Source organism: Lepisosteus platostomus, chromosome 3 (assembly GCF_059453375.1).
Source record: "Lepisosteus platostomus isolate fLepPlt1 chromosome 3, fLepPlt1.hap1, whole genome shotgun sequence".
Taxonomy (NCBI): domain Eukaryota; kingdom Metazoa; phylum Chordata; class Actinopteri; order Semionotiformes; family Lepisosteidae; genus Lepisosteus; species Lepisosteus platostomus.
The window spans coordinates 58,234,537-58,378,715 of record NC_142613.1 but is presented as its reverse complement, the minus strand read 5'-3'; the positions used below and the strand labels follow the sequence as shown (position 1 = coordinate 58,378,715).

The 144,179-nt window shown below is 38.1% G+C and overlaps 1 protein-coding gene across 1 annotated transcript; it reads right to left on the bottom strand.

Annotated features, from left to right (window-relative positions):
- Positions 1 to 41,041: 41,041 nt before the first annotated feature.
- On the bottom strand, positions 41,042 to 104,715 carry LOC148675146 (hippocalcin-like protein 1). The gene is made up of 4 exons (XM_088626182.1): positions 104,112 to 104,715; positions 49,920 to 50,318; positions 44,321 to 44,426; positions 41,042 to 42,923 (listed from the first exon to the last, which is right to left on the bottom strand). The coding sequence occupies exons 2-4, from the start codon at positions 50,295 to 50,297 to the stop codon at positions 42,826 to 42,828; spliced, it is 582 nt and encodes a 193-aa protein (XP_088482308.1). The 5' UTR covers positions 50,298 to 50,318; positions 104,112 to 104,715; the 3' UTR covers positions 41,042 to 42,825.
- Positions 104,716 to 144,179: the final 39,464 nt, after the last annotated feature.

The window sequence follows — 144,179 nt, the reverse complement described above, 5'->3', positions numbered from 1 at the left end:
TTCACTACAAAATACCAATTATGTTACTTGCCTAGAAATGAAACAGAAACAGGTGATATAATGGCTTCAAGTGGACAGAAGTCATTTGTGAAAGAAGACCGGACAACAAGAGAGACTGGACCTATTTAATTTTCATTTAAAATAATAGACAAAGATGAAGATTATTTTGGGGACTCTATATAGAATGTGTTACTTTAATTTTAAAAAGGTAAATTGCTCAAGCTTTAAAAAAGCTAGTCTTAGTCTTCCATACAGTTTTCTCAGCATGTTTTGTATACTGTAGATAGGTAGGACTCAAAGTCTTTGTGTGTGCACTTCAATAGAACAGGAAATGTAAAAGTTATGATTAAACTCATTTTTGAATCAAATTATTTTGCTTGTGGGATACATTGGTCATAAAAATGGCAGTGAATTTTCATTTACATTAAAACAGATTATTATTAGACATACTGTACTGCAGACATGCTCTTCACTATTCACAAAAATGCACAGAGCATTACCTGCCTTTTAGATTCTGGGTTGTTTTAATCATTGAAAAACTGAGATGAGCTAACAACAGAGCTAACAGCTCATTCAAGCTGCATTTAACATGGTAACTAACACTGTTAATATTTTAGGCACAGAAAACTGAATCTTTTATTTTTCTCTGGTAGCATTCCTTATACAACATTGATTATCATTTTCATCTTGCAAATATAACTGATGCCACTTTCTTCTATAAATACAAAGTGTTTTGCCACTCTGAAGACAACTCTGGTGTAAATAAAGAACGATATTACTGAACAAGTGAATAAAAACAAAATCTTTGAAATATATGAAACGCTCTCAATAACATATTAAATGTGAAAAATGCAAGTAATGTTCCTTCAAGGAGACAAAACAACCAATTCAGCATCTCCAATCACACATCTCCACAAAATCCCTGTCAAGAGTCAGGACCCAGGACCCAAGAGCTACAGTATGAGACAGCAGAATTATGTTTATTGCATGGGAATCTGTCTGTCCATTTGTTTATCTCTGCTTTCATACAGGAAAGGACAGAAAAATAGGGAGAGGGTGAGATTTGCCCCTGATACATACACTTTGAGGGAGTCTCAAAAACAGAAATGAAATGTTTCCAGCAGAAAACATTTGTCTCAGTCAATTCTCACAAAGAGCTCTTCCCAATTCCTCTAAGAAGATGCACTTCATGGCGTACAGTGGCCAGATGGGGGTGCTATGTACATTGAGTATGTTTAGCATGTTCAAAACAAAGGGTCAAGAATACAGAAATAAAAGAAATTTGACAAATAAACAATTCGTTGTGATGAAGGATTCCTTTTTCTTCATACAGCTGAGGGTTTGCAAAAATCACCCAAGAGAAAAGCAGAAGAAAAATACTGAAATGTTCAGAATAAAAAAAGCTTTTTTTTTTAAACAACAAAACAAAATCTATAGAATGTTTTCAAGTATGAAATCTACCCTGTAGTCATATAGTTGTAATTTTGGTGGATAACATGCATTTTAAGGTTTTCTAGGCCCAACATTACTATTAGACATATCTAAAAAGCTGGTGGTTTCCCTGTCGAATCAAAATATCCAGGCTCATCTCCGCTTTTGAACTTTTGACTCATCAGTCATTATACAGTGAGGCCCTGTCTTTCTCCTACCTGAAGAAGGCTCCACGGTCAAAACGTTGTGTTTTCTTTCTTCTCTTTTCAGCATTGAATAAACCTATTACTTATTCCTTTGCATTATACAGGGAGGTCTCATTTTCTGCTTCCTATTCACTGGTTTTGTCAGTTATAGATTAGTTTAAAAAAATGTATAACTAGGCAGTAGTCCTCATCCCTCACAGCTGTTATGTAGCTCTGTTGTTATTGAACATTTTGCATCTCAGTTTTTCAATAAGTAAAACAACCCAGAATCTATTAGGCAGGTAGTGCTCTGTGCCAAAATGATAAATTGTGAACATTTTTTGGCAGTGATGCTGGATTCCTCTTAGACATTGTCTTTATCTTAATCAAGTCATTGACATGACAGGGCGCATATCTACAACGTCCTTGTGTAACTTGGTTTCAAAGTGAACTGTCACTTCCTAAAACCTTGTTGCTTACACTTTCATGTCATAGAACTCTCTGTATAATGAATTAATGGTGTCTTGTTTTCACTTTTCCTGTAAAGACAATTGGCTAAATATCAGCCACAGACAATATTAGATAATTTGATAGATCTTTTTGCATTCTTAATATTATACAAGTATGATAATATTACTATAGTATATTATATACAATAGTACATATGTTAATAAGTAATATTATTTTATTTAGTTTCATTTATTTATAAAAGGTAACCCAAAATGCCTTGGTGGTGGGGTGGAGGGGGTCCAGAGAATTGTGCATGAAGCCATTATGGATCCCATTGGAATATACTGTAATGCTGGAATCTAGATTTCAGGACTCAGAGCTTTCAGAGTCTGCTAATTGTACATATTGAGTGGGAGAGTCGACCTCCCTTCCCGGAAATGTCTAAAAGCTGATGTGAAGTCACCCATTATTAAAAGAGCAGTATGTGAAAAGCCTGCAAAACTCTTCAGATATATATTACTGTGACTTTTGCAAAATAAGATGCCAGTGATTGTTTTAATCATTTCAAAATATTCACATTATAAAATAAAATTAATAAAATACTGAAATATTTTAAACACTCCTGATAAATAGTTATATTTTAATGGATTTTTCCTGGTATTGATGAGTTACTGTAGCTTTGGGTCAATGCATTAGTGAGAAAGGAGTCTCCTGGTTTTGCCAGTCATGCAAGTAGGGAAAGGGTCATTCACGGATTCACAGACAGGCACAAGGCTTGACAAGCTGCAACTGCAGCTCAGTGTACCTGGCACAAAGCTATTCATTTCTTTTTAAAGGAACAAGTAATAGGTTTATTCCATGCTGAAAAAAAGGGAGAAAGAAAACACAACGTTTCGGTTGTGGAGCCTTCTTCAGGTGTGAGAAAGACAGGGCAGTAAGCAAAGGTAATGTAGCGGGAGAACAAAAGCTGGGAAAGAGGAGGAGCGAGGGGCAGGAGTAGGGGACAGAAAGAGAGGCCAATCAGGAGGTGTGAAGTCAGAATAGGTGTAGAGAGGTGTGAAATGAAACCTTCAATGAATAGAGAGAATATAGAAGAACAGAGGTCTGTCATTAAGAGAAGGGGGAAGGTGTGATCCTAGTTGCAGGATAATTTTGGTTTCTGTAGTCTTTCTGATGTATGAGTTCGGAAAACCGTCTTTGAGAACGCAGATGGAGAGATTAGAGTGGTCATCGCCATCAGAGGTGAAATGAGAAACAATTGGCTTGGAGAGATCTTTAATCTTCACAGCCCTAACATGTTCTCTGAAGCAGTCTCCGAGTCTCATTCCTGTTTCTCCAATGTAGATGGCTGGGCATTTACTGCAAGAGATACAGTAAATGAGGTTGCTGGAAGTACAAGATGTCATCTGGGTGATCCGGAATTGTCCTGTGGGGCCTTGAATGAGTGTGGTGTTAGATGTGTACTTGCAGGTGATACAGCGAGCTCTGTTACAAGGGAAAGTGCCTGGTGTGGATGGTTGCTGAGGGCGGTCAAGGGAGCTGTGAACAAGAAGGTTAAACAGATTAGGTGGTTGGCGATATGAGATGATGGGGAAGTGATCTACCATTCACTTCCTCAAAAAACAGATTATCCTTTACGACAACAACACCAAAGAGGCTAAGAAATTTATATGGCAGACAGCTCCACATCATCTTCCCTGTATAACTAACCTCATTAGATCTCTCAACTCTAAACTCTACCAGTTTCTCACTACAGAGAAGGACAAAAAACTTCATCTTCTTCAGAAGAAAACCATCAACACCCCAAACACCTTCACCAATCCTAACCTTGTTGTCACTATACCTTCTGACCTTTCCCTTTCACAGGATGAGCGATCCCTCCTCAGCAAAGGCCTCAGTTTTGTACCAGTTCCCAGGAAGCTGGACATCCCCCAGACCAATGTCAACCTTGACCGCTATTACCGCAGGAGCACATTTTGCTGACGATTCCTCTTCACAGGCAGCTGACAACAATCCGGTTATTGATGTCATTAACAACATTAATCCCACACAGATATGCCAATATCTTTGTCGGCAGGGTAGAAGAATGCTTCTTCGCTTCCTACACTGGCTATGTCCCTGACCTCTACAAGCGATACATTGATGACTGCGTCGGTGCCGCCACATGCTCTAATGACCAGCTTGAGCGCTTTCTGCATCATTGCACCAACTTCCACCCATCTCTCAAAATATACAGTTACTGTAACATATCTTCCACTACTCTTCCGCTTCTAGACATCATCTTCTCCATCAATTACCCCTGACTCTCCACTTCGGTTTTTTACAGACCCACGGATTCACACAGCTATCTCCTGTTTCACCCCAAACACACTAAAAACTCTCTCCCTTTTTCACAGTTCCTTCGGCTACGACGACTATGCAGCGACGACACCGACTTCCAGAACCAAGCCCTCAAAATGTATTCCTTTTTCATCAACAGAGGATACCCCAGCAGTGTTATTGACAGGGCCCTTGCCCGAGTCAAAAACACCCCTCGGACCATCAACTGAATCAGGAACTCCCACCGTAACAACTGCATTCCTTTGGTGCTTCCCTACCACCCCAACATACTTCCTATCCCCAGGACTATTAACGACAACTTTTCCATCCCACAGGATGATCCCTCCATTGGGGCCCTCTTTTCTGACCGCCGCATCATCTCATATCGCCGACCACCTAATCTGCGTAACCTTCTTGTTCACAGCTCCCTTGACCGCCCTCAGCAACCATCCACACCAGGCACTTTTCCTTTAAACCTGTAAAAGTAACTGTTGACTTTTCTATGGACTGATCCCAAAGCAGCAGTAATCATATTAATTAAAATTACTGGCAATATTTATAATGTGGTGATCAGTATTGTGAATGGTGACCACAAAATGTTGGTAATCATTTACACAGCAGGGTAGACTGGAGCAGCTGGAGCAAAGTACCAGGCAGAAGACAACAAAAATCAGAGTCCTGAATCTATTGTGCAGTACATGCCATACCACTGTAGCATCTACTGTATGTTTCCACCCCTTCAGTTGAGAAATTGGTTGTTAAGATGTTAGCTTCAGCATAAGCTAATTTAAGATACAGGGTACCAATACTTATGTTTCAAATTCCTTTGATTTCTACATTTTTTGCCATTAATTTTAAGCCTCATACACCAATGACCAGCCTTGGGACATACTGTAGCAGAATGTGTTCTCCAAAGCCCTCTAGTGGTATAAAAAGCCACTGGTTTGCCAAAAATGTACACAGGCACTTAAGTGTACTTTTCAAGGGTGAAATTAATGTACCTATATATATATAATAATTTAAAGAGCCATAATCATTTGTGAGTAATGAAAGTGTAAACGTTCCCTATAAATAGATTTATTGCAGTGATATATCATACCCTGTCTTATGTCTTTATGTAGTAACTTAAAATGTATCAATGTCTCCTTGTCCTGTTTTGTCTGCATTTAAATTGATTAGAGAAATCAATGCAGGCTGACAGTGATGGAACAAGAAGTGAGCTTAATTACATTAGAGGAAAGCAACCAAGAGGCTGCTCCATCACTCAAAGACAGGAAACTGGGGTAATTTTGGGAGTGTAGGAGGGGTGAATACAAAAAAAAAATCTGTCCTCCATCTGTTTAATGGCTGACTTGTAAAATGTCATATTGTACATTTTAACTGCCTTGTGTATTGTTTAATAAAATAGAGAAATCTTTCCTATCTGTCTGGGGATTATTAGGAGGCCAAGATTTATACAGGCCAGGTGGAAATTTGGCCAGGACACTGGGGTCTTTTCTAGAAACACTCTGGGATTTATAATGACCTCAGGGAGTTAGGACCTTGGTTTTACACCAAAGGACATTTTTTTTAGCTTTTGAACCCACACAGGTACCACCTACTAGTCGCACTAACTCCTTTACCAGCAGCAACTTTAGTTTTCCCAGGGGGTCTCCCATCCAGGTACTGGCCACCTGCTTAGCTTCAGTGGGTTTCGAGTTGTGAGTTGTAGGATGATATAGCTGACTAAGTAGAGAAGACCAGGCATCATTTGAAGCTGCAGATTACAGCTCCTCATAGGGGATACCCAAGATTATGTGTCTTGCATCAGACTCGATTCCTCTGCCCACTGGGATGTACCCAGCAGAGCTCCAGTGGTAGCCACCAGAGGGGGCACTCTTACTAATTTCCCATTCTACCTCAACTGGTTCTTCTTGATCTGGAGGATAGTGAGTCTGTGGCAAAGCTCTCTCAAGAAACCATGCTTCTCACCCTGCATTGCAATTAATGCATTTTTTCTGTTAAAACAAAAAAGGTGTACCACTGTACATTCTGTATTGTACATATAGATATTTTGTATGACTCCTGTATAGTGTATATACATCAGCAAACACACATTGTTGTACTGTTACTGTAATACAATTCTACATTGTTGTTTGTCATTTACTCTGTAAATCTATCCATCTTTTTTCTAACAATTTTATCAAGTATTGGGACACGAGGGGGGGCACAGAATACACACTGGACAGGACGCCAGTCCATTGCAGTGCACACATAGACACAAACACACACACACTCACACCAGGGCCAATCGTATCAGAAGCCAATTAACCTACCACAGCATATCTTTGGACTGAGAAAACTGGAGCACCTGGAAGAAACCCTCATGAACATGAGTGGAATATACAAACTCCCAGATTACAGATAACACCCAAGGAACTGAACCCGGGGCCATTGTGCTGCATGGCAGCAATACTCACCATTCTGTCACCATACCACACTATTCCATAAATCATTATTCAAATTATAATCTGTATTAAATAGGTAATTTTAGATAATATTAATTGTTCAAAGTTTTATGTATACAAAAATATATTTATGTACATGACCAGATTTTACTTTACACGTACATTACTATGATTTGAATTTTTCCCTGCACCTTGATTTTCAGAGAATACTCAAACCTCCTCCCGATTCCAACAAAGGGAAGACACAGACAGACTTGTTTCATGTGAAAACTCACACTTCATGTTATTTTTCTTTTTGGCGTAGTGGGGCTCATTTTGAGCCTGCTACAAGGCGATACGTAGGTGATCCGTTAAGGAACGGGGTAGTGTTGAATCCCTGGAGCCTCTTTGTGTGGCAGAATTCACTGCTGTTTAGAGGAGGCTGGGAACTGCCACAGAGATGGCAAGCGAAACATGGCAGGGGAGGCACTTCACACAACATACTTGTATGGAACACAAATGGGCTGCATGACAATTTAACACCCCAGACACTTCTAAAACATAACTTCTTTAGGGAGCTTTCAAACCAGGACTTCCTGGCTCTTGCCCAGTCCTTACTTTAGAGCAGGGATCTCCCAGCCCCAAGCCCCAAGCTCCATCCTCAGTCTTACAAGCCACCCTAAATAATTTAAGTACACCTAATAACTGTGTACACTCATTAGATAGTGATTAATTTAATATATAACTTTTATTCAATTAAGGACAAATAGTCATTGAAAGCTGCAGGGATCAGGTTTTTGCAGTATTAGAGTTCATATTAGAGTTCACCTGCCAAATAGATCACACTTAAATTATTCCAAATTAAAAAAAAAATGTATTTGATTGTTAATCTTCATCTACAAAACATAGTGGATTGGGGCTTTCTGGAACAAGTTCTGGAGACAGTTACTCTATACGATCTGTGAATAACAAATTCAATTGTGCTGTGCCAATGACACTTCCGTCTCTGAATAAGCCTAGAGTGTTATTGTAATGTTCTTCCACATGGCCATGTACTCACCATTAACAGCACTATGCAAATTCACATTTCCCTACTACAGTTTAATTGCAATAACTTTTTTTACCTGTCTTTCTCCCTTTGTGGAGTCCAAAAAGAAGAGTGTTTGCAATTTCAACTAAGTACCTGACATTTACCTAGTGTCATTTTTCCTTAAGGAAGATCATTTATTTAGTTATCTAGGAAAAAGGTCAACTATCCAAGATAAAAGCAGTTTACACTTATGATTAGACTGCTGGGCCGGGAAGCCAGGAACCTGGTTTTACAACATGTTTCTGCCTTGCAGAGTACTGTTGATGCAGAGGAGAAAATTAAGAAGTACAAATATGTAGAATGGTCAAAGAAAGAGTGAAACCCAGAAGTTAAGCTGAAGGCTAAAAGACTGAGCAACAGAGAAAGAGGATAGGAGGAAGAAGAAAGAAGAAGAAAGAAACATTAGACTGTGAGGGACAGACAGAAGATAAAATATTGAGTAGGAGACTGGAGATGCAAAGAAAGTAGAGAGAGCTTCTTTCTTCAATTCTCAGAGGCCATCAATGTCAAAAAGTTATAGAACTGGTTACAAAGAACTACTGTTTATAATTCTGCTTCCTGGCAGTGTTAAAACATGGAGGCTTTAAGAAAAGGAGGAAAGGTGTTTTAGATTGGGCTGTGTTTGAAGAATAATAATAATAATAACAATAATAATAATAAACCTTACATGTCCAGTATATCATGATTTACATCTTAAAAGATCCCAATTTGTTTACATATAGAAGGGTTAATCACATAGTTTAACTGGGACATCAAGGTTCACATCCCTACACTTGTGAACAGTGCTAATATCTCTAATATCTGAGTACTCATGACCTCTAACTGCCCAAAGTAAGGTCCTTGTTCACCAACCTAGGGCACAGGTTCAAAGATTCAGGCCAGCACCAGCTGATGATCCACCAACAATACTTACAGTAGCAGCCTGGTTCTCCGTAATGGTCTCCCATTTCAGAACTGACCAGAAGAATGGTCTTCGTCCATAGCAGTTATGAAGCCCAAAAGAGAATGATAAGATTACTGTAAGAGCTGCCTAGACAGCAAATGACCAGAGAAGTGAACCCTGTGAAGGTACCAACAGACTAGGAACTTGAAGTAATAACCAGAAGATTGAATTCACAAGTGAAGTCAGACTGAATTCAGAAACTAGTAAGGCAATTTGAGAAAAAATAACACAAAAAGCAGGGAAACAGAAGAACGTAGGAACCAGGAGAAAAAAACAGTAGAAAGAAGAACAAGAATAGGACAAGGACCTGAAACAGGATACAAGATTCAGGACAAACAGGTACTGTAAGAGCCCAGAGCTCAAACCAGTGGTAACAAGACTGGGCACTCAAGCGAAAGAGGGCACCGAATATATAGATGAAGGGAGGCATGGAGTCCTAGGTACACTGGTCAGTCTGTGATTGGCTAAGGCTTAACATAGCTGTCTGCATGGCCTCCTCCTCTTCTGCGCAACTGGACCAGCAACTGGTGCTTGAGGCAAACCCTGGCAGTGAGAAGGTAATATAAATAATTTCATGAAAGTAGCAAACTGGGTTAACACTTTCTGCAATGCTATTTAGGTTTTTAACACTGGTACAGTATATGCTTCAGCATACACCAGCCTTCATCAGGGTGGAATGCTGAAAAGCATTAATAACTAATTCCAAATACACAAAATATACAAAATCCTCAAAGGCATTAGTGGGCTTCTCCAGAGAAAACAATGAAACAATAACCAATGGACTGGAAGTAGGAAGTACATGGAAGTGCTTTTAAAACCTAGAACAGAGATATGTCTTTACTAAAGTGGTTGTGGGAGTGTGAAACAAGCTGCCCAGCTATGTTGTCAATATACCTATTTAAAGAAATGGCTGGATGACATCCTTGGATCAAGTAGAGTATCTATTGACTACAAATAGATGGGTGGTATGGCCTCCTCCACCTGCAGGAATGCCTTGCACATTTGCCCAAACTGTCAAATGGGTGGAGAGTGTCAGTGAACCCCAAATTTCAAACCCTTCCACAGATTCTCAATGAGATTTAAGTCTGGGCTTTGGCAGGCCAACTCAAAGACATTCACCTTCTTCTTCTGTAGCTACACCTGTGTCACTTTGGTTGTATGCTAGGGATCGATGTCCTGTTGGGCCATGAATGTAGGTCTAAGATCCCCAGTCTAAAGTCTTGCTAACTGGAGTAGGTTCTCAAGGATTTACTTATATGACGCTCCATCCATTGTTCCATCTGTCCTGACATGTGTCTTAGTCACTGCTGCTGAAAAGCATTCATATGGTACAAATGGTGTTACACGGGTGATGAGCTGTGTTCAGTTTTCACCTGTCTTACGCAAAAGGGTTGTAGGAATATGGAACAAGGTAACTACCCAGCTAAGGGGTAATAGCTGATACTTTGGCTACTTTCAAGAAACAGCTGGGTGAGATTCTTGGATCAATTAGCTACTAACTACCTCATGGGCTAGACTGGATGAATGGTCTCCTTCCATCTGCAATCTTTCTCACGTTCTTATGTTTTAGCAGAAGAGGTTGTAAACTAATGTCACAGCACTAGATACATCCGGGTGACTCAAAAGCACTTTGTGCCTCGTCCTTTGTGCATGCTAGAACAGAAGGTTAGTGCTGTTGGTGTCATCCATTTTCCAAATTAGTTTCAGTAAATTAAAAATAATTGTAGTCATTTATGATAATTAAAATAGATTCACCCTCCTTACAGATGTGGCTTCTTATAAGAACCGGCAAGCATGTCAATCTTGTAACAGGCATTGTAAAATAATTAAGCCCGCCCTGATTGAAAAACACACAAACAAACAGTGTGTTACTGTGTGTGCCCTGCAATGCATTGGCATCCTGCCCAGGGTGGACCCCACTCTGGCTGTGGCTCCCTGAGTTGGAAGAAGCGGTTAGAAAAATGTTGGATGGAATTTATAATATTTTTTTTGTTCTTAGAAATCATTGATGGGCACGACATTGGACATAATTGCTTCATTTAGCTAATTAGCAGAATAAGATGTAAGGTCTGTTTTTTTTTAGGTTTTAACGAGTTACTAATTAAAGTACCTGTGAAATCAGCAGGACTTGTTCATCACTGTTATAAATTTATAAGTCTGTATTATTCTCTTTTATTTGTTAGCTGATCTGACCTGTCTGAAAAAAAACAGAGTGAAACAAACCATCATTTCAAATTTATCTCCATGTTAATCCTTTAATTACAAAGATCTAACTTCAAGCACACTGCAAGCTTAATTGACCAAAACATATTTTTCAACAAAGGAGATCTATCTGTTCTGAAGCTGGAGTATTAGAAACAGCCTACAATCACCTGTCGCCTCAGGCATGGACTCCCCAGCTGGGCAGGAATGCAGCTGTTAATTATTTCTCAAAATGAAGAGATTACATTTTGATGAAAAATGCTATCCACTGAATGTCATGGCTCAGTGATTCCACAGAGAAATTAATTATTAATTGCTTGCATTTGTATAGTTCTTTTCATCCCAAAGGTTCCAAAGAATCCCAAAATGAAACACAAAACACTGTTTTTCTTTACTGATATTTGAAATACACAGCACTGTAGTAAGGGATTTCAAATAAAATCAGACCAACATCAATCATCATTATATCAATATATATATTGAAGGGTGAGAAACAGTATTAAAGTGCAATATGATTTTTCTGTATTCAGAATTGAAGGTGATTTACAATAAGATGGATTATTTAGACTAGTTCAAAATCAAATACAGTATATGACTCTAAATTAAACATAGAACAAATGCAATTTCTCAGTCAGAATATGCTTGTAATTCCTGATTGCTGCAGAAGTATGCCCCACTTATGAATTAATATAAAAAATGGGTATTTCCCTTATGCCTGTTTCCAAAATCAATTGCTTGCTTGGTTTTATACTGTACCAATATACACTGAATTAATGTCTAGCTGAACTCAAGAGAGAAGCAACATTTACAACAAAACAACAGATCAAAACCAACAACTGAGTAATTGAATTCAGCAACTCAATCCACCATCTGAATATATCCTTCAGAATGTCTCAGTGTGCTGGGCATATAGGTGTCCATGCTAAAATGACCCAAGTCTCTTGTGTTTTCAGGCTGTAGCTTTAAGAACTGTGCTACAGCACACACCACAATTGCATACTTATTTTTTTATAATAAAACATGACTTGCAAGCTGAATATTTATTGTGGTCACCCTAAACATATTTGTTGTCAATATGTCTTTATATGGATATAATGTATGTACTGTACCTGTATACAGTATATAATGTATTTATATATCCCATTTATTTTAAATATGCATTCTTGTTTTTATCAAAAGCATACCGTACAATATAGAAGTACAACATATCATTCTCATGCAGCTCTGTCTATCAGTGAGCCATAAATTTAACATTAAAAACATTATTATTGTATTATTGGTTCATTTCTAATGGCAGGGTTACTTTTGATCATGAAAGATGTATGAACAGAGCACTATTGGTTTTAGTAGCTGGATATCTGTTGGACATGTGTATCGTGTTCTTGTTATCGGCTATTTTCAGGATGTCATATAGGGTGGGCTGAACCCACGTAGAGACTGAGGGATGTAGTGTGGGTTGTGAGCAGCTCATTCAGGAGAGAGAAGGAATAGTCAGAGGGAGAGGTCTCAGTGGTATAGGAAGCTGTCCTTGTAATTGCTGTGTTTCTTGCGTGGTTGGTGTTGGACAGACATCACCTTGATTATGAGAATGTTCTCTGTGTCTGTCTGTTATTCAGACTAGGTAAAATTATAGAGAAAATACAAATGAAGTAAAGTCAATCAACAGTCCTTTCAAGAAAAGTAAAACAATTATTAAGCTTAGTTTTATGTTCATTAAAATTATATATAGAGATACTATATACTGTACTTTTGCGTCTTCATCACATTAAATGTGATTGAGCCCTTAAGAATATTTAATGAATTGTTAAGCTTCAATGTAGCTTATTACATTTTCTGGATGTACAGCTTTCTGAAGATCAGTCAAGAGCCCTGAATGGTGTTCCTGGCTTTTGACTGTAATTTCTGAAAAAAAGAAGAATAAAAAAAAAAGATTTTCTTGAAAGAAAGTTTTGTTAGTATGATGCATCATTTTAATAAGCAAATAATAAACTACATTGTCTGCCTCATCCATCAGAAAGGAAACTCAGGGATGTTTCAGCATTTGGTCTGTGTAACTGAAATTACACAACATATATTGTGTTCTCCTTAGCAGGTTAAATAATTTCCATTAGTTCCTTTTACAAAATAAAGCAAAATATTTTTTTAAAACATATTAAAGAAGAAAAGGTAAAGATAATTTTAGTAATTATTATTATGTGCATTTTTATCTTTTCAATCCCAAGAGCTGTGATAGAAACACTAAGAAACAGGAGTTAGCCAGCATGTGTTTGTTTTTCACCATCCTGAAATCAAAAGCAACACCTAATGCATGCTTTCCCTTCCAATGCTCATTTGTGTTGTAAGCCATCAACACTGCAAATAACGATGCTTAAATGCTTCGGTAAGGCCATTTACAGTGATGGAAATGACGACCCAGTAACCGGAGAGAGGCAATTAAATCTAATTACTGATGGAAATGGACTTGCTGGTTATTACTAATGCCCATAAGGAAAGTGACTTTCAAGAAGGGTTTAAAAACATTATTTTGGTACATAATAAGACTTTGCACTTGTCAGTAAAGAGTTATTAGAATGAGAACAATAGGATTGCAGAGATCATTAGTAGATCTGCAGTGACCCTTGGGACCACCTGTCTCATTTTTTTTAGATTACCATGATTTTGTACAATATCAGCCCACTTCAGCAGTGTACTGTACCCATCAGCTTTCCTACTCACTCACTCTGTCTGAACTAGCCCCTAGGACCCCACTGTAATTATTATCTTTCCACCCCAGTCAGGTGTCAATCTCCCAGCAAAGGCCTAACATACAGTACCCACATTAAGCACCCCAGGGACACTCATTTGTCAGTTATTAACTTGTAATAATCTGATGGCATTTTTTAGCCCATTCAATGACACACAAGCACATAAAAGTGTAGAAACATGAATAAACAGATTAATCTAAGACACAATTTGCTCTAAGACTGCAGCACGACTGCATCTTTCAATATCATGTTTATGAAGTACCATACAGGTTAAAAAGAAATAGTCTCAAAGTAAAAATACATTCTCATTACCTGTCCTAAAGTATGGAACACACTTTAATATTAGTCAGTATAACAGCCAAAATTTATTTCAGAGTACTTCTGTAGTTCCTTCTAAATAACTATTTTAAGACGTGTGACATAAACTACCTCTCCACTAAAAACACAAATATCTTGAACTGAAATCCTTTTTGAAACTGCACAGAAAAGCCACAGGGCAAATTAGTGAAATATCTACCTTTCAGAGGCTGCTGAAGCCTTGCCTGTCCTTTTCTATTTTTTTTTGCTTTCGCTTTTAAAAATGTACATTGCTGTCTGCATTCTGTGGCAATTTGTAAAGGCAGTGAAAATGTGAACAGATTGGTCTATAGCAGGTGTAGAATTCTGGATGTCATGGGGAATGAAGATGAGATTGAAAAGTGTTCTTGGAGGGATGAGAGACACAGCCATTACAGGACAGCAGTACAAAACACAACTGTCAATCTATTTTATTCCATAACAATATGTCACAGAAAGGTGATCCCGAGAAAACTTGTGGTGATAAAATTGGTGATGTGAATCAGGACGAAATATAGGGAAACATCCTCCAATGCATGTCAGACTTATTCATGATTGTGGGGTAAGTCAATTTTAGATCTCAAATGGCAACTCTCACAATCTTTTCCAGCACTGCTAATGCATTATTCAGAGGTCATTAGAGCTGACCCGTGCCATCTTGACAGATTCAGAGAGTTTGTGGAGCTGTACTAAGTCCAAATTATTCCATTCAAAATTCCTTATGTATAGGTTGTAATGTGAAGATGTGCTCATGGATGAAACCAAGTGGTGTCACCTGAACATATCAGTTTATTATTTTAAAAATTATTTTCATGAACCAAAAAGCCTTCAGGATATATAGTAAGCAGAGTAAAGTGAAGAACAAATAAAAACCAGGAATTCTACAATATGCAGATAAAAAAAAACATGCCAAGAGGAGAATATCTGAGGAAAGAACATTTTAATACTGCATTGAATACATTTGATGATGATGATGAAGATGATACTAATAATAATTCCTTACACTAGGCTGTATAAAAAACAAAACAGGAAAACAGGGAATGAGCTGCAATTTCTCTGCAATTGCTCAGAGAAAAAGGTATTTGTTAATAAGTGATCATTTAATTTCTCAAAATGATAGGTGTCAAAGAATTCACACCCCAAAAGATTCTTATAAATAAAATCAAGCAAAGTTAAATCTGCATTAACATTCTACCTTTTATGTTCATCTTGGTCTTAACAAACGATATTGTGGTCCTCCATGGCTTCCTGTTTCACTTCTAGATTCAGGATTCAGGCTTGAGTATCCTTCTGAGATGCAGGTTTGCAATGATGAGAGTACTATCTGGTTCTGAAGGCAGCTCAATGACAGAGTACTGTACCTGATCAGTGGTAGACTGGGGTTTAAGTATCCTGGACTAGATGGAATTAGTTAATTGGAAGAAGGTAGTTGGGATAATCGGCCAAAGTGAGGTGTTTGACTCTTCATACAAATGCTCCCGGTTTCCCAGTTCTGCCAACTCTTGCTCGCCTGGGCATACCAAAGTAAGGTATTTTACCCCAGTTACTCTAGTCCACCATGAAGTATGAATGGGGAACTTTCTTGCTTGGGGGAAATCCCTGCCTGAGACTGGTGTCCAATCCAGGGCCGGAGTCACATGTTCTCTTGTCTACTTAATGCCATGGAAACCAAGATGACCTTTGGCCCAATGTGTTGATAGTTTTACCATTTGCATTTGGTGTATCACTCTTAATGTTTTATTTTTAATATTAGCATTCCAATTATCACAGTAACTTTTTTTTATTCTATGCCAAACTGAGGTTGATTCTGTTCAAAGTGGGGTTTTGAAAAGGGTTACCTTACAGAATTAAACAGATCTGAGCTACAGTGCAAAAGCACAGTGGCTTTGAAATTCCTCCTACTGACATGTCTGCTTTTTTCTATTGGTTTTGATGTTATTGACTAAGACTGCTTGACGTTTTTGTCGATGAATGAAGACAGTAAATATAATTTAACTACTGCGAATGTAAGCAATTTATTTCAGTAATTTATTTCATCTCTAAGAAAATGCAGGCGAGGCAGAAAGAGAGAGATGTGGATTTCAGTGCTACTAACCACCATAATGGAAGGTTAACAGTTCCCATTGATTGACAGCAGGGTCTTTTTTATAATAGCAGACTGCTTTCACTGCAGCTTTGAGTTGATTTCATTCCAGCATGTAAAAAAAAAAGATTCAACCAAATGTGCATTAGTTCATCTTCCCTTCCACTTTGATACATACAGAATATTGATGAAAGTGAGCTGAGAATTGGTTAAAGGGTTAGATAATCAGATGGTGAGTATTATATTAAGCAGCGATAAAATACAGTTTTCCAGCTAGCCTCATGATGTGAAATCCATATACAGTAAGTGATAGAATATGCAGTGCTTATTACTCTAATGTTATCCCACAAATGGGACGGCTAATAAGATCATAGAGCTAAAAAACAGGATAACTATAGGGCAAGTGGATATTGACAAAATCTCAGAAGGAGAAAGGATGGAGAGATGTCTTTTTTAACTCTGGAGAGTTTTAAAACATCGTAAAGGATTTTGAATTCTGCATATTATTTCAAGGTTTGATTTAGTCAAATGCCCATGTGTGATACTCTTTGTTTTTTAACCTTACTCACCGTTTAATGCAAAATGTGTCATAAGGCTGACAAACATAATAAGTTGGAAAAGTTGTCAGATATTCTCCTGCAACTACTGAGGGTAAGAAATTCCTTTGTTATTATTCTTGTGATATTTTAAACATTAAAAAACTAGCATGTATCATCTCTCAAACATTAGCTTTTAATTACATACCAAATCAAAGCTTAAAGGACGGCATGCTTTGGCTTTTTTTCCCCCAGTCTATCTTGCTAAAACATTTGAATAAGAATTAACTGTTTAAGGCTGTCAAAAACCTGCAGGATGATTTTAAAATCTTTTGCTCAAGGTAAAAAATTACTGTACATTTTTCATAATTATAGATACATTTCAGTGAATTTTTCAACAATAGAATGAAGTGGACATTGGTACGCTGGTGCAATATTACTATGTTTTATACATATGAATTTTGTTTTACAAACTAGTTTAAGAAGATGAAAAGCAAACTCTGGGGCGATGTTTGAAGGTCACTTCACAGTTCTTGGATGCCTTTTAAAGGAGGTTGCAAGCTCTTCCAGTGTTCATTAAGGTTTTTCTTCAGAGTGCTTCAATTTCCTTCCACAGAAGGTTGGTCGGTGTCAATTGTGTGCCTGGTGCTGGCTTGGCATCCTGACCAGGATGTAGCCTATCATGTGCCCCGTGCTGCTGGGATAAACTAAAGATTATACCAACCCTTACTAGGAATGAGAGCAGATTTCTGGTAAATAATGGAAAAGCAAACTTAGCTCATGATCAAAAAGGTTTAAACATTTTTAATGTGTGCCTCGGTTTCCAGATTTAATTTCAGGTCTTGTGCATCTTGCTGATTGTGACTCAGTTACACAGTTTGTGTAATGATTGATATTTTGAAGGTTATCGGCATGGCTGTAAAGCTCCCGTGGAATGTGAAAAATGGCAGATGGTGCTATTCTCTTTTTAATTAGACCTGTAGTTACTGTATGTGCATTGGCAAGAATCATCTGAAGTATGTAAACACCACAGAAATTTTGGGAAAAAGTAATACTTCAGAGAACTCACGAGTCCATCAAAACATGAGGCCAACAAAACAGTTAAACACTATCGTTAACAGATGCATCACTATATTAACTGCAAGACACTTGTGAAACCTTTTATATTTGTTACACAATAGCACCCAATGGATGACAGAGAAGGGATTTTCACAGTCACCTTTAGGAGTCACTCTTGATGTGCTTTTGGGTTCACATCATCCTTATTGGTCTCCACCTCCCTTTTCACTTTTGTGTGACAGGGGAGGGAATGGCTTCACAACACCTGCTGATCAGGTAACACAGAAAAGTTACTTGTAGGGCAAGACTACCTTAGAAGATGAGGGGAAAGGCCTTTAATTCTGTCTAACAAATCTTTGCATTAATTTTAAATATAAACAAGTCGAGGTTAATTCCACACTGAAGGGCCAAAAGGGCCAAAACCACAATATTTTTGGGCTGTTAGGCCTACTTTGAGTATACGGGCAAGAGAGAGGATTCTGGGATATGAAGCAAGACAAACAAACAAAAAAAAAGAGTAGATAAAAATGTGCATGGCAACTAAAAAAAAAAAGAGTCCAAATGAATGGAAATCTACAGCAATCTACAGAGTTCCGGGAGTAGTATGAAAAGCAGAAATCTGAGTGAAAACATTTTAAAAGAAATTAGCCTGCTGTTGAGAACTGGTGGAAGGTATGACCCATTGTAAGGATAGTATTGTCATGCCTGTGTTTGATGGACTATGAGCAATCACACCAGACTCACTGCTAACAATGCCAATCCTCTCAGTCAATCAGTAACCATGACACTATGGAAGGCAATCATTGCCACCTGTCAGATTCTAATTTCCTCTATTATTTAAGACCCATCTTTGCATCCTCTGGTGCTTAGTTTTAGTTCCTGGTTACTAGTCTTAGTATTTCTCTTACCTTCTGTGTCTTGCTTGTGTTTGTTTTCAAAGAGATTTCCTGGATAACCCCTGAACTGTGCCTTGTGATTATTTATGAGTTTGACCCTAGTTTGCTGTTTTCGACTGCTTCTGTGTTTTCCTGTGGTATTACACTCTGAGTATTCCTGGTTATTGACCACAGCCTGGGTATGATTTTTGGATTGCGTTTGTGCCGGTAGCTTATTTACTGAACCTGCACCTGAATCCAGACTTCCGCCTCAGACCATTTTCACTGTTACTATGGGTACAGTGCTATCACAAATAATACTACTTCTTACGTATTTGTGGAACAGGAAACCCTGCAAAAGGACACATACAGGAATTTCAGAAATCACCAGGGGGTAAAAGGGGGGTTGAAGAGATCTTTGATCCTTATTACTCTAATGCTATCCCAGAAATGGCTAGTTTTTTGATGCAATCATTTACACTTACATAAAATATGTCACGATCGCTAACCCCTCCTCTTAAGGGCGCTCCACCCCTGCCTCGTTCCCTCCCATTGTCTGCACCTGTTCCCTATTTCTGCTCCCCGGACCTTACTCCTGGTTCCTCATTGATTTCCGCATCGTGAGAGCCCGGGGTCCTGATGCATCTGGCTCCGTTATGGTTTTAATCTTCTGTTCCTGATTCCCCTCCCTTCGCCTGTCCCAACCCGGTTCGTGTTTTAACCCCTGGATGGATCTCCTGGCTTTAGACTCTACTCTCCGGTTTGGATTCTCCGTTTGGACTTTGGCTTTCGCCCGGACTCACTTCCCCAGGACACCAGTTCACCTTGGACACGCCCCCCTGTATCCTGACCCTCTCCCGCATGACTTTCTCCCTCGTGTATCTTCACTATTCTGGATCGCGTCGTCCGTGTAGGGCCCGAAAGGAACTGCTACGTGACAATATACTAGTTAATCGGAGCTTTCAAACCTGAGCTGGAGAATGTGAAGTGTATGAAGGCACTGTGGTTATTGGACCCCTTAGGTTAGCACTTGTTCTCCTCTAAAATGGAAAAACACCTTCTACAAGTCTCTGTTTATGAGTTTTATTAATAGATAGAAAAATATTTTATTAAAGATAGACATAACATAACAGCAGGTCAGATTTAAATATCAGATTTGAAATCTAAATTGCTCTCAGAACACACAGATGTTTATTAGAAATATGGAGGCTGATACTGTGCATCCAATAGTCATCTTTTTCCAATTAGCTTGTTGTGGAGGCAATAATTAGCATTCTAGGAGAAATAAATAAGTATTTTTTCACTTTGCTCTGCTAAAAAAAAAAAAACATGAAATCCACAGTACAGAAGATCAAACTAAAAGTATTTTAGTATTGTATTTAAGTATTGTTTTTTGAATATTGAATTTATTTTATTTATTTTTTCTATCACTTTACTGACAGGATTTCTCATTATCACCAGAAACAAAAGGTTTAGGTTTCTAATCATTACAGATGTTTTCAGATGAAATATGTTATATATACTTGGGTTAAAAAGTTTCTCTTTGTGGATGGGGAACCCATTTTGCAGTCCCTGAGAAGACATGGATAAAAATCCCTTCTCTAACAAGATTCTCCTCCACAATGAAAATTAAATCTGTCCTGCACTCTGGCCACCCACTGACCACCCCACTTTCTGCACCTCGAAAAGTGCCCTCTGAGGTTTGTACAGTATTAATGACAGTCCTGCCATATTAAAACAAGAACCTTGCAAAACTGTGGCATTGTCCAGTAATCAAACAAAACTCCAAAGGCAGCTGCATAAAGATTAGCCTTCCATGTTAATCTGTCACGAAATGATGCACAAAACCATGTAACCAAATATTTTGTGTTCATGCCTTGTCTGTTTTGTGCTTATATATATGTACACATATTACTGTACAAAACTATATTATTACAGTATCAAAGCTTTTGATATAGCAGGGTTTTTATTCCACTAAGATATCCTGTATTTATGTAGAGCAAAAATGCAAAACTGAGTCTACCTTCAATCTGAGAATTGTCAGTGCAGCTAAGATTTTTGGCACTGGCATCTCTACTGTCAATAAAGCTTAGTGTACCAGTGCGAGAAGGTGCTGATACTATGATGAATGATTCACTCTTACCTGGAAACTGAAACCCACAATTGTGTAGATAGTCTTGTGACTTCCTGGTTATGTTAGATTGCCTTCCATGACTGATAATGCTAATGTCTACATTTTTATACTTCATCTACCTTAGTAATAGGATTGGACATTACATTAGTCAGTGTAGCATTCACAGCTGTGTCTCCAAACAAAGTGTCTTTCATCATGTACATCGAGTTCAAAGCAGAATCCATCAATGAATAAACCACTCTATCATGTTCTTTCTTGCCATCTGAGACGGTAGCATGGCAGCTGCAAGAATGTTTTCTGAGTGGAAACCAGGGTTTCTTATCCTCTCAGTTGTATCCACTGAGTGGCCTTCTGGAGTTGATCATGCTGCTACAGTATATGGGTGCACGGGGCAGATCCTCTGCAGTGCACAGTCACTAGAGGGAAGGGAGAATGAAGTGGCCAACCAAGGGACAAAGGAAAATTTTGTAAACTTGTGATTTTGAATGTTTTGCAAAGTGTCTCAGGGAGATTTGAGGTGTAACCTCTCAGAGTAAGACTTACTCTTACAGAGTAAGTTTTGAGAAGAATCATTTAGAGTAGGAATTGATTGTTTTAAAGCAGGTAACACATTAGCAGAAAGACTTTAGGAAGAAGTCTAGTCTACAGTATGTTAAAAGATCTCATTGGACACACCCAGTGGGCTTTCACAGATTGTAGGTCCTTTCTTGAAATGCTTAGTTATGTGTAGTTATACTACAGTATGTGTGTACAGTATACTGTATATTAAAGGTAAAAGATGCTTTATATATCACTGTTTTACTTGTAAGTAATTTGGACCCAAACCTGGTACATACTGCAACATCATGTCCTCGAAACCATTGAATCCTCTAGTGACAGGAAGTAGATTTTCACTGTCTGTGCTGAGATGCTGCATGATGTGCCAGAAACAAACACAAACTTTGAACATAAAATACGTTGATTCTTTAGGAGGTAGGGAAGTGAATATAAAACAACAGAAGACACTTTTTTTATACACAAAGGGTTGTGCAAGTCTGGAATGAGCTGACCAGTCATATTGTCAACGCTTCTTTCAAAACACAGGTGGATGAGATCCTCAACTCCCTCAGCAGCTATCAGCCAAATGAGCTAGATGGGCTGAATGTCTTCCTCTCATTTGCAACATTTCTTATGATCTTATAAAAAGAGGCAGGATGGCAATGCTTTTAATGGCCACAAATAAATAAAATATGAGGACTGCCCACTGAAAAGTGATGGTACACACTGGCAGGACAAACAGGAAGTTGGCCTCTATAAAATGTAGAGTTCAGCTTGGTGTAAACTTCTGCACAAGCTAAGAGCTCTTAAACATAATCAGGAGGGATTTAGAAATCACAGGAAGCCAGTAGAGATCAGACCAAATAGGAATATTAGGCCTTAGTGTTTCTCAGAAGCCTGTTAAAAGAGATGGAATGAATTGAAGCTCACCTGTGGTGGCTTGTCTTTTCTGGGACTCCAGCCAGCAGTCTTCTTCTTCTTTTTCACAGCCTTAGTCCCAGACTGTCCTGTGGTCAGCTGCTTTGGTTGCTCTTCTCCACTTGTCTCTGTCGAGCACATCTTCCTCAATCACTTCACATACCTCCATATCTTTTCTCACACAATCTATCCATCTCTTTCTAGGCCTGCCTCTTCCCCTGTTACCTTCCACCTCAAATTCCATTACCCTCTTTGTTCCTTCCTCAACGTCCCTCCTCATGATATGTCCATACCACCGTAACGTCGCCTCTTGCATCTTCTCAACTACATCCACCACCCTACATCGTCTACAGATTTCTTCATTTCTGATCTTATCCTTCATTGAAATCTGCAGAATCCATCTCAACATCCTCATTTCAGTTCTTCTCATCAAGTTCTCTTCCCTCTTTCCAACTGCCAAGCATTCAGCTCCATATAGTAGTACAGGTCTCATCACAGTCTTGTACATTTTGCACTTTAACTTTCTAGGAATTTTCCTGTCACAGATTATTCCAGTTATTTCTCTCCACTTGTTCCATCCAGCTTTCACTCTTTGTTTTACTGCCTCCAGTGTTTCTCCTCCCTTTACCAGTTTTGATCCAAGGTATTTAAAGCCATGAACCTGTTTCAGTTTTCCTCCATTTGTCTCCTCAACATTGGTCATAGTATCTCCTCTTCTCTCCATTACCATTATTTCAGATTTTTCTGCATTCATTTTCAGTCCACCCTTTTCCAGACTCCTCTGCCATTTGAACACTTTCTCCTGTAGTTCTACTTCTGAATCTGACATCCGTGCCACATCAAAAGCAAAGATGAGTTCCCAAGGCACTTCTGTTCTTACCTCCTCTGTCAGTGTGTCAATAATGTTTATAAAAAGGAAAGGACTTAGTGCTGATCCTTGGTGTACTCCAACTGTGATTTCAAACTCTTTTGTCTCTCCCCGTTGTGTGACCACCTTCATAGTTGCATCTCTATAGGTTGCTTGAACTAACTTCACCATGCTTTCTGGTACTCCTTTCTTCCTCAAGCACCAATACACCACCTCTCTGGGCACACGGTCATGTGCCTTCTCCAAGTCCAGAGAGGCCACATACAGCTTTTTCCCTTTCTCTAGTGTCTTCTCCTGTAACTGTCTCATCACAAAAATGGCATCTGTTGTGCTTTTCCCCGCTGAGAATCCAAATTGTGAGTTGTGGATCCTGACTATCTTCCTGAGTCTCTTGTCCAGAATTTTTTCCAGGATTTTCAATCCATGGTCCAGAAGTTTTATTCCTCAATAGTTTTTACACTCCATTGGTACTCCTTTCTCCTTGTAGATGGTAACCATACTGCTTTTTGTCCATTCTTCTGGAATTCTCTCTTCCTTTGCAATATTGTTTAGCAATCTCGTCAGCCACTGAATCCCCTCTTCATCGAGGTTCTTAAAGTGTTCTGCTGCTATTCCTGATGGTCCAGTTGCTTTGCCCACTTTCATCTCTTTGATAGCTTCTGTCACTTCCTTTACTGAAATTTCTTGGATTGGTCCACACACTACGTCTGCCTCCACTAGGTTCTCCCTCTCATTTTCTACATTTAACAGATTTTTGAAGTACTCCAGCCATCTTTGCCTGATCTGTTCTTCTTTAATCAAGACTCTGCCTTCTCCATCCTTGAGTACTGCCACTCGGATAATATCTTTTTTCTGTCTCGCTCTATGTTTAGCAATCTTGTAGATTTGGTCCTCTCCTTCCTTTGTTTCAATTTTCTCATACCATTCTTTCCAGGCTCTTTCCTTTGCTCTTGCTACACTTCTTTTTGCTACCTTCTTTAGTCTCTTATATTCTTGTAATTCTCCAGTGCCATCTTTCAGTGCCTTGTATGTTTTTTTCTTTTCCTTCAGTGTTTCCTGAACTTCCATATCCCATCGCCACTCTTCATTTTCCCTTGGTCTGCCTCCTCTTGTCTTTCCACAAACCCTGGTAGCAGCCTCTTCTAGGATGTGGCTCATCTCAGTCCACTCTTCTTCAACTGAAGGCTCCTCTGTTTCCTTTGTGTTGTTTTTCATTTCTCTCACCAGCCTGTTGAAATCTACTTTGTTTTCTCTCAGTTTCCAAACTTTTGTTCGTGCTGGGTGTTTCCTCTGCTTTATTCTTCGCTCCTTTAATATTGTGATGTCCATCACCAGTAGCCTGTGTTGTCTTGTAACAGCCAGCAGTATATTACAATAATCCAGTCTGGGTATAGGAAACGTGTTCTGCATAAAGTTCTATTGAGATACAGTACAAGTGACTCCCGGCTAAGTTCCAAAAAATGATCTTCCTAAATACTGGAATAGATCTAACAAAGAGGTGAAACTGAATCTATGAGGTTATTCAATAAATAAGGTCAAACAAGCACAGCAATATATTCTTTATATATTAATTACCATGGCAGTATATTAATTTGGAGTGCCGCAAATATAACCTCTATAACACTATTAAGGCCATTGTATTCATCACTTTCCAGTCTCTGAGTTTGTTCAGGCTTGTGGCTGCTGTGATACTAATACTACAAATCCAGCTAGTAAAAATCTGTGTCTGGGTCATAGAGTCAAGGCTTTATTACCTGTTGAGCTTCATTTTTTGACTGATAATTATCTGTGGACAGGAGCTTCTTTAAGGGACTAGAAAAATAGAAATCACTGGGAGCCAAGTCAGGGCTGTGAGGTGGATTTCCATTCTGTAACACCATAAGCACTCATTTGTGAAACTGGCAGAATGAGACCTGGTGCAGTCGAAGAGCAAAATAACATTTACAAGACAATATGGCAACATCTTTCAATCAAGTCAGAAAGCCTGACTTATAGCAAAGCTTCAACTCTGTCTGATCACTCCAGACTTCATCACATACGCCCTCATTGAAAACAACAAATACCGGCTCCTGCTCCTGCAAGAGCCTTCTTTCCCCTTGCAAAAACTCAAGTGATAAAAAATACATTATCTGAAGAATAAGACATTAGTTATGACTTATCACCATCAGAATTCAAGCTCACAAAGGACGTACAGAAAAATGGGGAGACCCCAGGCCTGGATAGCATACACACTTAACAGCTTTCTTCTGCTGGCCCACTACTCATCAATTCACTCAGAAGCTTCATGCCATACTGCTGAGGCACAGCAAAATGCCCCACCATTGGAAACAAGCCAGTGTTGTCGCAATTCTCAAACCTCGCAAACCTAATTAATCTTCCCAAGTGTTACCACCAGTACATCTGCCTATTCTCATTATGTTTTAAAATGTCTCAGTAACTGCACATAACTGAGCCACTGCTGGAGCTACAGTAGCTCTTGCTGTTAAATGAGCAAGCTTTAGGAAGCACTGCACATTGGTGGTGGTGGAGGGGAGTCCCCATTTCCTGTAAAGCTCTTTGAGTGGAGTGTCCAGAAAAGCGCTATATAAGTATAAGTGTAAGCAATTATTATAATTATTAATATTACCATTAGTAGTGCCTATGGCTCAACACAACAGAAGCCCATGTCCTCTATTTTCCATCTAAATACCAATGACGCATGAAGAGATGTGTACTGTATATCACACTCAACAACATGACTCTTTCCTTCACCAGCATTCCAATCTCCTTTTACTTACAAACAGTATCTGTAGATGGGAATATATCTGAGTTGATCTGCTTTGAAGACCTTGTTGACATATGGCTGAGGTGCAGATTTCACAGCCCTCCACACTAACACGGCAACATGCCACTGCAGAGTACTGGGTGACCATATGTGACAGGAGTGCCCACACTAGCAAGGTGGATGAAAAACTCATCTCAGCCCTCTAAGAATCAACTTAAGCTTCCTGAAACCACAATCCAACTGCAGGAGTCAATGTCCCAGTATGTTTATGGAAGGTGGGAGGAATTAAGAGCACCCACCAAAAATCCCCATGAAAACAGGGAAACCATGAAAACTCCATTCCGAATTTTCCCTAGTCTGGAATCAAATGCAGGTGCAAAGGGTACGGTTTAAAAATAGTATAAACCACCAAACCACCCACAGGGAAGACTGTTTTTTAAAGCATACATTTATGCACAGATACAAAAAAGGAACATCGTGTAGGCAGGAGAGAAACCGTTATTTGCACCATGGATTACAGCGAGAGTTTGTGCAAAATGTGACAAGAAAGCAGCCCTTCCTGCTCGCTAGTCGCTGTAAGCAACTGAGAAACATGGTCGCCTAACAATTTTAATTAATATGAGTTTATTTTAGTTGGTTGGCAGGTTGCTCTTTTTTTGCGAGCATCGGAAATATGCCACCTTGTGTGTGTCGGTTTCATGAAAATATTAACTATTAATATAGTAGCAAAATTTGCTTGGTCTAAAGCATGTTTACAATGTAATATTGCTCCTTTCACGTTATCAGAGGTTTTGTTTCCTTATTCTGAGTCACAGACATTGTGCACACATGCATTAAAACTTTGTCTCTTGGGTCTCCTGTTGTGATCCCAGGAGGCCGTTGTGTCGGCAGAATCTCATTCTAACTTGGCTCTTAACAACCATCAGCTCATTAGTGGCTTAATTGGACAGCTTCACAGGTGCTTTGAGGATGCTTAGAAAACCTGCAGACAGACTGCCACCTCAGGACCAAGATTTGACAGCCCTGCTTAAGAAGGTATGAGTTTTTTTTCCATGATGGTTTTAATCATACTTACAAAGACTTAATGAATTGTATAATCAAGGCGAGCAATTATGACTTCGATGAATGTAAAATAACTTTCTGTCTCATGTAGATAAAGTGCTTATTTATTCTTACAGAACTTAATTCATTTTATGGTTAATCTATCTTTTATTTCTTAGGAACCAATGAATGAATTAATGAGAAATGTTAGAAATTAATGATAACATGGCATTTTGTTGAGATATAAATTATTTCCCTTCTGCTTAATTAAGACCCTTGCTCCTTTTCTTTAGAGCCAATCAAAAACCAACAGAGCAGGCACTTGCAGAAATGTATAAAAAACAGTAACTCTGGAGTGTCAGTCATACTGAGGATCGTCTCTAATAGCCTTAGCAGTGCATTATGTCAAATTCCTCATGCTTCGGTAAACTGAGGTGTTTATCTTTTATCCCAACCCCCCAGTATTTCTGACCAATCACAAGCATACATGGCTGAATTCAGCTTATACTGTACTTGTCTCATGACTGGAAGACCCCAGAAAAACTGACAGGCACCCTTAAAGTTAATCTCCCCTGAATACAGCTGCTGTGATGCATCATCTGACATTTTCAGACCAGTAAAATCTAATATGAAATTCAACTGATTTTTTGTGGAAATGTAATGCTGTTCCACAACAATTAAATTAGATGCTCAAAATAAGGATTTGCATGTAACCTTTTCTTAAATCCCACACAGAAATGTTTTTCTAAAGCTGTTCTATTTTTGACCACAGGAGCTGAAAACAATTTATATGGTATAAAAATAAAAAGAAATTAATAAAAAGGCAGAAATTTGACACAGATGTTTTTCTTCGAAAACATCAATTATATTTCTGTTGCCAGGGATCATTTTACTGTGTCATGTACTGAACTGATAGCTTAATTCGTTTTCCATTAAGAATCTTGTAGGGAAGGGTTTCTTAATACACATTCAATCTAACATATTAAAATATATTGAAAAAAGAAAAATGCTATTAATCTTTAAAATGTATATATTTTTCTGTATTTAACCACTGATTTCTTTTTCAAATCATATCGCTGGTGGAAGTAATTGAACACTTGTGTAAAACTGAAAGCTCTGCTCCCCATACTTTTGTTGATAATTAAATCTGCTCAGCAATAATCTTTATTCTGAATTGCAGGGGCTTATATTGTTTAACTGGAGATATGTCATGTCAGAGAAGAAAGACATTTCTTACCCTTGTATTTATTGTGAATTCTTTGAGTACTCTGCTCCAGGCTAATGTATCATAATTTAAATGAAAGGCATAATAAAGATTAAAACTTTAAATTTAAAATGATTCAAATGTTTGTTCTTCTTATCCTGTTTTGAAACTGTATTAAACTTCCAGCTACTGTGCAAAGAACAGGTGTTTACAAGATTTTCATTGTTATTTTAACATTTTAATTGTTTCCATTTCCGGTCTTTAAATGATTCTTAATTAAATTAAAAGACAGTAGAAGCAGAAGTAGTAGCTACTCAATCCATATATCCTCTAGTTTAATTCTAATTACCATTCCCATAGCCTTAGACAAAGAAGTCTCTTACTATGTCTATGATGGGTTGAGTTTTGTTTTCACCTTTTTGTGAATTTCTTTCCTTCCTTTGTAAGCAGCCTGGTGAAATATTAATTTAATTTCCATTTTCCTTTCATCATCTAGGAGTTTATCATTATTACCCAAACACATTTCACTTCATCCTTTAATGTTCCCTTGCTGTTGTAATACTGGAAAATATTTTAGCCCCCACTGCAATATTCCTCTCAATCTATCTCTTAGCCATGCTATTATCCTTTTTTTTTAACCTGTGCTTCTGATTCATTTTGTTTCTTTAACTCGATCCTGCATTTTTTGATAATTTCACACAGAGCTTTTTGGTTATTTATTAAACCATTTGGGCCACTGCTTTCCAGCCTTTGATTTACTTAGCCTTGGTACCTATTTGGATAAGTCTGTTCTGTTCTTCAAGCTGAACCTCTTCAAACTGTTGCCATCCATTCTCTTCCGATTCCATATCGCTCCGGTCCCTTTCTACGTCTCTTTAAAGCGGAGTGAAAGCACAGCCACACAAAACCCTGTTAATGGTAGGACACTGCCTACTGCATGGCGTGGGCCTGCAAGAGTTCAGTTCTGCTGCTTCTCAACTCATAATTTGCAGACTGATTTCATAGGCTTTTGATGCTGCATTCCGGCTCTGTGAGCATCATACATAGTGGGAGTGGATTAGTTAAGCAGCAATCGTTTTATGAATCCCTTGCTGAGTATTTGATTTCTAGCTGTTCGTTTCCTGACCTCTCAGAACCGGCAGAGTGCACCTGTGGTAACCTAATGCGGACTCAGCAGCCTCCAGCAGCATCAATCAAAGGGATTCTAGGGGGTCTGGGATGGGGAGCTTTGTATGAGGGGAATAGGAACTGATAGGCAATTTCAATGCATAGAGCTACTTAGAATGACCTGTGAGGAAAGTGCAAGATGGCAAGATGTGTCTCAGAGCAGGGCTTAAAAAACCTCTGAAATTAGATCACTGAAGACAGTCTGACATTTAAGGGGTTGTGGCTGAAGGAGGGAAGCAGCATAACTGGATTTGACAGCGGTGGATACGTTATGGAGATAGCTGTGTCTATCACTGCAAAGCAATCACGAAAACATAATTAGAATACGGACAATAATTTGTTTTTAACTGAGTAGCAATTAATGAAAAGCAAAGTCTTTCTTTCTTGCCTGGCCATGTTCTGTTATTGTTATGATTACAATTGTCTCCCAGCAGATACACAGTCATATGTCGGAAAGAGTGCGAAAGGGACAAAACTTGAATATCTAAAATGTAGGTAAGAGGATACGTAGAATTTAAAGTGAACAATTTTAGAATTAAAATCATTACTGATCATTACATAGTACATATATATTACTATCCACTGAAAGAATGAAGGAGTGAGATCCGGACAGATAGCCTAAGAGGGACAGCTATAGTAGGAGTTCAGGTAAACAAGAAAAATTGTACCTATTTTGTAGTATTCTGTAGCTATTGTACTGTGGTTTTGTAAAATAGTACTTGTTCTAATTGAAGCTTGCTTGGGGATTGAAAGTTAATTAAACTGCCTCTACAATACCTGCAGTAAATAAAGCTGAAGGTTTTCCATAGTCCTGTGTTTGACAGTTATCTTTCCATTATGAAACAAAAAAGACATATTGTTAAATTATAAATTAATTTTGAATAATTTTTAAATCCAATTTTTCCACTTTCACTTGTAATTTAAATATATCTTATTTCCAGCTTCTTTCATTCCTTTGTGTTGCTTATTAGATTTTTTCAATTAGAACTAAATGAAAAATCATCTTCTCTTAATGTATCATCAGTTTATAGTCGGTTTCCTCACAGATTAACAGTATCCTTATCACTGTCTGAAACATGAGCATCTCTGGTGCCTGGATTCAGCCATCAGAGAGACACTTGCTTGAACCTGAAAGATAAAACGTCTACAGCAGAATAGCACAGTCTCAAATAATAGCTCTTCTGAGACCAACTGAAATCAACAAGCACTAAGTCTGACAAAATAGTGTCTGCTTATAGTTGCTGTGCAGCAATATATCAGCTGCTGAAAATAATACATTCTAGAAGGTAAATCTTGTAGGGAAATTTCAATACCGCCTAAATATTAAAGTAGCAGCGATTCTGATAAATGAAATAAAAATAAAAATAGAATTGAGACTTATTTGTGTTATAAACCCACAAAATTTGGAATCACCAATTGTGTGTTGTTTACTTCTTGGCTTGCAGCTACCCGTCAACTGTACACAGAGGAAAATGAGGAAGTGCTGGCAGACTCCCCCAACTCACCTACCTTTGAGCCACTGGTCATATAACCTGTCGCTGGCAAAACAATCCTTTACTGGAGGTTCAGCACTGGTTGAGGTGCATCCTTCAGCAACACCACCGCAAACCTACAGGTTTACAGTTGGCTACACCATGTATGAGAGATCCTAAGGCAACTAACCCCACCCCAGCCTCTGCTGAAATATGCCAACAACAGTACATTATGCTTTAGAAATGTATTTTCATCCATTTGTTTTCTAAACGGTCTATCGAATATAGGGTCACAGAGCTGATCCCCGCAAAAACTGAGTAACAAGGATACATCCTCGACAGGATGCCAGTCCATTGGAGGGCACACACAGAAATAAACACGTATATACTCAGAACAGGGTCAATTTCTTTCAGCAGCCAATTAACCTAATGGTATTTCTTAGGACTCAGGGAGGGAATACTGTAGGAATTCCCAGAGAAAACGCACATTCTACTCAGTTATCTGATTGGTGAAGAAAGATTTTGGGTAACACATATTTTCATGAAGGAAAACAGACTTACCTAGGGCATGGGTTGTATTTGCACAGATGTAACAGGCTTTATGACTGGGGAGGATTTGTCAATAAGGAGAAAGATCAAAATTGTGACATTCAGATCAGCCTTTGCATCCTCCACTTTAAAGCTCTTGTCACCAAAACAATTGCACCAGAGCTAGCACCTGTATTTGAACGAGAAAAGACCTGACCAGTCTTTTGCTGTAATCTTGCCATTTCTGAAAACACCTCTGCGAGCTGACATTTTCAACACTGGTAAATGTAAAAAACAACAGGAGGGAGTGCTAGTCAGTAAAGTGGAATTTAAAGGTGGTCCTCTCCTCAATTCCTCCCTGGACCAAAGATTTCTGTTCACAACAGGATACCCAGGATTCCCAATTTTCTGTTGAGTTGCTATTTACTCTGCATTCTGTTTTGCTCTGATCCATTGAATTTCAGTGATGTACAGGTTCATTTAGTAGAAAAGGCTGAGTTTTCTAGGTTTGGCAACTGTGTCTGTGCTTGCTGCTGAAGGCTATGTTTTCTGTGGTGCATTTGAAACATTAATGGATTTGATACCAGTTGAACTTATTGTATGCCCTATATAATCTCTAGTAAGACCATAACCATGGGAAGTGTGATGTTTAAAGGGGGGCTGCAGTCCCCATTTCTTAGACCAGTTATTCAATCTTGGTAACAAAATAAGTTCATTGACAGTATAGAAACATTTACATTTACAAGGTGATGTAACGTGGTGCTTTCTGCTCACTAGTCACAGTAATGGCTAATAATAATTCCTTACACTTATATATTTCTGGATACTCCACTGAAAGAGCTTTACACTCTATAATGGAGACTGCCCTCCACCACCAATGTGTAGCCCCCACCTGGATGATTCGAAGACAGCCAAAGTGCGCCAGCATGCTCATCACACACCAGCTATCAGTGGGGAGGAGATCAGAGTGATGAAGCCAGTTGAGAGATGGGGGTTATTATGAGTGCATGACTGGTTAAAGCCAAGAAGGAAATTTGGCCAGGACACTAGGGTAAAACCCCTACACTTTTGAGATACACCCTGGAATTTTTAATGACCACAGAGAGTCATAACCTTGATTTTGTCTCATTCAAAGGATAGCAACTTTTTGGGTATAGTGATGGGTACAGTGTGCCCATCACTATACTTGGGCATTAGGACCCACACAGACAACTGGGTGAGCACCCCCTACTGGCCCCACTAACACCTCTTCCAGCAGCAACCTTAGCTTTCCCAGGAGGTCTCCCATCCAGGTACCGGCCAGGCTCACACCTGTTGAGCTTCAGTGGGTTGTCATATAGCAGGGTGACATGGCTGCTAGATGACCAATGTAAAGTGATGTATGAACAAATTAAGTACAGATTGTGTAGAAGACATTTCACTGTAGAAAGTTTCTGAAGTGATCTGCATGCAGAGTTAACAAGTAGTATTTGTCAGCAAAACCAAGTCAAGAGCAATATTATAGTGGATTATATTGTTTTCACAAGCCTGCTTGTTTACAATGTAATAGGACCGCTTTGCCTCACCGGAAGTTTTGTTGCCTTGTTCTGATTAGAAAATTTAGTGTATTTTGAGATGTGAATTGGAGGTTTTATTTTTACAAAATTTAATTTTATTGTGGTTTAAAATGCACTCAATGTTCTTTCTACACCCAAAATATTAAAATAGCACTGCAGTTCCCCTTTAAAAGCAATCCATTCAGTTGAGAAAAGAGGAAGAGTTATTCAAGTGTCTCATCGATGTGTGCCATATTACTGAAAAGGCTAAGAACTACTGTCTGCATTACCAAGAAGGATGACGTTACTTACATGCTCTGTGCCACAAAGCCCTGTGACAGTATGCGGTGTGTTACAAACCAAAAAGGACAGGGTGAGTCCTCGGACTACTAGAAAACCCAGCATGGTAGTTCTTTTATTTTTTCTATTCATAGAAAAAAAGGAAAAAAAATAGAGAGAAACCCAAACTCTTCAATGTGGTTCATTCAGCTTTTCTTGTACTTTCCTTTGTCTTTCTTGCTGGCGGTCACTCTGCGCAGCCATCAGCAAATTTTCTGTTTTTTAAAGCTGGTTTCTGTGGCTAGTCTCGCTCACAGAGCCTTGGTGTACAGCTCCACTCCAGGCTCTTCCACTGTCCCACAACTACTGAACGAGACCTCCAGTTTATAGAGTTTATACAGAGCCACAGCTGCTGTCTATCATAGTATTAATGAATAGCAGCTGTGGTCTCTCAGACAAACATTTAGCTGTCACGTAGTGGCTGTAGGTTTCACATTTGAAAAAATGATAACAATTACTTAGTGTGTTTGTGCATTTTGACACACATTTTTGAAGGATGGCAAGTAAGTGTGCTGTTCTAACATTTGGTTTATGTCGATTTGAAAGACAGTCAGAGGGACTGTTATCTGAGGAAGGACTATAGGAGTGCTAAGGCAGTGCCAGTGTTGAATCACAGCACAGAATACAAGAGAAGTGGCAGACAGACATCAGGTACTGTATGTATAAAAAATGATTTACAAACACCTCTGTACATCCGCGTTTCATAATTATGAATTTGCAACCCAATTTGTGTATAAATGACCAAAAGACAGTCGAATATACAATGTTTCAGTTAAAATATCAGAATAATTCTGTATAAATCTGAACCTGTGTCGAAACAATATAGAAAATAAAAAAAACCCATGCAGCTGGCTCAGACACTTCATTGTTTACAAATTACACACAGCAACAAGCTTACCTCAATGTTGTTTTAACAGGGATAGTGCAATTGTTCTGCAGAAACAGTTTCAACTTAACATATCCCAGTATCTCCATGATAGGCGCATTTTATATTAACTTGGACAGAGGCAGTACAATCATCTGCCTTTGTAGAATCTGTAGGCACAAGCCACTCTTCAAGGCCAGGAGCAAAGAGTGAACCAGGGGCTCATTGGATCAGCACAGTACTGTACAGCCTGTATTGATGCTAGCAGACATCACAAAAATACCAGATTCATGAATCAGAGGTTTGAAAATCTAACAGGTAGTTTTAAATGAAAAGAAGAATAAAGGGTCATATTTCATTCTGAGATAATAAATAGTCTGTTCATATTTTATTTATATTCTGGTGTGTGGAATTATAACAAATACTGTACAATAGAAAAGCAGGAGGAAAGATAGATCCTAATCTCACACACTTCTGCTCGTTTGTGTATAGAAATCTTGCACCCTGGACTTCCTGTAGCACGTCTCTCTTGTACGGTGCAGATCACGATTCGTGTAAGATGTGATTCACACTCAGTGCTGCCGAGTCCTGACCTTCATCACTTTCTTCCAGGTCCAGGGTCACTCTGTGAGACCATGCACCTTTGTGAGACTGAATTATGCTGTGTAGTCAGTTTCTAAGATGAATAGTATTCATTTGAAAATGGTCTTTTTGTAAAAACAAAGTCTATTTTTTCAGAGATACACATAACATGAAACTGCGAACATGAAGAGAAACCTCACTTTAAACCTCATTATAATATCATTTAAAACAGCAACAAATTCACAGGGTTATTGTCATGAATTCTCACAATGAAATCGTGTTAGTAATAGGTGCACTGATGTGTTTTAGAACAAGCATGACAGAGGTGCACTCGTATGTTGAATAACATTTGCCATCAACAGGTTTTAACCTAATTTTTATTTACTAATACACAGTGCAAAATGTAATCAAATTTCTGAAATAAGGCTCTCCTATTTTCCCCATAAGTACTTTCCCCTCTCCCTGACACCTCCAAAAACATTTCCACTAATATGTCTCACTCAAAAACCTTGAATAAAACAAACTAAATCAACAAGCAGACAATGCTGGTTAGTTTAATTAATAACAACAGGGGTCTACCATGACAGTCACAAACTAGAAGCATGTGAGACCTATGTGGGAAGCAATTCAAGCTGTGCTGTACATCTGTGATGCAAGCTTTGCACTAGGTTGTTGTCTTGCGAAATTCTGTCCTATTCCTCTTGTCTTGAACAGGAGACCAAATGCATGTTCGCTGGTCTCTGAGCCAAAGATATCAAAAGTCATTCTGATTCATTCAACATACTGTATTTTCAAGAGGGACAAGTGTGGTGAATAGGGCATTCTCATCTGGCAAGAAAGGCACCATTCCGTGAGCAGTACGAGGATGTGTGTTGTCCTGCTGTAAATGCTGTCACATCAGAATGAAACACAGGAAGGGAAACAAGTTAGGCATACACATAATACAGTGATAAGATCACTTTATTAGCCATATATAATTTCTTGCATTAGGAATTTGTCTTTTCGCATACCCCAACTTGCTCTCCATGAGACAGGGAGAGAAGCTTGGGGTCCATGAGACACAGACACACAGAGAGGGAGAGAAGCGTGGTGTCAGAGTGCAGGGTCAGCCATTGTACAGCGCCCCTGGAGGAGTTGGGGTTAAGGGCCTTGCTCACGGGCCCAATGGAGTAGGATTCCTCTGCGAACCGCAGGACTTGAACCTTCCAGCCACAGGCCACAGGCGCCGATCCTTAGCCACAGAGCCACCGCTCCGCCCGCTGATGTGCAGTCATGTTGTCATCAATCACTGTAGGCAAGCTCTGTACTGAATACACACTCCTGTCCAGACACATTTGCACATCCCCATCGATTAGCCTGTTGTTCACAAGAATGAGCATATTGTTAATCTATTAGAGTGGTCTACACAAAACATTCACCGCTAAGAGTGACTCCACCCAGGTGACAAACTTCTGTCTAAAACATTCTGATAACAAAAATGCAATTTTCTGTTGATGAGTGGGATTTTGACAAGGCTTGACATTTAACCGGTTAAATCACTTCATCACCTGTGCCCAATCAATTCTGTCACTAATAAGCTGCATATGCACCAGTACAGTCTTGAATGATATATTAATCAAAATAAAGTAAAAAACATTTAATCTCCATCCAAAATGTTTTTTTTTCTTAAATCAAAAAAGGAATAAAATATAAAGTAATAATATTATTTTGATGCTTATTTTAAGGTTCATGTTTCCACCTTTCTTGGGGATGACAAAAAGACATTGCATGTTCATGTTATGTTATTCTTCTCTGCTAAACAAAATAATAAAAAGGCGTGTTTTCAAAATACAGAAAAGGCATACAAGGCCTACAAATTCCTAAGGCTTCCAATGTCCCAGCAATCTTTATTTCTAATTCAGGTTCTTACAGTTAGAATATTCATACATCGTAGATGAGAAAAATGACTGGATCTGAAATGAACACTAAATACAACATTATAGATCTCACATTTTATAGAAAAAATATATTGTGTGAATCTCAGCTCCTCATATTCCTAGCCACCCCCGCCTCCAAAAACATATGACAAATTGCCATAACCTAAGACTCTGCAAATTACTCAACTCTTGCCTTAGTTGATATATGTGGTAAATATATTTATTGATTGAATCCTGTATTTGCTGCTCCAGTCACAAACATTTACATCCAATTGTTCAGGCTCAGGCTCTTGCACTTCTTTGTATACGATCTTGATCAGCAGAAGGCTGTGAAGATTATAATGATTCCCAGAAATTCATAGTGCAAGGCCTTATCTGCATACAAATATCAAGGTCAAGTCATTCTGAGACCTACAGCTTTCATTTCCATCTCTCTTGCATGCTTCCAGGAAGCACTGTGAATGGCAAACAATAATGAGGAGTGGTTTCTGTTACCTTGATGAATTGACTGAAGCTTGAACGTCATCCAAAGATTTCTAATCTTTCTTCTTATGAACTTTAAAAGGAGAGTGAATACAATTCCATTTTTTGTTATTTTGTGATTGACACAGATATTGTTTCTCCCCCTGTGCTGATATGCACCAGAGAGATTAGATAGAGGATTGTCCTCTGACACTTCAGCACATTTAATCTGCTCAGGTGTGTGACTCACTCTACAAATTCTATTTGTGCCTCAAATTTGACAAAATCCAATTTCCTATTAAGCTAGCAGACCATCTATGCAGCACACTGATTGTTATCTGCTGTGAAATTTGGAAGCAGAGTTCATACACTCTCTTACTCTCTAAGGTTTTATACATTTCCATCTTGAATTATTGTAAAATTGATCCCTTTAGAACAGTAAATATAGCTCTACAAAAATGCCATCTAATAAACAAAATACTCTAAATCACACAAAGAGATCTTAATAGAACATATTGCTGAATTCACTCTACCTGGTTGTCAAAATTCTACCAGTACAATGATGTACTGTAAGAATGGTCATTTAGACAAAAGTACTTGTTGTATTCCCACACCTCTGGTGTGGTTAATCTCCAGTCCAATAAGCCTAGGGTGCCCATATTTTCTTAAGGACATCATTAAAGTGGAAGAACAGGTCTAAATCTAGAACGTGAAGGGTATGTTTTTCTGTCCTCATCCTCATTTGTTTAGGAGTATTGAGGTGTGCGCCTTGGAAGGCAGTTCTACCACAGAGAAAAGTGCTGCATGTGGAAGTTAGCTTTCCTAACCATGAGGCAGGAGACAGAGCTGTCATGGAAGATGCATTATCCTGCTGTACATCATCTAGCTCCTCGGCATCTAGAGTGCCCTGCATGAATATTGGTAGCACATTCATAAAATGAAGGCATACAGTAAACCCACACTTGCCTGAGGTAAAATGTTGGCAGGCAAGTTATGAAGACAATGTGACATAATCAAGGCTGTTACAGGGCACATTTTACACTTTCTGAGTGAGCAGCTACAATACCATTAAACCTTAGGATTGTGTATAGACTCATGTTAGCTCTCCTGTTGCTCAAATTAAAGTACAGGAAGGTGATCATCATGTTGTGTGTGTTTTTCTTTTCATTTTCTCAAAAGAAACAGTACAATTTAGTGAAGTTGTACCTCTAAATACAAAATGAATCATTAGTCTAAACAGACCTTGCTCTTCTGGCTACTAATGTATCCCAATCGTTTTCTCAAGAGGACACTAGATGGCATTGTAGAATGTCAAAGGTCTATAATTCCCCTTTAAGTAATCCCATCAATGTACATTAACAACGGAAGAATTTCTGAGATACTCCTATGGGAAATGTTCTGTGTCGACAGCAGGACTACTCCATTAGCCATTTCTGCTTATGTTATTACTACGAGTGACTGTTTCTTAAGGGAGCACAACAGATCGTTAAAACATACTGGCAACATAAATTACAAAGTTCAACTGCATTAGTGAATATGAAAAAAAGCTGCATTAATACATCATAAAACCACCATGTATTTATGAATACAGCATAAAACCAAGTCAAAAGTGCATCTTGAAATAATATTCTTCGTCATTTCTGTTAAGCTGCTAAGGATAAAGGTTAGTTTCCAACCATATCTTTTGACACGCTCCACATAGGAGCTCAAAGGCTCATCAGATACATTTGAAACACACAGCTGCTCTTTATTTGGTTTTTGATGATAACCCTTGGAATCTAATTCATGAGAAGTTTATTTGACTACACCACCTCTTACAGTGAATTTTTTTCATGTTTTTACAGTGTGATAAGGTTGGAAGTTTCCATGATCTTTTTGCTTATCAACTTAATGTTTTTTTTACAGAATATTTACATGGAAATCGCAACAGAAAAGAAAAAAGAATATTGCAACTTGCACTGTAAGGGATCTGGAGTCAAGTTAAAGAAAAAAATAGTATAGCATAGTTTATAAAGGTAAAACACTGAAATGGGTGAATGGATCACTACAGTGACTATCAAAAATATTCACCTGCTTGGACCTTTTCAGATTTTATTGTGTTACAATATGCAATCATAATGCATTTAATCGGGATATTTTTTTGCCATTGATCGACACAAAACACTCTATAATGTAAAAGAGAAAACAAAATTCTACAGAAACTCCTAAATTAATTAAAAATGTAAAACATAAAATACCTAGTAAAAGTAGGTAGTAGCGTCAGCATGCGTAGGCTGTAAATGAACAAGTAAAGGTTTATTCCATGCTGAAAAGAGAAGAAAAGAAACACAACTCTTCACCCGAAGAAGGCTCCACAGCCAAAACGTTGTTTCTTTTCTTCTCTTTTCAGCGTGAAATAAACCTTTACTTGTTCCTTTACATAAAATAACTAGTTGCATAAGTCTTTACTCCCCTTGCTATAAGCTAAACAGGGTCTAGCGCAGGCAGGTGTTGTTAGAAGTCACGTAATTATTCGACTGGAGTCCACCTTTGTGCAGCTAAGATGTTTTATATGAGTTTAGGTCAAATACACCTACTGTACCTCTGTGTGTTGGTAAGTACAGCTCCGAATAAAAACTACATCATGAAGTCAAAGGAACATCAAAGAACATCCAGGAAGGGGTTATTGAAAAGCATCAGTCAGAGGAAGGGTACAAGAAAATTTCCAAGGCAATGATTATCTTCCAAAGCACAGTAAAGTCCATTATAAAGAAATGGAAAAATGTGGCACCACTGTAAATCTGTCTTGAACAGGGTGTCCTCAAAAACTGGGTATCCAGGTGGGATGAGCCCACCAAGAGCCTGTGACAACTCTAAAAGACTTACAGTCTTCCACAGCTGAGATGAGAGAAACTGTATTATCTGAGGTGTTTTAAATACCTAAACACTAAATGTCACACACAAAGGAAGTTAAATTTTCTGTTAATAAGCCTTCAATTTACTAATTGTAGCTGAAAGGATATGGTTCATATTAAAATTACATTTTTTACTGACAATGGTTTCACAAGTTATGGAGTTAATTGAAGTTGACTGTAAATCCCATTAAGATAACTGCTTAATTGATTAAAGACTACATTAATGCTCTGTAAGACTAGTGAACTGCAGAGCCATTATGGAAGAGGAAGTGCTCCAGTTATTGTCCATGTTAAGGGATTCCTCATTTTTTCTATCATTTATCATTGCTTATTCAAGAGCAAGGCATTATTTATAAATAAAAATAAGATTGTGTCTCTTCTGATAATACAAAGAAATGGAGGCCTTCTTTTTAACCTACTCGTTTCATTAACCAGAGTAATTGCATCAAGAAATGAAAGGCTTGGTCCCTCTTTTATTTCGTCTAGACTGGTAATGCATGTTCAGGAATGTGAAAATTAAAATCTGTGGATGTCAGGATCTATTGGTTTTCCTTTGCTTTGAACATACTATTTCTACCTATATGTCCACAGTGTGTTTTTTTAATGTTTACCAACTTGCAGTAATTCAAAAACCAAATCAAACAGTAGCTGCCTTTACTCGAGCAGAATCCAAGATTATCTAAGCTTATTTCAAATGCGAAATGTGTTTCATGCACATTCTTATGGGACTAAATCCTTAGTATTTACTTCCTATCCTAATGCAAAGCCATTAAAATAAAACCATTGCTTACTCAAATGGGTTCAGTGGGGTTCAAACTATGTATTCCAGGTGCCCCCCGAGTTAGCAAACTTCCGATATCAAATTTTGAGTTGCCATGAAAATGCTTCTAGGTCTAAGAAATGCAAAGAAAAGGAATAACACTTCAGAGAATAGAAGTATACAGTATGTATATGTTTTTGATGATAAAAGCTATATATTGGCAATTAAAAAAAGGCATTTTGGGATAGAATGTTTCCCCTATTTATAAACTAAGTAGGAGATCTATGTTCAAGATATTCATTATTACACATGTGTGCTTAATTCCTGATAAGAAGCAACAAGGATTTAAATACCTTTGAATATAAGACTGTAAGACTTTACGGCATCCATGATTCACGTTTTATTTGTCGACAGTATATAAATTATACAGATTGATGTATTGATAGCAGAAACACAGTCAATTTTGAATGGTTTAACACAGCCTTTACCAAAAATGCTCTGGTAAGCCACCTCCACAAAGTAAACCAGCTTGCACAAAGCCACAGCCGCTGCAGCTCCACATTTCAGGATGTAATATGTTCAATGGAAGGACCCCTTCGGTTTTAGAACAAGGCATCAGATGCAGCAATAAGGAATTTCGGGAGGATATTCAGTGTTTGCAGCACAAAGAACTGAACACTAAATGGAAAAGTGATACGGATTTACATTTTGAAAATCCAGTTTGAAGTCTTCCCCTGATGCCCAGCAAGCTGTATAACTAAAACAACGAACTGGCGTCCCTGATACAGAAATATCCCCAAACCAAGACACACCTTATCCTTCCTGCAGTGGCCGTTCTTTCTTCAGCCCCTGGGACTTCACAAGAGACAGATCCGAGATGATCGTGCTTTTGATTTCCCTTAGAAGATTCAGATCCGCGTGCTGTTCCTTGCAGATAAGATGGGCAATCAGCCAAAAAGCCGGAATACACGAATGGTGCTGAACAGCAGCTGGAGCATGTGCAAGCTTTTTCCAAAGGCTTTCCCATTAAGACGTTTGCATTAGGAATATCTGTAATTCAGCGAGGCTGGACAGGAAAGTAGAGAGACTGTCCTGACAAGAAATGGGTAGACTTTATTTTAATTACAATTCTTGGCAGTAAATGGATGAAAATAATATCAAGTAACACTGGAATGCACAAGGATTATTAGAAACATATAAGCACTAAAATGTAAGCCCCCGTAAAAGGATATGACAAGTTCTGTCGATCGTCCAGTAATTACTTGCACTCTGCTTAACTTAAAAGGTCTCATCTGACTAACAGCTTATACAAGAAACCAGAATGGTTCTAGATCAATAAAAATTATAATGACAATAATAATAAAAATGGATTTAATTTTCAAATTTCCTTTCATCATGATTTACATTCAATACTTAAAATGAGTAAAAAAGACATACAGAAAGCTATCACTGGCAGCCATGCATATTTGCTAGTGATTAAACATCACAAAAGGAATATAAATTATCAAACTGCACTTGGTATTAGTTGTGAAAATGGAATACACATTTTGTCAATTGACTCTTTTACAAGAACAACTGCATTCAATACGAATGGTGACCATAACTATTAAGTTTACTTCACTACATATGCACAGAAATGATGACATTTACATTAAGGAGTGCAACAGCAAGCAGGTCCACTGCAGAAAGTAACATCAAACCAACTCAATTCATCTGAAACGTCTACTACATTCAGCTGTGATTCAACAAGTCCTGAAATCCTGTTCTGTGATCGTCTTTTGTTTTGTTAAAGAGCAACTGGCAATGGACTAAGCAAAGCTGCAGATACATCAGCTCATGTTAGCCATGTATATGAGATGTAAGCCATTAGTAACTGAATGTAAAAAAAAACAGTCAAGGTCGAAGTGTACATGGAACAATGTCAATATACGTGCAAATTTAATTAAAAAAAGTATTCTTAAAATTCTTGCGGAAATCAAGCAGCATGCTGCCTCCAAAACAAACATGATAAAATCAAAACAAAAACAGCAGAACCTGGAGATGGGAAATGGTCCACCAATGACCTAGGAATGATCAAAAAGGCATCCGTTTGCGAGCAAAGCTTCAACGACAAGCCGGAGGTTCATTCGAGAAGTTCTGGGTGATGCTGAAGCTGTCCATTCAGAATTGACTTGCACTGCTGGGGTCACACTGTAACAACCGCACAATAGAGGGGTCACTCTTGGCTCCTTTAATAAACTCCTCAAGCGAAAGTTTACCTGCAACAGAGAAGCAACAACAAACATTTTCACTTTCACTTCAATTTACCCACTATTGTTTCAGAATTGCTTATAAATTTTTAGCAATACCATAAGGACTCAGGTTCATTGCAGGCACAACTTTTTGAACACTGTTAAAAGACAGAATACATCCAGATGAGCCTGAACACATTTACATTTTAAGATGCTTAAAGTACCATCTGGAGAGAGGCTAATCTGCATATTTATAAATATTTCACAATTATCCTTTACAATGCAAAACAGTGCCCAAACAAAAAGTATGCAAACAAATGAAGGAATCAAAATGTCAGAAAATATATTGATTTGATGTGTTTGGTGACCTTTCATAATCAATTCTGTATTTGCATTAACCACTTCAAAAAGTTTTCTAAGTTAATGTTGCATTAAGCTAAACTGATGGCTTCCAATTCACCACACTAAGGTTAATCATTACTTCACCCTTTTATGCACTTGATAAATTACACACTGCATTCTGAAAGCTCTCCTTTTGTGAACAATATCTGGTTTCACTGCCTTCTGATTAACGGCCAGAGTGGAATAAAAGGCATTTGGAGACAGAAGTTGGGAAGAGCTGATTGCCAAGAGGAGCTCAGAGGATTTTGCGTCTGGACAGCCTCTGTGATAATCCTGCTGTGCATTCCTGGACAACAAGATACTATTTCACATCTTAACAGCACACCTCTTAAAGATGGAAAAGGAAAGGAAGTAGCCTTTTTACTTCCTGAAGAAAAATCTGAATATGAGATACAGTATATATGAGATAGATTAAATTATGAATTCAAAGATGGTGTCTATCTAACAATTGCAGAAGATAATTGTTTTGGTTCATATTTTGGGCTATTTGCCTAATGAAAACTAAATGTAGATGTCAAATGAAAAAAATAATATATGATAATGATAATTTAGTTTATAAAACAATTAAACAATTATTTCTTTTTGGTTTCCTAATCACAACAAAATAGTTTATATAACAGATATATTAACTGTCATTGATGGACCGGGTCAAAATCATTATTATCAACATTTTTAATTCTATAATCCATATTTTCTTAACTAAGAGGTTAATTGTTCATTACGATCTAAATGGGTTTCCTTTCTTTAAGGTACACAAGAAGATCATGGTCATTAATTATTTTCCCATAAACCTTTGCAAGAGGCTTAGCCTCATTAAAGCAAAAAAAAATTAAAAGCTGAATACTGTTACCCTCACTGTAAACATCAACTTGAAGCAGGCTTTTACGTCATGAAAATCAAATATATAAATAAGATGTCAGTTTAATGGCTGAGGCTAATACATTTAAAGGAAATTAATTTATGAAAGAATCTAATTTGTGGTGCCCTTTGGTCGGTATAGTCAGGTGGAGGGATTTACTTACCATCGTTGTTTGTATCCATTTGTCGGAATATCTTGTCTGTGCGCTTCTCTGGGGTAGATTCATCTTCAGGCATCTTCATTACCGATGACACCATCTTGTAAATGGCCTAGAAGAGGAAAAAGAGAAGTGCCTTCCATTACAAACACAAAAGATAGAGACAAACAAAGAAAAACATTTATTTTACCAAAAGCTGTATGGCAGGGATAACAAAGATGAGAAAACATATAGAAAGGGTTGGAGTCAGATTTAGACCATAAAACCACAAACAGGAAGTTTTATTCAGGGACAGGTTGTTTAATGTGGCATTAAGGAGAGACTACATACCGGTTGCTATGAAAACAATACTAGTGTTTTCAGGTGATGCCCAAAATAAACCTCAATGAGAAAATTGTCTCTTTTAGAACAAGTAGAAATGTTCTTTAAAGGCAAAGTAATTTGAAGGAAGTGATGGAGGAGTTATTAACAAATAATAATAAATATAATTCAGGAAATGCTTAAATAATCATTAAATTCTGAAATGTATTACTACTGTTAACTAAACAATTCACAATCCTGCCAAGCATTTGCAAAATGTAAGTGTCACTGTGCTGTTTGTCTCACAACACTTCCATCCTATTGGAAAAAAAATAAAATAAAGTAACATTTGTCTTATACCCAACAACCTGCACACAACCAAGTCTCCAGTTAACATGTGCAGAGTGGCACCAAGCAGCAATCAGATCAACAGAAACACAATACCATCTTCATGTCAAAGCTGCTCAATTTAATAAAGCATGGGTGGGGGGGTGTTAGAACCAACATTATTACCAATGTTATTTTCAAGACAACACCCTCCAGTAACAGAAACACGTGCATTTGTACAAATTCTCATCTGTAAAGTAAGTTCAGACCTATGCACCATTCTAATTTTACAGTTCAGTAGAATAGTGACTCTGACACCCGTAGACACTTAATAGGGCTTTGGGTTTGTGAAAACATGACGCCAGCTAGTGAGGTCTTCATTCTGTAAGCAGCAGACGATCCCTCTGCATCCCCTGCAGGGGGCCCTGGCCAGTCTGAGACTGCTGACGTGGATCTCACTCGGCCTTTGGCTCTCAATGTGTGGGAGATGCTGCAGACCCAGGGCCCACTGGTATCTCCCGAGAGTCGTGGGGAGGAATTTATGCTCACAAATAACAGAACAGTCAAGAACAGGAAGAGGCCCTTGGAGAGGATGATGGCTCCTTTGTGTCCTATAGGACAGCCGATTCCAACACAAGACCCAGCTGGTGTAGGAAGATTAAGGACGGGCCATGATACAAGTGTTGCAGGTATGAACAAGACATACCTTCCAGTGCCCACTCCACTTTATTTCACTGAGCTTCTGGTCATGCACTTGAATTTGGCCTGAATAAAACAGATTTTAGAAATATTCCAGTCTTGTCTAATTAATCTTATCTCTGCTGTTTAGCATTTTGAAGACCCCAGTCCAGTTTCCACTTAGCAGTCAGCTACAGGGGACTTGTTGTTCTGTTTTTTAAAGTTCACCATAAACCATGGTCAGGAGTCCCAGAGTTGCTTTCCTCTGGATCTTCATTCTGATGGCAGCCACTAAACAGAGTACTCTGGATCCGAGAAGTGAATACAGTTCATAAACTACCACTGATGTATGAAACACATCACTTACTGTCTGATCTCAAAGCAATTATCATGGTTTCTCTGTATTAGGAAAATATCTACAAGAGCAACCTTTTGTACCTGAAAGTTTGTTGAAGTGAAATGAACCTTTGTTCACTTGCAATAAAAAATGAATTGTGACAATGAAAAAAAAGGCCCTCAATAAATTAGAATGACAGAAAATTTTGATGTAAAAAGAGGGGAATGAAAAAAATGCCATTAAGCTGTCTCAGGCCTTAGTTCTGATTGACAGAAACCAGAGCTATTTCTGCTTATGGCGTTAATTAAAACACACTGCAAACAGTCTTTATTAAATATGTATAAATACGGCTCACAATAGTTTATTGTACTGCTGCTTAGTCTCTCAACCTAAACCCCAGAAACATTTTTATTCCTGTAACACGGAATATAAAGACGGCTAGGAACTGATAGTTATAGTTTGACACACAGTAAAATGTCACGTTCAAAAATTGTCACTGAACATCTGTGCTATAAACATCTGTGAAGTAATTAAAAGGCAAATGCCATTTTTGACTCTAGTGTGTGACTTTAATATAACCAAGCTACTGCTTCTGACAATTAAAAAAGGGTTTAATTAATTGGGGACCTCTCTTAATTTCCCTTTACAGTAACATCTGATAAGGGGTTCTGGGGTTTACATCTTCAGTTACATATGGCAATTAAGAACTAGGAAGACTTTCTTCAAAATGACTAGCTTAAGCCTTAGATTGTCTCTTTGACACTGTAGTGAACATTTCTAAGACTAAGGTAACTTCCTTACATTTACTGTTTACAACATCAACATCTAACAAGGACTGCTTTATTTTACTACACTATCTATTACAATTCAACTTGAAACCAATGCAATTTTAAAAGATCTGACACAATGTTTGTAGAAAAGGTATAAAGAGCCACAGAACCCAAATATGTTTGTGCATTCACACACAGCCACAGATATTATCTATTTAAAAACAGAAGTAGACCTGCACTAAGCAGCTATTTTAAACAGTATATGGTTAGAAATAAGTCTATATAGTGAGGTTCTAATTGCATTTGTTTTATTGGTTTCAATATGAATTTTTGAGATTTTAACTCCTATCAGTATAGAAATGTGTAAAATAAACCTTTTAAAGACAGTTATTCATTTAAGAAATTTAGTTTCATTGACAAACTCTGTAAATGTTTTTTTCTGCAATGTATTAAACCAAAATTATGAATGGCTGATAATCATATTACATAATTTTGATACCTTAAATATTATCTCAGCACTAATATTGCGTGTTTTGCCTAAGGCTTAAAAAAACAGACAGATCTTGGCTTTAAAAGTGCTAGAAGACCACTTGCAAATTATCTCTTAAATGAAATTATTTTTGGTTACATAACATGAGTCTATAATTCTGTGTATACCATAAAATAGAGATCTAAACTGGTTACTTGACAATTGCGAATATTGCTACCTTTTTCTCACCAGTACAAACTTCTTTTAACTTTTAAAATGGCAAATCTTCTACTATGCCTAATCATTCGGTACTGAGCAGAGCACATGTTTTTCCTAGTGTGATTATATTTAAAACATGCTCAATGTTCACACTGTGCACTGCACATTACATTATTAAAATTTGACTTTCACCTCCACACACAACCTTAAGATCATCCTCCCTCCATTAAGTATAATATGAACAATTTAATCAGCTTTCTGTAATAATACCTATAAGTGGCATAAAAGTAATAAGGATTTATAATTTTAGATATACTTAACCAAAAAAATGGATCTGCATGCTTTCAAAAATTGTAATGGGGTCATCCACAAATGTAGAAAAGTAATGTGGAGGACAGGGAAAAACTGCTATTCCTACTGAGTGTGGACAGAGGTGGTAGCATTATATTAGAGAACTGAATAAAATCTAATAACTGTGATTTATAACTCTATGGGTGCTGTCAAGAACAGTAATTATATATTTTGAAAATGGGAAAAGGCATTACACCAAGTAAAAAGGCTGATTTAAGCAAACATATCTGATGCTCAACTGCACAGATTCAAGGTTTGAAATTCAGCTTGATTTAATCAAAGCTTCAATCGTGCTACATATCACAACTTTGTTTGTTCCTGCTTCCCAGAAGCATGTATGCAATGAAAAGCTGCTATCAATTATGGGAATGAGAACTGGCAATTGGCAGGTAAATTCATGACTTAATCATGGACCTTCATCTGTCTCTACACAAAATGGACAAGGACTTGATTTTCACATGTGAGGTGGACAATCTCTATCAATTGAATGTCTACACTTTTAACTATTTATCCTAACATTCTTGTTGCTTTTCATTGCTTCCCAATGCCGTGTAGGAGATGAAAATGGTGTGTTAACAATCACCAAAGTCATTTTTATAGCTTCCTCAAGCCCAGTGTTTCCAATTTTACATTTATGCTTTATCTTTTGCAATATTCTTACATACTTACATACAACGAGTTTGCTAACTACACCACAATGTAGATTAGTGATGTACAGTAAATTAGGAAGAGCTGTGGTCCTTGCACAGATCCAGTCTTTGTTCCACTACTTACATCACCACACTCAGAGCATTCACCATCTCCTGTATTGTTTTCTACTCATTGGCCAGTTCCTAATCTACTGTAAATACATGTATCTCCTTGAATGTCTACCACCTGTAATAAGTACTTTATCAAAATCCTTCTAAAAATCTAAATATAGCAGATTTTACTTTCCGTTTGCATTCATTACTGTGGTTGCTAGTTCAGAGGAACTCTAACACCTCTACTAAAGCCATGTTGACTATCCACCAATTACGATAATTACATGGCAAAGTTTTGTCACCCTTTAAGTGGTTGGATATTTTCAATTTTCCAGTCAATAGGTTTTACCCCCTTGCAAATGACTGTTAAAAGAGTTTTGCTAACAACCAATGAATACCATCTCATTTTAAATAAAATTGGTAGAATTTAGAGACCCGGGAGGTTTATCTTAAGTGTTTCTAGTACCTATAACATTATGCTAATACCATTTAATTTAGAACTTTCTTTTTCCACAGTAAGAGGCATAATGATGATTTCTTCCTTTGTGAACATCTGAAATATTCATTTAAGAAATCAGCCTTCCTTTCTAAAAGTTTCCCTATTTTATGTCCAAGACTCTTCATTTAATCTTTTACTGCTATTTTGCTCTTTCAGTACTGAGAAAAAAAATCTTACTATTTTAGCCTTCATTGCAAAATTCTTTTCTCACTCTCTCAGGCTAATATCTTTTTTTTAATATCACTTTCTTATCTGTTTGCAATTCATTCTACTCCTTTCCTTTAATTAGATTCTGTCCTTTCTAAATAACTTCAGAAAGTTATTTTTTCTGTATGCTTTTCTTTAATGATTAAACCATTTCAGGTACTACTTTCAGGCCTTTGATAATTTGAACTCAAACTTTGGGTGTTGGACACAAGAGCAAAAGATGGGACACAAGCTGTCTGGATAACTGCGCCATCTTAGATGTTTTGAGAAGATGCTTTAAAGGTGTTACGTAAAATAAAATGTATTATTACTAAACAATAGCAAAAATATTTTTAATTTAGAATTTCCTCTATTTGTGGAAATAAAACAGAACTAAACATCTAAACATGATTGTGAGTATGGATAAATCATTCAGATTGTTTTAATCACACTCATATATATATATATATGCTAATGAGTGCTTGTTCATCTTTAGGAAATATATGGTATATTTTAAAAGAGTGAAACATTACCTGTTCAGGGGATGCAAAGACTTTCAAAAAGTCAAATGGAGATTTATGCATTTTTACTCCCCAATACTATTTTGACCATATTGAGAAAGCTTCGTCTTTGACGCCTAACTCTCTCGGCTTTCTTCTGATAATATGAAGTCACCTGAAGAAGAACTTTCACAGAAAAAAGAAAACGCAAAGAGGTCTGACTTGCCTGCACTATCTCGAGCATTTCCGCCCGGCTGATGTACCCATTGCCATCCAGGTCGTACATGCTGAATGCCCACTTCAGCTTCTGTTCCAGTTTGCCCCGCGACGTGACGCTGAGTGCGATAATGAACTCCCGGAAGTCTATAGTCCCATCCCCGTTCGTGTCAAACGTGCGGAATACGTGCTCAGCGAACTTGGAGGCGTCTCCGTAAGGAAAGAAGTTTGCGTAGATTTTCTTGAACTCGTCGACAGTTAGGTGTCCAGTGGGGCAGTCTTTGAGGAAGCCTTTGTACCACTCCTGCAGCTCGTGGTCGGTGAATTCGGTGTTCTCTCTCAGATCGTTCAGCACCTCTGGACGCAGTTTGCTGTTCTGCTTCCCCATCCTTGGACACGTCGTCTAGTCCTTCAAACAAGAAGAAAAAAAAATCCATCAATAAGGTAGATTGGATCAGTCTGGGCCAAAACAGAAAGGAGAAAGAGTTTTGTTTCAACTCAGATCTTTTCACAAAGCTTTCATAGAACATTAATTCACTGTCTATCAAAAAGTTTTGTCAATAGTTTAATCAAAAGCAAATGAATTAAAAAACCTAAGAAATACTGTATTATTTAAGTAGGCCAGGATGTGATTATTGCATCTATACTCTTATATTAATGTAGATTATTTTCCTTTTCTGCAAATTTATAGACCCGGTGGTACTTCGCTTACTTCCTTGGGTGTCTGGAGCACAGGACTCAGGGAGTCAGCGCCCATCAGCAGGGAGAGAAAATTCATTCTGGTAAGTTACCTTTCATAAGGTAATTTTTTCATCTCATCTGAGTCACATATAATTTTTTAGTATGAGCATTTGAAGTGAATGAGCGAAAAAAAAACCAATTTAAACATCAGGATATTCCACGACTCATTAAAAGGCATGAAATTAAACAGCTCAGAACTAGAAAAGCAAGAGCGTGGCGTGAGTCACCTCTTCCTTAGCTGTATACAGGGCTCCAACTGCCACTTAATTGCTTGTGGATGAAAAACATCTGGATTAAAAAATATATATATATATACTACTGCAAAGCATGATCTTTAAAGGTTACACCACTCTTAAAATTAATTTATGCTCCAAGGCTACAGTAACACAGCAGAGTACATACAAATAATTCAGTTTCAGAACAACCGAACTCTTGATCACAGATTCTGAGGTATGTAAGAGGCAACTGTAAGCAGTCACGAAAACAGGCAAGCAAATAAAATCCGCACATATGGAAAACCCACCTTCAATTGCAAGGAAACAAAAACGAGACATGAAAATTAAATGACAAAGGGTGGGTAGGAGGCGAAAACATTCCTTTCCTTGATCACTGCCTTTTCTGCTTCAAAGTAAAGGGTGAAAGTGTATTAGTAATAAAATCTGCACCTCTCTTGACTGCTATACTGAAGTACAAGCACAATGTGCTGATCTAATGAATGCCATTAAATGTTTTAAACACAGATATCCAAACACAAATGCTGAAGAAAAATGTTCTCAGTATGAAATGTAACATGCTCTCAAGGTGAAAGCTTGGCTTGCAGGAAAGAAAACTACTGGCTCAAGTGTTTTCTCAATGGATTGTTGAGCTGTAAGATGGCACTCAGTCAGCATAAAAGGTGTTCCTGTGTCAAATGAACTTCCTCCGCACGCCATCATACTTCCACCATATTTCTAGTATTGGACAATGCAACAGTCCACATAACTCCCACCCTGACTGACAACTCCACAAGCATCGTTCTTCCATCAGGTCTTCCAGGGGAACCGCAACACTATTTTAACATTGCATTTACACTGATGAGTGCATTTCAAACCACAGTAAAAGTACAAAGTCCATGGTAACCTCCAATTTACACCACAACATAGACAAAATTTCCAGGCATGTGCAGCGCCATATTGCCATCATTGTCCGCAATGAACGAGGCAACAAATCTTGCTCTGATGTGAAGCAGCCCTATTACTGTACATTGTAAACAACTTGTGAATACATCTCTTTTAATCCAGCAGAAATATTGCTTTTAGTCATAAAACCATATTTAATGAATATCTTAACTTAGGTCTTCAACATAACTATGATAAAAACGATTTCTGTTGCAATAAAGCACATGCTTTAGACTAATTTTGCCACTTGATTGATTTATATATAATGTTATGAAACTGGCACATACAAGGCAACGTTTTATAGATACCTTATCTAGACTGCCAATTGTAATTTTAATGAGTGTGAACTGAATTCAACATTCTTGACTTTGAGATAGTATTACCGACAAATGCTACTGGTTAACTCACAATGTAGATCACATGGGAACATTTCTGCTTTGAAATGTCTCCTGCACAACCTGCACAACCTGTACTTATTCGAGCTGAAACTTGTCGATGGAACCAGCATGGGTGCCCATATTACCCAACTCTTGGCTAGTTGAATATCCCTTGGAAAAGGAAACAGCTTGACTTACTACTGATCCAATCCTGTTTTGTGTGCGATCACTATGTTCTGTACAGCCAAATGCTTAACAGCTCAACAGTGAGGCATTGTTTAAAATATGTACATGAGTTGAGAAAACCAGAAAAGAATTAACATTGATTGGAGACCGGGTTTCCCCTTTATGCTAGAAAAGTTGCTAGACCCTAGTGAGGAGGAAGGACTGCTTTACGTTACAATTTGCGTGAGACCAGCAGTTTGCCACAACATGGGGACCATACAATACTTTCACAAAGCTGTCAATGAATTTTCTAATTGAGGTATCATACCTGGACTGGGAACCTGGGACTGCAATTTCCCTTGAAGGGGTATTAAAATACCCCACTTCTCTCTGTCAGCATCTTTAATTGTTATCTGGCATTTTCATGCAATCCCAATGGGATTCTGGCAGGTGGATCGTCTTCATGCAGACAGCAGTCCACAGTTATTCTGCTGATGTGCATGTTATTCCTCTGGACTTTCTCATGGAGAAGTCACTGCAGCTTTGATCCATTATGGAGATGGATCAAACATATGTAATGGTCAGGGCTTGCTAGGAACATGACCTGTTCCTCACAGAGTCAGGTTTTCTGAACTGCACTGATTGTTGATCTCATTCTCCATATATCTCCATTCAGACACAGACCACTAACTAGCTGCAGTTAAGCCAGCAGAAACCAGGCATCCTCATTATATAAGACATTCATGTCTTTCACTGCTCTTGCTTTACTTAAAATAATGTGTTTGCTCCTTTTTGGCAATGTTAACTCAATTAAAAGACTGAACGCTGAGCACCTGTCAGTTTCATGAAATCATATGACTTGATCAGCATTTTGTTATCCCGGGGAAGAGTACTGCTCAAACAATCAACAAACCTATTTCAAATGTAAATAACAGTATGTGCATCCCCAGTGAGCTGTTGGTACAGAACAGACTGTTGCATTTTCATTATGCATCAGGACATCTTGAAAGTTTCTACATCTCTTTTTAAATATTGCATACATCACTTATTTTTTGTGGTTTAACATATTGTTCTTAGTTTTTTATACAAAAATGTAATTTACTATTAATGTAATGATCTACAAAAGAAAGTTTTGTCATCCATTAACCCAGGGATTTTCAATCTTCTCTCTGTGGGGGATCCCATTTCAAAATATCCCTTTTTGTAAGAATCCCCAGTTTAAAGTGCAATCTGCCATCTGTTACTGTATCAAATGTTGTAAATTATCACAAAATCTAAAAGGAGCAGAACTGCTTGTCAACTGCAGATTGTTTCACGGTGTTGATTATAGACGCTGCTCGAGTTGAGACTCCCCTCCCCTTTGTCTCCAAGCACTATCAGGGGTCCCGTACATGAATACCGAGAGGTAACCTCTAATTCAGCTCCACCCACTCCCTGAGCCCGTGGTTACTTGGGTGAAGTCTACGAAAACAAAGATTAAAATCAATCAAGAAGCAGAAGGCATTTTAGCCACGCCCATCCAAAAAAACATTTTAGCCAGCTCTTATTCAGATTTCCACAATGATTGACACGATATCTGAAGCTTCCTTTCTGTAATCAGGCAGCCCTGCTTTTGGGGCGACGCAGCCAATTCTCTCTAAGCTGCACAAGTTGAAAAATACCCTTTTTTCTATACATTATGAAGAGTGAATTCAAAAGCACATTCATTTCACAAATGTAATAATCAATCATTGTAATACTGATCATGCTTCTAGAATTTTAATAATGTCTATATTATAATGGCAACAGATCAAAACTGTCTTTCTGACAAACTGCTCACGCTGTTCCATCACCAGCTACCTTGTGCAATACCATTACCATGCAACGTTAAATAAAGCATTTTTTGCTTGAAATACTGTACACTGAAGACTGGCACTGTGACAAAGTGCAATGCATTTTTCTCTTTCCAGTCAACTCAAAGAGCGAGTGACCCATCACTACATGTTTAAAAAACTATTTTTTCCTTCTGAGGTTGTAGCATACCAGAGCCTGTTCTAAAGCGCAAAAAATGGTAAAATTATGCAGTACTATAAAACATAACTAAAGACATCAGCTACACTACCAGGGAAGTCATTTGTGGACCACCTATTACGCAGTTCATCACAGAAACTACTGCCGAAGCTTGTACTTTCATGCATCCCAGCCCTGACAATGAGACAGGAAGATCTCACAGCATCTTTCCATTAACATATACAAAAACAATTTTCATAAGCTCTTGGCTTGTTATAGCCCCATTGGCCAATGTATGATTTATTAAGCTAGGAGGCACAAATTACAGCTCCTGCGGCTGGCGTTCCATTCTCATTTTAAACTTTTAAATGAGCTGTTTCAGTCGAACAAAGACCTCTGTGACTTTCCTCAATTACCATTTTGACTTTTTTTTATACATCAATTGACTGTCGGTGTCTCACTTAATACCAGCCTTGTTCATTGGAATTTTTAGCTCAAGACTGCTCATTACAAAGTGTTTGCTTACAGACTCATTAGCATGTAAAACACAGATATCTCCAGCCGTATTACACGTATATACCTATACCCCTAATCAGGGTTCTAAGAGCTGTAATTAACTACGGAGTAAACAGCATCGCGCCAGTTAAAAATAAAAATATTGAACTGCTGACAGTAAAATTGCAAGAGCTACATTTGGCGCGGTTCATAAAACTTCCTTTGTGTGCTTTGTTAACAGTGGAAACCTTTCCTTCCTGTTTTAATTGAATGAAGAGTGTTTTCTATTATTCATTGGCTTCACAAGCATATAATTATTCATATGAGTCACCACTGCCTTTTTCTGCATAACATTATCATCAGCCCATTTCCATTTCTTGCCAAATCCAAGCAAACCAATTTACGGAAATTGCTCATCTAAATCTTATTATGTTTCAAATGAAATGGGGATTCTATCTGCCTCAGTCATAACATTGCTATAGGGGTGTATATGTGTGTCTGAACACAGTTTGCTACATGGTATGATTTTGTAACCCTCTGAAATGCACTTATTAGACTAGAACAATGTACATTTGTATTGCTGGAAAGCAATATTTAGTATAGATGAACTGGCAATTTATAATAAACTTACATTGAAGTGAAACCAGAAAAGCCAATATAATGTAAAAATTCGTTAATGTAGGAGGTCAAAATGCCCTACTGACAACTGTTTTGATCTTCTTCAGTGTCTTTCATGTTTTTTTATTATAATGAGTGATTTTATCTCATTCTTCTAAGGTGCCCAAAACGCACTTGACTTATACCAGTAACAAATATAATATATTTAGTGAGGTTTAATTTAGTAGCACTATGTGAGCATGTGAAAAAATAATAACAGTAATAACAACACTATCTGGCAAAAATATGTAATGAACCACATATTAAGAACTTACTGAGGTGTAGGAAGAACTTACACCTTTGAAGAAAGTTCACCCATGTAGTACATCATGATGCAAAAATAAATTCAGGATAAGAAGTGGCGACACTTATTGAAATCAGATGGAGGCAGAGCTAGCTGAAAAAATATTTTCCATAATGTTACAAGGCAGTAGAAACAGATGTGAGGATGAATCAAGGAATAGTCCAGATTAATGGAAAGACTGAGTTTCCTACCTAACAGGAAAAAGTGGATGACATAGAGTAGCATAACTGATCTAAACATTTGTATTAGCATATTATGGAATGGAAAAACATTAGGAAGATTCCAGTAAGTGCTTTTCAGTTACTCTGATACAGATGCCAGTTAATGCGTTAGGTGACCACAAGTTTCTCCCTTTCCCTGGCTGAGTGACAGGCTCTCTCATTAAGAATAGTGCTTTAGCCTACTGACTTCTCTTGGAGAGAAATGGCTAAAAGATTCTGCTGGTGAGCTATCGAAGGAAGACTTTTCCCTGCCTCGGCCTTCAGTGGAGCCAAGCCTTAGGCCTTGATGACTCACTCCATCCCCAGACGTGGACTTTATCAGTGCCCACTGAACGCACTGCTCTGGTGATATCCAAGCTAATTGATCCAGTGGCTCGAAGAGATATTCTCAAATAACAATGTCCACTGTTGAAACTGTGATCCTCCCTATCTGAGGTGGGTACTGTGTTCCCATAGGCTCAGGATTACTTCAGCCATGCTTTTGCTGCATGAAAGTAGAGTGGCATTCATCTTGAGGAGTAATTAAAACAATGGAGAAAAGCAACATGTTGCCCACATTTTACACAGAATACTGCAAGCATTCTTATATATGTACAGTAAACGAGGGTCTTTAATTAATCTTAGTTAAGGAAAAACAACTGAGATCTAACTTCTAATCTCAAACATAATTTTCATCTGACTGAACAGTTCCTTCTTGCAGGGAAATAGCTGAGATCTTTAAATTTGCAAAAAACAAATGTCATGAAATGTGATTATTTCTGGTTTTTTATTTATAACAATGCCTACAGGATTTGTAATAGGAAATTTAAACACTTGTACGCACGGACAAACTGCAGTTTGTGTGATATATTAAGATGCCAATGACATGACCAAGATCAAACTATTTTGCACTGCAAGCCCAACTCTGCCATAGCAACACCTCTAAACAGTTTATAAACAGAGGGTTCTAAAGAATTGTGCAATCTGGAATTCTTAAATTATGTCAAATTATTATTTTATGTCCTGAAGTATGATTATCCGGAACTCTTTGTTGGTGATGTTTTTGTTGTTTTGTTGTGCTGGACTCTGGACTCTGCTTTCCTCTGAGGGATAATAAAGCTTCAGTTGAATGTACTGTTTTTTAATACTCTTCACTGCCTTAATGCTTAATACTTCCTCTGTTCCTCAGTTCTGTAAACAATATATTTTTACTAACATGTTAAAGCAAAAATAACATTTCTCAGGCCATCCACAAATTAAATTTTCTTTGTTATAATATCAGAGCCTTTGAAGAGAGCAAACTCATTCTTATCTATGTTATGGTATTGGCAAATTGATTCTCACGTTTAATTCAAATTTAAGAAGGTACTAATATTTGACTAGTGAACAATACTTATAGTTCTGCATTTAAAAAACACAACACAAGAAATTAATATATTAACGATCGAATCGATTGATTGATTGACTTGATAATTGATCTGATTAATTTAAGAATCAAGGACTGATTAATGCAGACAACATTCATTTTCAGTAAAAAGGTAAAGCGAGTAAAACTATTTTACATTTGTAATAAAACTTTAAATTCTGTAATCATCATAATTTAAGAGTCCTGCATTTTTCAGTGCTTGCTAGTATCTTGAGTTTCAAAAGACAGTCAACTCGCAATCGAGGCTGGGGTTAGGGAATTTGAGTAGCACGTACTGTAAAGCCAAATTCACATAGTCACATTTTACCCTATAATCAATATAAAAAACCTACTACCCTCTTACAGTAATACAAAATATTAAGTATAAGAATAAAACCAGTAAAAGTTAATAAGAGCCTTTTATATGTTCACTATCCAGCCCTTGTAAGAGTACTTGACAAATTAATCAGAGAATGAAGCATCTTTTCAATATTTATTATTTTCGGGAGCAGACCACGTAAAGCTGCGACCGCTTAAATTGAGAGCACATAAATTGTGAGTGTACTGTATTATTTGATTCTGATAAACACTGTATGATAAACAGAAAAAAAAACATTTTTGTCACATTTAAAATGGAGATTTCTTTAGTTAGTTAGAAAACAGGAGGACAGAAACTGGTTATGCAAAACGAAGGCATCTCTAAATTTAAAAGTCTCCCAAGGCACTCCCAAAAGAGGCAGATATGAAGTCAAGAAAAGAGATAGATACATGCACATACAGTACATGTAACTGGTGCATCTAATTGGAATTGGAAGTTGGAAACACAAAATTACTTGTAACTCTAAACACATTAAACATACATACACATGGGTCATGCTAAAATAATTCCTAGAAAGCATTTATTTAGCTTAAAGTTAAATGAGAGGCAATCTATACTACGTGAAATTACTTGTAATTTTTCACTTGCATGAAGAGGGTAAGATAAGGCTATACATATATGTCCTATACATGTCCAGCTAACACAATTGTAAAAAATCTTCATTACAGATCAAATTTCAGATTTAATTTACTCTTTGCTTTTGTACTCAGCGTTTGTCCTTCATTTACTGATACATTTTTTTAAAGTATTTTTGTGAACGAGAAAATTGCTGGAAAAAAAAAAGCTCAATGGATTTGTTTTCAAGTTTATTAATTTTGAAGTACTTGCTCAACAATGAAACCAGTCAAAGAAAGGCCTGTCAGTACAGTAAAAAAAACATACTCCCTTATCCAAAAAATAAAACAATGAATTTATATCCAATTCTCCCCTCCAGAGAGGACTCCTGCGACTTTGTCAATATTCTTTTTCCTCTACAAAATTCAAGATGGAATGCTGCAGGCTGTGTTAGTACTGTACCTCCACTTAGCCACTCCATGGCAACATAAATAACGGCCCCCACCTTCAAGCAACACAAGTACCATACTGCATTATTAGGGACAATCTAAATTATGATCAAATTTAATGAAATGCCAGTTTAAAGACTTCAGTGGATGTATTTTGTTAAAGTGTCAGATATTGGTAAGCGACAGAGTTAGATGTTCAGTTTAAACTCCTAAGTCTGTTTAAAATCTATCAATACAGAACTATATCTACAGATAGCACCAAATCTCTCCAAAAATGAAATGCCTAGAAAGGGCAGGGCTAGAGAGAAAAAGACAAAAGACATAAAGAGAAAAGGAAGTAATAAAGATTTGTGGTTAGTCAGAAAAGAGTAAGGGGATGCACTTGACTAACCTTTTTTTTCAGTCAGACAGATCTCTTATTTTGTCAACTAGGCTTAAGAGACTCACATACTGTAGCAAGACAAGATTTTGACTGTCAGACTCGCCATGGAACACTTATATTACAAAACCCCTTCTCCCATCTTCCAAAAGACATGTTGGCTATGTTAAATGGCATTACTAAATTGTCCCTGTGTGCACATGTGCCTGTACTCTGCATTTGGACTGTTGTCCTGTTCAAGGTGTAGTCCTGCTTTGTGCCTTGTGCTTCTGGGATAGGGTTGTGCTTGCTCCTGATTCATGAGGAAGCAGGTTTCTGTTTAGCTATTATATTATTATAATTCTGGAGTTCAAGGATAGGCCATCCTGGTGTTGTGTAAACAGAATAAAAACAGTGGGGCAATCTAGAGGCCAGCATGCCTTTGAGAGGTGAGAGGAAACCAGAGCACCAGAAAATTACCCCAGGAACAGGAAGTGAACTCTGCTTAGAAAACACTCCAGTGCAGAATCAAACCTGTCCTGTCCTATACGTACTGTACCAGTATAGCAAGAATCTTTGTGAACACAACAAATCTACAGTGGTTTGGTCTCTCTTCTGGATTTTGAAGGGCATATACTGTAAATACTTCCACAGGCAGCCTGTGTCAGTACAACATAACCAATAAATAATATTTGTGATTTTTCCTCTTATCTATTTTGATTTTCAGCCGTCGTCAATTGTTACTGCAGACAGAGGAGCTCCAAAACAGGCGTCTTGAGACAGCACTAAATAACATGTTATAGATGTTCTTTTGATTCACTAACAGCAAACCCCCATCAAGAACACCTCAGCTACCTCTGTCTCTCTCTGACAAGGAAAAAAAAAACAAATTTGTCAAGCAACTGAACTTTATTACCGTTTCAAAAAAGGAGAGGAGCTTCTTAGTCTTCGTTTCCAAACAATAAAAAGAAATTGTTTTATTTACCTCTACAGTTCGAAAGAATATTTAAAATGTTACTATTAAAGCAATGTGTTAATAGCTGACTAAATATTAACACATTTGGATCGTTATGAAAAGCAAATATAGGAAGCTGTTGTCAGCTTAGAAAATTACCAGCTACAAAACCTAGGACCTGTGATTCCTGTTATAATTCTCTGTGATCTCAGCTATCAACAACTGAAAGGCTGTTAAAAAACAACATAAATGCTTAAATGCAAATTTGCTCTAATTTCGGTACCTTGCATTGTGTGTAATTTGTACTCTTAAATTTGTGGTATACTATTCTAGTATATTAGTTTTTGTGCAAAGCATTTTTCCAGTTTTATAAACGCACTTCGGATAAAACAACAGCTTTATACCGTACTTAAAAATGAACAATGAATGTGTTACCATACCATTTTGACAGGAATACAAAATGAATCTTAAAGAATTGATTAACCGTGGTTCAAATCAAGAAAGACAAAGTACTTTAAAAAAACCTGTACATAAAAAACATTTATCACTGTACAGTTTTCATCCTTTATTTAGCTATGTAGTCAGTTTTCAGGGGATCGTAGAGAGCAAAATGTATTTTGTTAGATCTTCATTGCCTGCAAATTAAATATAGAAGCCTTTATTTCGGTTTGCAATGAGTGCTAATAAAACTGAGTGTGTGATAAGTGCAGAAGCTTAACAAAAATATCTGAACTGACCAACAGATAGTGCCCCTATTATACAGATCCCATTTTATTTACACTAATGTCAGTGTATACAGTATACCACTGATACTGCCTTTTGCTCTACACCTCTGACACAGAATGTGGAATCATCCTTGTGGGAGTGAATGTCATTTGGCTCTGCTGCTTTCTGTTTGTCACAGGAAGGAAGGGATGTGAGCGAGGGACTAGACTGGATGAGCCCACAGCTCTCCTTCTCTGTGGGTATTGATTTTGTAGAAGCAGAACCAAGGCGTAAATGACAAGGCTTTTCAGAAGGAAGCTTGTTCGGCAGACCATAACTCAAAGTTCAGCCTTTTCATTTGTTCCTTAATATTTTTAGCATCAGTCAACCAGCACATTTAGTGGAGGATGGCTAAGTTCTCAAACAGAGTGGGCTCACTCTTTGACAGCAGTTTCACATTAAGGTTGTAAAGAAGCTTGAAAGGAGGCTGTCATGTTAAAAAAAAAGAGAGAGATAGGTGAAATGGGATTCGGTCTGGTTTTTGAAACACCCACAACGCCAAAAAGGAAGGCAGAGGAAATTGCAAATGTAGTGCTTAGAAACCTTCAAAACAAGATTATTTTGGTTTCATCAGACCCTATCACAAAAAACATTTTCTTTGTTTCAAATGTAGAAACTTGTCTTTGGCACCAGAAGATAGAAAAAAGACTAGGAAACCTGTATGATTCCTGCTTCAAAGCACAGCATGTTAATGCAGACATCATGGTGCATAGATTCTGGATGCCTTGATCAAATAATCTTTTTAATAACTACTAATAATATTGCATTTATGCATCACGTTATGTAAAAAGAATCTCAAAAGCACTGACTTAAAGGGGACCCACTCCATCCACCACAGAAGGACAGTGCACTCCTGAAAGACACTCGACAGCCATCCTTTGCCTGACGAACAACAAATTCAGTTGAATTATGAAGGAACTTCATAATAAACAGACATCAAACTGGGGTTAGCTCTATTCTTATGGAAAGTCCCATCAAATCTTAAATGACCAAGTACTGTAGTCAGGACCACAGTTTAACATCTCAACTACAGAGCAATGCCTCTCATAGACAAGTCACCACACAAAGGCAGTGTGTTCATGGAAAATCCTTCCAAGAGAGAGAAGCGCCAACTACAGGTCAACTACTTGCAGCAGCCGCCTGGTTTTTCTTTGGGATTCCATCTCAGGACTGACTAGGCCTTGCTTAACTTCTGAGATCTGACAAGATCAGGCTAGCATAATGTGGTAAGTCCTGTAAACTACTGGGAAGTTTTAGGAAGCTTAACAAGTGCACAATTCTTTGAACATGACAAAATGAACAATAATTCAACACAGCCTTTGTGTGAAAAAGGTAATGATGTTCTACAGAAGACACAAGTCTATTTCTTAAAATGGAAAGGGATGCCTGTGTTTATTTTGTGGAATAATTTCTCCCAATGAGTCAGAACGACAATGTACATAATTAAAGAGAAAGTAAACGCACTTCATCTGGCAGTAACCTGGACATGTACCATCTGCCCATTGCTTCTCTCACAACCTAAATAAAAGATTCAAAGAAGTACTGAACAGGGTACCTTGGACCTCAAGAGGATTTGTAGTTCAATATTTTATTAAACTCAGATTCTTGCAGAGAACCCATGTCTCCAGTGATACCATCCTTAAACATGCTTCCTCAGAGTCATCATCGTCACTCTGTAGAGTTCCAATAACAGACAGACTAATTAGCTTGTTGTGTGATATTTGGAATCGACTGGTTACACCAAAACTCTTTCACAATTGCATCACTAAGGGGTATGTACAAATATCCAACCCATTTTTACTTTTCAGAATGTCTGAGCATTTGTTTTTCACTTTGCAGTTGTGTATTACAATGTGTAAATAAAAGTAAAATACATTTTGATTTAATGAGTCTTGATTTCAAGCTGTTAGGCCACAATAAGTGTTACCTTGGAAAGCAGACATTCTATAGGGACCATATAAGCAGATCTAACAAAGCTTAAGAGTAGTGAAAAGTGAATATGTAGACCTACAGTATGGTTTTTAATACAATAGCACAGGGTCTCCAACCCTGCTCCTGCAGAGCGCCAGTCCAGCAGGTTTCATAGATGTGATGGATGAAGTCCCCTATCATCTACAAAGTCCTTTTTATACTGTTTTGGATGAAAAGTGCTCTCTAAATGCTTGCAAGATTTCATCACGGCATCCTTTCCATAAAGAAAAATATTGTGCGAACTAAAAGAGCAGCCAGGCTCCATTTTGAGACTTTTAAGTTTTTACAACAAAGAAACAGGAGAAGTTAGCACAGCCAACGCACAGAACAGAAAATGCAAAGAGCCTAGCAGTAGGGATGAATAATAGAGATGACTGAGCTGGAGTTCACCACAGTTGCACCAGCCTGCTTTATGGCTCATCAGCATCACAACAGACACAATTTTCCAACAGCGTGCTGCCAACAGGAGACCTGCCAAGAACCTTATTTGTGCATAAAAAGCAACCTCAGCTTTTATTTAGCCACAAAGAAAAGACAAGATTCACTGAAAGAAAAGTGTAGGATTTGGATATTTAGCAAAACACATTAAGCGGTTTATTTTACTTTCTTCTTTTTAAAGAATGGGAACGTGCAGAAAAGAACTGCTGCACTATGTGTAATGTAATTGCTGGTTCGATTATATGCAGGCCACAATTTAATTCGGGGATATTACAATTCTGTGCTTTTAGCTGTAGTTCAAATTCCCTTCATTAATTTAATCCCTGAGGTAGGGTGGAGGGTTGGCAAAAAAAAGCTAAGTTTCAATTTTGATTTTAGTTTTCCAGTTGTTTTACTGTGACACCAGCCTCATTTCTTGGTACCAGTGTGCTAACTTCAGAGAAGCAATATACAGTATGTCCATGTTACATGACCATGTTAGATGTCAATCCCTACTTTTCTAGACCACAACCCTTAACTAAAATGTCTTACTGCATTAATAGCTGCACTTTCTTTCAGCCATTTAAAAACATCAAAGGAGAAAGACATGACACAACCTGAAGGGACAGCACTTTTTAGATTACTGACTTGTTGTAGGGCAGTATTCAGGCACTTCAGCCCTTGTTTGTTTGATTCTCTTTAAAGTCTACTTCTCTGACCTTCTCTAGTGTGACATTTAATTCTCCTGTTCACTCGTGGTTTCTGCTTATCTTGTAGAAATGTGAAAACTGTAGCACTCACACATTGTTTTCCCAGGCGTTTCAGCATGGGACTTCAGAACTCCAGAGGTCCCCACTGGTGCAGTTCCTGCCAAACAGGCTAATTTTAGAGTGTGCTTATCAGTGCGCAGGCTCTCTCTAAGCGCCCTTGTGTTTAACCTTCTGTGGGAAGAATTAAACCTACATAATCTGTACCTTGCTATGAACATGTGGTCCTGCTATTATCTGCCACGATAATGTCTACATTTATGTAAAGAACAAATTCTTACAAAGGAAACACTAGAGGAATTGTACTTCTTAAATGATATACGGAGTAAGAGGTTTCCAGTGAACCAGTACAATTTATGCATGGGACAGCTATGCATCATACAGGAAATACTATGATTTCCCACTGTGGTATTCACATGGTGTGCTGTCAATCATCAAGTACTCTGTGAGCTACTGAACCCCTATACAAAAGATGTACTTTCCAGGGTAATGCAGGGTCACCCAAGAAAAATAAATGTAAACAACCACTAGCTAGGACAATACTTCTGCTATCACTCAATGACAAAGTGGAAGCTAATAATCTAAATATAGCTTGTGCCCCTCATCTGACTGAATGAAAAATCAAGTGCTGGAGGGAATGAGATCCTGAATACCACAGAAAGCACTATTCTGTGAAGAATGGCCTTTATTAAAGTTCCCTAGTCCTTATACTTCTCTTACAGATCTCAGGTCCAACATAAATTACTTTGTGCAATGTTTGTAGGATGCATTAACTTAAGAGCAGCAATGTGCCACTCCTTTACCACACCAAAAATGAATATCACAAGCTATACACCATTGGTACCATACACTACACCAAAAAGAATATATTTAATCACAAAAACAAGTCGAGAAGTGCATTATGCTCTTTTGATATGGCTAATTTATTAAATGAGGCATCCATTAAATATGAATAAAAACGTATGTCGATTTTTCACAGTAAAAACCCCAGTTTAGTTTACTAGTTTAGACTTGACAGTGCCATTACTTCTGGAAGTCACTGTACTGTAAATGTTTTTGTCTTCACAGATTATGGCTGTGGAGAGATGTAATTGCAGTCTTAAAACCATTAAGAGCGATCAATAAAGATGTTTCAAACACGTATTTCAAATTTAGATCATTTAGTTTGCTCAAACTCACTGGCACCTAAACCGCTGTGTCCTGGGATCAGCTGGAGCAAGAGACTTGGTTTTACCATTTCTTGTTTTGACATTCCTGGAGCCACCCTTCCTGAACCCCTCTGTTCTCCCACCTCGCGAGCCCATGATTCAACACCCTCACTCCTCAGCGGCAGAATGAAGCCCCCACAGTCCCTGGAGTACATTATAACTCCTGATCTGTTTATACATCGGTGACCTCTCAGCTCTCATCTACATCCATCAGTAGCCGTCGTACTGCATTGTGCTACTGGTTTGATTCTTGAACTCGTAATACCACTTGCTCACTGTAAACAAGGTTTGGACATGTAGAGGGTGTTTAGTGCCCTGGATCTACACTATCTGTATACTGTTCTGATTCTTACTAATTCATTTGTGTGGCATTTGCATTGATCATCCAGCCTCACTGCCATTTAATTCAATCTGTCCGCCCTTTTTCTAACTGCTTTGTCCAGCACAGGGTCAGAGGGGAGCCAGAGCCTCTCCCTGAAAAGCAGTATACACCCTAGACAGGACACTGCAATGTGTTTTTGGGGGGTAATTTGAACAAATAATTCTACCTTATTGCAACATATAATAAGTTTTGATGATTATGTAAAACACAGAAATGTGGGGTTTCTTATAAGTCTTGATTATTATTATTTTTCTCACATGCCAACAATCCCTTTCAAATAACACATTTTACTCTTCTGCCTCACCCAATTCTTAAACTACTTCTTTAGTTGGGGTACCTATCTGTTGCTGACAAATGGGTTATGATTTTTAAATGTAGTGCCAGTTATTTCAAGTTCTTTCACCTGATTCCTATAGTTTTATGTAATGTAACTGTATATTTACAGTAACTACAATTTTTATGTAGAGCTCTAATATGAAATAAGAAAATCTGGGACACCTTCTCAAAGCTTTAAGTGTTACTCTTCCTCACATTCCTCAAACCAGCCACGATTGACTTCCTGAAAAAAATACTCACTACAGGGATGAACAATGCATTATTAAATTCAATCTGCATGGCGTCTTAAAAAATATTGAAGGTACTGTGCTGCAAATCAATAGGGAAATGTCAATCAGATATTCTCTCAAAACTTTAATTCTGCCACATCTGATATAAAACCTAACATACCAATATTGACTAGGCGTAAAAAATAAATTAGGCCTACCCACAGGACATAGGAAATTAAAATGTGGAAATTTTGAAAGGCTCACAGTATGCTAGTCAGGGAATACAACAGAGATTCTGAGATACAAATACACATTATAACAGTGAGGAAGAACAATAACAAGCAGATATATTAGTGACCCAAACTTATTTAAAAATTCTGACACTTTTTTCTCTCTTGCCATTTTGACCTCTCTTCTTTGAAGTGTCATAATTAAGAGGGTAATTTATTATTGATCTAAACATCTTAGACATTCACATCCCTGTTACAAATGAGGTTAGTAGCAAGTAAAAAGAAATGGGAGAGTACATCTTCAAAAGTTGGTATCCCACCCAATATAATGAGCTCATACTGTATTGTGCAAATAAAAAAAAATGGAGATCACTATCAAATAATATGACATGAGTTTTGGATGTTTAAGAATAATGTATATGTCAGTTTAGTGAATCTTACTTTAATCATTAAAATAATTTAACCATATTTAGTTTTTATGTGTATATGATGATTATATAAGAACCAGAAATGGATATTCGTTTGTCTTTCCTATAAAGAACTTTTTTTTTAGTGTCTTGTATGGCAATAAGCTAATTAAAGTCAGTAGCTCTGCAATATAAATACATCCTTTACAACTTTATTACACCCATTTACTGTTCTAACAATAACATTTATAAGCTCACCAGACATGCTTATTTTTTGTGAATGTGAATTTTAGAAAAGGAACTCACTGTGTTATGCATGAAATAAGCTGTGAAAAGATCATCTAAATTCAACATTCCTCCACTTATGTATAGGTTATACACTCCCTTGTCCATTCAATTTGCTGTACAAACAAAAGACGTTCTGAACTTTTATCTGTCTTACAGGATGCATCCTTCATTTTATCTGCATGTTTAACAAACAAATGGATATGCACATCCATGTTTTCTATAAATATAAATACAAAGAAACATCAGCACTTTAAAAATGAAATAAAGTCTACAACTTCATATGGTGCCAAGCTTAAAGAGCTGAATTTAACTGCTGTGTTCTGTACATAATGTGCATCTTCAGGTTTCAGTATGCTGAACTGAGTCTAATACACCTGAGTTGCTGCTGAGGTATATAATTCTATTAACCATTAGGATCTCTTTAAGCAATGTTTATTTATCTAATGTATGCATCTTGTGATGCAGTGTACCTTTCTATACAAAGAGTACCTTTCTCATACAAATACCACTGTTTCATAAATATACTGTAGGACTATTCTATTCTTTAACCCTGACAAAAAATGTTATCATATAAGAGTTTAAATAACAAATCAGACAACACTGAATAATTACCAGAACTGTCTCATGTTCCTCTAACCAAGCAGGACTGACTTTCAGTAAAAATTACACACTACAGGGGTTGAACAATGCATTGTTAAATTCAACCTGCACAGTGTCTTAAAAATATTGATGGTACCATGCTGCAAACCCAACAGGGAAATGTCAATCAGATAGTCTCACAAAATTTTTATTCAGTAATTTCTGACATGGAATAAAATACTGAAACAACCGAGAGCAAAAGCTTCAAAGGCATGAATTTTATAGCTGTGTTCTGTACATAATGTATGTCTTCAGGTTACAGTGTGCTGATGTATTCAGGCAAAATAATACAGAACTGCATTCCTCGTAATTTAAGAAATTTAACTTAGTATTGCTATTGATTTAGGGGAAATATAATTCAAGTTTTATTATGACGGACTCACTTAGAATTCTTACCAAAATAAAAAGTGTAAACACTTTCCTGTGATATTGTTGCCTAACATATATTGTAGGTTAGAAGTAATACAATTTTCTATCCATTAAGCTAAAAGGTTTAGAGAGAGAAAAAACATACAGGATGTCAAAGGCAAACACTAAAAATATCCTTCACATTCTGTAACAATCGCCAATTCCTGTCTCAGACACACACGACAGCAAGCCATGTAGACAAAGGGAGAATGTTGTTTGAACTGTGACCACAATAGCTCAAACAGGATGTGCATTCTCAACTCGCACACAGTTCACTACAAAGTTTCCCTAATGGACTGCCATTACCCGTTCATAACAGAACAAGTAGAAAAAGTGCTGTACAATATAAATGAAAAAAAAAATGCTTCTGAGACTCAATGCTACACTATGAAGTCACAGTATAAACATTTCACTTTTTTGTAACACTTATTATGACCAGGTATAAAATTTGCAAAAGAATATCCCCAATAACAGAAATGTAATTATTTTTTGAGAAAGTATTGACTACCAACACAGTGGTTATAATTCAGTTTCTGTTTTTTGTGTATGCCACCCAGTGAGCTCAAAAATCCTTGCATGCTGTGCCCCTGCTTCATGTCTCAGATCGAGTGGCCTGGCTTTCTTCAAGATGAATGTGCCAATCTATACTAAGCTGCTCTCCTCTGCTGTTTATGCACTGCAAAATGTCATTACATGGAAACGGTCTCCTTGCTAAATTAACAGAAGAGCTCCAGAAAATCAGCAGTCTTCAAGAATGCTGTATAGAAATGTGTCACATCTTGTGAATAACATCTAGTATAGGTACGGTTATCAACTCATAATCTATTTCATATGCCAGGTCTTTTAAATCCAGTTTTTTAATGCTTAAAAAACATGGTGTCGAAAATCAGTAATCAGTAAATAAAATCAATATCTGACATTCAACCAACATTCTGTCAAAACCTCTGAATTTTTCATTTTTACAATGTCAATAGTTTAAATCTCCTGAAGTTTAAGTGTTATGCCCACCATTGGTTGAGGAAAATAGATATGGAAAATCCTAAAGCAAACACAAACAAAAGAACCACTATTCTGTAAAATTAACCGATGGAGAAAAGGGCTTGAGTAGAATAAGAACTAAGCATTCGCAAGGAGTTAATAGTACGTACTGTATTACACCTTGCTACAGATTTGATTCTTTTACCCTCTATATTGCTAAATGAACTCACAATGCAAAGTGCAGATCAATTAAACAGCATGTTCAAAATTCCAGCTGTTCGAAAAGACAAGGAATCAGCACACACAATGTGTTATGAGGTTCTTACAATTAAATACCATAATAAGAAAGATAATCAGAAAAATGCAGATACATGGAACTTTATAATTCCTGTCCTCCAAACAAGGAAAAAAAACTGTTTAACCTTTTGCCATGCCCTTTACACATTTTTCATTGCAAGAATGTTAATTTGACATAATGAATTGCTCATAATTTTGCGGAGTAATACCTAGTGTGTCTGCTTATTCACTTTCAGTCTTAAGGACATATTGGGGATCTTGGGGAGCTGGTGCTCTTGTCACCTGAAGAAGAAAATCTTTTCAATTTGAAAGGTGCATTCAGAAACAGGTACGGTCTGAGATACTGCTAGTCATGTGCAGGAGAGGCTCTGCAATGGAATTGCTCACAGCTGCAGAGCAACTGCAACAGCTGCTTTGTAAAATGTTTTGCATATATCTGTTTGCTTTGCATTTTCCAGGAATTGCCCTGTGCTCTAAAACAAATAACCATTAATTGTCTACATTATAAAGAAGGGGATTATTAAAACAGCCCACACTTCAAACCAACAATGTGCTACTTGAAATTAAAGCTCACACAGTTCAGTTCTCCACAAAGTAATTTAATCACTCTTCTCTTACACAGATCCTGTTGCACATCAGTAGAAGGTACAAGTTCTTAGTGGATAGGAGTTTGGCTTTTCCCCCGCACACAAAAGCAAAGCAATGACTGCTTTGTTGAAAGCAGCCAAAATGATTTGGTTATAGTGCTATTTTAAAGTTTCGCCATTAACTGTTGTTGATTAGGTGGCAAATGATATATCACCTACTGATAGTGGATGACTTAAAAAGTATTTTCCTGCATCACTGAATGCTATATTTTAGGCTTGTAATATTTTTTTCTTTCCAAAATTTAAGACTGATCCTGATTAAACAGCATGCAAAACCCCTACCTTGGCAAGTGAAATGACTTGCATTCAGACTTGCATGCTCGAAAAACAGTTTTAAAATGTACTTCTTGGGTGTTGATTCATCAATTAAAGTGAAGCTTAGCAGCTACACTGACACCCAGACATGCATCAGAGTGCTCATTGCAGGTGTCTGCTATCATTTTCAAGTTTGCATCACACCATAAAATATTGGCAATACCTACACTAAAAACTACACTTGTTCAAAAAGTGGATGCAACTTCTAGGTATTGTTCTAGTGACAAAATATGGCAAATGGGTTTCCTGCATAAACCATAAATACAATTGTCTGCAATTTTGTTTTCAAAGTCTTCTGAAAAGCAGTTTAGATATATACAACTTTAAATTTGGGCCTGTGTATCAAAATGACAGGATCAAATTAAGCACAATAAAATCTCTCAACTGCTAACTTCAAAGGGTGTTCAGCCAATTAAGTCCAAATACGGTTGGCATAGTCCTTAGTACAATACAATGTATATATGTAGAAATAGTTAAAGTAGGTACAGTAGCTTCATCAGCATGCGCGGGTTGTAAAGGAACGAGTAAAGGTTTTTTCCATGCTTCTTACACCTTAAGAAGGCTCTACAGCCGAACCGTTGTGTTTTTCTTCTCTTTTCAGCATGGAATAAAGCTTTACTTGTTCCATTATATGTAGAAATGGTGTATAATAATCCTTTGTGTCGACTTTCTATTGCGTATAACACTCACGGTCATATTGCTGATATAAAGGGTGATATTGATTACTATAAGCACAACTATTTTCCAAATTACCTTGATGTCATCTGGTGCTGGTTAAATGAAAAAAGCAGGCTTTAAATATGACATTTCTTTATAAACACTTCTGAAATAATTCTCCTTAAGCATCTCTCTGTTCATATCCTTACAGAGAATCAAATTCATTTTGATTCATATTTTATGTTATGCTTTTGTTGTTTTTTACATTGTAGAAATTTAGAAACATCAGTTTTTGTTAATTCTACACATTTTCATCAAAACCCTAATTCAACTGCTTACTAAGTCACAGAATTTTAAAAAATCACTGAAAACTTTTTGTTGTACAAAACCTGCAGTGTCATACAACCATGTACATTTCTCTGTATTCTATAGGCCTCTATCCTGAAGATCAATCACACTTAGTCATCAAAGGAAATCTGAATCATTGCTTCTCTGTGGCACTGATGGGTTTGGACCCCAGCCACAGAGTGGTTCTGAAGCTCAAAGAGGTCCGTGTTATCTGTTTTGGTGCAGTTGTTTGACATGTGGTAGGGTTTCCCTTTTAAATCTCTTTAAAGGGGAACTGCAGTCCCAATTTCTCAGACTGGTTATTAAATAGCGGTAACAAAATATATTTAATGACGGCATTGTGAAATTTTACAAATTTCGTATCAAGTGTAAAATTTTGAACTTTGTGAAAGTACTCTATGTTCTCCATGTCTCCATGTCAGGAAAAAAAGAAACTGCTGATCTCACAATGGGTGAGATGGGTGAGAGCAAGAGTTAGCGCAAACTGTGACGTGAAAGCAGCCATTCCTGCTAACTAGTTGCTAGTTAGCAGGAACTATGCTCTCCCAACAAAGTTATTTTTATTCTTTTTTAACTCACATAGTATATGTTTTAAGCAATGCCTCACTGTAACACATTTGGCTGTTCAGAACATAGTGGTTGTACACAAAACAGAGGACTGGATCACCAGAAAGTTAGAAGGACTGTTTTCTTTTCCAAGAGAAATTCGCTATTTGTTATCTGGTCCCATCAACAAGTTTCGTGATGAGATTCAGCATGATGTACATTCGAATAAGTATGGTTGTGCAGCAGACATTTCACCACATAAAATGTTCAAATGTGATCTGCACTCTGATCTGCACTAACCAGTAGTATTCGTTGGCAAAATCACCTTGAATTTGATTTGACTAATTCAATTCCATTGCACTCATTCAAAGCAGCCGTTCGGATGATGGCACAGGCTATGGCGCAGCACGTCCTCCAAAAATATAAGTCCTGCCAGAATTTTCTCTTTTGATTTACCATAAAATAATCGCCAATGTAAATGGCACAGCACTTTTGCAAAACGAGTGCATTTCAGTTAGCTGGCAGGTTGCACTTCTTTTGCAATACTTAAGTCTAAGACTAAAAAATGTGTTGCCTTATATGTGTCAGTTTCATGAAAATATTTACTATCGATATAGTAGCAAAATTCACTGAAGCTTCATGGAGCTCCTACAAACAGCACAAATGATGAAACCCACTGCATTCATTAATGCTGTGTTTTTTAGCCAGTATATGCTGTTGAAAGTAGTGTTTGTGCTGGCTTTGTTTCCACGATATAGTGTCTTTTTTCAGAGTCGCTGAACAAGATAGATAGATAATACTTTATTAATCCCGTAGGGAAATTGATGTAAATTACGTGATCACCTGAAAAAGAAAAGGGCTATATCTCGGAAAGAACAAAAGCAGCTGGGAAGCTACTTCAATGGCACAAAGTGGCACAAATGAAGCACTTACGAATTACACTGGTTTGGTTTTCCTGCGTCGTTGTAGGGGGGCTGAGTGACATCACACCCCTGAAAATACAAGACGCTATAAGGCACAATGCAGCACTAACGAATGGGGTAGGTTTCATCGTTTGTGCTGTTTTTAGGGGGGCCAACTTCATGGAGCTTGTAAAAGGGATGCTTTCTGCTCACTGGAAGTTTTATTGCCTCATTCCAAATCACAGACAATGACGGCAATATGGTGCTACTCATACACTGACACTTCGTGAATTTTGTGATGTAAATTGGAGGTTGTGCACATAACCATGTAGTTTAATTGTGGTTTGAAATGTATTCATCATTGCCAATGCATTATAAACCTAAAATGTAAAAATAACATAGCAGTTCTTTAAGAGGGTTGTTTTTTGTTTTGTTCTTACAAAAACACTCCTTTAGTAGGTTCAGTTATTTTTATATTAATCTAATAAAAAAAACAAGACAGGACTGAAGAGTATATTAATGCGTCTGTTCGGTGAGCTGGAGACTCCTGATCTGACTGCTAGTGTACTGGAAGCAGGCCATGGAAAAGCAAATAAATGAACCAAAGAATGGTCTGAGCTAAGAGAAGTTTTTCAGGATTTATAAGCTTGTGACCTGACAAAGGTGGAACAAATGTCTGCCTACACAGTGTGATAACTATACATTTTAACCGAGTTGCCGTGAAAATGTCATTGTTTCTTTAATGAAAAAACTTAATTGCTCCATCCATTTTCAACTCTTTTATGTCCAAGCACATATTTCAGAAGATATATAAGAGTCACCTAAAAAGATTAGTAGGATTCGAAAGGATTCGTAGAAACAAAAACAACAGAATAAAAATTAAAGTATCCTTCTGAGTACATGGTGTTTCCTACTCATAGGAACACTACAACCTTCCTGCAATGCAGGATATCATTTTGGAAAATGAAAACAAGCCTTAAATTCCTTAACTTTCATTTATTTATGGACTATACAAAGCCATTTTATATAAAAGGGAACTAAACAGCAATTCTAATAGCATCATTGAGAAGAATGATTTTTCACTAGACTAGTGACCCATAAAAGGACATTCATTAGTATTTTTTACTATAAAAAATACTTTATATTTATACTTCAAAATCCAATCCAAATTTCTTCCTTTGCAATACACTACTGCATTACCCTTGTAGTATTGGCTTGATTGTATTGAACACACTACTGTACTTAAAAAAATACTAAATTAAACTGTTTATAAGGCATTTTTTTCCACACTGTAATTGTTAATACACTTACACCTGTTGAAAACACGAAGAGATTCAGAGGCTCCTAACAACAAAATGAAGTCAAAATTTTCCACACATTTTGTTTCAAGAATGTTAATTTTAAGTGACCTAACTATAAAAGTGGAATTGCTATGTAAAATTTGTAGCACAGTATATAGTTTGACCCCAGTTTGATTTTTAAAAGCTTTGATTTTCTTTAAATAAACTAGACCATTGTCTAGTAGTAGTTTTGTGTTTAAAACGATTTACAGTAGATAGCAGGGTGGAGTGTTATTGTAAAAAGGAAGACATTGTTGCTATATTTTTTTCAGGTGTATAGATCTTTGCAGTTATTATTTTTTACTTATTTATTTTCTTAGCAGACACCCTTATTTAGGGCGTTCACGTTAAATTTATATCACTTTGAAATACCAAAACTCTGCTGGGATGTCTTTAAAGATATAAAGCTCTATAACTAGTCTGATGACTTTGATGACTCAATAACAGAAAAAGGACCAGCAAAAGGATGCAGCAGAAACCAAAGTAAAGTTTGTAGCCCTTCTTATGTAGTTCACACATTAAGATCAATATATATATATATCATATCATTGTCATATCCATTGAAAATGCAACAAAGGCCCTTATCCAGGGTAATTTACAGTGTATCTAAATAAAGAATAAACACAAAGAAAGCACAGAAAATATGCAATTACAATGCAAAATAATAGAACAAAATGACAATTAAGTTAGCATAAAGCAAAACTGCAATTCAAGTGCTGTGCAGTAAAAAATGAGACCAAAAACTATCAAGCAAGCACAGACAGTGTGGGTACAATGCAGGAATGTAAACACCTTACTGGTATGTTTAAAGTGCAATTCACAAATGACAGCATACCAAGAATTACTGTAAGAAGCATCAGTGCAGTGTAATGTAAAAAGTTGCTGGAGGATGTAGCCGAGTGCTGATATGTTATACAGTAGGTGTTGTCTAACAAATGAGTCTTGAGCAGGTGCTGTAAGATTTTAAGGGACTGAGCAGCTCTGATATCTGTGGGAAGTTCATCCCACCCCTGAAAAGTGAGGGTGGAGACTAAACAAGCTCTGGAAGGGGAAGAGCACAGAGGGGGTACAGGAAGTCTGGTGGAAGAGGAGGAGCGGAGAGGATGTGAGGGGACTTAGGGAGAGATAAGAGACTGAAACAGACATAGGTGACAACTAGAGCTTTTACTAAAATGTGCAAATCAATAGGAAGCCAGTGAAGAAACTTCAGGAATCAAGTAGCATGTGAAAAGCAGGGAAGAAAATATACGAGGGAATCAGCAGTACCCTTGCTGGAGTGGGCAGAGAGCGTAGGCAGAAAGGCCAGCCGAGAGGGAGTTAGAATAGACTGGGCGGAAGAGTACCAGAGCTTTAGCAGGGACTTGCTTAACAGTGGAACAGTGGGTAGGGAAAGGGCAGATTATACAATTGGCGATCAAGAAAAAGTTTCCGGAGCACGAAAGAACAAAAGTGGGTCGGGATTAGGAGAGTCAAGAGAAGGTTACGTGAAGAATCTAATCTACTACAGGTCATGAAGACTGGAAGGCTAAAACTGCAAGATGTATTTCAACCTGAGTTCAGGAGATGCTTTTCACACAAAGAATTGTGGGAGTTGGGGAACAAGTTATCTAGCAACGATTATGAAACTGACACTCAAACTATTTTAAAGAGTTTAAAGATGTGGCTGGCTGAGGTACCCCAATCTATTAGCTTTTAGCTAATGAAAAGAGCTAAATGGCCTCTTTTACCATTTTACTGCCTAATGTTGATGAAAAATACTACTATAAATCTTGTGTGAAACTGCTATGAACTGTTCGTGCTCTCTCAGGCACTTTGAAGCTGTTTAAATACAAATTACTACTGGTTGTTTGAAAAGTGGAAATGAAGGATATTCACATCTGGATAATATCTGATTCTGGATTTAGTTGTGTTGTGATAGGATGTAACCAGACTAATTTCTTATAGTATTCCCATTCATGGGTGGGTTTAAAAATACTTTACTGAAATTCTTTAAAACCAGCCGGCTCTCATAATTGCAGCACGTCACACTGGCTTACAAGATTAAAAAAACAAACAGATTTTCATTTTCACAAGTGGGTGTCACGAAAAATGAATTCTTGACTTGGTGATTGACGTGGACTCCTTTATGAAAGTAACAGAAAGAGAAAAAGTATTCTCTGCATAAATAAACAACAGTAAGGGGCGTATACCCTGATGATTAAGCAAATTGTTTATTATGACACAGATGTGATTCACTAGTAAAGATTAAAAAGGCAAAAATTATATTATGATGAGATAACATCTGTGTTCTCTTCCATCCATAGCCAATGTAAGACTTCAAGGGAATTGTTTTATAGCAGGATTTAGCATAGCTGGATGTCAGAGGTTCCAGTCTCTTGATAGAAAGCCATGTCATCTTGGAAGACTTTGTGAAGGTGTTGTTTTTATTCCAAACAGAAAAGGGAAATCTGTTGTTTTTGTCAGAATGAAGGAGTCCCAAGCTTGGTGGTCTAAGCTTTTTTCTTGCTAGAGATACATGAAAGAGCAGAATACTTGAATACTGCAAAATAGACATGGTTAGAAGTCTCTGAAAGAAAGAAAACAGACTTTGGGTCTTTGAAAAAGCCCTATGAGCAAAACATTAATCCTGCTTTAGTACAGTGAAGCTACGTAAAACTCAAAACAACCTTTTCATGAATGAATTATTAATGACTATGATGAGATTTATGTTTTGCACTCATAAGAAACTCTATCTTTTATTTTAAAAACACAAATAAAGCTAGGAGACAAATTCCCATTCTATGAAGTTTAAAAGTGTTGTTTCTGAATGAGCTTTTTGTCACAGTATACAGTATATTATAAATATTGTATTATAAATCACAGAAGAAAACAGCCAACTGCAGACCAGCATGTGCCAGAATTCCAATGCAAGTTTGAATGTTATATTGGACACAGGACTCCCTGTGTTAAAACACAGCTCACCTTAGGTGTAAGCAATCCATTCATCACTTTATCGGCGAATTACTAGGCTTCAGTCTATGAGAAGACTAAAGACAATTACCGGAAGTAAATGAACCAGTGTGAGAAAGTGAAATAAGGAATACAGTAGTGCCATCATAATGACTTCTGCAGAGTTCTTTTTGGCAAGTCTGTGACAAAACAAATTTTACAATAAAATTCATACTAAACAGCCTGACCTAGAAAAAATACAATTTTTATTTGACAAAATGGTATTTTTATTTGTAGAATTCTTATTTTTTTGTGATTTGGAATGGGTTTGCACGTTGTGTGAAGTGCTTCTCTTCTACTACAGAAAATGTTATTTTGCAGTTTTTGGAGCCAGAACTATTCAGCTCTGCTTCATAGCCTTTGCACTCAAACTCAAACAAAATGACAAAATGACTCTTATTCTATTACAAAACACTCGCCATATAAGTTTAACCTTCTATTCATCCCAAGATTTCAGTTATTCCTGTAATCATAACCAGTGTGGGCTTTTTGCCAGCAAAATAACATTATGGTACTCATTTTATATTGGGCACTTCTGGCACCAGTGTAAAACCCAAATGTCTAACTCATCTCCAGTTTTGGCGCAGGCTTGATCTGAAAGGAATTATTATTCCTTTTATAATAATAATAATAATAATAATAATAATAATAATAATAATTGCTTACACTTATATAGCGCTTTTCTGGACACTCCACTCAAAGCGCTTTACAGGTAATGGGGACTCCCCTCCACCACCACCAATGTGCAGCATCTACCTGGATAATGCGACGGCAGCCATAGTGCGCCAGAACGCTCACCACACATCAGCTATCAGTGGGGAGGAGAGCAGAGTAATGTAGCCAATTCATAGATGGGGATTATTACGAGGCCATGATTGGTAAAGGCCAATGGGGAAATTTGGCCAGGATGCCCCTACTCTTTTCGAGAAACACCCTGGGATTTTTAATGACCACAGAGAGTCAGGACCTCGGTTTTACGTCTCATCCGAACATATCCGTCACTATACTGGGGCATTAGGACTCACATGGACCGCAGGGTGAGCGCCCCCTGCTGGCCCCACTAACACCTCTTCCAGCAGCAACCTTAGTTTTTCCTAGGAGGTCTCTCATCCAGGTACTGACCAGGCTCACACCTGCTTAGCTTCAGTGGGTTGCCAGTTGTGAGTTGCAGGGTGATATGGCTGCTGGCCATTTTATGTGCCAATAACATCTTTTAATGAGAAAGCTTTACTTGAAAAAAAATATTCTTACCAAAGGAGAGTGGGTACAGAAACACTGTAATACCGACACTTCAAGCGAATGAGACTATGACATTCCTTTAGAACATTCCCCCTTTTTCTTTAAAAAAAATGGATCCTGACACATTTGAAAGAGAGTTTTGAAAGGGAAGGAACTGAAAGATGAAGGCATTTTTTCCATGTGGAGAGCTGGAGAGTGGGCGGGAGTACTGAGCTGGTTCCTGTCTCAAACTGTGCAGAACAACACGAACACAAGAAAGGCAGCCTTCGAGAGGAGGCAACTCACTACATCTGGATTGTCTAGTCGCGAGCGGCTTGTTCATCTGAAGCTGTTACTTGGAAGATGCAAGTGTTACAGCATCTGCAACAGAGCTGTTCGGTCTCTCCCCTCACCTTCCATGACAGATGTGCCAACAGCAGGAGTACTTAAGATCACTATTAGGAACTGGACAAGAACTGATTGGCCAATAAGGCTAAGATGCATGTGTAAATGAAAAGGTTTATATAGTCTCCTTTTTATATATCAAAAACATATTTTCCGGCGATTGCCATACAGATTTTCAGCTGCGATTCTCCTACTCTGTTTTTACTTCTCAGAGCTGACTGAGAGGAGATGTGAAGTGGAGCTTGATCAGGGTCATTCAGAAAGCATGACTTGATCTTCGAGAGGTATTTTTTAGCCAAAATGGGAACCTTATCTGTGGAGCTTGCATGTGCTCTTCCTGTTCCTCTGTGTTTCTTTCTGGGTGCTACGGCCTTCTCCTGCCTTCCAAAACATGCTAGCTATTTCACTTGGTTGCCAAGTGATGCCAAGCTATCGTTAAGGAGGATTTGCTGGTCTTCAGAGATCTGCATGGAGTACTGGCACACAGAAGGACATGATGGAAGACTTAATACTCCACATTTAGTACTTTTTTATTGTATAATGTGAGCATGCCCAGAGGGGTTGGGCAGCCAGTTGACCTTGGACCCCTGGAGGTTTTTTTCTCTCCTTACAGAGGAGTTTTGGTTCCTCTCCTCCGTTGTCTTCTGGCTTTTTCTCTTTCTGTATTGTAATGCCATGAAATATTGTCACACAGATTTGTTAAGTGCCTTGGGGCAACTATTTTGTTTAAGGCGCTAGATAAAAATAAACTGAATTGATCTGAAGTCATGGACTGGCATCCTGTTCAGCGTGTTTCTGCGCTTTTCACTTATAAGAACATAACAAATCTTACAAACAAGAGGGGGACATTTTGGCCCTTCTAGCCCATTTGATAGTATTTAACCCTTTGGGTAACAGAGTCCCTCCTGTTCTCGGACTTCAATACACAAAATGGGTTGGGGATGGGCTCTGGTTTGCCTTATCCCATTAAAGTCATCAATGAAACCGACATAACTTGCCAATCATTTTCACAGTCTGTATTACAGTCGATTGGTGTAATAAAAACGAATTTTGTTGAAAATCAAAACAGCAGATGTATTTAAATAAATTTCACGGTACTCTGGTTCAGTAGGAAAATTTTCCACTATATTTATAAACAGCATCCTTCACTGTGACTGGAGGGTTTTCCCATGGCCCCCACAGGAAACTGAACAGTCTGTTTTTCCTTAAACATCAGCTTCTGTGAAAATAACCACAAAATACATTTGGAGTGAGATAAAATGGCTTATACTCATGGTACACCCTCGATAATCCCTCAAATGTAAGCCTGCCGTGTTGAACCTCCAAAACCGTACACAATGATACCACTTCAGCCTCATTTTCTCTTCTACATTCCCTACTAAAGGAGTAAGAAATTCTGAAAATTGAGAGTAGGCCGTTTCAGCCATCTAGCTTGTTTGATTTGTGACAATTTACCACAAGATCTCATCCAGCAATTTCTTGAAAGAAGCCAGGATATTGGATTTACCAACATGGATAGGCAGGTCATTACAGACCCCCGCAGCCCTTTATACAAAGAAGTGCCTCATGTTCTCCGTTTGAAATGCCCTTCCTCTTAGTTTCTGCTTGTGTCCTCTAATTCCAATTCCACTGCTGATGCCGAAAAAGTCCAACGGGTTGATTGTTTCAATACCTTTTGGGATTCTGACCTGAATCGGATCCCCTCACATTTTGTTAGAGACAAAAACAAATGATCTCCTTTAGCTTGTCAGTGTAGGACATTCCTTTGAGTCCAGGAATGTATTTGTTTGCTCTTCTCTGGATTAATTCCAAAGCTGCAATAACATTTTAGTATTGCAGTGACCAATACTAGACACATTATTCTGATTGAGATGTCCCGTAGTGCACTGAACAATTTTAACTTAACACCATGTGATTTAAACTCTATGCTTTTAACTACAGTATATACCTTTACATTGTTTTTAATGCTCACTAAAAATGTCTTTGGAATAATTCCCATAAATAATAAAGCATACAGAAAAGCCTGTTGATTCATCATAGATTAGGAGCAAGAAAGTAGGGAAACTAGCTACTTAAATGATGTGTATACTTAAATCTGCTGTGTAGTAGGGCTGCCAGCACTGCATGGATGTCACATGCCAGCCAGTTGGTGCTGCGCATTAGTATTGGATGACGTGGCTTCTGTATGTGAAGAGCTGTGGGATCCTTTGTGATAAAAAGTGCTGCATGAAAGCAAATAATTCGGCTGTCATTACTGTCTATACTACTTTGCATCTGACAATTTGAACTCTACACCGATATACAAGCTCATGTACTGGAGAGATCATTCTTCCCGTTATTCATGCCTTTTTATAGTAAGTGAACTCAGAAACCCTTGGCAGTTTCACTCGTTTAGCTGTCTGTTTTGGCGGACACACCTCCTCAACTCGAGAGGAAGCTTTTACTGCCGTCTGGAGGAGTGGACAGAAGGGAGCTCCCCACTAGAGACGCAAAGGAAGAAGGCCTGTTCTTCCCAAGGGTGCCCACTAAGTTGGCTGTTGCGGTTTAAACACTGTTGAAAAGCAACACCAAGATGTGCGCCAACCCAAAATTCTGTTTCAACATGCCCAATATTTTACTTCTATTTAATTAAACAGAGCTCTTGCAACATCACAGCAGGTTTTTGTCAATGGAACAAGTATTACTGTACGTACAGGCTCGGAAATCTTAGGAAGAGAGCCCGAAAATAGTTTTTGCAGGGAAGGCATTTTTCTGTTTTCGAACAAGGTCTTTTCAATTTATTTTAACTTATGAATAGAACAAAATTTTAAAAAAAGACAACCATGTTCCTTCTCCCCAATTGGTGTTAAGGCAACAGCTAATTAAAGCTTTAACAAGGAGGTCCACAGACCCAAGCAGTAGAGCACTGGAAATAAAATAAATCACCCCTGTGCCCTGAACAGAGAGTTCTCAGGGAATTAGCAACTAACTTCATAGACTCATGATTCTGTCAAGGGGTCACACTCACACACTATATGAAGAAAATGTAAGGGGAATACTGTACTTGATGATTGGATGTTTAGAGGCAGAAATTACATTTTCCCAAATACTGGCCCAGAAAACAGTTTCTTCTACAACAATCAACTCCCTTTTCCAAGCAGTAACCCCTGCTAAGAGTTTCCATGAAGCCAGCAATACAAACGACAAACAGATGGTGAAAGCGTTCCGAAATTTCTGTTTAGGAAACTGCGCTCGAATACTGTGACTGAATGGAAATTATTTTACAACCACCATTTCCTCAAACCGCTCTTGGAAACCAAAAATATAACGTTTCCATTAATTGTATGTAAACAATAAAGAGTGGTCCAGCTGAAACAATGTTGTCGGAAACAACTGATTTATTTTCTCTTCGCTCAATTTAAACACGGCTGAGCTGAGGGACAACCGAGAACAAGCCTCCAACACCAGGGGAGGAAAAAAAAAAGTCCAGCTACGCCTCTGCTCCAGACTAATTGATACATCGTACCATCCTAACACTTGGGCAGTTTGTCACATTACTGCCGCTTTGCACTGCCCAGCCCCACCTACAGACAAGCTGTCAGGCTTTCAGCTCAGTTTAAAAGTACCAGACAGCCTGGTTTCAGATATTGCAGAGCTTCCAGCAGGAATAAGACGATGACTGGAGGCCGCAGGGTCCTCAGATGATGTAGGGAGTTTGCACTGGAGTGCACCTTAATCGCGACAAACATCAGTAAGAACCTACCAAATCTGCTGGCCATAGAAACAGATTTGTTTTGCTTGCAGGTGCTACAGGATTCAGTGGCACTGAGGATGAGTGCCTAGTACAGAAGTGTCATGAAACATAGTTTGTGCTGAATTCTGCTCTGGTGGACTGGAGTTTGCCACTGTCCAGCGACAAGTGCTGTGAATGATATAAGCCCACAGGCGACCGTGATTGAACCTCTGCAGGGGCAGAGCAAAGCAAATTGCCACGCAGGTGTAAAGAGTGGTGGGGGGTGCCAATGGGAGAGAAGCAATATGTTGTTTCATTTTAAACTACTCCCAAATAAATGTAGTGAAGAAAGAAATAGTGATTAATACCTACTGAACAAATTCTATGTGCTTACTCCTAGCAAATCCGACTACCCCACATTGGCCCCTTGCTAATGTCCTAACCTGTGCATGACAGGAAGAAAGAATGGGACAGAAAACAAAATGTCTGAGCTGAGATCTAGTACGCCCCAGCAAGATCATACAGGCTTCAACTGATCTAGAGTGATGTAGTAGAAAATAAGAGAGAAATGAATACAAGACTTGCCATCAAAGAGCAAACTCAGTGAAAAAAAAATCACTATGCTGATGAACAATATATAGCATGAAAACTCATTAATTACAAAAACAAATTGTCTCATATGTTTTTTTTTCTATCTGAATGCACAATCCAGTAAACAATTTGCCTCTGTCCATGTAGACAGGCCTCTTGTATTCCTGACTCATCTGTATGTTTCTCGATTCTGTCCATTCGCAAAAAAACAATCCTTGCATTGATGTCTGCAAGCAGCCAGAGTACTTTGACTCAGGTAGCTACATTACTTAAGAGTATCATATCACCCCACTGCAAGTGTAGTGTACAGTAACTTCAAGTACAAAAAGGTCACTGCGTGCTATAGAACAACAGTGCACATCATGCATGCGGTATGCAAGAGAGATCAAAACCGCATTAAACTACTGTACTTTGTCATGAAGCAGGTCCAAATTATATAGAACAAGAGGCACAACAAATACTAGTGGTTCCAATTTTTGCCCACTGCTCTGATACAAGGCCTCTCAGTATACATTAAGACTGAATGAGACTGGAAACTTCTGAAAAGATGTTCCTCCTGTTGAAACAGTGGAATTTATTAAAGCACCCTCAATTTAAATGTAGATAGCACAATGTAGATACTTCAAACAAAACAAGGCCAGTCTCTTCTGAAATATACAAGCTGTGACAACTTATGATGATAGATAAACCCTTCCAAAACAGAAGTGATAGTCTTTAGCAAACACCTTAATTATTATAGGTAGAAGAATGCATGTAAAACAATTATCCTGACTGTGAGAGCCTACATTAACAGGATTCAGTCTTTGGGAACCCAGACATGCTGCATAGTCAACACAGTAGCTCATGCACAAAATTCACTAGTGCAGTTTTGGATTTTGTTCTAATAACTGCAAAAAAAAAAAGGTATTCAATTTTGAAAAAAATAATTCATGATTTAAATAACAGGGCAGCACAGTAGTGTAGAGGTTAGCATCGCTGCCTCGCAATGCTGAGGTCCTGATTTCAATTCCTGTCTGCGTGGAGTTTGTGTGTTCTTCCCATGTCCATGTGGGTTTCCCCCCGCAGTCCAAAGACCTGTCCTGTTGCGAGTGTGAGTGTGCGTGTGTTTGTGTCTGCGTGTGCCCTGCAATGAACTAGCGTCCAGTACTGGGTGTCTCCTGCCTCGTGCCGGCTGCTTGATGGGCTGGACTCTGGCACCCCGTTACCCTGCACTGGATAAAGAGGTTTATTTTTCCTGCCCACAAGTACGATCTCTATTGTCCAAATCATCGAACTCTCAAAGCCACCTGTTGATGTGTGTGTAATTTAAAAACTAGAACGGGTCACCGTAGGACATTAGATACGACTTAAGCAGAGAATCCACTTAGATAGACCAAAACAGAAAATCCCTTTAAATGTTGGCTTTACAGTCAAAATACACATGGGTGTGACAGTGCTTTACTAAGTATGAAATAACCTTTCAAGAAACGTATGATCAGAACACAATTGCTACAGTGGTACTGGATTTATGTTCCCTATATTAAGAAACCTTTAGTACAACCCCTGAACTTATCCACTATCTAAGCATAATTTTACTTTTAAATAAAGCGACACCCAAAGAAGCATTCTTGTACTTAACCAAAAGATTATCAGTATACCTCTGAATGAATTCCTGCACTTATTTTTTTTCCAGCTTATCACCATCCGTAAAGTAGAGGCAGTAGGCAGCAGTGTGGAGGAGTGGCGTGTACTGGAAAGATGTGGGCTTTAACCCCAGGTGAGATACTGCTATTGTACCCATAAAACAAGGTTCTTTTACCCCAATTGCTTTAGTAAAATACCTAGCAGTACAAGAGGGTTATGGCGTAAGCTGCCTTGCATAAGAATACCAGTCAAATAAATGAGTAATAAGTAAAAACACTGGTGTTGATACAGATCATCATAAAACAAACTCATTAGCATAAAGACAACCATGAGGTTGCTTTTGGCTAAAACGACAAAGATTAGCAATACAAAAATGCTGTTTTGATAACTTTAGTAAAGTGAGGCATTATAAAAGCTCAGAACAAATGCAACAACAACAAAGACATTTCTATAAAGGGCACACACCTACACAATACAATTTCCAGTATGTGCTGCTATTGCAAGTTGGACATGATAACAAGAATTTGATTGCAGATGTCTCTTAAAAAGATCTTCAGTAAAGTTTGTAATTTAACACCACACAATGGCAAAGTGCAGGATATGAATGCAGATCCACTTCAAAAGCAATCACATGCCAGCAAATTATGCCATGGTCACAGTCAAACAATATACTTAATGTGTAATAATCAGATTCGGATTATTTAAATAAATGATTACAGAAAGCCTTCTTACTAATAAACTATGAGCAAGGAAAATGTACTGTATATTAACTGTAAAGGATGATGGCAGACCCTTATAAATATTCTAAAAGTTAAGAACAAGGCTAATATGGGGTAAGGAATTCAACTCAATTCAAATGTGGGGTTAACCCTGACCTAGAACATAAAAAAGTCAGCTGCTTTTACTGTGAGGAACTGACTAAGGATACCTGCATTCTGAAAGCTTTCACTGTGCTTAGTCTAAAGAGAGTTGTAAAAGATGGTTTGAAGTTCTGCTGGTAGGCCTATGAAAGAGCCAGTCAATTAATGCATTCCTCTGGAAGAATTATTTTCCATCTTGTGATAGACATTTCCCTCTTCTGTGCCCCCACACCATTCCTGAGGTTCTAACCAAGGTTTATAAAAAGAAAGGATCATATTTTCCAGAAATGCAGTATAAGGTAGCATACAGTATGTGGCTCCAGATATTTATTCTTTAATGGGCAATTACATTTAATTTATTTTAGAAAGCCAGATATAAGATCACATTCTGCACAGATAACATTTTCTTTATTCCTTTGTAATTTGCAAGAAAACAAATAAGTTCAATGTCTCACTTGTGATTAATAAACATACACCTGTCAAGACACTGCATAGCACGTACCAGTACTTTTCTGCTTAGTTTTTGTAACATGTTATTTCAAACACGAATGCAAGACCAAATGTTAATAGCAGCATGTTCACTACCAATGCTCAAATATCATGGGCTCTACACAATCTGCTTTAACCGTCATCTTTTGCACAGAGAAATCCAAGATGAAATGCAAAATCCCTAACCGTAAACAAAGCCTCAGTATTTATTTTCGGGCTTAAAAAAAGCTTTTTTTCTTTGAAAGGAAGGTCAGAGGCAAAGTCTACACTCTAAATGGGAAGTAAAACTCTGAAAGACAGTTAAGAGTTTGATGCATTCAGTAGCTTCCTGGCTTTACTTCAATGAGGAACCGCTTACCACAAGAAGATGATTAATGCATTTTCTCCTCGGAAACTGAAATGATCTTGGTCTGTAACTTCATTCTATTGCATTCAGCACTAATGAGGCCAAGATTCGGATGACAGAGGTCATACAGTACATTGTATACATTTCCTCTTGTTCTCAAGGGTTTCTATATTACATGATCCCACACTTTCTTCCTAACGGCTCAGATTTTCACTTTGCCGGTCTTCCCTCTCTCTCTGCAGCTAAGACAGCATTACAATAATTGTATCACCAGGGGCAGGGCGCTGTTCTCTGTCAATGTAGCTGAGCTGGGATTCCCTGGTTTCTGGTATTAAGCTCTGGGCTGTTACCGCCTTGTCAGCAGAGACAGCGTTCTGTAAATCTGCTGCTGTACCTGCTGTGTACCCTAGGGACACGGTCAAGAGCAAATCAATTATTTAAGATTACACTGCTTCTTCTCATGACACTGCTTAAAACAGGCTGCGCTACTCCAGGGTAGCACAGACACCGAGGAAAGTTTGTGCACAGATAAGTGTACTGCCAAGAAGCAAAAGGCCATAAAGACAGCGAGCAACATAGATAATAGCAAAAATACAGTTAGGTGGGAAAGTAATATGAGCTAAACACAAATTACTAAAAGGCTCTGAGGAGTTTCAAGCACATTTCTTCTCATGAAGGAGCTACCAATTTACTTTTTGGGAAAAATGAAATACATCAGAGGGGTAAACAGTACAAATAAAATAGAACAAGTAAACAACCTAAAATAAAGTTAAACCTGTATGAATATGGGATCAGGGATAGATTTAGCTGAATTACTGAATGTCTCTGAAAAACAGTTCTTATTCACATCACATCTAAGGAAATTATTTTACGATTGATATAAAAGTAACAGGGGCAGCACAGTGGTGCACTGGTGAATATTGCTACTTTGCAGCACTGGGTCCCTGGGTTCGATTCCTTAGGTGCCATCTGTGTAGAGTTTGCATGTTTTCTCTGTGTGTGTGTTAATGCCAGGTGCTCCAGTTTTCTCCCACAGTACAAATACATATTAGTAGGCTAACTGGTTTCTAGGAAAACTGGCCCACTGTGAGTGTTTGTGTCTGTGTGTGCCCTGTGATGGACTGGCATCCTGTCCATGATGTATCCTGCCTTGTGCCTGTTGCTTTCCAGGATAGGCTCTGGCTTTCCAGGAGCCCTAAATTTGATGAAGCAGTTAGAAAAATAAATAAGGTCCATTACTTTCTAGCAAGGTATCAATTTGATCCAATTATTCTCTTAACTGTGATTTCAGGTGGAAGAGAGTCCAACCTACTCCTGTCTACATCCACGGGAGTGGTGTGGAGATAGTGGACTCGTACAAGTACCTGGGATGCACATCGATGATAGACTGGAATGGTCTAAGAACTTACTTCTTGAGGAGGCTCAGGTCCTTCAATGAGTGTGGTAAAATGCTACTGTACATATATTCTATCAGTCAGTTGTGCCGAGCGCCATTTTCTATGCAGTGGTATGCTGGGGCTATGGGATTAGAGCAGGGGATGCTAACAGGCTGATCAAGCTCATCAAAAGAGCAAGCTTTGTCATTGGGTCTGACCTGGACCCCCTGCAGGCAGTGGCTGAGAGAAGAATGGTGTCCAAATGAATGGCCATCATGGACAACGTCTCCCATCCCCTCTATGACATGCTTGTGAGAATGAAGAGCACGTTCAGCAATGGGCTGATCCAACCATGGTGTGACAGGGAGCGCTACAGAAGGTCATTCTTGCCTTCTGTCATAAGACTGTACAACTCATCCACTATGTGTCTGGGCAGGGGCAACATCGACATTGATCTGTTTTTGGACTAAACTTTAAACTCTCTGCTTACGTCTGTTTTTTCCTGTTTACAACTGTTTTTTGTGCAATATATGCTAGGAACTTGTGCAATATATTTTAATATTTATAATGTGCTATACAACTTTTTGTGTACTGTTCTGTTTTTTGTATATTCTGTACTGTGAGCAAGTCCACTTCCCAATGACTGTAATGACTGTACTGTACGTATTGTATTGTTGTATTATTTCGTTACACTGTGCTGTGTTGACTGTGCTACGCTGCTGCTGCACTACAATTTCCCTCACGGGATCAATAAAGTATCTATCTATGAGTTACCATTGGAAGTTGTAAAATTACATCATAATATATAAATTAAGCAGTGGATATTAATGACTAAATGTAGGAGCTGCTCAATAAGGGGAGTTAAAGGAAAAGTTTACATTCACTTTAATTCATACAAACTAGCAGCTTACTAACTCCTTCTGTAATTAAACAAACATGGCTAACTGACACAATTTCAAAACTATTTTGCTCCTGCTCTCAGTGTTCAGCATTACATTAGTTATTCTGATACATTACTGTACATCTGCTCCCAAATGAAATTGTTCACATCTAATCTGCAATTCACATTTTCGTCCATAGCTTTTTGCATAAAAAGTGTTATATCAACTTGTCAGTGAAGCAGTAAAGCATACTGAACAAAACCTTGCATCCAACTGTATTCTTATTCAATGAAAGTATTTGCAGTTTTATGCAATATACCATTTACAACACTCATTCTGTCTTCCATGAATTCATGTAAAAGGTCAAAATTTTACTTAGATACTGATTTCTCCTCATCTGCATCAATATTGTTGAAGAACAGATGCCATTTAAATAAGCCAAATAAAAAATCACTATGGATTTCAGATATCAATTACTCTTTCATGCAAATTACAAATGCCAGATGATAATTCGGATTTTTGCTTAAAATTACTGTTTAGAAGACATGCTCTGGCTGTCTCTCCTTGGCATGCTGTATTCAGAGCCAGAAGAGTCCTCTGCACAAGATACAGTATTTTGTTTTTCAAATCAAGGGTTGTAGAAGCAAGCTATACAGTCATACTGTTTAAGTAAATTGTTCCTAGAAACAACTGGATGAAATCAGTTGATTAGCAAACAAGGAAGTGGTTTTCTTACACCAACCTTAAGTCTAAATATAAAATGTTATAAATGTACTCTGTATATCTCAACTGTAATCAGTTTCTTATAATTTCCAAACATACATATCACAATGTTGGAATTAAGTTTTACCCACAGGGATGCTTGCAGACAGATTTATATCAATACCAGAAATGTAAATATCCACATCAATAAAAGCAATGCAGGAGCAACGCTTATTTGTAGCAAAAGCAAGTATTTACTTAGTCCCCAGTAACTCAAATTCGACTGGGAAGTACCAGAAATAGGACAAGGCAATCTGGAGAGAGAACGCTGAACCCATCAAGCTGTCAGTTCAATTGGTCTACATTAGCAAACAAGGATTCAAAATGCTACGGGAACAGCTTTCTAGTGCCAGAATTGGCAGACAAATCTTAATTTCATTATGAAATACAAGCACTGAATTTAGCAGTTAGGAGTGTAAGTGCCACTCCATAAATCTTACAGAGAATGTACTATATACTCTATTAGCTTCAGGTCAGCATTTTATACCAACACGAACTCATTCATAGCAAAAAGCATATCCTATGTCACGAACACTTCATAAAGCAGCTTTCCCATGTGACGGCTTCAAACTACCCCAGCTAATTCATTACCATACTTGCAGTTTACCACAGTGTAAAAGTACTGGCTTAATGTGCTATGGCTCATGGGAAACTGCTGTTAACGCGAGTCCTCTCTCGTTTGTGATCTCAGCTTGCCTAGTAAACGCAGAAAGCAAATTCCTGTCAGGGAAATAATGGACTGATTGATTTTCTGGACAGATGGAGCCTAGCAGCACAGCCAAAGCAACAAGAGTAACTGCATTATCTGTGGCAAGAACAAGCTGCATGCATCTATTGAACAGCCATTTCTTTACTTAAAAATGTATTTATATTGTATATCAGCAGTGCCATTCTCAGGTCTTAACTTTTGAGGTGCCGGCAGGTCATGTTTTAAGAACTATTCAGATCAATGACATTTATGGCATTACACATTATGTACTGTACCTGTACCACCACATCCCAAAAATACCATGAAGAGCAGCCTATACTGGTGGTTCTCAACCCTTGACCTGGTCCAGGACCCCTCTGCAATAATTGTTTAATTTATGGCTAATGGATAGGGGTGCTTTTAAAAAAAATAACCTTTTCTTCTGAATTTAGAAAACACAGAGGTCTACATTCATTGACTCTACGGCACACTTATCACGCTGTTTCTGTTGTCGAAACAGCTCTCAATTCAGGCCATGAAGACAACTGTCAAGAGGGTCTTATGCCAACGTCAGTCCCACCAATATAAAGTTTCTTTTTGTTTTGCAGAGGTCCAGTTACGTCAAACACACCTGAAGAAGGGTATGCGTGAAACTCTGAATTTAATTCAGGGTTCATTCTTGTGCCAAATGCTTTAATCAGCCACTTTGCCCAGAAGTAATGTTATGCCTTATCAAGTAGGTAAACGGATATCTTTGCCATTCTCTACAAAGGACAATTCTGAAATAAGTTTCCAACCAAAAATAACAGCGACAGCACAGCGGCACAGTGTTTAGCATTGATGACTCACAGAGTTGGGGCCCTGGGTTCAATTCAAGACCTGGGGTGCTATCTGGAGATTGTATTTGTACCCCTAGTTTGCATGGGTGTCCTCCAGGCACTCTGGTTTCCTCCCAAAAAAATACCAGAAGGTTAACTGGCTTGTGGGAAAACTGGCCATGGTGTGAGCACGTGCTTGTCCTCATTTGTGTCTGTGTGTGCCCTGCAATGGACTGGTGTCCGTCTAGGGTGTATCCTGCCTTGTGCCCGCGCCTTGCTTGGATAGGCATCAGCTCCCCTGCAATCCTGTATTAGATAAAAGTGGCTAGAAAATGGATGGACGGACAGAATTAACAGTATTTTTATTATCTAAAATGGCTCTGGACCATCGGTCTTTATTTTAACACCAGCCGTCTTGCATAAAGATAGATAGATAAGACTTTATTGATCCCGAAAGGGAAATTGATGAAATATCAGAAATACAGAACAACCCACAAGAACTAAACAGCAGAACCTAGAACTACATGCCTTTGAAATTCTCTGTAACAGATGCAGGCAGCTGCGCTACACATTAATATACAAGTATTGCAGTGACTCAGAAAAGTTAGTGTTCCAGTAACATTGTGTTGACCATTTTTGAAAATATTTTTTCTTGCAGAAGAAATATTTCAGGAGAAATCGGTCATTGTATTTCCAGCAGGAAATCATGTCATAGGTAACAATTCAAAAGTGCTACAATGGAAACTTTAAGAATGTATTCAGCAGTACCGTGTGTATATGCTAAGTTGTGCTAAAATGCATTAAAGTTTCTAGAAATTTATAATAACACTTCAATACTTTTGTTCTCAACTAGAGACTTAAATGTCTCTTAAATGTACTTTAAACTTAAACATGTACTTTGCTATAACTACTTGTTAAATATCATAAAAAAGCCAGGACTCTTAATGCGTGTCTTACTTATCTTGGATATAGTCAGATCATCCAAGAGCAACTAAGGAGAAATTATTCACATTTACACAACTGCACACTGATTTGACAACCCTTATGTTGTTTTTAATTAGTGTAGACCACCTGGATGGTGAAGCAACACTAATTCTACAGCTAATTAATTTTAAAAAGCTATCATTGGAAGCTTTCCATTCAGAGCCTGTAACTAAGAAAATCAGTCCAAGGGGTGTTATAGCTAAGTGATGGCCTGTATTTTTGGGGGTGGATAACTACTGTACCTAACTAGCTATTAGTTTGCTTTCCAGGTCCTTAATGAAAACAGCAGAGGCACGGCAAATTTGGAAAAATGAAAATGGCACAAGACATGATCAATCTACAAATATCACGCACCATGTTGCCACAATGATTAGCACAGCTGCTTCAGCAGTTCTTGGGTCCTGTCTGAAGTGCCTTCTGTGTGAAGTTTGAATGTTATCCCCGTGTTCACTTGGGAATTCTCCACATGCCTCTGGCATCCTCACACTTTTACAAAGACCTGCCAGATAGGTTAATTGGGTCCCTACATTGTCCCTGTGTGCCTGTATGTACATGCCCCTAAATGGACTGCATTTGGGGATTAATCCCATATTGAGCTAAAGGGATAGGCTTTGGGTTGCTGTGATCTCAGTTGATGACAACATGTTGCTCAGCAAACACTAGAGCCATAAAAAGAAGACAAATCATCAAGGGATTGTGAGGAACGCACAGAACTACGAATCACAAATTTTGCCTTCTTTTCATTAAACTCTAAAATGTAGAACGAGAAATTAATCTCAGAAACATTTTCTTATCTGATTAAGATTCTTATTTGGTCTTCTAATCAGTACAGCACAAGTAACTTCACCAATATGAATATAAATATAAAGAATATAAAGAGGAGAGGAATGACTTTTGTATCTACCTCCGAGAACAGAGTTTTTCGCTTGTACTGTACAATAATAATTTGCAGCCTCACTAAAATTCCTCACACTCATATGAGAATATCTTCTCATATAACTGATGAAATCTTTGACATGATCCTGAGGACTACCAAAAGAGTAAACACCGAAAACTGGCTTTGATCCTATTTTTAAGACTACCTACTGTATGGTATAGAAATTGAACCTAAGATCACACTCTCTTATGTTATGAGCCAACATTTTAAAATATTTCCTGAGAATGCCTGTTGTATAACACACAGTTCTTAAAATATGAATTTAGGTTAAAAAAATGCAACGTCTAAGGTCACGTTAAAGCATTATCAGATAAATGTATGTGTGGGGAGCCTTGCTATTCCAAAGTGAACCATTTGACTCATATTTTCAGAAAATGTACATTTTTACATTTCTTTTCTAAAATTCGTATGATACATGTAATTAATGAAAATGAATAAGAAGTACAATTAGTTATTTGATATGATATATGATGTTCTTAAAGTAAAAGTTTATTTAGGCCAAAACACAACACACTTTTACAATCAATTTTACAATTTCAAAATTACAGTGTTATTCAACTCTGAATGATAGAAACTATAATGCTGGGATACCAACACAGCTCTAGTGTTTCTTTGAGGCAGGCCGTTACATTTTCTTGAAAAACCTTACACATCCAACTGTATAAATAGCATTGATATTTTAATATTTATCTTATATCAGACTCTTTGCAATTAAGAAATGAAGTAGCGGAAGACACCACATGGCTTGGAAAAAACCACCACAACATGTTAAATTATTTTTCATGCTTTTATTAAGAGGTGTGATTATGGATTGTGTCTCTCAACCCCTCCACTGTGAGTTCACACTTCACCTTGGGAGACTCCTCTGTGTCACCAGGTGTAATACTAATAGGCACAGGAACTCTTTCATCCCCACTGCAATATCTGTTTCAAACAATGTATCGTAACTATCCTCTCCCTTACCTTGCTGTAACACTGTTGCATTGACTTCTTGGTTGGCAAAATTCTGTCATTGGGTTGTAATGTTGGGAGTGTGCGATAAAACAAATTTCCCCAAAGGGACAATAAAGCTTGAATTGAAAGTATTCAAGAAAAATTACTCCTGAAACAGAGAAGTAGACATTCACATTTAAAGGCAAAAATCTTTTTGGTTAGTCTAACTTGGACAGAAATACCAATAATGAGAGGTACTGAAGAATATGTCAGCACACACGTCTTCCTGGCTGTCGCTGTAAGTCCCAGAGGGTGAAATCAATTGCTATAAGGCAGAAAATAAATACAGTACTATTCTGGAAAAGAAAATTTAAGAGAGCCGTATATTAATGGTAACACGTTTTTATACACCTTCTCACATCAGAATGTTTTTTAAAAACTGGTGCTTTCAGATGTGTCGTTTTCAAAATTTACAAGGATTAAAACCCGACTTGTGTCCTCAGAGTCATGCATGTCCACTACATAAAGGTGCAAGAGAGGTAGAAATGTTCACTGCCTTCACAATGAATGGAATAATTTTCTGTCTAAAAATAAAAGGTTCTAGAAATCTAATGTGAGAAAATGAGGAAAACAGGTCCATTTTACTTCTACAAAAGCCAGCATGAGCGATTAGGAGGCAAGTATCCAATATGACATTCATGTTACACAAAGGCAAAACTATTCTGCTGTTCAGATATTCTTTGTCCTCTGCAATATTAGGCCTATCAGAAGATTTACCAAAAGCAGTTATTATTTTAATGAACTTACTTGTGTCAGTGGTGTAGAACAACTGAATACGCGTTGCACGCCTTATTATCAGCCTACGTCTGTCACTGCCTTTTCCTTTAGGTTTAGTGTTTAAAGGTCTTACAAACACATTCTAGAATTGTCTGTAAACACAGGCAATGCACCACTGGATCAGATGACTGCACTACTGACAAATGGTTCATTTTTTTCAGATTCATTAAGGCCTTTGATTTTACAGTCATTTTATCCACAGTTCCATATCATCTTACTCCTGAAATTATGAAGAAAAGCAAATTGAATATAATTCAATGGGCTCTGGACACAGAATGAGACATGTGAATGAAAGATGTCATTTTTTTTCATTTTTACTGTTCTCACTACCATTTTTCCAGTCGCAGTGAACACAATGAACCCATCTCAGAAAAGGCATTTCTTAAACCGCTGGTCTAAGTCGAGGTGACTCAATAAAACATCTATTTTTAGTTCAGGTCAGGACAATACCTCTCTATTGAAACGGCACCGGGACATACTTATTGAAAAACATAAACGGAAAACGGTAGGGCATCTTAGCCAGTATGATTCTAAAACCAGAAAAGGATTAAAAAATATATAACATGTTAACTAATACATACAAAAGGAAAAGGAAGCTTCAAATGAGATCCTATGTCTCTCAGTACCACTACTGAATCTACAAATAACATGATCAAGGGTAACTTTTAATTTGTGCTTTCATTTTCTAAGGTACACAAAAAAATGAAAATACTCTCAGAAACAGCTGAAATTGGCATGCCCACTTCAATGTCTCTGCTAAAATCAAGACCTGGTCCTATTTTGGTCATAACACCACATGTTTGCAGGCTGGGAAATTTGAAATCTTACACTACTAATCTACGCTCCAGGAACATTATGGATTGGCCTTCATTACTTGATTTTTTTACTTATTACAGAAGACCCCATATGAAATGGTAAATGTATTCTGAGGGAAAATCAGAAGCTTTGAAAAAGCTGGCAAAGGTATTGCTCTTATGTAAGTATTTCCTACACAGCTCTACCGACAGATCAATCGAACAGAGCTCTGGGCATCTACATTAACTGGAGCAGGATAAACAGCCTGTTGTCACACTACAGTGGACAAATCTGAAAATCATATTCTCGGCACCGCAGCAAGGAAGAGGCAGGGTGAAGGCTTGGAGGGTGGGGGGGCATCCGTCTTGACATGCCTTCCCCAAAGAGTTCAAGCAGAACTTCCCAGCAGACAGTATTGGTGAGCCCGCAGATGAAATGCAAATCAGGATTATTTTGTTCCAGGCCAGATTTCAAAGCAGGCCGTTTCCAAATATACTATTATTTTGATATGAACAGGTCTGGTCAAAACTCAGCTTAAAATGAGGATTGAGTGTCTCTCAGCAATAAACTAAATCAGTTTATTCATTGAGCATGGTTCTGAAACACTGTCTGAAGGGAGAGACTGAAAGAAAATTTGAGAGGTAAATATTTTTAAAAAATTGTGCGCAGTTCATTTCCTTCCAACACTAACTCCTTTTCCTCACTTTATTCATTTTAACAAGGTATTCGCCCCAACTCTCCCACAGGCAAAGGTTGGCTTAAATTGTTGTGGTGGAGCAGTTTCCACATTCTACTCCACCCAAAAATACAGCAAACACTGAGACATGTCTCACGTCTTCCACAGAAGCAGCAAATGACAAATTGCTTAGTAACTGCAAGGAAAATGTCGCCTAAACCACTCCCTGCCTTCGTCAATTGGTCAGCCAGTCAAAACCTGTTAAAACGCTCGGGCACTGGAGGATCACTAACAAGACAAGAATCTTTTCCGAGCAGCAAACAAAAGGAAAACAGGAAATCAAACAGCTTCTTTAAAAAGAACCAAAAATAAAGCAGATAACAACAAGAATCAGTGTCAGTGACAAATATAATGGTCTGCTGATTGCCCCAAAAAGTCAATCAGTAGTACATTAAAATGAAATAGATAGATAGATAATACTTTATTAATCCCGTAGGGAAATACCAACTAGCCTCAAGTAAAAAGCTTTTCACTGCTACTTGTATTGTTTGTAGTTTGAGCACTTATATAGGACATCAAGAAAAGAATTATGGTGTTACTTAAGTACTGTACATATTGTGGTTGATACAGCATTAATTTAATCCTTGACATCTTTGAAAAGTCCACAGTTATTGCCTCTAATTTTAAGAAAATCACTTAGACACGTCTTACAAATTGCAGTTTGGAATTACTCCATTTCTTGTCAAAATAATCTTAAATGAATGCAAATAGCTCTCTTCATTGATTTGCATTAAAATTTGATTAGATTCCAAGCAACGTGATACACAATTTCCTTTAGAGATCAGAAGATTAAACCTCAAAACCATTGAAATGTATTGAAATGAACCTGATTATCTGGTGAATCGTCAACAAGTAGTTTGTATATACAACAGTACTGCTGTTTTTTTGTTGTGAAAAGTAGAAATATTTTGAAAGGTTTAACAAATCTCTGCAGCAATCTTGTCATATTATCAGCTGTTCATAAATTCGTCCAACGGGCATAATTCCAATCACACTGCCAATGGGACGTAATAAAGCTTGGTAAAATCAAGTCACGTAGTCCAATTTTAACATTTAAAAAATATTTTGACATTGCATTTCAACTTGGCTGCATAACTTTTGCATTTTCTTTGGCAGGTTAGTACTGCTCTAATCCTAAAGCTCTTCTCCATCTTGAGAAAACAACATAATATATTATGAAAATGTACTAAATATACCATAAGAAAAAGTACTCTGTTGAGAAATTTTAACCAACTTAATTGAACTTTATGGAGAATGTATCTTTTTCTAAATAGTTATATAATTAGATTGGTTCCATCTATTCTAGAAGTCAGATTCTAGGACACAGCCTAGTCATTTTAGGAAAAGTCTGGAACAATGGACATATAGACATGCAGCATGTTTGCATTTACAAATTACCCTGTAGAATGTTCTTTTTGGTTAAAAAAAGAAATGCATTAAATTTAATTAAATTTGGGAATCCTGTCAAGTAAGAAACTATTTGCTATTACTGTTTAAGGATAGGTTACAGAAATACTATAAACAGGATACGGGTACACATTTACAAAGGTTGTGACCCTAATTCTCAAGATAAAGTAATTCTGTATGCCCACACATACAGTAACAGAATACATCCTCACCTGCACTATAGCATTTGTCTTAGGTTCCCCTTAAAGGGCAACTGCAGTCCCAATTTCTCAGACAGGTTATTAAATCTTGGTAACAAAATTAATTCATTGACGCTATAGAAAAAAACGCAGATTTCAAATTAAGCACAAAATGGTGAACTTTGCGAATGTACTGTAAGTCGCCATGCTGTCACAAAACTTGCATTCAAGTTCCCATTAATTGAAACGTGATGCCGCCCTTCCTGCTCACTAGTCACTGTAATAACTAATATACTGCACAGGTGTTCCAGTGTGATCTGCATGCAGAGTTAACAAGTAAGTAGTATTTGTCGGCAAAACTGTCTCGAAATCAAAAGCAATATTTCTGGATTAAAAGAGATGTATTCACAAGCCAGCTTGTTTACAATGTAATATGGCAGCAACACGTCACGGGAGGTCTTTTTGCCTCATTCTGAATCGCACTATATGGCACTGCGCATGCATGGAAATGTCTATTTTGTGGTGCAAATTGGAGGATTTACAAGTTATTGTGTACATTTTACTTTTATTGTGGTTTGAAATGCACTCATCAATGCTGATTCTTTCTAACCCTGAAATATAAAAAAATACCATTGCATTTCCCCTTTAATTATATGAATCCAGAGCAATTGATTTAAAGCACAGAAAACACAAAATCATTTATGCATTTTTTGAAAAGCAAAATACAGTGTAAAACAACACATATAAAAGAAAAAATACATCTTCGTGAATTAAATGTAAATAATAATTATGTGCATCAAGGTGCTGAGGTCTATCCATTAGGTTCACTCAAGAAGATTTAATATTGAACAAATTGTATCCAAAGCAGTACTTACCGCCAATATGATTAGAATTCAGCTAGGAGCAACATTCAGACTCCTAAGTAGTAATTAACATTAAAACAAAATGATCCAGGCCCACTACTCCATTACAAGTCCAACAAAAAGACTTAAACATAAAAAAATCCAGCAATGAAAAAAGATTACTTGATAAATTACATCTTTCAGTTGACACAGACTAAATTACCAGGAATACATGCATACATAAAATATTTGGTATTTACATTGAGAACTCCTTATTGCAAATGCTAATTTGAACACTCCACACCCATTTCACCTAAGCCTGTGAAAATAAATAACCATAGTGAGTGGAAAATCACACTCATGATCTTTACATCACCTTGATCTTTACATATTTAAAGTTATTTCCTGTGAATTAGATTGATTTGATCTTCATAAAACACCAGGCTTATGTCTCCCCTGAGCAATAAAGACGAGAAGAAAACACTTTTCTTATAAGTTTGCACAGGTAGTCGCTGAAAACTAACATTTCATCTTCTATGTGATACATCTTTTGTAACAGATTTCAAGTACACCACAAAACTAACGCGGTTTCACCATCTTCGTGCTCAGAAGAGTGACCAAACATAAAGCAGATGTAAGGGTCCTTATCCCAACCCCTGAGTCATCCCAGCCCTAAGTGAGGGAGCCAAAACACTGCAGGAATAGGTTTTTTCACATTTTTTCTTGTTCCACTTAAAAACAGGATAATTGTTTTGTCCTTTCCACTGTCTAAAATAGAATGCATCTCTTGGTAATGCCTAATAATTGGATTGGAAAGCTAATGAAGTGCAATTTAGTAGATCGGATGCTTCTCAATGAAAAGGATTTGAAAACGCAAAACGAGGGGTGAGGCGGACACAGTGGATGTTTCAGAACAAAAACAAGTCTTTCAGTGTTTAATGTATGTAAAAAGTTGGAAATTAATATTTGGCATTTCACTACGAAGGCTAATTTTGTGTTTCATATACAGTACATGATTCATATACTTTACAGCGACTGCTCCACCTCACACAGTGGCTGTGTAAACCCCTTGCACTGGCAATGTGCCTCTGTGGGTGGGTTTCTTCTGCTACGACATGACACATCACGTGTTCTATGAATAAGGGTTTGTTACCGAGACATCTGTGCAAAAGTAGCAGCTGCAAAATTTCCAAATATATTGGAATATAAAGGGAAAACTGCACATCAATCCATCCTTTAAAGTGATACGTCTACAGCACTGTTTTTATCATTGCATTGGTAACCAAAGGCAGGGGCAAAAAGAGAGATTTTATTGAATGGCATCTAAATAATAAAAGAAAGCAAGTTTACAGAGCACACGTACAAGCCAGTGGAAGAAAACTGACCCGCTAGAGTCCACTAGTGTGTACAATGAAAGTTGACTTCTTTTGAGAAATGTAAATCTGTTGGGAGACTCCCCAAATCGCAGCTCTCAAACAATGATGGATAACACTACTGCCATCAGCCCCACCTGCACAAAAATCACTTTTAATGTGAGGATCGATTATACTATTGTATCTTGGGCCACTTCTATTCATCGAGTTTCCAGTTCGTAAAAAAGACAGGTTTGATCCTGATTTTTGCACTGATTCAAGTCACTTACTTGGATCATCAACTTTAAGGTATTCTGTAAGATCTCAATGCACTGTTCTGGGTTATTACATGGTGACTGAGGTTATAAAAGACGTATATTCTAGTTTAACACATCAGACAGCCACTTAAAAAGACACTTTCAGTTTTGGACTACATAACACCAGCTACAATGAAAGGGAATTGACTGATATCCTAAAATGAATATTTTATTGAGGTGCTCACTAAGGAAAAAGGACAAAGTTCTGTATAAAATGGTATTAACGCAGAAGAGACAGAAGTGTTTTCAGGCAGTAGATTAGATTAAATGTAAATAATAATTAGGTGCATGACAGCTGCTGAGGTCTACCCATTAAGTTCCCTCAAGAAGATTTAAGACTGAACAAACTGTATCCAAAGTAGTATCCACAGTCAATATTATTAGAATTCAGCTGAATACATCTTAATGGATAATTCAAAGCTGAAAAGTATTTTAAAAAAGTCAAAAACAACATGGAATTACCTCTTCTTCTTCCTTTGCAGCTGGCATGCATGCCAAAGCAGCTGCTCTAACATACTGAAATTGCAGTGAAACCAATGGTTTTAACAATCTGTTCTCAAATTATTTTGTTACCATGTACTCGCCCAATTGGGAATTGCCAATTTAGTCTCTCTTGCCTTGGCTCACAACCATAGTTGTGACCAGAAGCACCACTTGCAGCAACCACACATGGAGGAGAGTGAGGACATACAGACCCAATCCTTCAGCCTCCCCACCTTTGAGCCACTCATCAGGCTGTGCAGATACATACACGAGGATCAGTGCCAAATGGTAGAGAGGCACACCCCTCACCTACAGTACAGCACTGCAGGTCTGCAGGTATCCAGGAAATCACAGAGGCCCCAGAAATAGAGAGAGCCAGTCCAACACTCTAGCCTGTAAGCTGACTACTGCTATCGGCTGAACACTGCCACTTGCAGAATCCCAGTTACAGTGGGCTAGTGACTTGACTCAGGCTTCAACCACAAATTCTCAATCAAATCAATACAAGTCAACAGATCCAGCGATTGTCATTACTTGTTGCACAAACTGGGTGAGTGTGCCCACTATTTCATCCATTACTGTGAATTTGGAGCTTGACTCCATCCCTGTCTAAGTCTTCTCTTCTCATTTGCTTGTGGCATCATAAATGAGAGAAACCATTCATGAGGAGTACTGAGAAAGCACAGCAGATACAACCAATCATGAAGAGAGGTGCCACAAGGATAAAACAAATCTAAAACATCAACAAGTGGGACAGCACTTGACTATGTTAAATCACCCCGTGAAGATGGAGCAATGAGCTAAAAAAAGAAAATAAACATTCACAGTCTCAGAGAGTGATATTTCTAAGTACCATATAATATTTCAGAAGAAAAAAATATTTAACCAAACAGTTAAGGCACAAACTCAGCTTCCCTCTCCCGTGTTGTAAATACAAAGCCGAGAGAACATTGAGAGGCACAGTACAGGCTTTCCTAGAAATTTGTAACAAGGCAAAAATTTCATAAAAGCCAGTATCACAGTGGTAGAAAATATTCCTTGAAGATGGCCAATTAAAAATCAAACAGAGCTGCCAAATGACCCATGGGAATAATTTCTTACAGCCTTTTCTTTATGAAGCAATGGATTATTAAATTAAATTTCTAAGCAGAAGAAATAAAATCAGCTGCCGTCGGAGACCAACCAAATTAGTATAGCAAAAAGAGTTTAGGACAGGCAAAGTTGTAAGAAAATTCTGTTCTCTGTGCCCTGGGTGTCAGAGCTTGGATGAAACAAATGCAAGGAGCTTATTAAGCATAGACTGCAATTAAGGAATAATGACACATTACAGCAATTAACACTGTAAAAGGCCTTCATATCATTTGATATATTCATATATCCCTTGCTTGGTTCAATCCTTACATTTTGTTTAAAGGGTTTGGAACCCCTGCAGCTGTGTCCTGTGGGTGAGGTGAGATATTTCATCCTGATCGAACACTCAGATCTGGCAGTGCAGCATCATGGGCTGAGGAGGGCTGAGCAAGCAGCACAGCAGTCTGCAAACTGCTTTTTTGTTTGATGGTTCAACAAGTTCCAAACCTCAGTGGGAAAGGTTGAACTTTTCTGGCGAAATGTTTCTTATTCACCCTCTTCTTAAGCTCTAACACGGCACTTTTCCCTCGCACAACTGAAATGCTAACAGGCGATGGTTGGGAATTCAAAAAAAGACGGTTTTATGAAAAGGCATCATCATCCTTTTGATTTAACTTAACGGAGCCTATGCTCAGCTGTAAGTAAAACTGTCAAAAAACGTAAGTGTTCTTCAAAGGCAGATCTACAAAGATAAATGCAATGAGCTACAAAGTTTTAACATGTCCATGCCACTTGAGGAACTGTTATGTACCAAATAAAGTAGGCAGTAGTTCAAGCAGACAGGATCCCTGGCAAATACAGTATTTCGAATTTTTACATGGAACAAGAATCCTGAAAGTATTTTCATTGGTTTGCTGTGTATGCAGAGTCTTAGGAGATGAAATTATTAGTGTGACGTTAGTCACACACACATTTTGCACCACAATACCACATTAAAGCAAAAACAAAAGAAAGTCTGGATGACTGCAGCAGACTGTTTCACTAGTCATTAAGCCAAGAACATAGGCTGAATGCTGGAGGCACTTCACACACATACAGTTACAGCTGAAATTATTAAACCTATGTCATTTGTACTTGCAATTTACTGTATATTTGATCCTACAGTACCATTACAACTACATATTTCAATGGCCTGAACGAATGACATGTCTACAGCATAGCATTCATCTTCACATAAGCAAGTTTACACTGCAGCATTTTGGGAAAACGCAGTGTTAAGGCATGACTGAAAAAAAGTGTTAAGACTAATGAGACATTGAATGCCATTTGGACCGTGGCGGCGGTGCAGAATCCAATTTAGGTCTCAGGATTTATAAAGCGAAGTTTGTGGGTTTAAATCCCGGTTAGGCACTGCTCTTGTATACTTTAACGAAGCACTTTACTCAGATTATTCCGGTAAAATGCACCAGTGCCTAAATGGGTACACATGGATGTCGCTTTAGAGTAGACACATTTGCTGATACGTCATCATTGTAACTAAAGATGTAAATTACTAATAGTGATCAATTTCCTGGCAGCTGGCTGTGTAAGTGGACGACATCCATTTGCCATGTTTTTAAAAAGGCGTCAGCTACGCCTTTGAATGACTTATGTCTGACTCTTAACAACAGAAACATCAGTCTGCAGTACCAGAATGACTTAATATCCACCATTCACATGACAACGTTGTCACCGGCAGCCGTGACCGCTTCTTTCCAGTGCACTCGCTAGATCTAGCTTAGTGCCGTGGCGCTGCCACCGGTACAATCTTGCCATTCAACTTTCGCAGTACAAGCGCGATTCAACTTCACCTATACTTTACTTTCAGAGGGGCTGCGAACAGTCCCCGGACACAAGTGAAAGGCGCTTTAATGATCTCAAGATGTTCCGACTGGAATCCACAAAGCACAGTCAGTAGCTAGAACGGCGCAGATCACATTCGCTTTATCTGCCGTCGTCATTCAAAAAGTTTACCAGACAAAACAGGTTGTATGGACTGGTCTGCATGTTGCGCGCCGGCCTCAAGCTTAATTGGTGTTCATTTGATCCCGCTCAGCTGTCAAAACAATGGGTTATACACTACTATACAGGCAAAGAGCTGACAGTAGTACTGGTGTGTGTTGAACAACCAACTTAGCGGTGTTCTGCAAGAACGAGGCAAGCAAAAGTTATCCTTAAGACCACGGAAGCAAAATAATGTAAAGACAAAAAATACACAAGTCACATGCATCATCAAAAGCAAATAACTTAAAAATAATATATATATTATTTATTTTTAAATCCAACTCACAAATGTCTTCGATACCAACTTGTCGTCTGTTGATAGCGTTGTTGTCAAGTTAGCGGATCCGATGCACAAGATAAGTGTCACAATATACCTCTTCGCTCACTTTCTTCTTAGCTCACGAGTTCATTTCTTGCATTCGGCTTATTAAAACAAAACAAAAAGAGGAAACGTAGGATCTACAATCCTTCTGAAGAAACGAGCGATAATGATAAAGTACAAATGTGCAATGATATGTTGATGCTTTCTATTTCTTGTTTACTGTTCTGCTTCTTTTAAATGGGTAAAAGTTGCGATACAGGGGGAAAAGTCCTTAAGGTATTTTTTTGTTTTTGTTTTTCAAAGAGGTTCAGCGGACATAATTTGTTAAACAGACAGTTCGATCTACTCTAGAAGCCAATTCCATTTCGAGAAGGAGCTGCAGCACAGATCGCCTCAATACAATGCAACTTGTTAATGGCGGCTTCCAAAACACAGATAGGGTGCGACGGTATCCACCCAAATTGGACTTCCTTTCAGTTTTCGATCGCAAAAGGTTATTCCGTGGCACCAGACTCAAATGATTTTACTAGACGAAATTATCTCCAATTTAGGAAATAAAAACAAACATTTAAAGAAGTTGTCGTAATTGTATGAAATAGAACTCCCCTGTCGTGTTCACGTAGGAAATTCCACTCCCCCCCCCTCCAGCTCCTCCGCCCTCACCCTTGCGCACCATCAACAAGCCCAGGCTGTCAGGAAGTAAGTGGTCTGTGTTTACTGCCGACTAGAAAAAAAAAACATCTTTGCATCTATAGCTAATTCTGAACGACTTCTTGTGCAGGCCTGAATTTTAAAACATCGAATTCATTGTTTTTTAAAGTTATAATAAACACTCTGTTGTACTCATTGCCACGTTGCTCCAAGTTCCCGGTCCTGACAAAATGTGAAGCAGACAGATGTTTTCGAGTTACTAAATTTGAACTCACCGGTTTATGACCGATGTGTGAAGGGCAAGAATAATCTATGTAGAATGGTGTAAAGTCCAAAAAATGATTCTTGAATTACTGATTACGAATGCATTATTCTATTAAACAATCCTATATACATATATTCCAGTATTTAGTTTCGCAGAAAATAGTTCATTGCACTGATAGTATCTTTGAGACACATCATGGTCCATTAACACAGTGGAGTGTTCTGAGTACTGAGGCAATATATCTGATAGTGATTTTTTTTTATTTTAAACAACTTTTAGTCAGTTGAAGCCAATATTATTCTGAGCTGTCGCGTCCGTCAATCACCCTGCCACAGTCTTCCCAAACTTTGTATTTGTGGTTTAAGATTCATTATTTACCAGACCAATAAAATATAGGTCAGTTTAAGTTAAACTGGATTGCTCATCTCCAATGTTTTGTTTTCTTCTCACCTGTCCACGTTGAATGTCTGGGTTTTTTTTTTTAGTTTTGCAAATTGGCCCTTTTTTCTCTGTGATTTTTTTCCTCTAGGTGGCAGGAATTGGTCGTGGTGTGCAGACGCGAACCGTTGTTTACTTTGTCCATTGAAAAAGTGTTTTGTTGTCTTTTCAGTCTCAAGAAAATAATAAACACTACATTATACCTCTTCCTATATGAGAAAAAAGATGTGGGCTACAATAAGTGGTCATCATTTAAGGCACTAAAATTATAAATATATAATATTACAAAATGCTAAATGTGTAACAGCTATGTGCACAGCTGCCTTTTACTGACTTACGTTGCACTACAAGACTGTAAAATCATCCGTTTTACCCCGTTTAACGTTTTCTTCATCCATGCTGCAGTGGGTACCACTGTAATGTGCTGTGCTTGGCTGGGACCGAGAATTTCGTAACTCAACTTTGCCACTGCAGGCTGCTCAGCTCCTCCTCCATCACGGTCGGTCCACACTGCACCCTCCTTCCATCTGCAGTGAATTCTGCTACACCCACCACCAGCACCATTCGCAGCCATGGAGTGGCATAGGCATCAGCACACGCACACAAAGTCAGATTAAGACGAAACAAGAGATGAGTACATAAAGACTACCACGAAGAGAAGGCAGTGTGGCAGAGTCCTTTTACACATGGGCGTGGGGACAATGATTGCAATAAAGGTAACCCCATCCTTTCCTTTCCCACAGTAATACAAGGGTTGTGGCAACATGTCAGATCCAATGATCCAGTGGAAACTCATGTAAAGGCCCTCTTCTTATTTGTCACACCTTCCACAATAGATTGCTGTGGGGGGGGCTATGACCCATTGATATTTGAGGCTTTCCCCTCCTTTAAACGACCATTGTATATTCAAACAGGATGACTAGATAGAAGAGAGCACCCCCCTTCACCCGCAAAAAACACCCTAGCTACAGTACTTGAGCCCCTCTTGACTGGTTGCTTGTGGCAAATTGCTAACAGCTTCAGCTCCCTGGTTGGATAGTTTGTTCACAGCTCTTTGTGTAAATAAGAGCCTCCTATTCTGAGTCTGAGTAAAACACACACACCCTTGATTTCCATCTGTGACCTCAGGTCCTCATATCATTGTAGCATTTGAAGAAGCCACTTGGATTAACTATGTCATTACCTTTCAGGAATGTGAAAACTTGAATCAAATCCCTTTGCTATCTGCTCAGTTCAGGAATAGAAGTGTTTCAGTTTTTTCAGAGTTTCAGGTTTTTTTTTTATCTGTGTGTGACATTCCTTTGAAAACTGTGATTGTGATAGAGACAATGAAAAGAATGTAAGAGAAGTCTCAAATGAGAGGAAAGTTCTAAAGTGAAAAGAAGAGCATAAACAATAGGCCACAATGTAATTTGCAAAATTTTTATTGATGCTTCCTTGTTCCAGGATGCAATTTTATATAGACAGGAAACAACACTCAATGTGTTGCACTAATGTTCTGAATGATATGAATATTGTTTCTTCTCTTCAAGAAAAGGATGAGTCCTACTCCTCTACTGTACTTCTTTAAAGAAAGCAATTTGCTTTTCAAGCCCTAAGGAAATGCCATTATCATGAGGAATCCCTGTCAGTTCACCACTGGAAGAGAGGTACAGAAGAAAGAATAAATAAGTGCCAACAGAATCAGAATGCACTCAGTCAATGCATCGTTATGAGAATTGTTCTGAATCATTTCTGTGAACTGAACCAATTTCATCCGTTTCCTTGTAAGCTGCAGTGCCCCCGAGACTAGTAATGTAAAGTGCAACTCATTTTCTCATTTTTAAAATAGGACATTTAAGACTCAGAGATATGTTATGGTATTTAAGCATGATTGAACTAATGCCAAACACTTCTCTTTTACAGTATAGCAGCATTTAGTTTTAATCATACAAACAGTAAAAATAGTAAGTCCCAAGTTAGGTTAACAAATGAGAGGAGGCCTTGAGAATGTCTAAGGTATGGTATTTGTTTTCCAGTAGCTAATTGATCCATGGTACAATTTTTGTTGATTTATTTTTTATTTATTTTTCTTGATTGAGTCCCCTTGCAGTTTTCTGTGTTCAAGATTAAAAAGATTCTGTTCTTTCATCCTATCAGTGTAGGAAGCCCAGGACTATATCCTGTTGACCTTCTCTGGACTGATTGCTGTGCACTATCTAAAAGGCTAGAGGAGCTGAATTGGCCTGTTATTCGTATCCCTCTTTATGTTCTTATGTTCTAAAATGGATTTTATTTGCATGTGATGAGAAATTTAAACGGCAACAATTTAAAGGCTGCATAACTGAGATTATTCATGGAGCTTAATCTATACATTTAAATGAACTCTTTACCTTTGCTCACCAAGGATGAATTGACATTTTGCTGTCAACTCACTTTTAGTATTTATGGGCAGACAAATCAGACATGGAAGAAGGGGATGTTCATAAATCAGGTGAATAAAATAAAATGAAATGGGAAATGGCTGATCTTCTCTTGAAGCTAGCTTGAGAGTTGTGTAGGTTACTATGAAATTGTCAAGGGATCTTAGTATGGTTTTAAATTTAGATTCTGAAATGAAATGAGGCCATACAAACCCATTGGCCATGAAGAAATGAAAAAAAGCTACAGAACCTAAGGAAAAAGAATGAATTATGTCGCTTCTTTGTTCATTATTGTCTCAACTAACTACAGTCAAGTGTCAGGAGTTGCCACTTACAACTACAGTATGCAGTCTGTTATTCTGATACATTATCACTTCCCTATCATTCTGTACAAAATAAGGGATCAAAAGTATTATGTTCCTCTCCCCATATCTATAAAAAAAACTAAAAGAGCAAATAAACAACATAATTGAATGCATGGTTCATGAGTAGCCATAACAAGATAGCAATTTGACCACATATGGTCATACTGTCCTGACCAGCAATTGTTATAAGTAACACAGGTACATCACACTTAGAACAGGGCCAAGTACCATCAAAAACTAGATTAATAGACACAAGCTATGTGAAATAAAACCAAAATCAGATTGAAAATAAAAAGCCCATCGTTTGTGCTGTGTACAGCCATGCTGTTTCTTAGCAACAATCAGAGAAGCTTTCTCTCCAGATAAAAGTTTTTTTGTCGCTTTCCCTAAAATTTTATTTTGGGGGAAAAAAAAAATACAAAATGTTGCTTGCCTGATTATTGAAATATTTTTGATATGCCATGCCGCTTACCCCAGAGCAAGGGTGTCCCAATCCAGGGGAGTGGGCTATGCACACCAGAATGGACAATAAGGGACAGCACAGGGCTGGTCAGTCTAAACCTAGAGCCAGGCAGGACAGGGCGCATTGTCGTCGGTGAGGTCTGCCAGGGGGTGTCCCAAAAACCGGGCAGAACGGGACATGCATTCTTCTGGTGGTCTCCTCCAAGGACTTGACCTGTCGGAGAGATCTGCAGGAGGCACGCTAGGGCCGAACTAAGCGTGCTTTCAGGATAGTCTTCTCTGGAGATGGGACTGAACTGGGCATGAACTATTGGGGCTGTCTGTAGTAGACGTGCCAGAGATCGGGCTGAGCAATTCATGCCCTGTCAGGGTGGCCAACGCCTGTGGCTGAGCCGAACCTAGGACGGACCTGCACAGGACACGGGATCTAATCGTGCCCACTGAGATCCCGATCCAGTGCAGAGCCCAGGAGCAGGTCAAGACAAAGGGCAGGCAGAGAGGCTGGGAGGGCGGAGTCCAAAGGGCGGAGAGCAGGATGGCTGGGAACTGAGCTGGAGCGCAGGCGGGTGAGGACAGGGAGGACCAACAGGGCCAGTAGCTGTGCTGAACTCCAGACCTCACCGCCAGCACACACACCAAGAGGATAAGAAATGTCACCATGCCCACTGCGGGGAACCGCGCAATGTGGACACTGGGTGAACAGAAGCGACTCACACCCACACTGTGGGACAAATCTGGTGCGACTTGAGTGCCAGGGGAACAGAAGTGTGCCCGCTGCCACCAGCCCGAGAGCTGACTGCACTCAGCAGGCTGGAGCAGTGGAAGCAAGCACAGCCAAGGACAGGTTCCCCGAGCGGAACCTGGGAGGGTCAGATTGCAGGAGGGAAACTGAATCAGATGGGAAACAGGAGGAATTCGGGCTGTCAGGGAATGGGAAGAAAGCACGAAGGACTCTGCTGGGAAATGCTGGCTGGTGGTCCAAAAGTGATGCAATGCCAGACACTGTAGCTGAGGAGAAACTGAGCAGGTCTTAAATTACCCCTAACACCTGATGCTATGTGACTTCTCACTACAGCCAGGTGCTACAAGTTTCTTGTCTCCTCAGGAATTAGGGCTGGAGGGAGGAGGCATGGCCTGCGGCCACTACAACTGCACACAACCCACTGCTTCGCCAAAGAGCCATCATGGCAATTTTGAGTTGCACTTAAGAAATGTGTCTTCCTTCAGTTTCTTAACTATAATGCACAAACCTTAAACCTTTAACTACAAACCTTAATGGTTTCATAGGTGCCTAAATATATGGCAATTCCAGTACATAATATCAGTTTCTGTGGCCTGTTTTCATTTGTATTGTTTTTACATCCCATGTCGCTTTTTCATGAAATGGAAATTCACCCACTGAAGCAATGGGTTTTACTTTGTGCCTGAAATCAGAGATCAGTTTCTTCCTTGTTCAGGAAAGAAAGCACATGAAGATGAATGAAGAACCTCAGCTGAACTACTGTAATTATATTTATGGTAGTGCTTGTGAGTTTATTTCATTGTGTGTAACCCACCAAAGACATGAGCACATTCCAGTATGACACACAGGAATGGCAGAGAAGAGAGGGGAGGAGGAGACGAGCACATACAGTACTGTACATGGCACAACAAGCAGCAGAACATTTGGACAAATGTCAACTGTTTTCCCACAGTCCTTGTCAGTCCCGATGTCCTTTTCAAACAGTGTAGCCACGGTCCCATTTGACTCATACTCCTGCTCCCACCCTGATTCTCCCACATATCTGAAAGTAGGCTCCATTAAACATTTTTTTTTCTTCTTTCTTTTGACATTTCAGCGTGCAATTGACCTCTACGTGTTCATAAGTCAGTTTTATCTTGGTCTGTAGTTAACTTCACTGTTGAATTAAGTACTCTTACATCTCACCTTGAGGCAGCATATGTTTAAATTTATTTGTTTTTTAACCAAAGCAACTTACATTTACACCCATTTAAATATCTGGGGATTTTACTGGAACCATTTGGGTGCAATATTTAGCTCAAGGCCATAACAGTATCTGGAGTTTTAACTCATCACCTGCTTGTTCCAAGTTCAGAGCCCTAACCTCTGCTCCATTCTGCTGCTGTGCAATAGTATGAATCACAACATTTTGATATATAGTTTGAAAATTCTTCCCATGAAACTAATGAATGCAATTTTTTGCATGCCTAAATTGATGTTGTTTAGACATAAATTATTCTGTTACCAGTGCTCTTCAGAATATCACTAATGTATGATGTTGAAACAGCTACTCTGTACATAGAATTTTACAATCAGGTGTGCATGTGGGATTTTATTAATATAGATTTGCAACTTCTACTCAGTCTGCAACTGTTAGACACAAAGGGATTACTTGTAGAAAATAAACAAGGTATTGTACCAATATTGTATTGATAATAAAAAGAAAACAATTTGTCCCCAGTCTCTGGGAGACTGAAGGATGAAGCTCTTAATCTTCATATTTTCTTGGCATTGACATCATGAGAATCCATTGATACAATTGCGTTCGTTTCCCTTAATTTTTAATGTATTTTATGTATTTTAATGTATTTATTTAAAATGCTACTTTAGAACTTCTTAATTAATAAATTTGAACATTCAATACATTATGGATCTTGGTGTATTTCCTAGCACTGACAACAGGACCACAAACATCTGTAAAATCAAAGCTCATACAAATATTCAGATAATCTACTATATTATACAGTACTGTTTATTCCCTACTTTTAAGAATAGGAGAAAAATTGTAAACAAGAAGAGACCAATTTGCCCATCTTACTCATTTGTTTGTTTAGAAAATCTAATATTTTATCCAGCTATTTCTAGAAAGAGTACAGAGTTTGGGCCAAAGCCACCTGGCTAGTCCCAGATACCCACAACTCCTCAAGTAAAAAAGTATTTTTTCTGTCTATTTCTTAGATTTGTGATGTGTTGTCTGCTACTGAAGAAGAATGTGGTCTATTCAGTGCTGGACTGTTGCTCTGACTTGTCTTCATTCTAAGAAATAAAAGCTGCCAGGATACAGGGTTACTAGTTTAGTCAACCCGCAGTTACAGTATGTTGTATTCTGTAGTTCAGGGGATCCCAACTCTGGTCCTGGGGACTTAAACTTACATACTGTACTTGTCTTCGTTCTTTCTGAGCTCTCAGTTACATACTGGAACTGAGCCCTGAACTGAATTAAATAATAGGATTAATTTGAACTCTCAGTTTTGTCATACACTAGACATTTTGGAAGTTGCCTAAACTATTGTGTTTGATTAGTAACTTACAGTAAGTATAGTAAGCAATTTTTTAGGAGAAAAAAAAACAATCAAGAAACTTGTTTGTTGAATTAAGGATTCAATTAAGTAGAGGTTGGAATAAATACCGTTCGTTATTAGTCACAAGGATATAGACAGGAAACCCCTGCTCTAATTAGTGTTTTGTTTATCTGGAACTCTGACGTTAAAGACGTACTCATTGTCACATATACTTTACAGCAAATATGTGAGAGAGGGTTTGTCACACCAGAGAAGACTTTTTGCATTCTTAGGTTTTAGAAGAGTCACCTTATCTTATCCTTCTCACATAATCTGTCTTTCATTTTATCTCTGTCAGAGGCAAATGAATTTTCTTCTAATTAATGCTCCTGTACATTTAAACTCTGTCATGATGCTTTAGAAGCGTCCCTAATTACATCTCCCTCATTCAACTTGTGAAGAGATTTATTTTGTTGTTACTTCCCTCCTCCCTAACAAACGCTTCTGCATAAGAGCTTGTTTATATTAACCCTGTCACTTCTAGATTGAACTGTGCTTCTGTTGACAAAAAATGCTGACAGTGAGAGTGTTGTGAAAATTAGAGGGCACCAATTAAGCTTTTATCATATCAAAGCTTCAAGTACCCTTTCATGCATACTCTGTACTACACAATTACAATTTCTAATTGAAAGAAAAAAACATGTCTATGAAAAGTTTTCCTTTAGGTACTTCACTTATTTAATTATCTCATATGACAGCAGTGTGATTTTATTTTATTTAATTTATTTAAATAATGATTAGAAGAGTATTTTAGAAGAATATTTAAATATTGAATGGAAAAATCTGTCACTAAACACAAATTTCAGAGCCAGCAGAGGCTATCAATGTCATCCCATTTCCTCATACAACTTAAAAGACAGGTGGTATGTTTTTTTTTTATTTTCACTCATTACCTACAACATGCATTTTATTATGTACTGTAAATATAATGTGTGTTTTATTGCTTTGGCAATGGGCTTACCTATCTAATGCAAATTTCTGGCTCTACTAAGTTTCATGCCTCAAGAACGTTTCCTTTCTGTTTAATAATATTTGATTTAGAGTAGTTCAGGTGGGTAGCTGCGTCAGCATGCGTAGGCTGCGAAGGAACACATAATAGGTTTATTGCATTCTGAAAAGAGAAGAAAGAAAACAATGTTTCGGCTGTGGAGCCTTCTTCGGGTGACTGATATGTTATGGGAACCATAACATGTTTTATTGGATATACTGTATGTGCAACAAAAATGAGTGTAGAAATTTCATTAATGATTTCAGTACTGTCAATTTTTTATGCAAACTCCAAAATTCAATAAAACTGATTTCTGAATGGTACCTTTCTCCCATTAAATTTTCTTTTTCCTTTCAGATGTCTCATAATCCTCTTGGTCACAACCTCCCTTTCACAGATTCTCGTGAGTATCTTTGCTGTGATTTTCTAACAAGTGGCTTCTTTTCTCTTACAACTTCTCGGTCTCAAAACAGATCCCAGTGCCTTGCCACATCCTCATTCTTTCAAGCATGCCTGTCTTCTTGCTACACTGTATGTCTGGAAACATACTGTATGCTGACACAGTAAGCTTTAAAAATGTCAAGACAAACACCATGCAACACATTTTCTATGATATAAAAACTAGGTGATAGCTGCAGTTTCAGTTGCTATTAGCTAAACAATTTGGGGATCTCATCCATTTGTTTATTGAAAGACTGCCGTGAGTAACTTGTTCCAGCTCTATAACCCATGGTGTGAAAAAATGCCTCTCATTTTAAATACCATTCCATGTTGGTTTCCATTGTGTGTTTTAGTTTGTGTCTCAATGTTGATTCAGAAGAGCCCAATGGAATTGACAAAATGTGTTTGAGGATTTTGAATATTTAAATTACATGCCCTCATACAGTACCTTTCTCTGAGCCTTTAAGCCAAACAAATTAGAATGGGCTAAAAGGGCCCATTTGTAACCTTTCTTATGTTCTAACGTGTTAGTATGCAAGACTTGCCTTTTCTAAAGGCATGTTTACATCCTCTAGAATCATGTTTCTATACTGATTAATGCCGAGTTTAAGTGTCCTTAGTCTTATATTTAATAGATACAGATTTATTACTAGCGTGTTTGTTTTGTATCCTTCTTATGTATGGACACTATTGTGATCGTGTCGGATCTGATTGGGTGCTGCCCGAGTACCTGCAGAGCGCTTGTTATTTCTTTGCGGGGTGCCGGTGTGTGGTCGTCTGCGGAGGTTTCTGTTCTCCAGTATAGGAGATAATCCTCTCTGAACAATGAGAATAGATCGTCCTTTAGATCAACGCAAGTTTTGTGTAGCCGGCTTGGGAACACATTCGGTTCTAAGTTAACCCCCGTCTGCGGGCGCGTGGGGATCTTAAAGCGCAGCCCTGATTAGCGTCCGGTGTGGTACCTGCGCATTCCCACGCGCCGCGGAGTAGGAAGTGTGTTCCACTTTATTAACAATTTTCCACTCAGTGGGTAATACCCCTGTCTTGAGACACTGCTGGAAGAGTTTTGTAAATGGACAGAGAATAACATCTTTTGTTTTCTTAAGAGAGGTTGGTAGAATACATGGTAGAATTGATAGAATTCTGTGTTAATATTATTTAATCGTGGTCTTTCCTCAGACCTGTTGTCTATTTCTTCCTTGGGTGAATATTTGAGTGAAGTATTCATTTCATGCATCAGCTATTTTCACCATGGATGGAACACGAGTCCATCGCAGGGCACACACAGAGACAAATACGCATACACTCGCACCAGGGCTAATTTTTCCACAAAACAATAAACCTACCATGTATGTCATTGGATTGCGAGCCAGAGAGGTCCTTTACAGACACTTGCTCACCAGGAATCATTGTCCCCGGGAGACGTGTTTCTTTGAGGAGATGCAAGAGCACATGTGCTGGAACTGCCCCTTTGCCAAAGCGGTGTGGGGCAGAATGGACAAAACTATGCAACTCATGGGAGTGGGAGCAGTGTTCAGTTACCAGTACATCCTGCTGGGGCTGGTACCGACTGGACTGGAGAAGGGGACACAGTACCTGCTTTGGCTACTGGTGTCCCTAACAAAACAAGGACTGTGCGAGGAACACTCTCATCTGGCACAACACAGAGCGGGGAGTGAGGGAGCTGGAGGAGAGAATCTTTGCGAACCTCAGAGGAAGAATGAAGCGTGACGTTGCCAAATGGGGCTTCTCAATGGTGCGCTGTTCTCCAGTATAGGAGATAATCCTTTCTGAACAGGGAGAATAGATCGTCCTTTAGATCAGCGCAAGTTTTGTGTAGCCGGCTTGGGAACACATTCGGTTCTAAACTGACCCCCGTCTGCGGGTGCGTGGGGATCTAAAAGCGCAGGGGAGGGAGCGCTGGAAGGGACTTTAATAATAATTATAATAATTGCTTATACTTATATAGCGCTTTTCTGGACACTCCACTCAAAGCGCTTTACAGGTAATAGGGACTCCCTTCCACCACCACCAATGTGCAGCATCCACCTGGATGATGCACAGCCATAGTGCGCCAGAACGCTCACCACACATCAGCTCTCAGTGGGGAGGAGAGCAGAGTTATGAAGCCAATTCATAGATGGGGATTATTAGGAGGCCATGATTGATAAAGGCCAATGGGGAATTTGGCCAGGACGCCAGGGTACACCCCTACTCTTTTCGAGAAATGCCCTGGGATTTTTAATGTCCACAGAGAGTCAGGACCTCGGTTTTACGTCTCATCCGAAAGACGGCGCCTGTTTACAGTATAGTGTCCCCGTCACTACACTGGGGCATTAGGACCCACATGAGCCGCAGGGTGGGCGCCCCCTGCTGGCCCCACTAACACCTCTTCCAGCAGCAACCTTAGTTTTTCCCAGGTGGTCTCACATCCAGGTACTGACCAGGCTCACACCTGCTTAGAGTCAGTGGGTTGCCAGTTGTGAGTTGCATGGTGATATGGCTGCTGGGTTCCCTGTGATACTTTGGGCCCTGTACATGGGCTAAAGTGGAAATCCCTGTTCCCTGAGCTCTTGCGCTGCAGTTTCAGAGTCGGGACAGGGAAATGGCATGGACAAAAGCAAGTGGTAGGGCTTGGAGGGACTTTCACTGTGCAAATCCGGCCCCATCATCCAATTGCACTGATTGATAATGGACAATCACCCCCATTTAGAAAGTTTTTATTTGATGTTAGATCAATAATTTGTTAGAATGTGTACGTATTGTGAAATGTGTTTTGTGAAATAAAGTTGATTTCGATAGAAAAAAAAAGTACGGCGGTGGATTGTGGAAGATAAGCGGTCCTCCTGGAGGAAACCCATAAGAACGTGGGGAGAACTACGAACTCCACACATATACAGTAGCACTCCAGGTCCGGAACCAAACCCAGGGCCAGAGCACTACAGGGCAGCAACGCTAACCACTGCACCACCATGCTGCCCCCATTTCCCTGTATAATCCTAAATACATTTTAGTTTATCCTTTACTGTTCTTCTGCTGCTTTAATACTGAAAAATATTTTAGTATTAATTTTAACCTCTATTGGAATATTCTGTTCTATCGCTCTCAGCCTTTCTAATATCCTTAATTTTACCTACTTGTAATTCCTAACATTCCTTTTGTCTAATTGGATCCTTTTCTCTTTTAATGTTTTTATATACTGCATTCTTCCTCTTTGTATTTCTTAATTGCCTTAACCGTTTGGACCACTGCTTTCTAGATTCACTTACTCTTGGGATTGATCTGTTCACTGCTTCAAGCAGAACGTCTACACACTGCTACCATCCCTTTTGTCCTGATTCAATATTCATACTGTCCTCTTTTGCTTCTCTTAAGCCCTGTCTCATTTCTCCATAGTCTGTTTTCTAGTGACAAAAGTGACATCACCCCCCCAGGAACGATCTTTTGGTGTGGCGGAGTTATCTGCTATCTAGGGAGGTGAGCTGTGCGTGTTCAGAGCCTAACTAACTGGGATCAAATTAAAATGTATATGTCCCAAGTGTGTCTCTCAACTATGTATTCTTTATTTTGTGTGGATTGTCTGAAGAGACTAGACTAACACAGATATTCTGGGGTGAGTTTCCCAAAAGCATCGGAGCGCTTAGAACATCATAAACTCCATCTTAAAATTGATTGTTAATTTACGAGCGTTTCCCAAAACCCATTGTAACTAAAGTAGCACATTAAATCCTTCATAATCTATGTGCTCCCCGACCCACTTGTTAATCGCTAAGTGCATCTTAAACTGGCTACCTCTTGCGCCAACCTTAGCGACAGACAGAGCTCATTAAATTCACGTCATGAAAATTCTCTGGAAATTTAGGATAATACGATTTATACTTGACGAGATGATATCAGAATTTTCATGATGAAATGCAGTAATGCATTATTTAGGCTTTAATCATTGGGATGTAGCAGTGGCTTGTATCATTATCCTATAAAGGCTACAGTAACAGAGGGTTCTCTGCATTGAACGTAAAGGTGATTTGCAATCACCAAGGACTTTTTACGGACATTGTGGCAAAGTGGCCGGGGAGTACCCACGATGCCTTTACCTGGGCCAATTCGGCAGTGTGTCAGAAGGCAAGACACGGCGAGTTTGGAGGTGGATGGCTACTGGGTGATAGCAGGTATCCCCTTTGTGCATACCTGTTGACACCTGTAACTATCCCACAGACGGTGGCCGTAGAACAATAAAACAGCAGCACATCAGCGAACCCGCAGCATGGTGGAACGCAATATAGGTCTATGGAAAATACGCTTTCGCTGTCTTCATAAGTCGTCGGGTGGCATCAGATTTTATCCTCAGCGGTGCTGTGCTGTGATATTTGTCTGTGCAATGCTACACAACATTGCTGTTAGGGTAGGCGTACCCCTGGGGATGGAGGGTTGGAGTTTGGAAATGTCCTTACAGCAGAGGGTGTATACCAGGCTGGTGTGGAGGCTAGGCAGGCCATCATCACTACCATTTTCACATTATTTTTTTTTTGTTCATCCATTGAAAGACTTTGTATTTCATTGTACTTGAGTTATTCCCTGTATATTTGTGAAATAAACACACTGTGCACAGGCCGAAAGAGTGTGGAAATTTTTAATACATAAATGAATTTACTTACTGATCTTCATTTAAGAACTGTGGAAAAATATAATATAAAAATAATATAAATTAAATATAGACACAATTTACAAATTGCCTTCAGGCTGTCCAGGTGGTGTCTATATGTCTGAAAAGAAAGTAAAGTAATGAATATATACATTAGGTTGCAAATAGAAAACTACAATAGAAGAGTATAGTCCAGACATGTTCACCATAACTCACCTTGTTTAGAAGCCAGTATAATTGGCACCATATAGAGGGCCAGGCATACTGTGCCTCGGCCACAGCTAACTGCCTTACCATAACATCAGGTTTTAACTTTAATTCCATGAGCTGCGTGTGCTGCCTTTCTCACTGCTCCAGAAGCTCGCGTTTTAGTTGGAGCTTTTCTCTCTTTAATTGTAGCCTCTCCCTTTCAAGAGCTTTTAGCTCTTGACTACAGGCACAGGCAGGCATAGGTGGTGGCCTTCGACTGGGGCCTGTCTGAGACGGCCCAGGGGTTGAATCTTCGGTGGAACAGGGCGATGAATGCTGGGGCGAGGAAGTGTGGGGTGGTGTTGTTGGAAACTCATTCCCACAGACATCTATCCCTCCAGATATTCCCTCTGTAACAACAGGCCCAAGAATTGCCAGGACTCTGGGGAAAGGGGCAATGTTGTTATCTGCCCAGCTCCAGTCTTGGGCCTCTCTCTCCTTAATTCTGCCGCCTTTCTTCTTTTCAAGTCTTGCCATTTTTTTCGCACTTCAGCGCCTGACCTAGGTTGTGATGTGCAGGCACTTATCCTCTTCGCTCTCTCATCCCACTTTTGTTTCTTCATGCTGTTGGAAAGGCTGCCACATGCCTTAGTAAACAACCACACTCTGATGTCAATACCATCTTAAAGAAGAACAAGCTCTTTTTGAGAATAGTGTGGTTTTCTTTTACGGCATATGTCCGTCATTTCTTTTGCGTTCGTCTTAGAATCAATAGGTGTCCGGTTTTGTGCCTATTTATACGCTTTCGCTTTATTGGTAATTAAATTATGGTGCAAAGGAACAGGTAACGGGTTTATTCCATGCTGAAAAGAAAAGTAAGGAAACACAACGTTGCAGCCGTGGAGCCTTCTTCAGGTGTGAGAAAGACAGGGTAGACGGCAAAGATTAAATAGCACAGGAGAACAAAAGCTGGGAGAGGGGAGGAGGCAAGAGGGGCAGAGAGGCAGAGAGCCCACTCAGGAAGTGCAAAGTGGAAAGGGGTGGAGAAAGGCGTCAAGTCAAAACCTGCATGAGAATGGAGAAGATTATACGAAAATAAGTCTATCATTGAGAGAAGGGGGAAAGTGTGAACATGTTTCAGGATGAGTTTTGTTTCTGTTATCTTTGTGCTGTGGGAGTTGAGAAACCCTTCTTTGAGAACAGAGACAGAGAGATCAGTGTGATCATGGCCGTCAGAGGTGAAAAGAGAAACTATGGGCTTGGAGAAATCTTTAATCTTCACAGCCCTAATGTTCTCTGAAGCGGTCTCCTAGTCTCCATCCAGTTTCCCCAACGTAGACAACAGAGCATTTTTTGCAGGAGATACAGTAAATGAGGCTGCTGGAGGTACAGGATGTCGTCTGGGTGAGCCGGAATTGACCAGAGGGGCTCTGAATGAGCGTGATATTAGATATGTATTTGCAGGTGATGTAGCGAGTTCCTGATCAAGTTGATGATCCAGGTGCTGTTTTTGGCCCGGGTGAGGGCCCTATTGATAACCTGGGTGGGGTATCCTCTGTTGATGAAAAAAGAATGCATTTGAATGTAGGCATTATTCCAAATCTGCTGATGATATTCTATGTAATGAAAATTAAATTATTCCCATAAAAATACTTCTTCCTTCATACATATGTTCCTTATTTCATTTTATAAGCTTGGACTAGACATTTTTTCTGAATAGGATGGTCAGTGGCATACTCCTGACACTATATCTTTTTGAAGGTTGTTACACACCCAAAGAAGGCTCCACAGCCTAAATTTTTCTGCTTTCTTTTTTACTTTTCAATGTGGAATTGACCTCTGCATGTTCTACTGCAGCTCACTTGCAGACACAGCTCCACACTCCACGCTCTTTTTAAAAGTCTGACCTATATAGTTTCTAGGTTACATTTCTGTGCCTGAATGCTGCTTTTGATGTACTGTATATTGCTACGCCTTCTCCTGCTCCATCTTTAGCATGCTGTACATCCATTAATGTTACAGTATATTCTTCACCATTGTTCTCCACTCACCACTTTTCTATGATTCCAATTATATCCCATTTGCCAGCTCATGTCTTACCTTAACTTACGTCTTTCACTGCCATCTCTTGCACTTCTTAAGACTCCTAACAGTAAGAAATTACCTGGCCTTTGTGTTTTGTTTTTCCATTTGGGTTCCTGCCTGTAATCCTTGTGTTTTCCTCTCACAGTTTTGGTTAAGTGTTTTGGAATGTCTCTGTTCCTGTGCCAAGCCAACTGGTGCCATCTTGTTTTACAGCTTTCACTCTCAAAAGGTTTCCAGTGGCTGAGAGGGCTGAAACCCTCTTTAACCCCTTACATTCTCAGCCATGTGCTTTCTTGATGGATTACGTTTTGTAGTTGTTCACCTTTGTTCGATTAAGGTGGTATTCTTGAAAAGATGACTGATTTGGTGCTTCTTGTACAGCATGCTGAAAATGAGCACTTTTCCAATTGTTAAAGAAGAAATACTTTCTTCATAGCACTGGGATGCTCCAAGCATGAAGACTGTGCTTATCTAGCCACTCCTGCTGCAGGCCCTGGTTTGCAGAACCAGGCCTCCAGGTGCACATATGTTTGTGTCTGTGCTGTTTCACACTTGCAGCTGCATTATACGCAGATGTTATATCTAGATTTCTCATTTTACAATGACAACCATTCTGTTTCTGCAAAATGAACTCCGGGGCTGAAACTCCCCCAGATGTCAGCTTATGTTTCTTAAGGGTACTTAAAGATCCAAATTAGGTTTCTTTATAATGTTATTCCTTAATAATAACAACAGCAATAAACATATCAGCCAATTTATAATACTTTGCATTTACAATTATCACATTATGTTTTTCATCATAATTTTTTGTGGTATTAAATGATTAAATGTGCAATATTTTTAAGGATAGAAAGATTTTTGGTTTGTTGCTCTATATTTTCTGTGGTCCATCTTTTGAATAAAACTGTGAAAAGAAAGATGTTCCTCTCCAGAAGTAGCAGTACTTCAATATAAAGATTGTTCCCTTCAGCATGAGCTTTGTAATGAAGCAAAATGAAATCTTGCCTTGTCATAAATAGTCCTCTGTGCATTGCTGTGGATTAGTATGAAAATATTGCAAGCAAAAAATATTTTGTTGAGTGCCAGGTGTAACAATGCATTGTGTAGTCTTCCTTCATGCTGAAGCGCCCTCCCGGACTCAGGCCTGTTTAAATCTATCCCACAATCCCATTGTTATGACACAGCAAGGAGCGGCAGACAGCAGATAGCAGACAAGGATGCAGAGATCAGGGCTGTAATATAGCAGTGTGGTGAAGGCGGCTGTGGTGCTTTTTTTGCCATATCCCAAGTGTGTGAGCTCATAGGTCTTCGGATTGTTTTCGGGAATTGAAGGGGAGGCTCAACTGGACCTCGCTGGAGGCAGCCAAAGCTACAGCAGAGGGAGGGATGAAATATAAACAAATCTAATTTGGCTTCTAAAGCCAGAGATTCACAAACCCATGGAGTGTCTGGAAGCAGTGTGAGGTGTTGAACCGAGGGGAAAGTCAGGATCGCAGTCTGTGGTCAGATGGACATGCAAAGAGCTGATGCTTAAACAGGGCCCGATGTCGGAGAGCTTCCAGAGTGGTGGTTAGAGAATTTACAGTGACCTGGAAAGAGATGATTGGGTACCTGCCTGGAATGACACAGTTTCTCAGAGCATCTGAGGACTGTGAGCCAACTCCCACCTAGGCATAACACCCTCATGTCACCTCTGAACTGTCTGATAATTGTACAGCTACTCACACACTGTGTCGGTCAATCTTTGTTGATTGGCACCTGATCCACTGTTTGTTGTAAGAAGACCTTTGATTGGGGGAAGCTCAAAGAACAAAAAAGCAAGACGACACACAAACTCTGACAACAACACTGACCACTTTATGCAAACTTAAAATCAATATACTCTCCAAGCTACTGCCCTACTCCCACATTTTGTCATTCCATGACATTTGGACCAGCAATAATGTAGTCTGTGTCTCAGAAGTTTCATGTGCTAAAGTCCTCAGCAGCTAACCTGAAGTGGGTATCTTCTACACGAGACTGAAAAAGGACCTTGGACTCATGCCATAATGTGAAGTGAAGCAATTTTAAACACATGTGTCATAGTTTTTGGAAGAACAGCTCAGTTCATAATGCAGCACAAACCATTTACCTACCTCAGACTTACACACTTTGTTAGTGATATATTACAATGTCATTTTAATAGCGTAAAGCAACTCAGATTGATGGGGGGCATAACATAACCTCCTGAATATATTTTAATTAGACACAAACACATTCACTGATGTTTTGTATAGAAATTGTCACTATGTAAAGGTTTTTAAAAACATGCTTGTACCTGTATTTTAAAAACATTTAATTACATTTAATCTTTTTTACATTTTTTGCAGATGTTTATATTACTGCAGCTTGGGGTAGCTTTGGTAGGTATAGAGTATGTATTGGATTTCTAGCTTGACTGTTCTGTTCTGTAGGTTCAATACAATGAATATTGTCCTGTCGTGTTTGTGGAGCTGTATATAATCCTTGAAGATAAATAAATAAGTAAATAAGGCTAAATACAGATGGGTGGTTCTAACAGTTAACTAAAGCTAATCTAATTCACTGTTAGTTCACTAAGTCTGGCATATTAGAACATCAATATTCAGCAGTATCCGATCATTCTACTGTAAGTGAGGTTATGTCAGCCTCATAGGACAGAGAAGTCATAGAACTGAGCTTTCCTCAAGGCAGGGTAAATACAGCAAGACAATAAGTGCAAAAGAGTGGAACAACAAAATGAAACAACATTCCAGAAGGATAGACATCATCATCATTGCAAGAGTACTACTTTCAGTTTGCCTCCTTCAAACCAGACTAGAAGACGGATTCTGTCCAGGTAATCTGAGCACTGAAGAGTGACAGACTTTGAGCCTTATTACTAAGGTGCCTGCTATCTTATTTATTTGCTGATATTTTTTAATATTGTGAAATCCTAAGGATAAAATATCTCTCCTTGCTTAGTGATGCATTCCTAAGATAGGGAAATTCTGTTCCCTTTCTTTTGTAAGCATTCTTTTAGAGAGGGAAGGGCACTTTTCAATTTTAGGTTTTCAGCGTCCATAGGAAACAGGGCTCCAAAACTCACAAAATTGTAACTAGCTCTATATCGCTGTAAACTTTACATGTTAAAGGCGTGTGTGACCTATTATAATAAATATTTGATTGACTTAACTTGATGCCCGATTATTGCTCTATTATCAAACTATGCCAGAAAAGAAAGAATACATGTGCTCTGTAACCCTCACTATTTTTTAACATTGGTTGGAGAAATTATTAATATTTTTAATTTGTATGCATAGTAGGCTGGTGTCAGGATTTTTACATTGAATTGGTAACCCCTTCTTCTTTACATTATAACTTTATCATCCCTCTTTTTGTAACAACACTCATATACCAGCTGTATTCATTTTCAGAGAATGACCATAGTGTGTTGTAGTTCATGTTGGAGAGGGATCATTCACACCGCAGCCAGTACTGGCTGAGACTGTAGGGAAATAAAAGGTAGGCTAAATGGCCTCCTCTCACAAAAAAGGAGTATTATGGCACATGCTGTCACGCCCAGTACACCTAGTGGGCGCTCTACTTTCCTCCCGTTCCTAGTTCCCTGTGATTATTCATGTCTTTCTGGTGTGTCTTGTTGTGTAACCTATTTATTTCCTGCTTCTGCTCTGCTACTTGCTCAGTATTGATGTTCAGTTGCCCTGGGACCCGCCTAGTACCAGGTCACTCCTGTCCTTGGCCTGAGGGCATCGGTTTCTATACGGCTACTCCTGAACAGCTGAGCCCGGGCTTACCCCCGTCGCGCCGCTACGCATAGGGTCTTTATCCCTCTCCTGCCATTCCACGGTTCGTCCTTTCGGACATACGTGACACAGGCACAGTATATAAACAGTATGTTGTAAGAGGGTAGAAACACATTCCCTGGAAGGCAATGGGGGAATAACATGCTGTCCTTGGTCACTTGAGTGTTTTTAGGGATGAGAGGAGAGCCTGTGTTAGTGAGAAGGGAGCAAGGAAGATGCAGAGAGACAAGCCTGTGGAATGTCGTGATTTACATAGAAGGACTTGGTTTTGTAGCCATTAAGCATCTTACATGTCCCACTGAGTTTATAGGATTTAGAGAGAAGAATAAGAAGTGCTCAGAGCTCTTAATAAGAAGTCAGAGCTCAGATAGGGCTCCCTTTTTATTGTTTGTTTTTTAATTGTGTTGTGCTGTAAGTGAAAAGCATTATGTCAACGTTGTATCTGTGTGTTCTGTCTTCCGTAAGGCTGGCTATTCAAACATCCTACACAGTGCCTTGAAAAAGTTTTCTGACCCTTGCACAGTTGTGCACTTGCTGTCATAAGATTTTGAAGTAGAAATATAATTAACAGGAGACAAAAATGGAAAGGTCATGATTGCATAAGTATCTAAACCTTTTGCTGTAGAAAAACCTAAATTAATTTAGGTCCACAAAATTACCCTAACGAGCCACAAAATTAGCTGAGTGGCCTCTGGCTGTGTAAATTAATGGTGATTTGCATAATTTTAGAATAAGTACACCAGTCACGGTGAGATCTCTCAGTCAGGTAGTGGTTTCCAAAGCAAAGATTCAACAATGAAGACCAAGAAGTTCTCAGAACAACCCAGGGCTGTATAAAGGTAAAGAGAAGGGTATAAAACATTTCAAAGATCTTTAATATCTCTTTAAGCATAGTAAAGTCAATCATTAAGAAGTAGAAAGCACCCAGACACCTAAATTCTCGCTTACTGCATCAGCATGCGTAGACTGCAAAGGAACAAGTAAGGGTTTATTCCACGCCGAAAAGAGAAGAAAAGAAACACAACAGTTCGTCTGTAGAGCCTTCTTCAGGGAACCATACCAGAAGGCTCCACAGCTGAAACATTGTTTTTCTTTTCTTCTCTTTTCAGCATGGAATAAAACTTTACTTGTTCCTTTTAAATTCTCACGTGTAAAGGCAAGTGCCCCACCTGGGCAGAGAAGGCTATCCCTCCAAACTGAACATCCAGGGAAGGAGAAAAACTCCCCTTCGATTTGCAAAGTGCTGAAAAAAAAATATGATGACATAGTCGTGTGGGTGTCATTTTGGAAACAGAGCACCCATGCTAGTGCTCAGAGAGCAATTAAAGTGTCTCATGAGACAAACTTGAGAGAAACTTGAGACTTGTGTCACCAATCTGCTCTCACTCATGCATCACTGATACTCACAGTTGCCCGAAGAGGCGCAAGAAGAATTAATGCACCATTTTATATGCAGCCTCACTCCATACTGCCTGCATCATCAGGTGCGCTTAGCAACCCCAGAGACCCTAGAAACGGTGCTAAGGAGGGAGACTGAAGTGGAGGAAGTCCTCATGGAAAGAATGCCCGCTGCGCCTCTGCGGCACACTATCACGAGTCTTTCATGCAGCCGCTGAGCGAGAGGAAGAGGTCCAGCAGTCTTAAGAGAGGAGGCAGGTGCGCACCTGCAAGATAACGAGTGGGGACAACAAAAGGCAGGACACCACTGGCTCTCCAGGCTGTCCCATCATCAAGACAAGCCAGGCCCAGGGTGCATAACTTGCACCTCGTGCCAACAGAGCCTTTCATCAACCTACAGCTCTATTACTATCTCAAAGTCTGTGTAGAGGGAGTACCAGCGACAGAGGTCTTCACAATATACAGAATATTATTCCAAAGCAGAAACTACAGCCTTTAAAAATGAAGCAGTTCATACTGTGACCTGGCAGGGCTACTACTGACTACAGGACTGTTGTTCTGTGAGACTTTGAGGCAACAGTGAATATCAGGACAACACTAACAATTACACAAAAGCTAATACTCTCACAAATGATTTAATTGCTGATTATGTATGATCACAATTATAAAGACAATAACAGTTGTCTTATTTAGATCACTAGCAGCATTAGGACACAAGGCTTTTCTTGTTTCCTTTGGACTAAATTTTAGGGCATAGCAGTTTATCATGATATTTAAAATATATTTGACAGTGTATTTACATTTAAAGTCATATTTGAGAGAAATATTTAATATTTAGTATTTGCAAAAACATTTTTGGTTTATTAGAGAGCATTTAAATAACTTTTGCATGCTCTATTTGTATTCTGTAACTGAAAATTGAAACAAAACTGCAAGTATACTGTACAAATAAATTCAAACATAAAAAATATTATGACTGTCTTCTGACCAAAATAATTGCCTAATTATGTAAGTACACAATGTTCAAATGCATTCACATCCTGTAAATCTGTCAAAAATGAATGCAGTTAATACTATACTGCTGTAAATTTTCTTAGTTTCTGAAAGATTTCTGGAGAATTTTAGAAGCTTCTATAAGTCCATTTGTGTAACAAAAATATTGTGAACAATACAAAAATATCAATTTACATGTACAGTAAAGTAACCCATACATTAGAAGTGGATATATTAGAAACAGATGGCAAGTATGTTAAAAAAGCTGCTGTGGTTAATGTGGTTCATTTTGTAATTGTGTCTAGTTATGCACTTCTACATTTTTGTTGTTAACAAAATGTAACATAATTTAACATGGAATAACCTGAAAATTAGATGTTAAATAGACATCTTTTTTTGATCGTATTCATACAGCCCTTTGAGGAACATTCATCACATTTTGCTACTATATATCTAAAGATTCTGATGGACGTTTGTCGCTTTACTGTAGTTTATTGAACAAGAAAATTAGAATGCAATATACCAGAGGTCAGTTCTTTTCACAAGTTTCGTTCCTTTCACAGTTCAGTACAGGCAATTTATTGTTTATAATGATAATTTTTTTACTTGCATAAAATACTTTGCACTTATTTAAATTATATTCCATTTGCCATGAATGTACTTAAGTCTGGATGTATTTTTTATTATCCATGCTTTGGTCGTAATGTTAACTACTCCCCACAAATTTTGTATGATCTCAAAGTCTGATAATTGTGACAATTACGCCACTGTCTGAGTCATAGATGTAAATCAGGAAAAGGAACAATAAAGATACAGATCACTGAATTTGACCTCTAATAAGCTCACCCTAAGTACCCTCTCCATACACACCTTTTCATTAATTCTTTTTCCATGTCCTAATGGTGCTTTGGACTGCAGTAATTAGGAGACTTAAATTAAAAACATACACTACATGAATTCATAGACTCTACTTTTTTCCTCAATAGTTTTTGCTTCTACAAAGACAGTTAATATATAACAGTTAATCTAATATTTTCATTAGTCTTTCTTTATTAAACCATATCTGATTGTCCCTTCATACGCACGCCTCCTTCAATTTTAGCTGTTATAGGTGGTTAAAAATGTTACCAATTAAGGTATGCTACATAAGAATATGAGAAATGTTGCAAACAATACAGGGCCTTTGGGTCCATCTACAGGTAACTGCCAAAATAAAAGAAACACTTGAATAAATGAGGAATATAAAGTGTATTGTAAGCAGGTGCTACCACACAGGTGTTCTGAGTTAAATAAGCAAATAATATCCCATCATCCTTAGTGTCATTTATAAAAATGGCAGGCCTGGTTACCCACTATTTTGGCAACCATGGCTAGAAGAAGAGATCTCATTGACTTTGAGAGAAGGATGATTGTTGGTGGTATGTTTGGCAGCAGCTTTAGTGACTAAAACTTCTCTACTAGCTGATGTTTCACAAGGAACAGAGGCTAAGGTGATACTGGCAAGGAAGTCTGAGGGGAAAGACATCAACTATGGACATCTGTGGATGAAAGAGCGTGCTCCTACTTGCTAGCAGTACAAAGATTCTCCAATATGGAAGACATCGTCAAAACTTGCAATGTGCAAATCAGAGCTACAAAATGTTTCGTTCTATACAAAAAACAGAACCATTAATCTTTGGTTAGTATTTACTACTAAATAGTAAAGGTAGTGGAGGGGGGGGGGGGTTAATTCAGTTAATCCTCCTGTTGGTATTAAATGAATTTAAGCAACAAGGGCATTAGGTGCAAAATGCCAGCAAAAACCAATCAGGTCAAAAGCATTTTTTCAATTTACTGAGGACATGTTGCCAGAGGCTTTCCTTGCTATTAAAAAGCAGACAGAAATCTCAAAGAAAGGGAGTTAAAGGGCATAGGAATGAAGGTCCGTTTTACATTTTCCTATCCAGAATGAAGTTTTATGTTTTTGATTTGTTGCAAATCCAGCACAAATTGTTTTTTTTTAAATTTCCTGCCATGTTTTCATACTTTTTTATTGACCTGAGAGTTATCAAAATGATGTATAATTCCTGATCTTTTATAAAATATACTGTTGTATTAAGGTATGGATGTAAGGCCAAGAGGTCACTGAACATTTGGTAGTTTAGTCGCTAAATGAGTCTAGCACATCAATTTCCTGAAAAGTTTTGGGTGTCAAGTAGCTAGCTAAGAGGCCTGTTCTAAATATTTGACCCTCTTAGAGTCCCTAACCTCAGCTAGGATAGCTCCATGGATCTGCACATACAAACTCAATGATGACAGTCTAAGGACAGGGGAGTTCAAGCCATAAACTCGAAAACCCCTTATGAACTGCAGAAACATGTACAGTACATAAGCAGGATTTGTGTTCTAGTTCACCTAAAGCATACTGCCTGTTGAAATCCAATATCTTCAATGGTGTGTCCCATAGCTTCATTCAGTTTGCTTACTAATTAGAACACATTTTCCCACTTTATCCTGGTGTCTTGTACTCAGCAGTCTATATCAGACTAAAATCATTACCTAGCAACCCAGAGGCATACCCCTTGAAATTGCACCACTCTGACATCTGTTCTTACTAACGACACTTTTATCTTTTCTATGGATTATTAAATTTGAATGTAGCATTCGTCATTACTGACCTGTGCTTGCTTCTTGTTGCATCAGCTTCACGATTTGTATGAATGTATGAATCTGGATTATAATTTCTCATCTTTATTACAGCTGGCATATAGTTAAAAAAACAAAATACGTTCAGACTGTGTGATATGACACTCAATATACATCAACCATGGTCATCATGGTGGATATTGCCAGCCATTAATAAATACCTTGGATATAGTTAATTAACGGACTGAGATAAAGCCACTAGCCTCTGTGGAGATAATTAGTGTCTTGTTTTGGCTACCATTAAAAGAGTTATCATGATTATAATGTAGCTCAGTGGGAAGATAAAAGCATGAAAATATTTTGCTTTATGTGGCAAAGTAATTCAATTTTAATTTGGAGATTGCAGCTATTGTTCAACTGGCGTTATCTGCTTAATGAGAAAGCATACATTTGTATCAATTTAAAGGAGACAGAAATGACATTTATTTAATATGTTTAAAATGTTTTCTGCTTCACGTATTGTCCAAATACAGAGGAAACATTTTAAGGGATAATAAAATGATATTAATAATAAATGAAAGGACTTCTTATTTTATTGTTTCTTTTGTATATCATTTCCCATCTCAAAGGATATCTTTATACTGTATATACATGAGGAGACCCAGCTGTAAGTGCATACATTTTCCTTTTTCTTTGAAAATGTCCTTAAAAGCAAAACAAAAAAGGCTTCCTCAGTTCCAAGAAAAAGCATATTTAAAACATTGAATGTTATCACATGCTAGATTAGAAAAGGGCACTAATTTCTAAATTTAGGAGAAACAGATAGATTAGTTTAAGATCAGTTAAAGTGAATTTTGGAACTACAGTATATGTTGACAAACATTTTTTTTTAAATATGAAAGTGAAAAAAATGTACAGGGTATGTGGGAGTGGTGAGGAGGTGTAAACTTAAAAAATATTTTTTGGATTATGGATTATCTTTTTCAAATATGCCATGGTTCTGTTTTTTTTCTATATATCTTTAAATCATCTTCAAACATGGTTTGATTGTCCAGTGGGGACTAATGGATTGGATTATGTGGAATATGTATTTTAAATGTGCAAATATTCAGCACAAAGTCTACAGTTCTCTCCAGATTTCATGATACCACCAAATAAATCATACATAGAAGCAGAATGAGTTATGGATTGGGTGATGTGTTCTGCTTAAAGGTTAGTAATAATATTGCATTGAGAAAAGTCATATTTATATATTCCATTCCATCCATCTGCCTATCTATAAAGATTTGTTATACACATTAAATAAAATTAAATCTTTTATTATTGGAGCAAGGATCTTTTCAAATTTTCTTTGTCAAAATATAAATATTTTTACAACATTTTCTACTGCAAGCTAGTGAACATTGCATTTTTAATTGAGCTGGAATGACTCATGAATCTCAGTTTTTATTATTATGTCTTCTTGGAAACTTCACTTTGCTCATGGCAGTCTTAAAGAAAAAAATCTGCCACCTTCTAACTCTCTCCTGTAAAAGCTTTGCTTGCTGTGATTTTCTCACTGAATGTCCCATTCCTAAAAGTTTAATATGTAAAGTTTTTCACTCATGTTAGTGTTGTCTATTTATTATCTTGTTAAAGCCATTGTACCGCTTTGCCGCATCTACCAATGGTGCCAATCGTCTAAGACTTCCATCAGGCTCAGTAGTTCCACAGACTGACAGATGTGGATATAGGGAAGTGGTTTCAGGGGTTAAATTGACTTTACGTATGCATATGATGACCAGTGTTTTTGTCAGGTTTGGTGTTTTTTGTCTTATTGTGTATCTACTGTAATTCAGCCAGGGGAGGTCAAAGAGGAGGATTCAGGCACAAGACAGAACAGGACACTGGAGAGGACTCAGAGATGAGGAGGGACTTTACAAAAAGCAGTAGAATTAGGCCTAGGCATCGTCTTCTTCTCTCTTCCCTGTATTTGTTGTGGAGAGACAGGGTAGGGGAAATACAGTAGGAACCTTTATGGCACTGTTGGGACTGAAGAGAATACTTGGGACAGTCAAAGCAGTGCAGTGGATTTTTGGAGGGGGATTTTTGTGTATTTGATACTAGGCACTACAGAGTGCAGTTGTTTTGTGTGTGTTCCTTTGTTTGTCTTGTATATTTTATTAGACTAGGCAGTGACATATTGTAATTGTGAGAGGAATTAAACTACAATTATGTAACCTAACTGTCTTGTGCTGATCTGCAGGTGCTTTGTTGGTTCTTAGGGATACAAAGAACCTGTTGCCGGGAGAAGGGTACAAGCACCTTTCAAATTGCTTACAGTTCCTACGTGGTGAACGCTAGTGTGATATGAGCACCTAATTAAATGAAGAAGGACATCATTCTATGCAGTTCTGTATGCTTTTTGTTGAGGCCTGTCTGAGGACTGTCATGAGGAGGCGGATGAACATTACTGTAGCAGTCCTTCCTTCGTCACTTATGCTGTGTTGGAGGGTGCAGAAGGACAACGGAGTTGCAAGTTGCAACAGCTAGTCATTGAGAGCGGTAGAGAAAGAGGGAGATACTCTTTTTGTGCAGAAAGAAGCAGAAGAAAATAAAGCCAGTAAAAGTCCTTGCTCCAGGTGCAGGTTGAGCTCTGCGATCTAGGCATTGAGCGTTTGAGCCTATCACAACACTAGCTGGGGAGGATTATCTGGGGAACCCTTGGGGTTTGCCAGAGCAGTCTTAGCTACCAGGCAAACTGCAGCTCTTGCAATTTACCGGGTAACTGTAGGCTAACTGTGTTTCCCCAGTTTTCAATCTCTCCTTCAACTGGCACCAAAGCTTCCTCATGTCCCTGCAGGGCACGTAGCGTGGCAAAAGAGAAAACGCTCAATGAGTGGGCGAGTCGGAGGAGTCTGTCCGTTCTTCTCCCTGCTTAGGAACCTGTGTAGGATGTAAAACTGGCACTAAGTAAAGGAAAACATTTTCTATCCTCTCATTTTAAGAAACAAAACCACTATGTGCAGTATTTATTTTGGAAAATGGCCCTTGTGTTTTGAACAATTTCTGACACAATATTGTGCAAGTGGCAGGATTCCTTTACTGAAGTAATGGGGAACTTCCATGTTGTTCTATCTATTATGAAGGGGAACATTATTGCTAAGTACAAAAAGAACAAGGTGAGGATATTTTTACAGTTTTAATCTTTTAACAAGCATTTTTTGAGTGTATGCTATGCCTTTTGGTTCTGTTACTTTTCTCACTTGTTCCCTTTTATCCAGAAATTATGTGTAAGCAGGGATACCGTACCTCTGCTTCAATCACATTTTCATTAAACATTCATGTTAAGCTCCAAGCATTCACTTCATTGGGTGGTGTTAGGCACTAATCCTCACTCTTTTGTACTATTAATAGAAACGGGAGCTTTTGATTAAAAAAAAACTGTCTGTGAATGAAAGAAGATATGCACTAATACTCATTTTCCAAACTGATGATCTTAAATTTATTCATGTATACAGTATATTAAATAATGTGGTGTCATCAGTGACATTGACATTTTTTGCCCCTGTTTATGGTCTTTTGACATATTTTTGACACATTTTTTTATAATTATACTTCCATTAACTAGGCTGCCCATTTAATATTGTAACCAGGAATTTGCATTTGTATTTGTTAGGAACCACAGCTCAAAATCACCTTTCAAGAAAAGAAAATTGATTATGTTTTCTAAAACAACAGCAATAGTACTGTATAGCATGCACATTGAATTGTATATTTTACTGGAATGTTTACTCTATATTTTGTACAATATTTACAACATATAATTTCTATTTGTGTATCACATACAATATGAAGTTTGAATAATCTCCATTTGAATATTTATATTGATCCTACTAACTTGAAAGTGCTTGGTATTTCTTGATTTTCCTCTACCGAAAAAAGGTTTCACATCTCTCCTCATCATACCAGATTCTAGAAGACATGTGCTTATGATTTGCTTAAAAGCAGTATGAGGTGTACATTAGGCTTAGGGAAAATATTACCCTTTTCAATTGTCTTTCCCATTTTTTTCCCTTCTGCCCCTGAAAAGCAATTTAAGTCCTTAACTGAAATCTGAGAGGGAAGACAACATCCAAACCACTTTCTCCTTAGCTGTTCTAAATCATCATCATTCATGATGTAATTTCTTGAAGCTATATACTGTACATCATACCAAATCTCTGTCTTTTCACACTTGCCTCATTTATCCTTCCTCCACCCCATCTCCACTTTTGCAGATAGCCTTGGTTATCTCTTCACTGTTGTAGAGACAGCGCCTATAATTTCATTTAAGTGATATCAGGTATTTCTCACAGTCTTCGTTTACTGCACCAAACAGCCTGCTGCCTGTCACAGGAATTCAGCCAAAGAGGCTTCTCTCTGCGATCTCAACCACTTGCATGCAAGCAAGCAAGGGGAATTAGATGATCTTTTGGATAAGGATCTTTCCCAGCACAGTCCAGATCCAGTGTCAATTGTCCTTTAAGATGGATGTCCGCTGCTGGCACCTGGATGTCTAACAGAGGGACATAGGCACATCTGGAAATAATCCTAAACGTCACAGGGCATGGTCAATCATCCATCAAGATGACCAACCAATCAGGGACCTGAAGGGTGTAGGAACCCACTCCACCTGGTGATGTCTTGACCTGTCACCAACTGTATTTTCCCCAGTTAAAAAGCAGGGCATCACCTCTAACTGTGCCCCCCCACCCCCCCAACTCGGCTGAACCAACTTGGCTGACTGACAACAGATCCATGTGCCTGCCACACTTGTTGTCTAAACTTTGGGACTTTTTCCTGAAGTGCTGAGATACAGGGTGAGCCCTTACGTAAAGACAGAATTCTGCCCGAGGTCTAGCCTGCAGCAGGACCTTGCGGCCAGCCAGCTACCACCATGTGCTGCTTGTTCACCGGAGCAATACGACTGACACGCCTAAATAGAGCATTATTCAGCAGTAGCCACTACGCCAGGAGCATACCGAGTTTCTCTCCTTTTTGTGACTCGCCCCGACTGTACAGTCACCCTCCTGTGCACAGATTTTGCCCCAGTTCAGCTCAATGCTAACCAAACTACCATTTGAGGGAACCGGCTGTCAGCCTAAGGCTACAGCAGCATCTCTTTTTTTCCTCCCTGATACCTTCAGCTGCCTAAGGACTGAAGTGGCTCCGAGCCAGCAGAGAAACGATTCTACAATGCTGGGACCCAGTCCCCCTTCCTTCTGCATGGGGAGTTATGAATCCACAAATGTGGATTGGTATAATTCAATATTCACCCTCTTGGGAATAAATGTGTTATATTAAGACCTATTAATATCAATTTAATTAATTAAAGTAGCAGAATTTACTTATGAGCTCCTGAATGTTGACTATGTTAATGAGACTTTTTAGGAAGTTAGTGTAACCAATGGTACTGTATATTAAATGTATTACCCTTGAGATAATTTGTATTTATCTCTTCTGTATAATCACTACAATTTGATAATACTCATGTGTTGAGCTGTCATCTGTATGCAGGCAGACTGTCATATTTTTATTTTGAATGCTTTTATGTAAAAATTGCTTTAAGTATCAATTAATGTTGTGAATCCTTGTGGCGACTCCGTGATGTTTCGCCGCCAGATTTCTAACAGACAAAGTTAACTCCTGCAATATACTGTTATAACTAATCATTGTATTAAATTAACAAAATCCCTACACTCTGTATGGAGGTTCCAGCCTCCTTATCACAGGGACTGGCCCTCAGTCATGTGGGTTAAGACAAATCCCACTTTACCTAAAGACTCAATAAACACCCTCAAAAGCATCTAATTATAGGGCGCAATTTGTCCTTATGAATTGAGTCTGATGTGCCCTCCATGATGTGAAACTATGGATTATGTATACAGTACATGCAGTTGGCACTTTGGGTTAAGACAGAAGTTTTAGTTTTAGGTATATTTAAAGTTATTTAACCTTTGGCTTTATTATTTTTCATATATTTACTGATTTTCATTGATTTTCATTTAATTGATGTACTGATTGACTGTTCTGAGTCAGGTTTGTTCCTATTTGCTAAGACTATGTTTCCATATTAGTCTGTAGATGATTTCTTATGCAAACACAATGCCTGATCAGTCAACAAGAACAATATGACATGCATTGCTGCCTTGGCCTGTATTCATATCTTGGTGCCTGCATTGTATTATTAATAATTAAATTTGCATTTTGAGGTGGTGTTTCTCTCTCTGGGAGATATCAAAATGTAAATTCTAGGTGTTGACAGGTGTGGCAACTACAGTATAGTATGGCAAAACCAGTGACTTATTTTACCTCCCTTGTGAATGGTAATTACAGATACATGACTGTAATTAATGATTTTATTTAAAGCTCTGTGTATGTTACACACAGTTTCTGTTATCTATTAATGCACATGAGCTTGCTGGAGTAATTAAGGTAAAGTGCCTTGTTCAGTGGTATCAGCATTGTCTCCTTATGGGATTTGAACCCATAGCCTTTGGGGTAGGAGTACAAAATCCTTATCAAAATTCTAAATGTCAACTTACAGTATTTCTTTTGCACTCATTAAAGTATGCCAGCTCACATGTTTTATCCTATGTGGTTAACACTGCTGCCTCGCCGTGCCAGAGCTCTGGGTTCATTTGGGTCCTGGGGCACTATACTGTATGTGTGCTATACTGTGTTCTCCTTGTGTTTGTCTGGGTTCTAGTTTCTCCCACAGTCCAAATGCATACTGGTAGATTAATTGGTTTCTGAAAATTGGAAAATTGGCCCTGGTGTGTGTGTCTCCACATCTGTATCTGTGTTTGTCCTGTGATAGACTAGCGTCCCGTCCAGGATGTATCCTGCCCTGTGCCTGTTACTTGCTAGGATAAGCTCCGGCTCCCCCACTGCCCTGTATTGGTTGCAAGATGGATGTGTGGGTGACTCCATGCATATATCTGAACATATTAGAACAGAAATATACCTCATGTTCAGCCCAGTAAGTTGAAGTGACCATAATCATCAGCAAAAAATTGGAACATATAAAGTATAATATAATGAAATGCATGAATGGACTAACCCATCAATAACATTTTGATTATATTGATGTTCACTATAAAGCAAAATAATCTATCTATCATTATCTACCAAAAGTTTTACTTTTCTCTCCTGTCTTAGACAGGTCTAAAAGCTCTCTTCAGCCTTTTAATTCAGAGGGAAAGTAATAATTACACTAAAAAGTAATTCTTTTTTTCTCATATTTAAACTTCCACCCATAGTCCAAAGACCTTCTGGTAGATAAATCAGCTTCTGAGAGAACTGGCATGTGTGTTCGTGTCTGTGTATGCCCTGTAATGAACCGGTATCCCATCCAGGGTGTATCCTGCCTTGCGCCCATTGCTTGACAGGATAGGCTCCAGTTCCACTGCAACCCTGTATGGGATGTAGTTGTTAGAAAATGGATGGATGGTATAAACTATGATTTACACACCTTGAGTTTATTTTTATTTATTAAACATTCTATGTGCTCCTGCTTCTATTGACATTTAGTAGTTCGATCTCTAATCCTTCCAGCTTTTGTGTTCCCTTTTCCTGCTTCAAACTTATGTGCACCGGGAGGTTTTAATTGCTTGATCTTTAATCTGGGATCTACCCCCAGGCTTCTGGTAAATTAAAACTGTCAAGAACCTTGCTAAGTCCTCCTGCCAATCACAAGTCTAATAAGCGATGCAGGGCTACAGGCATTGAAGTAAGCTGAATCTTGATTTGAATAATTAGCTTAAGCTTTGCAGAGCAAGACAGAATGGGTTGCAGATGAAATCATATAGATATAAGATAAATTATTAATTAAAAACATTTAAAATACATATCACAAAACAGTTTCTAAGCAGGTGTGGAATTTTGATGCTCTGTGCAATCTTTGTCAAAATTATTTCCTACCTTTTATTTAGATTTTAATTGAACTGATGCTGTTCAAATGGAATATAAAACAAATACATTGCACTTTAAAAAATATATACAGTATAACATAAATAAATATTATACTAGTTGCTGTGTGCTTTCAAACGTAGAGGACATTTCTTGTATTTATTTTGCTGCTCTTAGAAACTTTCAGCCAGAGCATATGTTTTAAATCCATAAAAAAATATACTGATATTAGTGATATCAACATTGCCAGACACTATGGAATAAGCCACTCCAATGTGTCCTGACTGCAGAGAAGATTTCAGTAGACCGGCAGATGACCGTCCAAGATTGAGTGACCACACCAGAACAGGCGCTGAAACTGCCAGCAGACACAATGCCTGCATCAGTGACAGGACAGTGAGGCTCCATGCTGCTGGCATTAGAGCAAGGCGACCTGTCAGAGGTCCTCTGCTCACACCTCCTAGACGTCACACCTGACTGGTTTGGGCCAGACGGAACCTGTGATGGACTCGTCCTCAGTGGCATCAGGTCCTCTTCATGGATGAGTCACTCTTCAGCCTGTTCCACGCAGATGGGAGAGTGTGGAGAAGGAGGTGGTGTGTTTCATTTTTCCATCAGTATACACGGTATATAGCAATGTCTATTAGTAAATATACTGTTTGTTGCAGTAAATATTAAATTAAAAAACTTAATGTATTTTAAATGTACATTTATTTGGTATTTTTATGTTAGAAAATTGATTTTATTTAATATTCAGAAGAAAAGGTGAGGTCTGCACCAGAAATACCGTGGCTCATTGGCTTATTCTGGTTTCTGTAAACTTAACCAGATGAGAAAGCGTGTGATTCCCATCATCCCTGCCCCCCACCTCAGATGAGACACTAGTCCATTGTAGGGCTCCATTGCAATGCTGTTCCACACTTATACAGCTGGGCGGGTTGAAGCAGCTGGTAAAGTACCTTAGTACCTCACTCAAGGGTATAATAACAGAGTCAGCACCAGGGATGTGAATGCACAATGTGCTAGTCATAAGTCTAAAAGCCTACCCTCTATACTGATACGTATCCCAATACCTGTAAATGTACCTGAATCAAATCCAATTTTAAAAGAATGAAAATAAAACCTATCCATAAATGTTGTAATTGCTTATTCCAGTACAGTAAAAAGGGGGAGCCGAAGCTATGATACACCCTGGACAGGACACCAGAAGATTTACAGAATAAAATACATTTAAAAACTGAAAGTCTATTTAAATTACAGTATGTCTTTTTGTTTTTCAATGTTAAAATGTTCATTATTTCTCTGTATTTTAAAAATATTTCTGAAAATGACCTGTTGGAGATGTAAATGATCAAGACCCTTTTTTTAGTACAATATATTGTTTCATGTTCTATTAAGGTTAAGCATCGGCAGTTCTTTGTCCAGATGATTATTTAATTACTTTGCCTTTGCTACTACACAAATAAGAAATGTGTTCTTTTGAAAGATACCTGTTTTATTTACAGTATTTATAATTATATATACAACCAACAGGCAAAATAAAAAAACAACTTACTATTATATATTTCTCACAGCACCTTATTTCTGACCTTATTGTTCTTTCTGTCAAATTGTATACAGGTTTAATAATTTTAGCAAACACCTACGGAAGGTTAAGGCCAAACTGCTAGAAGTTTTTTTTTTTGTATTCGATTTTGTGGGCTTATAACTTAGATGCCCAAAGGTAAAAGAATTTAAAAAAACTGTGAAGAGATCTTTCTTTACAGCTCATACCTCTTAAAAATGACATATTATTCCTAACTGACCATATAGTTGAATAACACATCGTACCCTTATTTACATGTGCTAGTTGGTGGTAAAATTGTAATCCTCAAGAGATTTCCCATAAACTTGAGCTGTCTGGTCCCAATCTTGCATTTCCATTACTACACAGGGAAAAATGAAGCCCACGGTCTTAATCTATATTTTTGCAGTTGAGTCATGGTCTGGTAATTCTCTACCTACAAAACAGAGCAGGGCTTTGACAATTGGAGGTCTAAAACTGCAGCTGAAAGGTCAGCCTCTTGTTCGGTTGCCGATAAGGCATCCTGCTGCTCTATGCTGCTATCTCTTGTATCCAGCTATTGGTTTCAGCCTGTTAATTTGATCTCATCATGCTGAAATAATACTGAATGTTCAATCAGTTGGAAGAAAAAAAAACAGCTCTACCTATTATGAGCAGGGAAGGTTAAATTTCCAGAACAAAAGTGTCGATGAAGGTAATAAAGGGTGATGCAGGCATGGATTATGTTGACGAGGTCGAATTTCAGTTTGCCTTGTCAAAGAAGTGAGGTGGGGAGTCCGGAGCATGGGAGCAGCTCCAAAAAGGACTTTTACAATCTCATGTTAAAAGTAAAAGATAAAAATGTTCTTCCCATTTGCATATGGGGGTTTAAAGCTGAGATGTTGAGGTGTAGTATCTGATTGATCCAATCAGTAATGCAAGCTCAACGCCATACAAATGACCTTCAAATATTCAAATGTTTTTCCACTTAAAAGTCTGTGAATACCAGTCAGCACTAGCTCTGTGTATACCCTTTTCTTTTAGCAACACACAGACAAGGTTTTTCTGTCGATAGTTGTAATGAAAAACTATCATGATAGTGGTGTAAATTTTTATTAAAACAAGGAAACATACAGCAACATTTTTATTTTAAATGGTTGTTTATAATGTTACCATTGCTTAAATTTACCTTTTCTTCATATGTTAGTGGCTAATGATCCATATTTAATACAATTTTGTATTTTATGTATTTTGTATGTAGAACGAAAGATAATATAAAGGCAAAAGCATTTCCTATGTCATGCAGCACAACTTGGACAGGAAAACCTCTCTCTTAATTCCATTTATTTCCACATCAATATTATGAGAGTTTGAGTAGACTGTCACGTAGTTTTAGTGATAATTCATTGAAGTAAGTGAAGGATGCAACAGCCCTTCTGATTGAGACTAAGGCCATTAGGCAGAGAATGTGGTTTAGACCTTGGAGAAAGAGGAAGGATGGAAAACACTCAGTATGGACACAGAGGAAGGATACAAAGTTCAGGGTGGCACAAGACAGATAATTATACAACCTACCAATTTCTAAAGAACAATTTCAATTAATTGTCACCATTAAAGGTTCAAGAAGGGAACCTAAACTTAAGTCTTTCCTATTATTCCCCAGGACTGTGTTGTGAAGGGACCGCATGGCTGAACAGCGCCATTTACATGGGCTACAATACATTTACTTTCTATCATTTTGTAAAAGGCATCAACAGGCATTCTTTATAATAATAATAATAATAATAATAATAATAATAATAATAATAATAATAATAATAATAATAATAATAATAATAATAATAACTTACACTTATAGAGTGCTTTTTCTGCACATTCCACTCAAAGCGCTTTACAGGTAATGGGGACTCCCCTCCACCACCACCACCAATGTGCAGCATCCACCTGGATGATGCGACGGCAGCCATAGTGCGCCAGAACACTCACCACACATCAGCTATCAGTGGGGAGGAGAGCAAAGTAATGAAGCCAATTCATAGATGGGGGTTATTGAGAGGCCATGATTGGTAAGGGCCAATGCAAAATTTGGCCAGGACGAGAAACGCCATGGGATTTTTATTGACTACAGAGAGTCAGGACCTCGGTTTTACAACTCATCTGAAGGATGGCGCCTGTTTACAGTATAGTGTCCCCGTCACTATACTGGGGCATTAGGACCCACATGTCCCACAGGGAGAGTGCCTCCTGCGGGCCCCACTAACACCTCTTCCAGCAGCAACCTTAGTTTTTCCCGGGAGGTCTCTCATCCAGGTACTGACCAGGCTCACACCTGCTTAGCTTCAGTGGGTTGCCAGTTGTGAGTTGCAGAGTTTATCTTCTTGAAACACCAATTCACTGGAACATAGACTCTGGCTGTGGAAAGAACCACATTTCAGCAGAGAACCAGGGCAGACAAAGACAAACACAAACATGCAGATACTATCAGCAGGGCCAGTTTTTCTAGAAGCCAATTTACCTACCAGTATGTTTTTGGACTGTGGGAGGACACCAGAGCACCAGAAGCAAACCAACACAAACTCAGGGAGAACATACAAAATCCATGCAGACTGCACCCCACATCCGGAATCCAACCCAAGGCTTCAGTGCTACAAGTTAGCAATGCTGACCACTGTGCCACTATCCCACCATGTAGCTCTCCTGTTGGAAAAGTCATTCTTTGCTTGGTTGTGAGTATACTTACCATGAAAACGGTTCTTTCTTGCTCCTAAAATAGTGCTGGATCTCAGACAATCTCCCATCTTAAACAGGAAGCAGGAATCTTAATGAACAGTGTAAATAAATGTCATGCATCTTCTAAACACAGATTATCTCATGCCCCTATACCTATACATACTGTACATACCCAACTTCCTGTACTTTACATCTCATTACTAATAAAACATTCACCCCATTTATCTGTCAATGGATCTTGAGAAACAATATAAACTACCTATTACCAGATAGCTTTTTATTCTTGGAGGGGGTCAATGGTACCTGAAATTTTGTAACTAAATGCTAGACTGTTCAAAAGGTGTTTTACACAACTCACAATTTCACTTTGTGTATCATCGTTTAGCTCCTATGGTGAGTTTTAATTGTGAACAGCAAACATTTTCCTCATGCATGTGGTGGATTTGATTTGTTCAAACTTAAGTATAATTTATTATTGAAATCTTTCATTATATTTATGCTAGAAATGTATGTTGTATGTTACATTTAGTAATAATAATATGCAGTGAATGGAGATCACTAGTGTTTAGTATTCAAAAAATAGTCTGGGTCAATAAAGAAATCTTCTAGCTGGTAGAGGATTCAGCAGTCTATTGAGCTGTATTTTTTAGACAGTGGAAGAAAAACAAACAAATCTATAAGATCGCTTCATTGGCCATGTCCAATTTGGAATTAGGAATTTGTCTTTTCGCATACCCCAGCTTGCTCTCCATGAGACACACAGACAGGGAGAGAAGCTTGGGTTCAGAGCACAGGTTCGGCAATTCATACAGCACACCTGGAGCAGTTGGGATTAAGGGCCTTGCTCAGGGGGCCAAACAGAGTAGGGTCCTCTGCCAGCTGCCAGATTTGAACCAGCAACACGTGCAGAGCCTTAGTCACAGTGCCACCACTCTCTAATAATACTACAGAGATCTTATACACAAACCTCTCCTTTAAACATTAATATGCCTGTAAGGCATTTGAGTCACCTGAGTTTTGTAGATAAGTGTATTTTGATTATTTTGAGAATGCAGGTGTGAATTTATGATGAAGTCATAGCGCTGACTCTGTCCTCGCATTCATTGAGCTCCCCAAGCATGAAAAACAATATCCTGCAGTTTACAAGTAATATATTGTTTCTTTTGTAGATTATTCTTATATGCAGTCTGCTTGTTCTTTACCATTGGTCTTCAGCAAATGTGCAGTTAAGGTTCTTCATTCTTTTAGGAAGGAAAAAGAAGGCTAGACTGTAGAATTACTGCATCATTTGTCTTTTTTCAATACCCCGGCTGCACAAAAAAAAATCTGTATCATTAATACTTTAACGCCCGACAAATGTTGATATCCAGTACCACAAAGATCACAGTGAAAATGTGTTTTTAATGCTAGTTTTTATATGATGAGATAAATAATTTATTTTAAAAAATATAAGTAAGGCTATTATTTCATTTGCTGTTAAAGGAGTTTTCTGTTAATTCTGCACATTTTAATTTTTAAAGTGTTTACAGGCATAACAACAGAAAAATGTTACATAATTTTTTTTCAAGTTCTCCCAGAGCTGCCTGAATTCACAGCAGGAAACAAGTCTTAAACTGTGATCACACAACAAAACATTTTTTGTGAATGACTGGTATAGTTTATTTTTTAGGCTTGTTTCATCAGGTGAACGGTTTTAAGTTCCATTTGTCATTAGGTCATTTTCTTTTCTTAACATGAACAGAATGATTCAATTTCAATTACAGATTGTCTTCTCTCTTTTGTCCTTCAGCAGGCCTTGTTAAAAAAGAAAGGAAACCGCTGGCTTAATGCTGTGTTGGGAAACATACTCTATTTGAGAAGATCAGTATAATGAGCACAAAAGATCTGTCATTTACCTAGGGTGTCTGCCTTTTTTAAGTGTGCTGCTGCTCACTTCACTGAGCAAATACAGATGCGTCCACAAGATAAGAATTTATGTAAATCTTTTTCCTGGTTAGTGTAACCGCATGGGTGGTATAAGCGATTTAATCCTACTACCAGTATATACTGTATCATTGAAGAGATCTTTGGAAAGGAGCACTTAAATGAATATTAAATAATTAAATGCATGAGAGGAAATGCTCATCCCTGATCTAAAGGTTTTATATTTTACCATGGTATAGGTAGGTAAACTGGTGCAGTGTATACTGGAGGTGTACTTTTCATGAATTGTATAAGTGATTCTAGCCTTTATTTTAGTGTAACCGAGACAGCCACTGTTTTGATAATGTCTATGAATATAAAGTTAGACTAAAAAATATAATTATATTATCTGAGTTGTTTTTCTTTTTAAAAATGGTCTATGGTTCTAAGCATGAAACAATAGAACTGTTTTAAAACTGTTTAAAAAATGTTTAAATATATTTCTTTGTACCCCTCCTTTACTTAATAATACCGAATTGAAATATGTTACACACTAAGCCTAAGCACATCAATATCAAGATCTTAAAAATAAATTGGATATATATTTTGAGTTTGTTTCAATACTATTTTGTCTTAATGATAGCATATCATTATTATTTAGACCACTTTAGCTTATAAAGTTAGGAAAATGTCTGACATTTTGTCCTAGATTGTAATGTTAGTTTAATTAATTTATAACCTATTAAAAGTACAAGTAATCAGAAAGGTCACAGATGAGATTAGGTAATTAATTTTCCTTCTAAAATGTAGGTTGC

What these genes read in the sequence shown, in the direction of transcription:
- LOC148675146 (XM_088626182.1), bottom strand. Translation starts at nt 50,297, where the DNA reads ATGGGGAAGCAGAACAGCAAACTGCGTCCAGAGGTGCTGAACGATCTG. An exon ending in AAATGCTCGAGATAGTGCAG is followed by an intron (nt 44,427 to 49,919) that starts GCAAGTCAGACC and finishes TTCCTCTTCTAG; the next exon opens with GCCATTTACAAGATGGTGTC. An exon ending in AATGGATACAAACAACGATG is followed by an intron (nt 42,924 to 44,320) that starts GTAAGTAAATCC and finishes TCTCTGTTGCAG; the next exon opens with GTAAACTTTCGCTTGAGGAG.